Source organism: Rana temporaria, chromosome 13 (genome assembly GCF_905171775.1).
Source record: "Rana temporaria chromosome 13, aRanTem1.1, whole genome shotgun sequence".
In the NCBI taxonomy this organism is placed as follows: Eukaryota; Metazoa; Chordata; class Amphibia; order Anura; family Ranidae; genus Rana; species Rana temporaria.
Genome location: NC_053501.1, coordinates 109,124,684 through 109,233,399, shown reverse-complemented (window position 1 = coordinate 109,233,399; position 108,716 = coordinate 109,124,684). Strand labels below are relative to the sequence as shown.

The window sequence follows — 108,716 nt, the reverse complement described above, 5'->3', positions numbered from 1 at the left end:
ACCCCGAAATTTCGACTTTGGCTCAAGTAAACTAGCAGGCAGAGACAATAACTAATCCGTTGTTTTTTTTTGTTTTTTTTTAATGGCGATCCTTACCTTAGTACCGCAGCAGTTTCTCCCCTGTCAATCACTATTCCCCGCGGGAGTGGCCGTTCCTAATCGCAGGCTGTGATTGACGTGCTTCCGACCGACGCATAATGCGTGTCACGAGTTGCCCAAAGAAGCCGAACGTCGGTGCGGCTCTATACGGCGCATGCGCACCGACGTTCGGATTCTTTCGGCAACTCGTGACGCGCAGTATGCGCCGGTCGGAAGCACGTCAATCACAGCCTGTGATTAGGAACGCCCACTCCTGAGGGAAGGCCAGGGGTGAAAATCGCCCTGTAATGGTATGTACAAAAAAAAAAAAAACAACAGCATACTGTTGGTCTCATAGGTCGGCTCCATGTATTGTTAGAATTTTTTTTTTAGGGTGAACCCCCGTTTTGTTTAGTTTTTTTTCCCTTTTTAGGTTTTTTTTTTCTTTTAAGTTTTTGTTATTTATTCATTATTTTTCTACTGTCAAATGTTTTTAATTTTACTTTTTTATTTCTTAGTATTTTTTTTTGTACATATTTTATTTATTATTTCTCTGTCAAATTATTATTATTTTTTTTCTTTTTTTTTTTTTATCAATTTATCAATTTTTTATCTTACTTTTTTTTTTCTTTTTTTAGTGTATTTATACATTATTTCTGAACTGTCAATTTTTTATTTTAATAGGGCTTTTGTCTGTATTTATTTATTAATTCTCTACTATCAAATTATTTATTTAAAATTTTATTTTTATACTGTCAAGTGTTTTTAATTTTACTTTTTTCTTTCTTAGTATTTTTTATTTATTTTTTTTGTATGTATTTATTCATTATTTCTCCTCTGTCAAATTATTATTATTTTTCTTTCTTTTTTACATTTTTTTTGTGTATTTATTGATTATTTGACATTTGACGTTGTTCCCGTCCCATCTTTTAGGTTTTCCCGATGATATAGCTGATCAGAATTCCGAAAGTTGTGTGGCAGATGTTGTTCCACGTCCCCGGAGCTCCTCCCGAATAACTTCCAGCTGGGGGAAAAAAAGGAAGATGAAGAACAGGGACTAGAACCCAAAAATGTTTTTTGTTTCGTTTCGATTCTGTATTTGCATAAATTCGTTTCATTTGTTTACGGAATTTGTTTTCATTTAATCAAATCCGAATCGATTCAAATTTTCCAAATTCAGTCGAATTCGGACAATTTGAAACGATTCGAATTCGAGTTTTGGGAGATGGTTATATTCTTTCTGTTCCATTCTGTTAATTTTTTTTCTATTCTATTCTTTTTTTTCTGTTCTATTCTTTTTTTTTTCTATTCTATTTCATTCTAATTTGAATGTATTCTATTCGAAATTAGAATTTCGGAAAACAGTTATATAGTTATATTATTTATTTTCTATTCTATTCTTTATTTATTTTCTATTCCATTATATTCGATGCCTTTATTTTCTATTCTATTATATGCCTTTATTTTTTATTCTATTTTATTTTCTTTGAAAATTCAAATTTGAAAACTATTCAGAATTCAGAAAATTGAATCGGAAATTCTGAATCGATTTCGAATGAGTTTTGGGAGATGCTTATATTCTTTCTGTTCCATTCTATAAAAAATGTTTCGATTCTATTCTCTTATTTTCTGTTCTATTCTTTTCTATTCTGTTATATTCTTTTCTATTCAAACTTAAATTTATTCTATTCAAAATTAGAAATTTGAATTTCGGAAAACAGTTATATTGTTTGATTCTTTCTATTCTTTTCTTTTGTTATTCTATTCAATTTTTTTTCTATTCTTTTAAAAAAAGTTTCTATTCTTTTCTATTCTATTATATTCTATGCCTTTATTTTCTATTCTATTCATTTCCATTCTATTATATGCCTTTATTTTCGATTGTATTTAATTTTTTTGGAAAATTCAAGTTCGAAAACTATTCAGAATTTGGAAAATTGAATCGTAATTCTGAATCGATTCGCCACTGTGCCCATCAATTGTCTCCATGGTGCCATGCCATTGTCGCCACTGTGCCATGCCATTGTCGCCACTGTGCCATGCCGTTGTCACCACTGTGCCCATCAATTGTCACCACTGTGCCATGCCATTGTCGCCACTGTGCCATGCCATTGTCGCCACTGTGCCATGCCATTGTCGCCACTGTGCCCATCAATTGTCGCCACTGTGCCCATCAATTGTCGCCACTGTGCCCATCAATTGTCGCCACTGTGCCCATCAATTGTCGCCACTGTGCCCATCAATTGTCGCCACTGTGCCCATCAATTGTCGCCACTGTGCCCATCAATTGTCGCCACTGTGCCCATCAATTGTCGCCACTGTGCCATACCAAACGCAGCCACTGTGCCCATCAATTATCACCACTGTGCCCATCAATTATCACCACTGTGCCCATCAATTATCACCACTGTACCTTTCTCGGTCAGCCACCCTCGGATCTTCCTCCACGATCCCTCGATGTAGTCCTGCCCTCGATGTCGCTTCAGCCAATTTGGTTAACGGTAACCAGATCTGGTGAACCTGATTGGCTGAGATGCTTGTCAATGTTAACCACGGAACTCCCCCCCCCCCCCCCCGTGCGTCCCCTGGTTAACTATCTGGAAGCCGATTACAGCCCTCAAAGCCAACCAGCTGCCGTTATTCAGATGTCCGGCGCCCATCAGGGGGCCGGCCATCTAAATAGTGGGTGGCAGCGGGAGCAGCGACAATACATAGATTCATGCAATGCATGAATCTATGTATTGTTTTTCAGTGGCGGTGCAGGAGAGGGCGGGCGGCGCTCCTGCGCCCTCTATGGACGCACCGCCACTGGGGGACGCTCTTGTGATATGCCGGAGATATTGGACTCTTTGTTAGATGCCTGATGTGGGTACTAGTAACTATACTTGTACCATGAAGAATTCTAGCATTGAAGTACAGATGTTTTTTTGCAGAACTTGACCCACATGGAACCCACCCTAGACATGCTTTATTTCACTCTCCAGGATCCTGGTGGCCAACATTAGACACGTGTGATTCATTTAGTTACAATTCGAAATTCTGTAGAAATTTACATTATTCGGAGATTCAAATGCATCCAAATTTCATAATTCTTCCCACTGGCACCAACGATGGGGAAAAATTCCTTCCATTAATACCTACAATGGGCCAATTTTCCTCCCACTTACACCAACGATGGGCCAGAATTCCATCCATTGACACCAACGATGGGCCAGAATTATTTCCATTGACACCAACGATGGGCCAGAATTCCTTCCATTGACACCAACGATGGGCCAGAACTCCTTCCATTGACACCAACGATGGGCCAGAATTCCTTCCATTGACACCAACGATGGGCCAGAATTCCTTCCATTGACAGCAACGATGGGCCAGAATTCCTCCCATTGACACCATCGATGGGTCAGAATTCCTTCCATTGACACCAACGATGGGCCAGAATTCCTTCCATTGACACCAACGATGGGCCAGAATTCCTTTCATTGACACCAACGATGGGCCAGAATTCCGTTCATTGACACCAACGATGGGCCAGAATTCCTTTCATTGACACCAACGATGGGCCAGAATTCCTTCCATTGACACCAACGATGGGCCAGAATTCCTTCCATTGACACCAACAATGGGCCAGAATTCCTTCCATTGACACCAACGATGGGCCAGAATTCCTTCCATTGACACCAACGATGGGCCAGAATTCCTTCCATTGACACCAACGATGGGCCAGTATTCCTTCCATTGACACCAAAGATGGGCCAGAATTCCTTCCATTGACACCAACGATGGGCCAGTATTCCTTCCATTGACACCAACGATGGGCCAGAATTCCTTTCGTGGACACCAACGATGGGCCAGAATTCCTTCCATTGACACCAACGATGGGCCAGAATTCCTTTCATTGACACCAACGATGGGCCAAAATTCCTTTCATTGACACCAACGATGGGCCAGAATTCCTTTCATTGACACCAACAATGAGGCACTATTCCTCCCACTGACACCAATGAAAGGGCACAATTCTTCCCACTGGCATAAAGATAGGGCATTGTTTATTCCCACTGGGTGCAAGGACATTTTCTGCTACCACTGGTCCTAGTCCAGCCCCTCTGAAGAACAGACACCAACAATGGGCCAGAATTCCTTTCATTGACACCAACGATGGGCCAGAATTCCTTCCATTGACACCAACGATGGGCCAGAATTTCTTTCATTGACACCAACGATGGGCCAGAATTCCTTTCATTGACACCAACGATGGGCCAGAATTCCTTCCATTGACACCAACGATGGGCCAGAATTCCTTTCATTGACACCAACGATGGGCCAGAATTCCTTCCATTGACACCAACGATGGGCCAGAATTCCTTCCATGGACACCAACGATGGGCCAGAATTCCTTCCATTGACACCAACGATGGGCCAGAATTCCTTCCATTGACACCAACGATGGGCCAGAATTCCTTCCATTGACACCAACGATGGGACAGAATTCCTTTCATTGACACCAACGATGGGCCAGAATTCCTTTAATGGACACCAACGATGGGCCAGAATTCCTTCCATTGACACCAACGATGGGCCAGAATTCCTTTCATTGACACCAACGATGGGCCAGAATTCCTTCCATTGACACCAACGATGGGCCAGAATTCCTTCCATGGACACCAACGATGGGCCAGAATTCCTTCCATTGACACCAACGATGGGCCAGAATTCCTTCCATTGACACCAACGATGGGCCAGAATTCCTTCCATTGACACCAACGATGGGACAGAATTCCTTTCATTGACACCAACGATGGGCCAGAATTCCTTTCATTGACACCAACGATGGGCCAGAATTCTTTTTTTATGGACACCAACGATGGGCCAGAATTCCTTTCATTGACACCAACGATGGGCCAGAATTCCTTTCATTGACACCAACGATGAGGCACTATTCCTCCCACTGACACCAATGAAAGGGCACAATTCTTCCCACTGGCATAAAGATAGGGCATTGTTTATTCCCACTGGGTGCAAGGACATTTTCTGCTACCACTGGCCCTAGTCCAGCCCCTCTGAAGAACAGTAAACTGGCCCTTTGTTCAAAAAGTTTGGAGACCCCTGGAATAGAATGAAACAAAATAGAATAGACTTTAACAGAAAATAAAAAAACAGAAAGTAAAATAAAAGAATAGAAAGCAATATAGACTAGAACAGACAAAAAACTGAATAAAATAGAAAATAAAGGAATAGAAAAGAATAGATTACAAAAGAAAAAATGTAATAGAAAAGAATAGAAAGTTAAAATAAAAAAATAGAATAGAATAAAAAAGAATGAATATAGCCATCTTCTGAAAATTTAAAAATTTGAATCGACTTGAAAATAATGAATACAATTGAACCTCAGATTACGAGCATAATCCTTTCCAGGAGAATGCTCGTAATCCAAAGTACTCGCATATCAAAGCAAGTTTTCCCATTGAAGTCAATGGAAACGAAAATAATTAGTTCCGCATTGACTTCAATGGGATGCAATACCGAATGCAGCCAGAGGTGGGGGGGCGCCAGAGAGCGCTGAAATTGGCCGAAAAGGCACGAGGACACTTCGGCTCGTTTCCTGCGCCCCCGTACCTCAGGCCAAATGAGGTACTACAGGCCTATTTTCGTCTCTGCTCGGCTTCTGCGCCCCCGCGTACCTCAGGCCAAATGAGGTACTGCAGGCCTATTTAGCTTGAATTTTGCTTGTCTTGCGAGTCAACACTCGCAAACCAAGTCAAAATTTAAAAAGAAAAGTTGCTTGCAAATCAAAACGCTCTCAAACCAAAGTTACTCTTAAACCGAGGTTCCACTGTATACAAAATGAATTCCGAAAACGCATCATAACAACATAACGAATATGATTAAACCCCCCCAAAAACAGTACCTTAGCCAATTTCTGGTAATGACTCACCCTTGTCTTTGCTTTTACTATTCACTTGCAAATGGAACCAGGAATGCGTTGTGTTTCCGCTGCCATATATCTCAGCTTCGTATATTCCGCTGTCTTCCTCCCTCAGGTCACTCAGATTTAATGTCTGTCCCGACTCTTGGCATTTCAATCGTTTCTTAAATGTGGAGTCGATGACTCGAAAGCTGTCCGGCTTGGCAATGGCCAACATTTGCTTCTTTCCCTTCCTGATGGAGGCCCAGAATATGCTGTTCAGGTAAGTCTCTTTTGAAAGCTTGACTTGAAACAAAACGGAGCCCCCCATAGGTGCCGAAAGTTCTTGAAGGACCACGTTGGAGAAGACACCGGGTGCTAAAGAACACAGAAAAAAAAAGTTTCAGTGGGTTCTGAGATACAGAGCATGCAGATTAAGATGTTAAATTAGATGTAAACCCTAAGGCCCCCCTTCTCATCTGGGCACTTGGTTGTGCCAGCGCCTATGCTCTAATATCCCACCTACAGTGGAGGATGATTCAGCACCTTGAGGTGTCGCCAGCATGGCACCTGGGTCACCCTGGATCAGTATCGTGAGTTGCCATGGTGGGAGCAGGTCATTGCACATGGCTTCATTCGTTGCTATGGTGTTGTCAGTCAGCCCACCCTCGCCAAGTGGATACATGATGCCGATTCAGGGCAGATGCCACCCCAAACATTCAGGAGAAGACGGAACTTGGGACTTTAAATGTCAGGCCAGTTTTGGGCTAGATGGGTGCATACACACTGTCAGACTAAATTCCGACCGTCCAAAACGCGGTGACGTAAAACACTACGACGAGCCAAGAAAAATTAAGTTCAATGCTTTCTGAGCATGCTTCGACTTGATTCTGAGCATGTGTGGATTTTTCTCCGACGGAATTCCACACAGACGATCGGAATTTCTCATGGGAATTTTTTTCCATTGGAAGAATTTGAAACATGTTCTATTTTTTTACTCCGATAGAAAAAAGTCCGATGGGGCCCACACACGATCGGAATTTCCGATGAAACATCTGACTTTTTTCATCAGAAATTCCGATCGTGTGTACGCGGCATGATGCTTTAAAGTCAAAAACTTTGTAGAGTTATGCCGCGTACACACGGCCGTAATTTCCGACAACAAATGTTCCCATCATTTTCAGTCCCGGTGACACCAGAAGAAATAAAGAAGGTAAATCGCTTAGGTGGGGACACAAACACCAATGAATATCTAACATTGGTTCCAATCCTTCCTCCGCTCCATCCAAAAATAGAAAAAAATTAAAATAAAAGTAGTTTGATACACTTTTATGTGTTGTATTGTGTTACAAATTATTACAGTAAATCGAATTACTTAGTAGGAAACGGTGGCCGGAAAAATTATTTCCTGGCCCTTTGATATCCAACAATGAATGGAAATAGTACATTGTTCCCTGTAGCAATGATGAGATTGTTATCACTGCACTTTATAGAGATCCTTTTCCTGAATGCATGCACGATAGCACATAAAAAGAGACATGCTGTCCATTTATGACACTCCCACCCTTTCACATTAACTAGAGAGCCCTTGGGGATTTCATGCTGGACAATGCTCCAGGCCAATGCCTTGGAATTTGGTCATAAGATATAGGCTAACAGGGATGATAAGCTAAATAAGATAAACTAAACTCTGGTCTTGGACTTCAGTAGGGATTCAATTACCAAATGCCTAGGCAATTGGTCACATGATGGGAAACAAGTGCAATAGTATCTCTTGCAATGGAGGTCTAGGGGGTCCAAAAAAATCAGTAGGTCATTGCAAAATACAAGGCGCTCTTCAGTCCTGGATGAAGAAAAGTATGACTAGCCAAAACTAGTTTCTTGGTGTCAACATGGTGGTAGTATGCTGCCATGGATTGGCGCAGAGAAAGGAAAATTGCTGTAAGTATTTGATACAATTTTTATGGTTTTCTGGAGTCAAAGGGGCAGTATACCACCGCATGTAAGCTGCCATGAATTGGAGCCTGAAAAGGAAAATTGCTATAAGTATTTAATACAATTTTACGTTTTTCTGACGTCAACTGGGCAGCATACTACCACATGTGTTCCAGAGATGTAACAAAGTGAGTAGAATTTCCGTAGAGAGTTCTCACCAGAACTTTGGAAGATTTACTCTTACCTCATGCTCTGGTGACAGTTACAACAGAAATAGAAATAAAACGAAAAATGGTATCAAATACTTACATAAATTTTCCTTTCCTTAATTTTCAAAAAAATGGCAGCATACATTTGGGGCTACTGCCACATGTACCACATGTAAGCTGCCATAGATTGGAAAATTAAAGGTAAGTATTTGATACAACTTTCCATTTTCCTGGAGCCAACATGGCAGCATGCATGTGATACATTTGATAGTAGCCCCACATGTATGCCGACATGAATTGTAAAATGTATGCTGCCATGTTGGCACTAGGAAAATGGAAAATTGTATCAAATGCTTACCTTAATTTTCCTTTCTTTCATTTTCCAATCCATGGCAGCATACATGTGGGGCTACTATCACATGTACCACATGTTTGCTGCCATGGTGGTGCCAGGAAAACCTAAAATAGTACTAAATACTTAGCGTAGTTTTCCTTTCCTTGGGCCAATCCTTGACAGCATACTGTACACATGGTACATGTGGTTATAGCCCCACATTTATTCTTCCATGTTGGCACCAGGCAAAAAAGAAAAACATTTGAGGCTCAATTAAAAGTGCATTGAAATAAAGGGAAAATGAGGATGTGCCTTTCAAGATCACCCCGGAATGAGGTCTGGTTTGGCCCCTAAACGTCTTTGCACTTTTCTCTTAGTTCACTTTTTTTTGTCCTTTATCACAATGTACTTTATAATTAAACCTCAATACATTCTTGAAATTTTGGAGTTTTATCTTTGGCGTGCTGACTATCTATTCTAAAGAGCCACGCTCGTATATTAGATCAGCACTGTTGGCCATGTGCCACTAAATAGGATGGGTAGGGTATGATCCTCGGCAAATTGGAGAGCATCAAGTTTTAATTTCCATCTGAATCCATGTTGGAGAGATTGTCTTTGCCTCTTGTTGGGGTTGGAAAAGATAGAACATCCATCCAAAAGACAAAAGGAGGTAAAAAAAAAAAAAAAAAAAGTGGTCAGAAAAATAAGTCGACCACCAAATTCTTGTTGCACAACGGTCTCTTGCTTGAGTATTTTCTTAGTCACTGGCCACACTGTAACTGAAGTAACAAATCCCAAGATGTCCCATTACTTTTTGAGATGGTCACCCAAAAATACTAAAGCTCGCGACCAGCGACGCAGACAGGAAACTAGCTTTTATTAGCAGAAAAACCACAATGACATCATTTTATATATTTTTTTTAAGTTTCCCTTAAAATATAATAGTAGTGGTGCCTGTCGCAACCAAATTCCAGCAAAAAAAAAAAATAACATCAACAACATCTGATCAAGGCTACGAGCAACAAGTCTACTTTTCCTTTCTATTGTAAATATAGATACCGCAAAAAAAAAAAAAAAAATGTAGACAGAAGGGACATAATGCTGGGCAAACTGTTGGTGCAATATACATCCTGTATAATAATAATAATAATAATAATGGACCTGTCAGTAACTCTACAGGCCTTCATGAATGAATTCCTGAATTCCTTATCATATATCACAATTTACAGTAACAAAATCATTTTTCAGAGTCACCAAAGCAAATTAAAACAATAAATATCAATATTAAATAAATAGGAAGGAAAGAAAGAAAGAAAGAAAGAAAGAAAGAAAGAAAGAAAGAAAGAAAGAAAGAAACGAATAATAAACATTTGCTTTTACTTTATGTATTAAAAAGAAACTAGACTTTAAAAAAAAAAAAAAAAAAAGTTAGTTCTACTGGCATTAGTGATTCTATAACAGACGTTTTCTAAGCAAGCTAAAAAAAATACATTAAAAATGTTTTTTATTTTTGCTTTTAGTTATACAAAACTAAACTTGTTTTAACTCTCTTTTTTTTTTTTACTTGCTTTGATGATTTTGTAGCACAAGAGCCACTAAAAAGCAAGTAAAACATTTACAACTTAAAAAAAAAAAAAAGTTTCATTTTGTACCACAGTAATCACTAAAGCATGTAAAGAAAAAGTACAACTTAAAAAAGTTTATTTTATTTTATTTAATAAAAGGTTCTCACTATTTTAACCCCTAGCTAGCACAAATTAATTGACTTACTAATGTTGAATTCAGAACGAGAGAAGGAGGGGGATATTTTGCGGTGCAAGGGGTAAGGCAGTAATGATGAGAAAGAACATGTCTTAAGAAAATACAAAATAGTTTTATTCAATATAAATATGATTCAATCAAATTTATAATTTATGGTGGTCATTGATAAACATTATTCTAGTTTACAACACACGGAGATCGCATGTTCCCAACATGTTTCGCGATTCTCACTTCTTCAGGGGGAAGGCAAAATCCGTCCAAAAATGTTTATAGCTAAGCAAAAGAAAATACATTAGATTAGCCTTGTACAATGTATGGAAAACAATACATAGACATATAGATAACATAAACATGTGGCTAATGGCCAAGGAAAATTAATCTTGTTTTTACATATTTATATTGAATAAAACTATTTTGTATTTTCTTAAGACATGTTCTTTCTCATCATTACTGCCTTACCCCTTCACCGCAAAATATCCCCCTCCTTCTCTCGTTCTGAATTCAACAATTCTATTTGAGATTAGGTGCCTTACCCTATGGGTGATTCTATTAGTGCTTGGACATTTAATTACTAGTTTTTATTTAAAATGTAAAAAATAAAAACTCATTCTTTATTTTTTTTATTTTTTTTTATGGCATGAGACACAAGCATATTAAACTCATTTATAAATAACTTTGCCACACCTTGCAACCAAATCACATCTTGATAAATAAGACAAATACCAAATAAAAATAAATTACTTTGTATCTATAGTCGTTTTAAAATAAAAAAAATAATTAAAAATGTAAATACTAATTTAACAATAGTTAAATAATAAGCGATTAAATCAATGAATTAAATAACAGAAAAAATTATGAAATGTAACATTATTTTGCCTCTAAACACACAAAGTTAAATAATTTAAAAGTAAAAAAAAACTCAAATGAAAACTTTGTTTGCCTCTAAAACAATGGCCCAGATTCTCAAAGGCGTTACGACGGCGCAACACCATTAGCGCCGTCGTAACTCCTCATCTGGCCCCGGGTATCTATGCGACTGATTCTTAGAATCAGTTGCGCATAGGTACCCATTAGATCTGACAAGCGTAAGGCTCTTACGCTGTCAGATCTTAAAAGTAATTTTTTTTCCCGCCGCTAGGTGTCGCATCGTCGCTTTTCCCCGTCGTCTATGCAAATGAGGTAAGTACGGCGATTCCCGAACATACGCGAGGTCGACGCAGCGAATTAACGTCGTTTGCGTAGCGTACCCGATGCGTAAGGTTGCCCCTGCTATTAGCAGGGGCAACCAATGTTAACTATGGCCGTCGTTCCCGCGTCAAATTGAATCAAAATTACGTCGTTTGCGTAAGACGTCCGTGAATGGCGCTGGACGCCATTTACGTATACATCTAGGCAAATGACGTCGGGGCGACGTCATTTAGCGCAATGCACGTCGGGTAATTTACCCGACGGAGCATGCGCAGTACGCTCGGCGCGGGAGCGCGCCTAATTTAAATGGTGCCCGCCCCATTTGAACTGGGCGGGCTTGCGCCGAGCAATCTAACGATACACCGCCGCAAGATTACAGGTAAGTGTTCTGAGAATCAGGATTTAAACCTGTAGACCTGCGGCGGTGAAACGTAGAGCTCATACATTACGCTGCCCAGGAGCAGCGCTAATGTATGAGAATCTGGGCCAATGTGTTTTTCTATTTCGTAAGTAATGACAAAGGTATTCTGAAAATAATAGACCTAGAGCTAAGATGAGAAAATTTCACAGGAGGTTAAGCTGCCCATACACATTGCAATTTATGTTTACAATCTCCTCAATATTTATCAATCATTGTATTGTAGTCAAGCCAATCAATTTCCAGGCAGGCCCTTGAACCATATAGTTAAGCTGTCCATACATTTCAATGGGCAATTCGAACACTGAGGGCCAGATTCTTAGAGGAGATACGACGGCGTATCTCCAGATACGCCGTCGTATCTCTGCGTCCGGCCAGTCGTATTTATGCGCCTGATTCTTAGAATCAGTTACGTATAGATATCTATTAGATCTGACAGGCGTAAGTCTCTTACGCCGTCGGATCGTAACTGCATATTTACGCTGGCTGCTAGGGGCGTGCAGTACTGTTACGCCGTTTACGTTAGGCTTTTCCCGGCGTATAGTTACCCCTGCTATATGGTGGCGTAAGTGCGGCGTACCAATGTTAAGTATGGCCGTCGTTCCCGCGTCTAAATTTGAAAAAGTTACGTCGTTTGCGTAAGTCGTCCGTGAATGGGACTGGACGTCATTTACGTTCACGTCGAAACCAATGACGTCCTTGCGGCGTACTTTGGAGCAATGCACACTGGGAAATTCCACGGACGGCGCATGCGCCGTTTGGAAAAAACATCAATCACGTCGGGTCAAGCCTGATTTACATAACACATGCCCACCTCTTCACAATTTGAATTAGGCGGGCTTACGCCGGCCTATTTACGCTACGCCGCTGCAACTTTTTTTTGGAGAATAAGGCACTTGCCTGTAAAAGTTGCGGAGGCGTAACGTAAATAGGATACATTACGCCCGCACAAAGTTAAGCCATTCTACGTGAATCTAGCCCTGAAACTTTTGACTCCGTTATTTATTTATTTTTTTAATTCACAATTGCAAAGCTATCAAAAAACATAAAATGGCGCTTTTAACAGACCGCAATAAATCATAATTACCCTGTTTTGAATGGCGTGGGAAAATCTGATCATTTCTACATGATTCCAATTATCTTTTTTACCATTTTGACTCTATTTAATTTGATTTGATTACATTTTTTCTTAACAAAAATGCACATGACTTTTTTTTTTCTTATAAAAATAAAAATAGATCAAATTAAAAACAAAAAAAAAGGCACATTTGATAGATTCAAGCCCAGTTTCGACTTTATAATACAGCAAATTCTGCTGGTCAATTGAATTTGTGGGGGCTTGTTTAGTTTTCGGTGGTGATTTTTTTGGTGGATCGAAATTGGTGTTTGAAATTGGCTGAAAATGGTCACATGTATGGAAATCATTATTTATGGCTCACCATACACTTTACAATTTGACTGAATAATCTCCTTAGGAGCTTCCATCAACAATGTATGGAGAGTGTACTAAGATTGTGTAATCGGATTGTATAGTACAGTGGTGTCCAAACTATTCCTTCCACCGATACAAGACACTGACACTGACAATAAGGCACTATTCCTCCCTCTAAAACAAACAATGGGGGACTATTACTGCTACTGACACCAATGATGGGACACGATTCCTCCCACTGACGGGACACTATTCCTTCCACTGACACCAACGATGGGACACTATTCCTCCCACTGACGGCAGACGGGACACTATTCCTCCCACTAACACAAAGATGGGACACTATTCCTCCCACTGACACCAACGATGGGGCACTATTCCTCCCACTGACACCAACGATGGGACACTATTCCTCCCACTGACGGCAGACGGGACACTATTCCTCCCACTGACACCAATGATGGGACACTATTCCTCCCACTGATACCAATGATGGGACACTATTGCTCCCATCGATACCAATGATGGGGCACTATTCCTCCCACCGATACCAATGATGGGGCAACTATTCCTCCCACCGATACCAATGATGAATGAATGAATGAATGAATGAATGACTTGTATAGCGCAACGCATGCGAACTGAATCGCCTCTGGGCGCTTTTTCCAGCCAGTATCTGCTTGGCTGGTGCGGTCATTTTTACCCCGTAGGATCATGACACGCTAGGGACACACAGTCATACACACATATATACTGGGCCAATTTGGACTAGATCCAATTTACCTACCAGCATGTCTTTGGAGCACTGGGGCACTATTCTTCCTACGGACACCAATGATGAGACACTATTCCTCCCACTGACACCAATGATGGGACACTATTCCTCCCACTGACACAATGATGGGACACTATTCCTCCCACTGACACCAATGATGGGACACTATTCCTCCCACTGACACCAATGATGGGACACTTTCTCCCACTAACACGATGATGGGACACTATTCCTCCCACTGATATCAATGATGGGACACTATTCCTCCCACTGATATCAATGTTCTATACTGACCACTACACTGACCTACCTGATTCCTGCACTACTCACACCCCCCCCCCCTCTACATGAACAGTGTAGATCGGTTGATTTTGCTCACCTCTCCATGGCCTCCATGATAATCCATCGGAGCAGGGCTCTCCCCAGCACCAGGTACTGTTCCCGACACCCAGCCGCTCCTCAGTATCCCCTGCCAAGAGCTTCTACAAAAGCAGCTGTACGCTCTGCACCACCACCTTCTCTCCACCGTTCTCACACACACATGGGCCGCCCGCATCAGAGGGATCATGGGGGACAGGCTGGACTACAGAAGTCCCTGGGCAGGGGAGGGGGGCAACACAGCCCACTTGGGGGGGCACAGTAATGATTTTACACCCCCCAAATGTTGCATCCGGGATGACATTACCAGATGCCCCCCCCATGCCACTGCAATCCGGGGAAAGGTTGGCTCCGGGGGCAGTGTCCTCAATCCAAGGGCAGTGTTCTCAATCCGGGGACTGTCCCCGGAAACCAGGGATGTCTGGTCACCCCAACCCAGTAGTACTCACACTAAGGACGTATGCAAGATTTGATGCACATGGGTTAAATGCCCAGTGTGCATGTAGCCTAATATGAAAAACTAAACATTCAACCAAATGGAGAACCGATTGTGTGGGAACGAGAGACCGGTGGGACCATGGGGTTCATCGAGGCCTGAAAACTACAAAAATATAACTTACCCCATAAAGGCATAAAGAAATAAAGAAGTATCACCATTCCTCAATTGTGATTTCTGTAGCATAGACCCTTTCGGCTGACAGAGCTGATGTCTTTGTAAGAAAAATGTGAGTTGTTGTTATTTTTTAATAAAGAGCAGGAAGGCACCACTTCCTGCATGGACAGTGGCCAAATCCAATTCTCTGAGGTGGAATTAAGGAAGGACCTGCAACCAGATCTAGCAGGTTAGCGGACATCTCAAAGGAGAGAAACCAGCCTGACCAAAGAGGAAGGAGTAGATGTAAACCCAATCACTAGAATCCCATGTAAGTCCCATATAAAGGTCTTTTCTACTTTTTTAAACCTGCAGCCTTAAATAAATTAGCGATCTTGACATGAAAGTCCTTGTAAAGGCAAAACAGGGTATAGTGAGGTATACTCACCTCCTCCCGTCAATTTGACAACTGGGTCATGCACAGTGCAGGACACAGCTGTGTATTGCGAAAGAAGGATTGGCTCTTACTTCAGTTGCATTCCCCATAGCTCCGCATCTGCCTCACCCGCCTCTAATTTCATTCCACCCTGACTTTACCCCAAAGTCCATGAGGACATTATTGGATCATTTTAGTACGGAGGAACTCAATTGGTCTTCTGAGGGCCTTGAACTTGACCTACTAAACACTTTTGACTTGATTGGTGTGGAGGAAAATGAGTGGCTTACACAGAGCCCCGGCTTCAACCCTACTAAACACCTTTTTGGTGTTTAGTTTGGTTTGGAGGAGATCGAGTGGTCTGCAGAGAGCCCTGACCTCAACCCTACTAAACACCTTTGACCAGTTTGGTTTGGAGGAGATCGAGTGGTCTGCAGAGAGCCCTGACCTCAACCCTACTAAACACCTTTGACCAGTTTGGTTGAGATCGAGTGGTCTGCAGAGAGCCCTGACCTCAACCCTACTAAACACCTTTGACCAGTTTGGTTTGGAGGAGATCGAGTGGTCTGCAGAGAGCCCTGACCTCAACCCTACTAAACACCTTTGACCAGTTTGGTTTGGAGGAGATCGAGTGGTCTATATTTTTTTTTAAGTGGGACCTCCACTTTAAGAGCAAAAAACTCCTCCAACCCTTGAGCCTACTAAACTTGGCCTGTCATGGCTGTGTCAACTCCAACGGCCTGTACACAGGATCCAAAAATCGGACAACAGATCGTCTGACTTCTTTCGCTTAATAGTCGCAAGTAGAAATTGAATAGGTTACGAAGTCACGAAAATTCTCGTACGACAGGAAAAAAAATCGGAAGTGATGTCACGTGTTATTAGGGTTGTCCCGATACCACTTTTTTAGGACCGAGTACAAGTACCGATACTTTTTTTCAAGTACTCGCCGATACCGAATACCGATACTTTTTTTTAAAATGTGTCCCCAAATGCAGCCATGTCCCCCCACAAATGCAGCCATGTCCCCCCCATATGCAGCCATGTCCCCCCATTACAGCTTTCATTTGAATAGCTGTAGTGTTTCGCGCCGCGTATAGACACTCCCCCTTGCTCGGGATTGGACAGTTCACCCGAGCAAGGGGGAGTGTCTATACACGGCGCGGCGGGAAACACTACAGCTATTCAAATGAAAGCTGTAATGTTCCCCGCCCGTATTAACCAAGCGGCGGCGGCGGGGATGCGGCGTAGTGGCGGCGGGGGGCGAGTATCGGATGAGGCATCGGGGGGCATTTGCGGGAGTACAAGTACTCCCGCAAATACTCGGAATCGGTCCCGCTACCGATACTAGTATGTATTTGTATTGTATTTTCGGACGACAACTATACTGACAAATGAAAATCGTACAATCTGGTATCGTACGAGGAAAATTTCTGTGCATGTCCGATAAAATATCGGATGAATTGTCGTGATCGGCTCTCGAAAGCTCTGTACTAACAATCCGATTGTCGTAAAATTTTGTCGAAAGCGGTATTTTTCGTCAAACAGCATGTACTGTCTTGTAAAATGAATGCTTTTTGTGATGTATTTAAAGTTATTCCTATGTCTCTAACTGTATTTCGTTCTATGCAGTACAACATCTAATTGTGCTCAAAAACATCCCCTGAGGAAGTCCTAAGTGGCGAAACATGTACGGATCGTGTGTACGGGCAATAAGGCTGGCAAAGACCCAATTTTTGGGTCAAATTTTGCCCCTCCACACTGAAAAACATTTCGGGTAGCATTGCTCATGAAAGTGAGATTTGCTGTATGACAAAACCATCTATAATAGTTGCAGAGCAGCATTTCAAAACCACATTAAAAAAAAAAAAAAAAAACCTTACCAAATGTGTTATTTCCGGGACGATACCATCTTTAAACAAATACAGCAGATGTGTAGGAGAATTTTTATTTTTTTTAATTTTTCATCACAAACCTAAAAGAGATGAAAGGACGTACAGTAGACCGTGTCAGTTCTCTGAAACTGCACAGGAAGGCAACACAACATACTCACACAATTATGTTTTATTACTGCTACATAATCTGCTTTATTGCCTGCGAATGTTTTGGTAAGTACTTTTATACATATTTTAAACCTATTTTCATCGATCTAAGAAGAAAAAAAACGGAGGCGATTCTGTTGTGCTATAACATCAGACTGCACTTGCGTCGTTGCAATGCACACTGAATACCAACCATTCTGAACCAGGGCTCCTTGGAACCCTAGGGCTCCTCAAGATGTTGCTAAGGTGTTGCTCGCTGACTTTCCATTTGATGGTGGCAACATAGTTCTGGGCAGAGCCAGCCCCATGATGACAGTGATCTCTATAGCTTTCTGTGAAGGTGGCATTCTGACCACCACTGTAGAAGGGGCCATTCTTCCCATTGGACACCAATGACCCCCCAACTAAATGATTTTTGCAGGGGTTCCCCCAGACTTGGAAATTATTTCAAGTGTTCTTCTGGGGTAAAAACACGTGGAGAAAAGCAGCTATATACTATGGGCCAGATCCACGTAGATCGGCGTAATTTTAAATGGGCGTAGCGTATCGTAGTAACGCTACGCCGCCGCAACTTTGAGAGGCAAGTGCTGTATTCACAAAGCACTTGCCTCTAAAGTTACGGCGGCGTAGCGTAAATCTGTCGGCGTAAGGGCGCGGAATTCAAATGACAAAGATGTGGGCGTGTTATGTTAATTACTTGACCCCACGTAAATTACGTTTTTTTTTAACGGCGCATGCGCCGTATGTGGGGGTATCCCAGTGCGCATGCTCGAAATCACGTCGCAAATAGTCAATGCTTTCGACGTGAACATAATTTACGCAAAGCCCTATTCGCGAACGTTTTACACAAACGACGTACACAACGGAAAATTCGACGCTGGCTTCGCCTCATAAAGCAGGGGTAACGTTACGTAAACGGCGTATCTGTACTGCGATGGCCGGGTGTACGTTCGTGAATTGGCGTATCTAGCTGATTTACATATTCTAGGAGTACATGCCCCTAGCGGCCAGCGTAAATATGCAGTTAAGATACGACGGCGTAGGCGACTTACGCTGGTCGTATCTTAGCAAAATTCTGGCGTATCTTGTTTTCTGAATACAGAAAAAAGATACGCCGGAGCATCCAAGAAGTTACGCGGCGTATCAATAGATACGCCAGCGTAACTTCTTTGTGGATCTGGCCCTATGTGGCCAGATGATGTGGACATCACTGGAATTGTTGAATTTAGGTGTTTTCAGTGAAGGATATTGTTAATGCCACAGCATACAAACATATTTTAGACAATCATGCACTTCCAACATTGTAATCATGACTGCAGGAGGACTATGCCCCTGTACACGAGGCCAACTCCATAAAGACATCTTTTGATGAGTTTGGTGTGGAGGAACTCGAGTGGCCTGCACAGAGCCCTGACCTAAACCCCACTGAACACCTTTAAGCAGTTTGGCGTGGAGGAACTTGAATGGCCTGCAAACAGCATTGAGCTCAACCCTACTGACCACCTTTGACCAGTTTGGTGTGGAGGATAGTAAAGGGTGGTGATATGGATATGCGACAGTGTCAGAGAAATGGCACCAACATCCCTGTAAATATGTATCGACAAGGGGACGTTTTTTGGTGGGATTTGGGGGGGTTTTGGCTATGCATAAAGTACGCAAGTACATGGTAACATCCAAAGTCAGATAAGATATAAAAATTGGTCACTCGACAATAGCGTTGGAGTGACTTATCCGCACATGTTTCACCACTAGGGGCTTTCTCGGGGGATGTTTTTGAGAACAACTAGATGTTGTACTGCATAGAACGAAATACAGTTAGAGACATAGCAATAACTTTAAATACATCACAAAAACATTAATTTTACAAGACAGTATATGCTGTTGGCCGCCATGCCCAATATTAATCACCCACTCCCATTAGAGATCTTTTTACCTGTGACTTGATATTAAGCCAAATTGGTGGTCGTCATTGGGTATTAAATCTTTGGTGTGGAGGAATTTGAACGGCTTGCACAGAGCCTTGAGCTCAACCCTACTGCACACCTTTGACCAGTTTAGTGTGGAGGAACTTGAATGGCCTGCGCAGAGCTTTGAGCCCATCCTTACTGAACACCTTTGACCAGTTTGGCGTGGAGGAATTTGAAAAGCTTGCACAGAGCCTTAAACTCAACCCTACTGGACACATTTGACCAGCTTGGTGTGGAGGAACTTAAATGGCATGCACAGAGCCTTGAGCTCAACTTTACTTAACACCTTTGAACAGTTTGGTGTGGAGGAACTCCAGTGGCCTAGACAAAGCCCTGACCTCAACCGTACTTAAAAAATTTGGGATTTATTGTGTGTAGAATGATAACGCCACAAAGGGGCAGACTTCATATCAATGGCCATGGATTCTGAATGGAATGTACAACAAGCTCATATAGGTGTGATGTCTAGTGCTGTGCAATGCCATTTTTCTTGTTTATTTAGGGGACTCTAGTGTCCTACTTGAAAGATTTCTCTCTTTTTGCCCTGGATATCAAATCATAGAGCTGTTTCCACTGCAAGGCCAACCTAAGCTGTGGCAACTCTATATATTGACAGATATCAGGTAATTTCACAATTAAAAAATATTGTTTGCGACTTTCAACAAAGCACAGAAGTGAACTGAAATGAGCTTAAATCATTATATTTTTTGGAGATGCTCTCTAAAAAGGAAGGAAATAATCCACAGAGACCAATTAGAATTATTCTTTCAGGGATATTGCTTAAAGGGGTCGTAAAGGTTCGTTTTTTATTTTCTAAATAGGTTCCTTTAAGCTAGTGCATTGTTGGTTCACTTACCTTTTCCTTCGATTTCCCTTCTAAATGTTTTTTTTTCTTTGTTTTCTTGGTCTGAATTTCTCACTTTCTGTTCCTCCTCAGCAGGGCCGGCCCTATGATGGGACCGGGGGGTTCTTTAGCAGTCAGCAAGCCGCTGCCTTGAGGAGCCGCGCTGTTACTGGTGACAGGAGCGGGCGGGCGATCAGGACACTGAAAGCGGGGGGGGATTGGGGAGCAGTCAGCCAGTGAGCGGCACCACTGCCTTGAGGAGCCCGGCGCCGCTGCTGTTACTGGTGACACTGAAAGGGGGGGTTCTTTAGCAGTCAGCGAGTGAGCGGCAGGTGACGCAAGTGACCATCTGCAACATGTGGCAAGTGACAATCCGCAACGTGTGGTGGAGTCTGAAGCAAAACTGTAAGTACAAACACACATCACAAGTTGTATAAAACATGAGAGCCTGAGAGGGACTTGCCTTGCCCAGCCCTGATTAACCACTTAAGGAATCGGAAAGATTTGCCCACTTAATGACCAGGCCATTTTTTGCGATACGGCACTGTGTCGCTTAAACTGACTATTGCGCGGTCGTGCGACATTGTACCCAAATAAAATTGGCGTCCTTTTTTCCCCACAAATAGAGCTTTCTTTTGGTGATATTTGATCACCTCTGCGGTTTTTATTTTTTGTGCTATAAACAAAAAGACAATTGAAAAAATATATATATATATATTTTTTACTTTTTGCTATAATAAATATCCCCAAAATTTTGAAAAATAAACAATTTTCTTCAGTTTAAGCCAATATGTGTTCTTCTACATATTTTTGGTACCAAAAAAAAAAACACAATTAGCGTACATTGATTAGTTTGCGCAAAAAAACATTGTGGCCGCCGGCAATTCACAGGTTCCTTTATACTCCTGGTTGTGAGTGTCACCGGCGCAAAAGGAAATAAATAAATAAATGTGAACTGTGATCTGCTGCAGTACTGTGTGCCCTTAGTGGGGGTCAATAGTGCTCTAAGAAGAAAAATGTTACTGCGCTGATCTAATTATCCAGAGGTATTTAATCTCTGGGAATATGGACATAAGTGAAATATCAGGGCCACAATGTACCCAATCTTAAGTGTGAATAACCTGAATACAAACAATAAAAAATATAAGAAATATATGAGTCATACAAATGTGACACAGTGATTTCAAACTTAAATCATATATCTAGATCAGTGTGTCAGCATACAATCCATATGCCACAGTGCTTCTATGAGAAAAATGGCTGTTGCTGCTACTGACCAACCAAATAGTGAAAACAATACGAAAGATATTACAAAAAATATATATTATATATATATGTGTGTGTAAAAACCCAATATGCAGTATGCCAACTGCACCGTGAGTTGTCCAATAACCGATATTGGAACAAAATAAAATAAATATCAATAAAAGTGAAATAATTATCAAACAACCATACAAATGTGCAATGTGCTGGCTGCACTTAAAAATAGTCCAAATGACAGGCAATCTTACTCTTATACAATAGGTTCCAGCAAACACAAGGTTCAATGTTGGTAATGCTGTGTACAGGAAAGTGCCGCTATCTCTTCCACCCGACAAAGATGTGCCACCATCACCAATGGTTAAAATCAACACTCACCAGACCCCAGATATTATTAGGCTCCAAAGTGGTGTCTTTTCTTTGTCGGTCAGTGGGTGTTGCCTCCTTTTCCCTTTTACAAGGTGTCATCAATTCCTCAAAAACAAGGGGCTCATCATGGTGTAGTATATTAAAATATGTATTTATTTAAAAAAGGTAAAAAAATATAACACTTACAATATAAAGTGCCTCTGACCGGCACTGAGTGTCTTTGGCAGTGTCAACCGTTAAAAGCCGCTGACCAGCATTTAAGTGGCGTCCTAAGAGGTGTGCTTGCCCCGCTGTGCTCCGCATGTATTGCTACAAGGGGTCCGTGCGCGCTGGTGTGCTGCAATGTGTGTGTCCAAACAGCAAGGCTGTTTGGACACACACATTGAGGGTGCAGCACACCAGCGCGCACGGACCCCTTGTAGCAATACATGCGGAGCACAGCGGGGCAAGCACACCTCTTAGGACGCCACTTAAATGCTGGTCAGCGGCTTTTAACGGTTGACACTGCCAAAGACACTCAGTGCCGGTCAGAGGCACTTTATATTGTAAGTGTTATATTTTTTTACCTTTTTTAAATAAATACATATTTTAATATACTACACCATGATGAGCCCCTTGTTTTTGAGGAATTGATGACACCTTGTAAAAGGGAAAAGGAGGCAACACCCACTGACGGACAAAGAAAAGACACCACTTTGGAGCCTAATAATATCTGGGGTCTGGTGAGTGTTGATTTTAACCATTGGTGATGGTGGCACATCTTTGTCGGGTGGAAGAGATAGCGGCACTTTCCTGTACACAGCATTACCAACATTGAACCTTGTGTTTGCTGGAACCTATTGTATAAGAGCAAGATTGCCTGTCATTTGGACTATTTTTAAGTGCAGCCAGCACATTGCACATTTGTATGGTTGTTTGATAATTATTTCACTTTTATTGATATTTATTTTATTTTGTTCCAATATCGGTTATTGGACAACTCACGGTGCAGTTGGCATACTGCATATTGGGTTTTTACACACACATATATATATATAATGTATATTTTTTGTAATATCTTTCGTATTGTTTTCACTATTTGGTTGGTCAGTAGCAGCAACAGCCATTTTTCTCATAGAAGCACTGTGGCATATGGATTGTATGCTGACACACTGATCTAGATATATGATTTAAGTTTGAAATCACTGTGTCACATTTGTATGACTCATATATTTCTTATATTTTTTATTGTTTGTATTCAGGTTATTCACACTTAAGATTGGGTACATTGTGGCCCTGATATTTCACTTATGTCCATATTCCCAGAGATTAAATACCTCTGGATAATTAGATCAGCGCAGTAACATTTTTCTTCTTAGTCCTTTATAATCCTGGATACATGTATAGAGCCCTGACAGGTCCTTTTATACGCCTATATGCACGTATAGAGCCATGACAGGCCCTCGATTGGTCGCTTTCTTTTTTTTAGAACTAATCTCCAAAAAAAAGTCAAGAAAGAAAACGTAAATTTAGTTCGACATTGCATGTTGTAATTGCTTTTAATACCCTGAATAGGCTTGACAAAACTTGTCTTCTCCATAAAGGTTTGGTGTCTCAATGTGGTGACTTGGTCACTGAATTAAAGGGGGTTCTTGGACAACCCTTTTATTTTGAAAAAGTGGCTCTGGAATTGAAATATGATCACCTGACGCTGCAGCAGACCATTAAAAACCAAAGAACAAACCTACTGATTTACAGTCACAGTACGACTACTGAAGAAAGATACAGATACAATGAAGGAAATTCCTCTTTCGAGATTCTGAAGCTGCAGAGGGAGGATCAAGGGACCTACGAGATAAAGGTCACCAATGGCAGCACAGAAACATTTTGTAAATATGACCTCAAAGTTTACGGTAAGATATATTGCATGATTGGGTAATGCCTAGTACACCCGACTGGGATTCCCGACGGGAAAAGGTCAGTCGGAAATCCCGAGGGGAAAACCGAGAACCTGCTCTCTACTTTCCCTCCGTACAGACGATTGTTTTTCCCGTCGGGAAAACTCAGATGAGAGCTTTTCCTCTGGAATCCCGACCATGTTTATGCTCCATCTGAGTTTTTCCCCACAGGAAAATGGCAGTTTTCTGCTACACATGGCCGGGTTTTCTGACGGGAAAAGGTCAGTCGGAAATCCCGAGGGGAAAACCGAGAACCTGCTCTCTACTTTCCCTCCGTACAGACGATTGTTTTTCCCGTCGGGAAAACTCAGATGAGAGCTTTTCCTCTGGAATCCCGACCATGTTTATGCTCCATCTGAGTTTTTCCCCACAGGAAAATGGCAGTTTTCTGCTACACATGGCCGGGTTTTCTGACGGGAAAAAGTCAGTCGGGAATCCCGGCGGGAAAAAAGCTGGTTCTCTTTTTTTGGGCCGGCGGGTTTGGCAGTTTTCCCATCGGAAAAACTGCGAGGAAGCATACACACAGCCGGGATTCCCGGCCAAAAGCCCTCCTCGCAGTTTTCCCGTCGGAAAACACGGTCGTGCGTACGGGGCATAAGAGCAGGACGTGGTCTAGATTCAGATGGTCTGTGAGACAAATGGATGGTAAACATACCAAATACAGAACTGAAAGAAAGACTACCAAGAGATTGAAACCCATAGCAGAATTTACAAAGGTGGGCCCGGATTCAGATACAATGGTGTATCTATCGGCGGGCGTAACGTATCTCAGATACGTTACGCCACCGTAACTTAGGGCGCAAGTTCCGTATTCATAAAGAACTTGCGAAGTTACGGCGGCGTAGCGTATGTGGTCCGGCGTAAGCCCGCCTAATTCAAATGTGGATGATGTGGGCGTGTTTTATTCAAATTAATTGTGACCCCACGTATTTGGCGTTTTTTACGAACGGCACATGCGCCGTTCGTGAAAGAATCCCAGTGCGCATGCTCAAAATGATGCCGCAAATCGTCAATGCTTTAGAGGTGAACGTAACTTACGTATAGCCCTATTCACGAACGACTTACGCAAACGACGTAATCGACGGAAAATTCAACGCTGGCCCGACGTCCTATGAATCAGTCGCATTGATACGACCCCGCAACTCAGAGTTACGATGGCGTATCCGGAGATACACCGTCGTAACTGCTATCTGAATCCGGGCCGTTTTGTGTACTTCCCAGACAGGGCTGCTGTTAGAAATCACGGCACAGCCTAGTGAACCAAGCCTTAAGCCTCGTACACACGACCGGTTTTCCCGTCCGGAAAACTGCCATGAGTGCTTTTGTCCGGGAAAACCCGTGTGTATGGTCCATCGCAGTTTTCCCAGCAGAGAACCAGCTTCCCGGCAGTTTTTAACCCGCAGTTTTCCTATGTGAAACACTGCGATGGAGCATACACATGGCCGGGATTCCCGGCCAAAGCTCTCATGGCAGTTTTCCTGTCAGGAAACCCGGTCGTGTGTAGGGGGATACTTACCTGAGCCCATCTAGATCCAGCGATGTTGCAGGTGTTTCTCGGCTGCCTGGGACTCCCCTTCTCATTGGCTGGGTCAGCAGCGCGGCGCCATTGGCTCCCGCTGCCGTCAATCAAATTCAGTCAGCAAATGAGGAGAAAAAGTGGCGGAGCCGGGCCATGGCTCTGTGTCTAAATGGACACAGGGAGCTGTGGCTCGGCTCCGGTGCCCCCTGTATCAAGCTGCTTGCTGTGGGGGCACTCAACGGTAGGGGGGGCCAGGAGGGCTGAAGAGAGACCTGAAAAGTGGATGGATCTGGGCTGCTCTGTGCAAAACCACTTCACAGGGCAGGTAAGTATAAGATGTTTGTTATTATTAACTAAAAACACGTTACAATCACTTTAATTATGTTTTTTAACCACTTGCTGTCATTATACTGCGGCAGGTCGGCACGATCCTGCGAACCGTCGTAGCTATACGTCGGTCCCTTTAAGTGGTATAACAGGCGCACACTGCACTGCGGGGGGGGGGGGGGGGGGGCGACACGTGCGTTTGTGGACACGAGAGCCAGAACAGGGACTTGTGTGTGTAAACACACAAATCCCTGTTCTGTGAGGAGAGACAGATCGCAAGTTCCTACTAGCTAGTCACTCCGGGAGGCCACATTTAGAACACACACTAGGGAACACAGTTAATCCTTTGATCGCATCCTACTGTTAACCCCTTCCCTGCCAGTGACATTTACACAGTAATCAATGCATTTTTATAGCACTGATCGCTGTATAATTGTCAATGGTCCCAAAAATGTGTCAAAAGTGTCCGATCTGTCCGCCATAATGTTGCAGTACCGATAAAAATCGCTGATCGCCGCCATTACTAGTAAAAAAAAAAAAAAAAAAGCCATAAATCTATCCCCCATTATGGCGGACACAACGGACACTTTTGACACCATTTTGGGACCTTTGTCATTTTTACAGTGATCAGTGCTATAAAAATGCACTGATTGCTGTAAAAATGACACTGGCAGGGAAGGGGTTAACCTGTAGGGGGCGCTGAAGGGGTTAAGTGTGTCCTAGGGAGTGATTCTAACTGTTAGGGGGCGTGGCTAAGAGTGACACGTCACTGATCGCTGTTCCTGATGAGCGGGAACAGATGATCAGTGACATGTCACTAGGAAGAATGGGGAGATCTAGGGCCGGATTCACAAAGACTTACGCCGACGTATCTAATGATACGTCGCGTAAGTCCACGGATGCACCGTCGTATCTATGCGCTGTATTCACAGTACCAGATACGCCTGAATTCTGACTTCCTACGACCGACGTAAGTCTCCTACGCCATCGTATCTTGGGTGCATATTTACGCTGGCCGCTAGGAATGCTTCCATTGAATTACGCGTCAAATATGTAAATGAGCAAGATACGCTGATTCACAAACGTACTTACGCCCGTCGCAGTAATCTACGCCGTTTACGTAAGGCGTACGTCCGGCGTAAGTTTACCCCTCATAAAGCAGGGGTAAGTCATGTTAAGGTATGGACGTCGGAAACGTCGGAACAGCCATCGTATTTTACGTCGTTTACGCAAGTCGTACGTGACTGGGGCTGGGCGTAAGTTACGTTCACGTCGTACCTATTGAGCCGTTGTATCTTAGGGAGTATATGCAACGTGATTCTGAGCATGCGCACGCATGCGCCGTTCGTACGCCCATGCATTTACATGGGGTCACGATTCATTTTAATACAACACGCCCACTACCTGCCTACTTTGAATTAGGCGGGTTTACGCCGGCCTATTTACGTTACGCTGGAGCAAATGCTTTGTGAATACTCAGCTTGCCTCTCAATGTTACGTCGGCGTAGCACATATGAGATGCGCTACGCCCGCTCAAAGATACGCCAATGTACCTGAATCTGGCCCGTTGTGTTTACACTTACATCTCCCCGTTCTTCAGCTCCGTGACCCGATCGCGGGACACCGGTGGACATGGTAACGGAGCTCACGTCAGGGCCGCCAGAGCGGCGGCGGCGGCGCACTCGACTACACGGCGGCAAATTAAAGGGGAGGTATATATATATAATTTATTATATACACACACAACCATTTGCACAGCTGTGCCATTCTGTCGACGTAAAAAGTCGTGCGGCAGTCGGCAAGCGGTTACATTTATGTTTTATCCATAGACTTCTTACTGCCCAGGGCTTCATGCATCAAAGTATGTTATAATGGGGGGTTTGTAGCTCCTGAACACCCTTAGCTTCCACAGTGCTTAGCAAGAATATACTGAGGAAATAAATATAATAGTGACGAAAATTAACCCCAGAAATCTTTCCCTCTTCACAGAGATGATCAATAATGTGACGGTCAACGTAACTCACAGCCTTCAGAATGACAGCTGCATGGTCACCATGGACTGTGTCCCTCAGACTGGGGACAATATAACCTTTGGCTGGATTATAAACCAGACAGATTTACACTACAAACTACTTAACAGCACTGTAAGACTTTGTGTCACAAAAGACAATGCAACCAGCACCTACACCTGCCAAGCCGAGAACCCTGTCAGCAGGGTTTCTCGTAAGGTCAACTTAATGGAGATATGCGGCATGAGACCAGGTATATACACAGTATATTCTACATTCATGGGCGTCCGCTCCATAGGGCAGGGGGGGCAATTGACTCCCCCCCTTGGAAATCGAGGTGTTGAAAAGTCTCGCGGCCGCGGGCTGTCTGAGCAGTCCCAGGCCGGATGTCACACAGGCACAGCGAGCAGAGTGAAGCCGCCTCCTCCTACAGTGTTTATGTGTACACAGGGGGGAACCTGCTGCCTGTGCCGCGCAAATGGCTAATCTGAGGTACTGAATGGGATGGGGGGAGGGGGGTCCGTCTGTGCTGAAGGGGATTTTGTGTTGAATGGGGGTCCATATGTGCTGAGGGGGGGTATGTCCTGAGGGGGGGTGCATCTGTGCTGAAGGGAAGGTCTGTGCTTAAAGGAGGTCCATCTGTGCTGAAGGGGGTGTCTGTGTTGAATTGAGGGGTCTGTGCGGAATGGGGTTCTGTGCTGAATGGAGCGGTCTGTGCAGAATAGGGGGTCCATCTGTGCTGAATGGAGGGGTCTGTGCAGAATGGGGGGTCTGTGCTGAAGGGGGTCCATCTGTGATGAATGGAGGGGTCTGTGCAGAATAGGGGGGTCTGTGTTGAATGGAGGGGTCTGTGCTGAAGGGGGGTCTGTGCATAATGGGTGGTCTTTGCTGAAGGGGGGTCCATCTGTGCTGAATGGAGGGGTCTTTGCTGAAGGGGGGTTTGTGCTGAAGGGGGGGGGTCCATCTGTGCTAAAGGGGGGGTCTGTACATGCTCTAGGCTATAGTTATATGGGCATTGAGTGAAGCTGAATTATCTCAAAAGCTATTTCACACTGCCTGCTGGACTGCATTAAAAAGTGTAAACATGCTTACAGGAGGGTAGAGTAGAGGGATGACTTTGCCAGTGTGCCGCTGCTTCTTAACACTGCATTCACACTGTAACGCCGCGTACGCGGCGGTATTTTGCCGCGATTTGTTTAACTTTTTTTTTTCTCAAAAATTATTTTCATTGCCGTCTATGGCCGAACGCCAATGCCGCCTGAAAAAAAGGGTCCGGGACTTGTTTTCAGGCAGCAGGCGTACGGCGTTTCGGCGTGAGATGTAAACCATCTCAGAGACAGCAATGGAAATTCGCCCCTCCAGCGTATCGAGCGTCACGCTTCAGGCGTTTTGTCGCCTAGGTGTGAATGCAGCCTAACTGTCCAACCAGCAGTTTGGAGGTGGGGCTTTGACCAAGCTGTACGTGTTAACTGCAGCAGAGAAACGTTTGGTCACTAAACTGGCTAAGGGGAGTTTTTTTGATCACAAAGATACCTGAAAGAGTTACAAATCATATTTAAGTTTATTGCATTACAGCGTCTGCTTACCATAGTCGGGTCTAGTCATGATTTGGCTGTAAAGTCTTCTCATGGGTCTATTGTGCAGGGACCAGCCAGCTCATAAACCGTTGTGTAGTTATCTTCACTCTTAAAACAAAGAAAAAGAAAGTCATCAAGGTGACAGTAATACCCTGTTTCCCCAAAAATAAGACCTACCCTGAAAATAAGACCTAGCATTATTTTCCAGGAGGGCTGCAATATAAGACCTACCCCGAAAATAAGCCCTAGTTAAAAATGCTTGCAAAATCCTAAAATCCACTTTATTATAGTATTATTTAATGTACAATGTGTGTGTTTCTGTAATATAAATGCAGGGAGGAGAGCTCTGGCGGGTCACAGAAGCGCAGAGCGGCGCTATAACAAAGGTATTTGGCACAATTATATTACAGAAACACACACATTGTACATTATATAATACTGTAATAGAGTGGATTGTAGGATTGTACAAGCATTTTAACTCGGTTCACACTGGGGATTCCTGACAGGCAGGGAGGGGGAGAGAAGACAGCACAATACATAGTAAGACCTACCCCGAAAATAAGCCCTACTGTGTCTTTTGTTGGCATAATTAATATAAGACCCGGGCTTATTTTCGGGGAAACACGGTAGGATGGAGACCTGAGGGGCATTCAGTTCAGCATAGTCTTAAGGCCCGTACACACGATCGGATATTCCGACAACAATTGTCCGACGGGCGTGTTTTGTCGGATAATCCGACCGTCTGTACGCTCCATCGGACAATTGTTGTTGGAAATTAAATTCCGACAACAAATGTTGGATGGCCATGCTCTCAAATTGTCCAACAACAAATTTGTTCCTTCAGATGTTCATATCGTATGTACACAAATCCGCCGGACTAAAATCCAAAGTACAAACACGCATGCTCTGACCAATGCCAACCATCAGACAACATTAGCAGAAGTTGCCCAAAGGGTGGCGCTAAAGAGCTGAAAAACAACACACAGTAGTTTCGTGTACGTTGACTGAAAAAGTTCTGCCGTCTGTATGCAGAACAAGTTCACGGCCAACGCCCTTCAGACAAAATTCCACGGATTTGTCCGATGGAAGACCGATCGTGTGTATGAGGCTTTAGAATTTAACCACTTAAGCCCCGGACCATATTGTTGCCTAAAGACCCAAGGTGTTTTTACAGTTTGGGACTGCGTCGCTTTAACAGACAATTGCGCGGTCGTGCGACGTGGCTCCCAAACAAAATTGGCGTCCTTTTTTCCCCACAAATAGAGCTTTCTTTTGGTGGTATTTGATCACCTCGGCGGTTTTTATTGTTTGCGCTATAAACAAAAATAGAGCGACAATTTTGAAAAAAATTCAATATTTTTTACTTTTTGCTATAATAAATATCCCCCAAAAACATATATAAAAAAAAAAATTTCCTCAGTTTAGGCCGATACGTATTCTTGTACCTATTTTTGGTTAAAAAAAAAAAAATCGCAATAAGCGTTTATCGATTGGTTTGCGCAAAATTTATAGCGTTTACAAAATAGGGGATAGTTTTATTGCATTTTTATAAAAAAATAAATTTTTTACTACTAATGGCGGCGATCAGCGTTTTTTTTCGTGACTGCGACATTATGGCGGACACTTCGGACAATTTTGACAAATTTTTGGGATTTTTGTCATTTTCACAGCAAAAAATGCATTTAAATTGCATTCTTTATTGTGAAAATGACAGTTGCAGTTTGGGAGTTAACCACAGGTGGCGCTGTAGGATTTGGTGTACACTGTGTGTGTGTTTACAACTGTAGGGGGGTGTGGCTGTAGGAATGACGTCATCGATCGAGTCTCCCTATAAAAGGGATCACTCGATCGATGCAGCGCCATAGTGAAGCACGGGGAAGCCGTGTTTACACACGGCTCTCCCCGTTCTTCAGCTCCGGGGAGCGATCGCGACTAGAAACAAATAGCCGCGCCGTCGTCCCGGATCGCTCCCCGAGGGGACCCGACCGCCGCAAGTCGCGGGGGGGGGGTCCCGATCGGACCCCCGACCCACGTCTAGGCAGGGACGTACAGGTACGCCAATGTGCCTGTATGTGCCATTCTGCCGACGTATATGTACATGCGGCGGTCGGGAAGGGGTTAAAGGAGAATTCTGGAGCTATCTTCATAGAGGACCATAAATGATAAGGGTAATGTGTTAGTTAACTGAAAAAAAAAACACAATACGATAAGGCGCACCAGCATAGCGCATCATCTCAGAACGTCGTTCCTCCCAACGTTTCGTCACTAGAGGGACGTGGTCACGGGATCTATTTGGAATGCCATTTGTGAGCCAGGTCTTCTCATCCAACGTCAGTACCTGACCTATCGAATGTTTTTTTGGCTGAAAAGACACAAATTTCCCCAGACACGTGCCAAAATCTTGTAGGACACCTTCTCAGAAGAGCGAAGGATGTTAAAGTCACAAAGGAAGGCCAACTCCATATAATTGCCCATGGTTTTGGAATGGGATGTCCATCAATCACATATAGGCGTGATGGTCAGGAGTCCACAAAATATTTACTGCGTGGTACATTTTCTAGGTCATCCTTACAACTTTTATATATTTATTGTGTGGTGTGCAATCTTGTTTAGTCCATAATATGCTTTTTTATCATTTTATGTTTTTTAGCTGCAAGTGTAAATAATTTTGACCCTAAATATTTGCCCATTGGTTTGCTTGCTGTCATCATCATTGTGATTGTGGGAATCTTGATAAGAAAAATAATCAACCGAAAAATAGGTAAGTGCATGTAAACTCTGGGTAAATACCAGTTTTCTTGGTCAGTCCAGAAAATTTGGTGACTTTCAATATTCCCAACCTCAAGACTAGAAAAACTTAAAGGCACTATGTTAACAGGTCTCGATAAACTTACAACCTACCTAAGAATTAGAGATTGGGTGGAGTTGAGACACTGGCTATGAATCATCCTCTACCAGTAAAAAGTCCTTAGTGGAGCCAAATGGCTTGGGTTTGGCAGCTCTCCACAACAATAGGGGCCACCCAAGTAGACATGTGCACACCGAAATATTTCATTTCGGAATTAAAAATTTGTCCGAAAAATAAAATGTATTTAGTTACTTCTGAAATTCGTTTATTTATTTTGTTTCGTTAAAAAATGCATTCGTCCGAAAATCCGAATTGAGGACTAATCTGTCAATTGAAGGCTTATGATATCTGTCGAATGTTCTAAGAAGATTCGACGAAGCAGCTAAACTGTACAACGCCGCAATCGTACATTTCTGGTCAAATGCTCCGCCCACAAGTTATAGTAGAATTCTAATGTTGTATGACTAGTAATAATTATATTTATTAATTATTATTACTAGTCAACCAACATTAGAATTCTACTATAGCCTATGGGCGGAGCATTTGACCATAAATGTCCGCTCGTGGCGATGGAATGTTTTTAGCTGCTTTGTCAAATTTTCATGTCTCTATAATGTGGAAAATTTTCTGTGTCGAATAATCTCGGACTAATAGAGTTAGGTTAGGCACATTCGACCGCAGATTCGATAGACACAGATCGCTATTGTCACCGTCATGTCGAATCTTCTATCCATATCGAACTGTTTGTTATCGTTTGTTAAAGCGAAAATCCCAGAAATTCGGACGAAAATGCATTCGGATGAAAATGAATTCACATGTCTATTGAGTAGTCCAAATACAGTTGCACCAAAAAGCTAATGATTAGTAAAAAATGATTTATCAGCTCAGTAAAAGACCATGGAAAGGAAAACAGACAACCAACATGTTTCAGTGATTCAAAGATCTCCCCGTTCCTCAGGGTTTTGAAGGGCCAAGAAAGATGGGTCCCTGAAATTCATTGACAGTCTGTCTTCTTATGCATGGTCACTTACTGAGCTTATGATCAAGTCGGTAAAGAGGTGGAAGCACAGAATGAATTAAACAGAGGCGGGGAGATCCTTACATTGCAGGTCCTCAAGTACAGATTCCCCTCCAGCAAGGAGAACAGTGAGAAGCTCAGTAGTGGTATCATTTGATGACTGGTGGGGTAATGATAGAGGTAGAGCAAGCGCAGATCTACAGAATGGATGAAACAGAAGCAGGGAGATTCCTTGCATTGCATGTCCTCAAGTACAGCTTCTCCTCCAGCAAGCAAGACAGTATTGGCATCATCATCTGATTTCTGGACTCTTGGATCTTTTGTTTGGCACTTTCTGTGGTGCAGCTGAAAGGCCTATAAATTAGGACTTTACCTGGAATCCTAGGACAAGCCACCCTGTAGCCAACATTAGAAGTAGAACATTTACAGGGGGTAAACAATCAGAATATTGGTAGACTCACAGGCTAAATTTTGACCAGTCAGTCTGGATAAATCCAATGTGCTTATATTTTTAAGGTAAACTCCACATACATCCACAAAGTCCTCTACGAATGCCTCCTCCATCAAATCCAGAATTGGAGGCTGTAGCCACTGAAGGTCTAAACACAGTTTATGCGGCAGTCCAGAAAAAAGAGGTATGAAGGTTTTTATGTGGGGTGGGTGGCACTCATTGCCAACTTGTTGAAGATACATTGACGATATATATATGTCAATCTATTTCCAGTTAAGTGCGACAAGTCCCAATCAAGTTCCTTCAGAGCCTGTGAAGCAAGTGCCCATCACGGTTTATGACAATGTCAAGAGGAAAAAGGTAAGCAATATATATGGCACTGGAGGCAAATAAGGGTGGCTTGTTGACTTACAGTTGTATTCAAAATTATTCAACCCCCACTGAAATTGATTGTTTTGGCCAGTTTGACACTGATTTTGATCATTCAGTCATCCTGCTTACAATTAAATCAAAGAGGCACGTGTAGGTCAGACAAATATAACATAACATTTATAATGAAATAACCACAAATGTCTTTTCTGTGCTCACATCATTATCAGTTTTATTTAACCCCCAAGTGACATTCAATCTTAGTACTTAGTACAACATCCTTTTACAGTTATAACAGCTTTTAAACGTGAAGCATAGCTTGACACAAGTGTCTTGCAGCGATCTACGGGTATCTTCACCCATTCGTCATGGGCAAAAGCCTCCAGTTCAGTCACATTCTTAGGCTTGCGCACTGCAACTGCTTTCTTTAAGTCCCACCAGAGGTTCTCAATCGGATTTAAGTCTGGTGACTGCGATGGCCGCTCCAAAATGTTCCAGCCTTTAATCTGCAACCATGCTCTAGTGGACTTGGAGGTATGCTTGGGATCATTGTCCTGTTGAAAGGTCCAACGTCTCCCAAGCCTCAGGTTTGTGACGGACTGCATCACATTGTTATCCAATATCTCCTGGTACTGAAGAGAATTCATGGTACCTTGCACACGCTGAAGCTTCCCTGTACCTGCAGAAGCAAAACAGCCCCAAAGCACGATTGACCCCCCGCCATGCTTCACAGTAGGCAAAGTGTTCTTTTCATCATAGGCCTTGTTCTTCCTCCTCCAAACATAGCGTTGATCCATGGGCCTAACTAAACAGTTCTAATTTTGTTTCATCAGTCCACAGAACACAATCCCAAAACTTGTGTGGTTTGTCCACATGACTTTTGGCATACTGCAGTCGACTCTTCTTATTCTTTGGAGACAGCAAGGGGGGTGCGCCTGGGAGTTCTGGCATGGAGGCCTTCATTACGCAGTGTGCGCCGTATTGTCTGAGCAGAAACTTCAGTACCCACATCTGACAAATCTTTTCTCAGTTCCTCAGCAGTCACACGGGGACTTTTCTCCACTCTACGCTTCAGGTAGCGCACAGCAGTCGAAGTCAGCATCTTCTTTCTGCCACGACCAGGTAGCGTTTCAACAGTGCCCTTTGCCTTGAATTTGCGAATGATGCTTCCTATGGCGTCTCTTGGTATGTTTAACATCTTTGCAATCTTCTTATAGCCATTGCCCTTCCTGTGAAGAATAATCACCTCTTCTCTTGTCTTCCCGGACCATTCTCTTGACTTGACCATGTTTGTAACCACACCAGTAAATGTCTAGAAGGAGCTGAGTATCACAGTCATTTTAAAGCTGCCTGATTGGTGCTTATTAGGCTTTATTGCTGCTCCCTGACATCCACAGGTGTTTCAATACCTGATTGAAAACACTTCAATAAACCTCTGTTCTTCAGACTGGTAGTCTTTAAGGGGTTGAATAATTGTGTAAATGAAGAATTCACAAAAGAAACATTTACTACTGTATTACAAAACCAATTGATGTCATTTTAGTTGCATATGGTTCTTTAAGAAGTCCTTGTAGGATTTCATTCTGAATACAATTACAAATGTACACTAAATTCCCTAAAACCCTTTACAGCATTGGGGGGTTGAATAATTTTGAACAAAACTGTATCTAGTGCAGCAAGACAATTTAAATTCCCTTGACCTTTTAGATCAGGGGTGTCAAACTCAATTTTATCGTGGGCCGCATGAGCATTATGATTTCCCTCAAAAGGGCCGGTTGTATCTGTAATATTAGATGTCCAGCGCATCCCCTCCCCTTACATTAGATGTCAAGAGCCACCACACCATCAGAAGTTGAGTCCCCCACTCTCCCTTACATCACAGTGCACCCCCCTTTCCTTATGCTGCTGCTGGGAAGAAGCTGGATGCATAACTTGAAAGCAAAAATTAAGGGTCCGGAGTAGGACCAGAGGAGGGATGGGGCTCCCCTGCAGCTGCAGGAGAGGTGCGAGGGCCACATGAAATGGCCTGGAGGGCCGGATTTGGACCACGGGCCTTGTGTTTGACACCTTTGTTTTAGACGATATGGCTTATAGGGATTACAAATAAGAATCTAGATGAAAATGATATTGTTACCATATCATTTTCCATATAATTTTCATCGGAAAAATTGTTTTTTAATTCAAGTGTGCATCCAATAAATAAACTATATTGAGCACCACACTTGCCAAAGTTCTTTCGTTACTGGCCCCATTGAGCGCTGCATTTGTTGATCACTGATGAGGATGAAGCTGCACCCATGAGGCAGCACTGATGGGCACTCTGATTGCTCCTGGGCCTGGGAGGACCTCATCAAAGATCCAAATAGCTAACATGTTTCGAGGGCCATGCCCTCTTCCTCCGAGCTAAAACTGATTAACACTGGTTTCGAGGAATTCAGGTCTCCATCCTATTACTGTCACCTTGATGCCTTTCTTTTTCTTTGTTTTAAGAGTGAAGATAACTACACAACGGTTTATGAGCTGGCTGGTCCCTGCACAATAGACCCATGAGAAGACTTTACAGCCAAATCATGACTAGACCCGACTATGGTAAGCAGACGTTGTAATACCATAAACTTAAATATGACTTGTAACTCTTTCAGGTAGCTTTGTGATAAAAAAAAACTCCCCTTAGCCAGTTTAGTGACCAAGGGTTTCTCTGCTGCAGTTAACACGTATAGCTTGGTCAAAGCCCCACCTCCAAACTGCTGGTTGGACAGTTAAGAAGCAGCGGCACACTGGCAAAGTCATCCCTCTACTCTACCCTCCTGTAAGCATGTTTACATGGTTAGACTTTATCACTCAGCCCCACCCCCCTGCGCGACGCGTCATCCGCTTTGATTGACAGCAGCGCCAGCCAATGGCTGCGCTGCTATCAATCCGCCCAGCCTAGCTGGGAACCGAACAAGATGACAAGCACGCGCCCGGGACTTTCAAACGGGGAGGTAAGTAAAACGGGGGCTCGGGGGGGGGGGGGGCGGTGCTGTCAGATGTTTTTTTATCTTAATGCATAGGATGCATTAAGGTAATACAACTTTTACCTTTACAAGCCCTTTAAAGCGGAGTTCCGGCCACAATTTCACTTTTTAAATATAAATACCCCTGTAATACACAACCTTAATGTATTCTAGTAAAGTTAGTCTGTAAACTAAGGTCCGTTTTGTTAGGTTGTTACAGCATTTAGACACTTTATAAAATAGAAATTGACTGGGGGCCATCTTAAGTGTGGGCATCATGAAGCCAGACTGTATGACTTCCTGGATTTCAGCCTTGCAGATCTCGCACATGCTCAGTGCTGCACAAGCAGTGTAATAGGTTTCAGATCAGGTTTCAGCACCTGTACTGTCCAAGTCACACGATTCTTCGAGACTGGGGAGTGCACAGACTCCTGGAAAGTTACACCCACTACATTCCCAGGAGTCTGTACGGTAGGTTGGTGTAGGTTAGGAAGCTTAGGCACCTAGGTGCAGGAAGAGGGAAGATTAACTATTCTGCCTAGCAACAACACTTTGAAGGCATCTAAAAAAAAAAAAAAAAAAAATCTTAAAGGACTAATGACATTTTTTTAAAACTACTGATGTATGGGTGGAACTCCACTTTAAGTGAGATTCTCTAAAGCTGAACTACAGGCAGACATAGCAAACTCAAAAGCTCTGTATTCAATAAAGTGGTTGTAAACTCTGTACAACCACTTTCACCTACAGGTAAGCTAGGGCCGATCGTAAGCAGGGTGCATTGCACCCAGGCGCCTGCAGAGGTGGGGGCGCCGAACATCTAACAGACTCTCTAACAGAAGCCCCCTCTGTGTCCATCACAGAGGCCCCCCTCCAGGTCCCAATAAAGTACTCTGCTTCTCTTCCTGTATTTTGTTTATTGTTAAGAGATCATGTAAGGATCCCGGGGTAATGAAGACTTTGTGGGGGAGCATCTCTGTGGTTGAGTCATTGCCATAGAAACATTTGTAAAGGGGAGGAGTAAGTAAAACGATGACGCCCATGTGGGGGCGCCAGAAATATTTCTGCACCCAGGCGCCTGTGACCCTAGGATCGGCTCTGAGGTAAGCCTATATTAAAGCGGAGTTCCACCCAAAATTGGAACTTCCGCTTATCCCACTCCTCACCCCCTTACATGCCACATTTGGCAACAAAATAAAAAAATTGTTATTTGAAAAAAAAAAAAATGGCCTGGAGGACCGGATTCAGCCCGCGGGCCTTGTGTTTGACACCTGTGGTTTAGGAGACATTTAAAATGTACCCGTGCGCCAATGTCTTTTGCGCATGCACACTTTAGAAAGGACACGATCGCGCCATTTCTGAAGGGGTCATGCCGTGACTGGCGGTTCCTGCGGGTGACGTCACACAACATCTGGCCACATGCGGTATTGCATGCCATAAAAGTCAATGCGGAACAAATTATTTTCGTTTCCATTGACTTCTATGGGGAAATTCACTTTGATATGCGAGTGCTTTGGATAACGAGCATTCTCCTGGAACGGATTATGTTCGTAATCTGAGGTTCCACTGTACTAGCGAGTTGTATTTAATAGAGTGGCCGGTGAGTGTATATGTATAAATGTGTGTATGTACACATCTAGCTTTTGGTATATGTTGTATTCAGACTAATTTTGAATGTTATTTTTCAATTCTAGTTTACTTTTTATATTTCACCTCTGAAGAAGAAGGTGGCTTCGAAACACGTCAGATGCCCTGGCATGTTATCAATCACTGGCATGTTACTGTATGATAAACCTATGTGCTACGTTTTATACTCTAGCCGCGTATGTTTTTATATTTTTGTACAATAAAAATTATATCTTTTATTTAAATTTGTCTTGTGCATCCTAAAAGTAGCCCATAGTAGTCCCTTTACTATGTTTGGAGGGTATTCATTTCGGTAATTCTCGGGATGGTGGCTACATTTTGACACCTATAAACTCCATCAGCTCCCATAGTGTAAAAAAAAAAAAAAGTACAGTAACACGGTTAATGAGCGTTTCGCAATACGAGCATTTTTTATTTTTTTTGTAAATCCTGACTCGGTTTGCGAATGTGTTGTCTCGCAAAACTAGCAGGATTCAAGCCCCTGCGGTGTGCAGTACCGCATGTGGCCAGGGGTGGCCGGAGCTGAGCGGAGCCATTCGGAAATACTAGTAAAAACTCAGGCCCAGATTCACGTAGGGCGGCTTTACGTTGTGCCGGCGTATCGTATTTACGCTATGCCGCCGCAACTTAGAGAGGCAAGTGCTGTATTCACAAAGCACTTGCGTCCTAAGTTACGGCGGCGTAGTGTAAATGGGCCGGCGTAAGCACGCGTATTTCAAAGTAGGCAGGTCGTGGGTGTGTTGTATTTAAATGAGGCTTGACCCCATGTAGATGCATGGCCGAACGAACGGCGCATGCGCGCGCATGCTCAGTATCACGTCGTATTTACACCCAAAGATACGCCGGCTCAATGCCTGCGACGTGAACGTAACCTACGCACAGCCCCATTCACGTACGACTTACGTAAAAAGATACGCTTGTTCCGATGTCCATACTTTGCATGGGCTGCGCCACCTAGAGAGCAGCTTTATCTTTACGCCGGCGTATGTCTTATGTAAATGGCGTAACTAATTGCGACGGGCGTACGTACGTTCGTGAATCGGCGTATCTTGCTCATTTACATATTCGACGCGGAAAGCAACGGAAGCGCCACCTAGCGGCCAGCGGAAATATGCACCCCAAGATATGACGGCGTAGGAGACTTACGCCGCTCGTATCTTGGCCAAATCTATGCGTAACCGATTCTATGAATCAGGAGCATAGATACGACGGCGGCCATTCAGACTTACGACGGCGTATCTGGAGATACGCCGTCGTAAGTCTTTGTGAATTTGGGCCTCAGTTCCTGAGCCTTTACAAGGGTTTCTGAGTTCAGCCGTGTTTCCAATGCTATCTGGCGCCCCCCACCTCTGGCCACATGCGGTATTGCATGCCATAGAAATCAATGCGGAACAAATTGTTTTTGTTTCCATTGACTTCTATGGGGAAATTCGCTTTGATATGCGAGTGCTTTGGATTGCGAGCATTCTCCTGGAACGGATTATGCTCGTAATCCGAGGTTCCACTGTACCGCTGGAGGAAATCTCTTAACTCAAAGTGAATATTGCTGCAAAAGCTATTTTTTTTGTTTTTTTTTGCTGGCAACCTGTACAGCAGGAGTTTAAACTGGGAGAGGAAGCAACAGCACAAAGGAGCCAATCAGTTGTGCTGCCGTGTGCATGTTTTAACATAGGACAGGCTGATAGGCAGTGCCCGAACAAACTCATCTAAAGCCCAGGGCAAAGATGCCAAACCCGCCAGGGCAAGGGGTGGGCGGGAGGTCGACTGCCCTGGGCACCATAGTTTACTGGGGCGCCTTCCTTCTGTTACAAGGCTGACAGGAGTAGTGACAGAAACAGTCATTTTGAGAAGCGAGTGGCTGCTGGGTGTAGGATCCCTTAAGCTTGCACATCATGAGCAGGGGGGGGTGCAGTTTGGAATCTTTGCCCTGGACACTGGATGACCTTGTCCGAGCACTGGATGACCTCCTTGTCCCGGCATTGGATGACCTCCTTGTCTCGGCACTGGATGACCTCCTTGTACCGGCGCTGGATGATCTCCTTGTCCCGGCGCAGGATGACCTTGTCCCGGCGCTGGATGACCTCCTTGTCCCGGCCGCTGGATGACCCCCTTGTTCCGGCCGCTGGATGACCCCCTTGTCCCGGCCGCTGGATGACCCCCTTGTCCCGGCCGCTGGATGACCCCCTTGTCCCGGCCGCTGGATGACCCCCTTGTCCCGGCCGCTGGATGACCTCCTTGTCTCGGCACTGGATGACCTCCTTGTACCGGCGCTGGATGATCTCCTTGTCCCGGCGCTGGATGACCTCCTTGTTCCGGCCGCTGGATGACCTCCTTGTCCCGGCCGCTGGATGACCTCCTTGTCCCGGCCGCTGGATGACCTCCTTGTCCCGGCCGCTGGATGACCTCCTTGTCCCGGCCGCTGGATGACCCCCTTGTCCCGGCCGCTGGATGACCCCCTTGTCCCGGCCGCTGGATGACCTCCTTGTCCCGGCCGCTGGATGACCTCCTTGTCCCGGCCGCTGGATGACCTCCTTGTCCCGGCCGCTGGATGACCTCCTTGTCCCGGCCGCTGGATGACCCCCTTGTCCCGGCCGCTGGATGACCCCCTTGTCCCGGCCGCTGGATGACCTCCTTGTTCCGGCCGCTGGATGACCTCCTTGTCCCGGCCGCTGGATGAACTCCTTGCCCCGGCGCTGGATGACCTCCTTGTCCCAGGCGCTGGATAACCTCCTTGCCCCGGCGCTGGATAACCTCCTTGCCCCGGCGCTGGATAACCTCCTTGCCCCGGCGCTGGATAACCTCCTTGCCCCGGCGCTGGATGACCTCCTTGTCCCGGCGTTGGATGACCTCCTTGTCCCGGCACTGGATGACCTCCTTGTCCCAGCGTTGGATGACCTCCTTGTCCCAGCGTTGGATGACCTCCTTGTCCCGGCGCTGGATGACCTCCTTGTCCCGGCGCTGGATGACCTCCTTGTCCCGGCGCTGGATGACCTCCTTGTCCCAGCACTGGATGACCTTGTCCCGGCACTGCAAACCACACCCCTCCCCCCTCGCTTATGATGTGCAAGCTTAGGGGATTCTACGCCCAGCAGCAACTCGCTTGTCAAAATGACTGCCTCTGTCACTACTCCTGTCAGCTTTGTAACAGAAGGAAGGCCCCCCCCCCCATGCCTACAGTAAACCATTGTGCCCAGGGCAGCTTCCCCTCTTGCCCCACTCCTGCTGATAGGAGGAGAGAGCAGATTGACAGAGAGATGAGCTCATCACTCCTTTCACTGTCCAGTCAAAGGCTGTGGGAAGGACGGGCATGCGCTGTATGGCAGAGCTGTGTAAAACTCAGGACTGGATGGACAGCTATATATATATATATATAGATTAGATCTGTGTCTATTAGGTCTATAATGAGATTGTTTTTGCTTTCTCTATAAAAACACATTACTCATTTGGAACATCCCTCAGGTTATCAGCAAAAAAATTCCAAACTGCGGCGGTAAACCCCGTAAGCGTTTCAGTTTTGATCACAAAGACGCACAGCGCCAACCTCTTTAAAAAAGAAAGACTTGCCCGCATTCTCCACCAAAAAGAAAAAAACAAAAATACCGTACGTATTATTTTCCTGAACGCGTTTTACTCAGCGCAGTTCAAAGACGTTGAAAATGTCGGAGGAAACCACCATCCAACCCCCTCCCCCCACCCTTCAGATGAAAACACGAGATCGGCCAGATAGGTGTTTCTGTTTTCAACAGTTGTGAAGGAAGAAGAAAAAATAAAGTGACATTTAATTACAAAAGGCGAGCGGCGGTAATACTTTCCACTGGAATCTTCTCCTGGGGGGGGGGGGGGGGTCTGTAGAGTGGTGAAGGAATATATTGCCCATTGTTTGATTTCCCGCCACTACGAGATTTGACGCTCTTGGCTTCATTGGCCCAACATCTACTCTTCACATTCATCACTGTGCCCATTATGAGGGGTTCCCACCATCCCTGTGCCGAGTTCCCGGGTCTGTACACCCGCTGTGCCCATTATGAGGGGTTCCCACCATCCCTGTGCTGAGTTCCCGGGTCTGTACACCCGCTGTGCCCATTATGAGGTGTTCCCACCATCCCTGTGCTGAGTTCCCGGGTCTGTACATCCGCTGTGCCCATTATGAGAGGTTCCCACCATCCCTGTGCTGAGTTTCCGGGTCTGTAGACCTACTGTGCCCATTATGAGGGGTTCCCACCATCCCTGTGCTGAGTTCCTGGGTCTGTACACCTGCTGTGCCCATTATGAGGGGTTCCCACCATCCCTGTGCTGAGTTCCTGGGTCTGTACACCTGCTGTGCCCATTATGAGGGGTTCCCACCATCCCTGTGCTGAGTTCCCGGGTCTGTATACCCGCTGTGCCCATTATGAGGGGTTCCCACCATACCTGTGCTGAGTTCCCGGGTCTGTACACCCGCTGTGCCCATTATGAGGGGTTCCCACCATCACTGAGCCGAGTTCCCGGGTCTGTACACCCGCTGTGCCCATTATGAGGGGTTCCCACCATCCCTGTGCTGAGTTCCCGGGTCTGTACACCTACTGTGCCCATTATGAGGGGTTCCCACCATCCCTGTGCTGAGTTCCTGGGTCTGTACACCCGCTGTGCCCATTATGAGGGGTTCCCACCATCCCTGAGCTGAGTTCCCCGGGTCTGTACACCTGCTGTGCCCATTATGAGGGGTTCCCACCATCCCTGTGCTGAGTTCCCGGGTCTGTACACCTGCTGTGCCCATTATGAGGGGTTCCCACCATCCCTGAGCTGAGTTCCCGGGTCTGTACACCTGCTGTGCCCATTATGAGGGGTTCCCACCATCCCTGAGGTGAGTTCCCGGGTCTGTACACCTGCTGTGCCCATTATGAGGGGTTCCCACCATCCCTGTGCTGAGTTCCCCGGTCTGTACACCTGCTGTGCCCATTATGAGGGGTTCCCACCATCCCTGTGCGGAGTTCCCGGGTCTGTACACCTGCTGTGCCCATTATGAGGGGTTCCCACCATCCCTGTGCTGAGTTCCCGGGTCTGTACACCTGCTGTGCCCATTATGAGGGGTTCCCACCATCCCTGTGCTGAGTTCCCGGGTCTGTACACCTGATGTGCCCATTATGAGGGGTTCCCACCATCCCTGTGCTGAGGTCCCGGGTCTGTACACCTGATGTGCCCATTATGAGGGGTTCCCACCATCCCTGTGCTGAGTTCCCGGGTCTGTACACCTGCTGTGCCCATTATGAGGGGTTCCACCATCCCTGTGCCGAGTTCCTGGGTCTGTACACCTGCTGTGCCCATTATGAGGGGTTCCACCATCCCTGTGCTGAGTTCCCGGGTCTGTACAACTGCTGTGCCCATTATGAGGGGTTCCCACCATCCCTGTGCTGAGTTCCTGGGTCTGTACACCTGCTGTGCCCATTATGAGGGGTTCCCACCATCCCTGTGCTGAGTTCCCGGGTCTGTGCACCCGCTGTGCCCATTATGAGGGGTTCCCACTATCCCTGTACTGAGTTACAGGGTCTGCTGAGGGTTATTATTGCCATCAGTGACACCAATGCTGGGGGTTATTATTGTGTCCACTGGCACCAATAAGGGTTACGCTTACTGCCACTGACACCAGTGGTGTTTTTTTTTTTAATCACATTCACTGACACCAACGCTAGGGGTATTATTGTGTCCACTGGCACCAATGCGGGGGGGGGGGGGGGGGGGTTAATATTTTGTCCACTGGTACCAATGTTGGGGTATTCTATTGTCATCACTCACATCTGTGCTGGGGGTTATAATTAATTATTGCCACTGACACCAGTGGTGGGGGTTATTGTTGTGTCCACTGGTACCAATGCTGGGGGTTATTATTGTGTCTACTGGCACCAATGCTGGGGGTATTATTGTGTCTACTGCCACGAATGCTGAGGGTATTACTGTGTCCACTGGCACCAATGCTGGGGGTTATTATTGTGTCCACTGGCACCAATACTGGGGGTATTAGTGTGTCCACTGCCACGAATGCTAGGGGTAATACCGTGTCCACTGGCACCAATGTTAGGGGTATTATTGTGTCCACTGGCACCAATGCTGGGGGTTATTATTGTGTCCACTGGCACCAATGTTAGGGGTATTATTGTGTCCACTGGCACCAATGCTAGGGGTATTATTGTGTCCACTGGCACCAATGCTAGGGGTTATTATTGTGTCCACTGGCACCAATGCTAGGGGTATTATTGTGTCCACTGTCACGAATGTTGGGGGTATTACTGTGTCCACTGGCACCAATGTTGGGGGTATTACTGTGTCCACTGGCACCAATGCTGGGGGTATTATTGTGTCTACTGCCACGAATGCTGGGGGTATTACTGTGTCCACTGGCACCAATGCTGGGGGTTATTATTATGTCTACTGTCACGAATGCTGGGGGTATTGCTGTGTCCACTGGCACCAATGTTAGGGGTATTATTGTGTCCACTGCCACGAATGCTGGGGGTTATTATTGTGTCCACTGGCACCAATGCTGGGGGTATTACTGTGTCCACTGGCACCAATGCTGGGGGTATTACTGTGTACACTGCCACCAATGTTAGGGGTATTATTGTGTCCACTGGCACCAATACTGGGGGTATTACTGTGTACACTGGCACCAATGCTGGGGGTATTACTGTGTACACTGCCACCAATGTTAGGGGTATTATTGTGTCCACTGGCACCAATGCTGGGGGTTATCATTGTGTCCACTGGCACCAATGCTGGGGGTTATTATAGTGTCCACTGGTACCAATGCTGGGGGTTATTATAGTGTCCACTGGCACCAACGCTGGGGGTTATTATTGTGTCCACTGGCACCAATGCTGGGGGTTATTATTGTGTCCACTGCCACCAATGCTGAGGGTTATTATTGCCATCGGTGACACCAATGCTGGGGGTTAATTATTGTTTCTATTGACAACAGTGTTAATATTTCTCCCACTTACAATGAAGATGGGGGTTATTATTGTGTCCACTGGTACCAATGGGGGTTACGCTTACTGCCACCAGTGGTGTTTTTTTTTTTATCACATTCACTGACACTAACGCTATGTTAGGGGTATTATTGTGTCCACTGGCACCAATGCGGGGGGTTAATATTTTGTCCACTGGTACCAATGTTGGGGTATTCTATTGTCATCACTCACATCTGTGCTGGGGGTTATAATTATTTCCACTGACACCAGTGGTGGGGGTTATTGTTGTGTCCACTGGTACCAATGCTGGGGGTTATTGTGTCCACTGGCACCAATGTTAGTGGTATTGTGTCCACTGGCACCAATGCTGGGGGTATTATTGTGTCCACTGCCAAGAATGCTGAGGGTATTATTGTGTCCACTGGCACCAATGCTGAGGGTATTATTGTGTCCACTGGCACCAATACTGGGGTTATTATTGTGTCCACTGGCACCAATGTTAGTGGTATTGTGTCCACTGGCACCAATGCTGGGGGTATTATTGTGTCCACTGGCACCAATGCTGGGGGTTATTACTGTGTCCACTGCCACCAATGTTAGGGGTATTATTGTGTCCACTGGCACCAATGCTGGGGGGTATTATTGTGTCCACTGGCACCAATGATGGGGGTATTATTGTGTCCACTGCCACGAATGCTGGGGGTATTATTGTGTCTACTGCCACGAATGCTGGGGGTATTATTGTGTCCACTGCCACGAATGCTGGGGGTATTATTGTGTCTACTGCCACCAATGCTGGGGGTTATTATTGTGTCCACTGGCACCAATGCTGGGGGTATTACTGTGTCCACTGGCACCAATGCTGGGGGTTATTATTGTGTCCACTGGCACCAATTCTGGGGGTATTATTGTGTCCACTGCCACGAATGCTAGGTGTATTACTGTGTCCACTGCCACCAATGTTAGGGGTATTATTGTGTCCACTGGCACAAATGTTGGGGGTTATTACTGTGTCCACTGGCACCAATGCTGGGGGTATTACTGTGTCCATTGCCACCAATGCTGGGGGTATTATTGTGTCCATTGCCACCAATGCTAAGGGTATTACTGTGTCCACTGGCACCAATGCTGGGGGTATTATTGTGTCCACTGCCACCAATGCTAAGGGTATTACTGTGTCCACTGGCACCAAGGTTAGGGGTATTATTGTGTAAACTGGCACCAATGCTGGGGGTATTATTGTGTCCACTGGCACCAATGCTGGGGGTATTACTGTGTCCACTGGCACCAATGCTGGGGGTATTACTGTGTCCACTGCCACCAATGCTGGGGGTATTAGGCACCAATGCTGGGGGTATTATTGTGTCCACTGTGTCCAGAGGAGCTTACACTCTAATGCCCCCCCCCCCCAGTCACACAATTATAATTGTTATTATATATTTATATAGCTCCGACATATACCACAGTGCTGTACACAGGAAACTGAACCAATCACATCAGGATCAGAAGAGCTTACAATCTAATCCCCCCCCCCCCTTAAAGACATTTTTATCTTCAATGGACTGTACAAGGTACTTTTTATTTTTAAAATAGCTCCTTCGAAAAACAGAAGAACTCTGTAAACTGAAATTTCCCTGCGGGGTTCGGTGTAACGCAGCCTGAGCACAGATGTTCTTATGCACATAAAGCACGTGGTTTATCTAAATCTGTGCCCGTGCGGGGGAGGGGTGGGATGGGGGGCAGGTTGGTGGGGGGGGGGGGGGGGAGTTTGCGCACAGACTTTTTTACACCAACTTCAGGCTCAGTAGCAAGTTGAGTTAGGTTTTCCATGGGGCTTTCATGAATTGCATTTGAGTTGCTTGACCAATTTTTGGTTTGCTTGGGATTTTCGAGTTGTTCAGGCGGCAACCGAATCGACTCGGACACCCTTTACACACATGTCGGGGTTTCTCAACCAGGGTTCCATGGAGTCCGGGGTTCCTCCAGGAGGTTGTATCACAGTGGCGTCACTAGGGTTGGTGTCACCCCCCCCCCACCTATAGTCCCCCCTCAGTACAGACCCCCCTTTCCGCAGTACAGACTCCCCTCCACTAACCACAGACCCCCCTCCCGCAGTACAGACCCCCCTCCACTAACCACAGACCCCCCTCCCGCAGTACAGACCCCCCTCCACTAACTACAGACCCCCCCTTCCGCAGTACAGACCCCCCTCCACTAACTACAGACCCCCCCTTCCGCAGTACAGACCCCCCTCCACTAACCACAGACACCCCCACCAAGTACAGACCCCCCACCAAGTACAGACCCCCCACCAAGTACAGACCCCCCCCCACCAAGTACAGACCCCCCACCAAGCAATAGGGTTGGTGTCACCCGGTGAGGGAAAAAAATTGTGTCCCCCCCCCCCCCCACACCTATAGTCCCCCCTCAGTACAGACCCCCCCTTCCGCAGTACAGACCCCCCTCCACTAACTACAGACCCCCCTCCACTAACTACAGACCCCTCTCACCAAGTACAGACCCCCTCCCTCAGTACAGACCCCCCACCAAGTACAGACCCCCCTCAGTACAGACCACCCCACCAAGTACAGACTCACTCCCTCAGTACAGACCCCCCTCTCACAGTACAGACCCCCTCCACTAACTACAGACCCCCCCTTCCGCAGTACAGACCCCCCTCCACTAACTACAGACCCCACACCAAGTACAGACCCCCCTCAGTACAGACCCACCCCACCAAGTACAGACCCCCCTCAGTACAGACTCACTCCCTCAGTACAGACCCCCTCCATCAATATAGACCCCCTCCCTCAGTATAGACCCCCTCCATCAGTGCTGACCCCCTCCATCAGTACAGACACTAGAGTTGCATGATTAATCGCAGAGAAAATCGCGATCTCGATTCACCCCCCCCCCCCCGCGCCGCGATCTCCAGGCTGGATGACGCGCGATTTTCTTCTCTTACCGCCCGTTCCACGTAACCAGAGTGGAACACAAATCACGTCAGCAGCCTGCATCGCTGGCCTATACTGTACCTTTTTGCTTGCGGTGAATGCATGTGCATTTGAAAATAAAGACCTAATTTGTTTTAGTCATTCTGGAGTGCGGCCGTCCAGAGTTTTTTTCGTCCATTTGCTACCGCTGGATGGATGCCTGGGCTTCTCTCACAGTTCTGTACAACTGCGTCATGCGCCACCCAGTGGGAAGTTATTTCAAGGGTTCCTTTGTTAAAAAGGTTGAGAAAAGCTGTGCTAACGTATAGGAAGGCAAGAAAGCACTGCAAGAACACAGCCCACCCCAAAGGGTCCACGTCATCCAGGGACCCGGTCCATCCAGAACAGGGCTGGACTGGCCTACCGGGAAATCGGGAAATATCCCGGTAGGCTGCTTGGTCTGGGGCTGCTTTAAGCTGTGGCTCAAGCAGGGCCGATCCTGCACGGCTGGCCGGCTGCACTGTGGCCGGTCACCGAAGCTTCCGTGCTGTCCTCCTGCCCTCCATCTTCCTTGTGTGTGTGACACATACACACACACACACAGCAGCGTTCTCTTGGCTCCTGCTCTGTGTCTGTTTGGCGGCGCTGTAAGAAAGTCCCGCCCCCTAGACCAGCATCTGTGATTGACGGAAAAATTATCCAATGGGGCATTGAATCAGTGTGACGTGTGTCACAGGAGGCAGGAATTTCTTACAGCGACCGCCCGGGCAATTGAAATCCAAGTTTCATGAGGCGATCGTGAACCAGGTACTGGTGGGCACTGCATTTGGTGGGCTGCATTTTAGGTGTGTTGCATTAGGTGGGCTGCGTTAGGTGTGTTGCATTAGGTGTGTTGCATTAAGTGGGCTGCGTTAGGTGGGCTGCGTTAGGTGGGCTGCGTTAGGTGGGCTGCGTTAGGTGGGCTGCGTTTTAGGTGGGCTGCGTTTTAGGTGGGCTGCGTTTTAGGTGGGCTGCGTTTTAGGTGGGCTGCGTTTTAGGTGGGCTGCGTTTTAGGTGGGCTGCGTTTTAGGTGGGCTGCATTTTAGGTGGGCTGCATTTTAGGTGGGCTGCATTTTAGGTGGGCTGCATTTTAGGTGGGCTGCATTAGGTGGGCTCTGGACAGGTAAGCAGCATTAGGTGGGCACTGCACAGGTGGGCTGCATTAGGTGGGCAGTGCAAATGTGGGCTACACTTGTTGGATACTGCACAGATGGGCTACATTTGCTGGGCATTGCACAAGTGGGCTGCATTAGGTTGGCATTGCACAGGTGGGCTGCCTTTGCTGGGCACTGCGCAGGTGGTCTGCATTAGGTGGGCACTGCGCAGATGGGCTGCATTTGCTGGGCGCTGCAAATGTGTGGCTGCATTTGCTGGGCGCTGCAAATGTGTGGCTGCATTTGCTGGGCACTGCATATGTGTGGCTGCATTAGGTGGGCACTGCACAGGTAGGCTACATTTGATGGCTACTGCACAGATAGACTGCATAAGGTGGGCTACATTTGGTGGGTACTGCAGGGTAGGTTGCATTGGGTGGGCATTGCCCTGGGAGGCTGCATTTGGTGGGAAATGATAAGGCTGCATTTGATGGGCACTGGTAGGTTGCATTTGATGGGCACTAATAGGTTGCATTTGATGGACCCTGATGAGGATGCATGGGGCTGGTATGAAATTTTTTCCAGGGCTGGTTTTTATTGCCAGCCAGTCCGGCCCTGATCCAGACTGTGCAGCATGGTTTTGCCGGATGGTGGCCTTCCAGCTATGGTCAGTTGTATTCTCGGTCTAATCTATATTTCCATTTACTACCACAAGATGGAGACATAGCACCAGCAATAGAAAGAAGATTATGGCCGCGATTCAGATACTTTGTCGTATCTTTGAGCGGGCGTAACGCATCTCCTATGCGCTACACCAACGTAACATTGAGAGGCAAGTACTGTATTCAGAAAGCACTCGCTCCCAAAGTTACGTCGGCGTATCGTAAATGGGCCGGCGTAAGCCCGCGTAATTCAAAGTAGCAAGGCAGTGGGCGTGTTGTATTGTAATGAAGCGTGACGCCTTGGCCGATCGAACGGCGCATGCGCGTGCATGCTCAGAGTCACGTCGCAAATACTCCCTAAGATAGGACGGCTCAATGCTTTGTCGACGTGAACGTAACCTACGCCCAGCCCCATTCACGTACGACTTACGCAAACGACGTAAAATACGACGCTGTTCCGACGTTTCCGACGTCCGTACCTTAACATGACTTACCCCTGCTTTATGAGGGGGTAAAGTTACGCCGGACCGACGCCTTACGTAAACGGCGTAGCTAAATCCGACGGGCGCAAGTACGTTTCTGAATCGGCGTATCTAGGTCATTTGCATATTCAACGCGTAAATCTATGGAAGCACCCCAAGCGGCCAGCGTAAATATGCACCCCAAGATACGACGGCGTAAGAGACTTACGTCATTTGTATCTTGGCCAAATTCAGGCGTAACTTGCCTATATGAATCAGCGCATAGATACGACGGCGCTCATTTGGACTTACGTCGGCGTATCTGGAGATACGCCGTCGTACGTCCTTTCTGAATCCGGGCCTATAGTTTCACATTTTGAAAACTAAAAAACAAAAAATAAAAATAAATAAAAAATTTGGCAAAAAACAAAAATGTTTTCCCTGTTTTTTTTCTGCAAAAAGTGAAATTTTGGGAAAATTAAAAAAAAAAACAATTCAGTGTGGATACGTTTTACAAATCGACAGTCATTTTGTTACACTTGGAAATGTGAAATACAGTGGGCCAGATTCACGTAGATGGGCGTATTTTTGGGAGGGCGTAACGTATTTGATTTACGTTACGCCGCCGCAAGTTTTTCAGGCAAGTGCTTTATTCACAAAGCACTTGCCTGTAAAGTTGCGGCGGCGTAGCGTAAATCACCCGGCGGCATTCAAATTCGGCGGGTAGGGGACGTGTTTCATTTAAATGAAGCGCGTCCCCGCGCCGAACGAACTGCACATGCGCCGTCCCTAAAAAATCCCGGCGTGCATTGCTCTAAATGACGTCGCAAGGACGTCATTGGTTTTGACGTGGACGTAAATGGCGTCCAGCCCCATTCACGGACGACTTACGCAAACGACGTAAAATTTTTAAATTTCGACGCAGGAACGACGGCCATACTCAACATAGGATACGCCACCTAGGGGGCAGCTTTATCTTTACGCCGGCATAGCGCTTACGGAAACAGCGTATCTTTACTGCGACGGGCAAGCGTACGTTCGTGAATCGGCGTATCTACTAATTTGCATATTTTACGCCGAACTCAATGGAAGCGCCACCTAGCGGCCAGCGGGAATATTGCACCCTAAGATACGACGGCGCAGGCTGTCGTATCTTAGATAGGTTTAAGTGTATCTCAGTTTGAGCATACACTTAAACATGCGACGGGCTTAGATTGCGAGTTACGTCGGCGTATCTACTGATACGCCGGCGTAACTCTTTGTGAATCTGGCACACAGTATATAAAAGCATTATGCTTGAACTAGAAGTACAGCTTATTCAGTCATCAAACTGGAGCCCACAAGCAAGCTAAACTGGAGCCTCTCCCCTGCAGTGCCCCCTAGTGGCAGAAATGCATATTTCTCTTGTTTGAGAACTACATTGAGAAGTACAGCGAAACCTCGGATTGCGAGGAATGCGGTTAACGAGCGTTTCGCAATACGAGCGCTATAATGCCAGGCTTTCTCCCTGGTGTGGAGTGTCGTGCTCGCCCCCTCCCTTGGACTACAGGGGAGTCAGGGCGCTCTCTACGTTGCAGATAGAGAAAGGAGCTGTGTGCCAGAGAGCGTCCTGACTCTCCTGTAGTCCAAGGGAGGGGGCGAGCACGACACTCCACACCAGGAAGAAAGCCTTGCATTACTGTGTGGAGTTACAGACAGAAGAACAGGAAGTGAGGATTTCTCAGAAGAAATAAGAACATTTAAAAGCAAAATGGAAGGATGAGGTAAGTGAAGGAGGACTGCACTAAGGTAAAGGAAGCTGTTTAGGGAAAAAAAAAATTACCTTTACAACCCCTTTAAGTTGCCCTCGCTCTTTAAAAGGTTGGACACCCTTGTACTAAGTCGGGTTTTGCTTGGGGATCAAATACTTATTTTACTCACTGAACTGCAACTCAATTTTGAACATTTGTTTTATGTGTTATTTATTCTGGATTTATGGTTGATATTCTGTCTCTATCATTTAACCACTTAAGACCCGGACCAAAATGCTGCTAAAGGACCCGGCCAGTTTTTGCGATTCGGCACTGCGCCGCTTTAACAGACAATTGCGCTGTCGTGCGACGTGGCTCCCAAACAAAATTGACGTCCTTTTTTCCCCCACAAATAGAGCTTTCTTTTGGTGGTATTTGATCACCTCTGCGGTTTTTATTTTTTGCGCTATAAACAAAAATAGAGCGACAATTTTGAAAAAAATTCAATATTTTTTACTTTTTTCTATAATAAATATCCTCCAAAAAAGATATAAAAAAAACATTTTTTTTCCTCAGTTTAGGCCGATACGTATTCTTCTACCTATTTTTGGTTAAAAAAAATCACAATAAGCGTTTATTGGTTGGTTTGCGCAAAATTTATAGCGTTTACAAAATAGGGGATAGTTTTATTGCATTTTTATAAAAAACATTTTTTTTACTACTAATGGCGGCGATCAGCGATTTTTTTCTTGACTGCGACATTATGGTGGACACATCGGACAATTTTGACACATTTTTGGGAACATTGTCATTTTCACAGCAAAAAATGCATTTAAATTGCATTGTTTACTGTGAAAATGACAATTGCAGTTTGGGAGTTAACCACAGGGGGCGCTGAAGGGGTTATGTGTGACCTCATTTGTGTTTCTAACTGTAGGGGGGTGTGGCTGTAGGTGTGACATCATCGATTGTGTTTCCCTATAAAAGGGATGACACGATTGATGACGGCGCCACAGTGAAGCACGGGGAAGCTGTGTTTACACACGGCTCTCCCCGTTCTTCAGCTCCGGGGACCGATCGCGGGACTCCAGCGACGATCGGGTCCGCGGGTGCCGCGGTCCCGGAGCTTCGGACCGGGTTGCGGAAGCGCGCCGCGGGCGTGCGCCCGCGACCCACGGCTGGGTACTAGCACAGGACGTACCTGTACATGGATGTGCCATTCTGCCGACGTATATGTGCAGGAGGCGGTCCTTAAGTGGTTAAGTGGCCCTCGCTCTTCAAAAGGTTGGGCACCCTTGTACGAAGTCATGTTTTGCTTGGGGATCAAATACTTATTTTACTCACTGAACTGCAACTCAATTTTGAACATTTGTTTTATGTGGTTTTTTTTCTGGGTTTTTGGTTGATATTCTGTCTACCATTTAAAATACACCTATGATATAAATGATAGACCCTTCATTTCTTTGTAAATGGGCAAACTTGCAAAATCTGCAGGGGGGGGGGGGGGGTCGAATAAATATTTTCCCCACTGTATGTAGCAGAGGTGGTCTATAAATAAATGAAGGTAGGTACACTCCTCAGCCTTACCTTGTATTCATGATGGGCTCTGATGAAGGGGCTCTTAGACCCCCCAGAAACACATTGGCTGTATTTCTGGTCCTGCATTGTACGCAATGACGTCAGGAGGAGGGGCAGAGACATGACAGACACACGTCTGCTCTCCCCCCCTTCTTGTTGCTGACCCAGAAGTGACTTGCATGACATCACTTCCGGGTCCCTGTTGACATTTTTCCCGGGATGATCACTGTAGTGTCACTTGTAGCCCAGCCCCCCCCCCACAGTTAGAATCACTCCCTAGGACACACTTAAAGCGGTTGAAAAGGAAAAAAAAATACGGTACTTATTATTATTATTCTTAGGGGTTATGCCGATACACACGATCGGTCAAACCGATGAGAACGGTCTGATGGACCTTTTTCATCGGACCAAACCGATCGTGTGTGGGCCCCATCGGTTATTTATCCATAGGTTAACCACTTAAGGACCGCCTCCTGCACATATACGTCGGCAGAATGGCACGGCTGGGCACATGTACGTCCTGTACTAGTACCCAGCCGTGGGCGCGCTCCCCGCGACCCGGTACGAAGCTGCGGGACCCGATCGCCGCTGGAGTCCCGCGATCGGTCCCCGGAGCTGAAGAACGGGGAGAGCCGTGTGTAAACACACCTTCCCCGTTCTTCACTGTGGCAGCGTCATCGATCGTGTGTTCCCTTTTATAGGGAGACACAATCGATGACGTCACACCTACAGCCACACCCCCCCTACAGTTGTAAACACACTTCAGGTCACACTTAACCACAAGGGGGCGCTGAAGGGGTTAACTCCCAAACTGCAATTGTCATTTTCACAGTAAACAACGCATTTTTGTTGCTGTGAAAATGACAATGGTCCCAAAAATGTGTCAAAAAGTGTCCGCCATTATGTTGCAGTCACGAAAAAAAAAATGGTTGATCGCCGCCATTAGTAGTAAAAAAAAAAAAAAAAAAAAAAATTAATAAAAATGCAAAACTATTTTGTAAACGCTATAAATTTTGCGCAAACCAACCGATAAACGCTTATTGCGATTTTTTTTACAAAAAAATAGGTAGAAGAATACGTATCGGCCTAAACTGAGGAAAAAAAATGTTTTTTATATATTTTTGGGGGATATTTATTATACCAAAAAGTAAAAAACATTGCATTTTTTTCAAAATTGTCGCTCTATTTTTGTTTATAGCGCAAAAAATAAAAGCCGCAGAGGTGATCAAATACCACCAAAAGAAAGCTCTATTTGTGGGGGGAAAAAGGACGGCAATTTTGTTTGGGAGCCACGTCGCACGACCGCGCAATTGTCAGTTAAAGTGACGCAGTGCCGAATTGCAAAAAGGGGCAAGGTTCTTTAGCTGCATCTTGGTCCGGGTCTTAAGTGGTTAAAAAAAAGCAATCTCGTTTTAAATTTAACCTATGGATTCCTAACCGAAAGAAAAAAAAACAAAAACGATCGTCTGTGGGCACCTCCATCGGTTAAAAATCCACGCATGCTCAGAATCAAGTCGATGCATGCTTGGAAGCATTAAACTTCGTTGTTTTTCAGCACGTCGTTGTGTTTTACGTAACCGCGTTCTGACCCGATCGTTTTTTTAACTGATGGCGTGACCATCAGTCAGCTTCATCGGTTAACCGGTGAAAACAGTCCATCGGTTGGACTGATCGTGTGTACGCGGCATTAGAGTTTGGGTTAGGCCCCTTTCACACTTGTGCGACCTTAAAGTCGCACGACTTTGCCGCTATTTTGGACGCAAACTTGAAGCAATGCCCGTGTAATCTTGAGGTCAATGGACCTCAAAGTCACATCAAAGTAGTGCGGGGACTACATTGAAGTCGCACAGATATATAGCCAGATTCAGGTAGGGGCGCATATCTTTATGGCGGCGTAGCATATCGTATTTACGCTACGCCGCCTTAAGTCAGAGAGGCAAGTGCTGTATTCACAAAGCACTTGCCTCCTAACTTACGGCGGCGTAGCGTAAACGGGGCCGGCGTAAGCGCGCCCAATTCAAATGAGGATGAGGGGGGCGTGTTTTATGTTAATGTTTGGTGACCCGACGTGATTGACGTTTTTTACGAACGGCGCATGTGCCGTCCGTGTACATTTCTCAGTGTGCATTGCTCCAAAGTACGCTGCAAGGACGTATTGGTTTCGACGTGAACGTAAATGACGTCCAGCCCCATTCACGGACGACTTACGCAAACAACGTACATTTTTCAAATTTCGACGCGGGAACGACGGCCATACTTAACATTGACTAGGCCACCTAGGGGGCAGCTTCATCTTTACGCTGCGTAACTCTTACGGAAACGGCGTATCTTTACTGCGTCGGGCTCACGTACGTTCGTGAATCGGCGTATCTAGTCATTTACATATTCTACGTCGAACTCAACCGAAGCACCACCTAGCGGCCAGCGTAAATATTGCACCCTAAGATACGACGGCGCAGGCCGTCGTATCTTAGATAGGTTTAAGTGTATCTCAGTTTGAGCATACACTTAAACTTACGACGGCGCAGATTCCGAGTTACGGCGGCGTATCTACTGATACGCCGGCGTAACTCTTTATGAATCTGGGCAATAGAACGGTACTCATTAGAAACCATGGGGTACGACTCACGCGTCTTTGTAATCCCCCAAAAAAGCACGGCCTTAGCAGGATCGGCCCCCCCGATCACTGCGGGCGAAAAGGTAGTAGAATACATTTTTCCCTAAATTTATGGAGAAATTCGATTTTACTGGATATGTTGTATAACAGAAATTCAATTTTTTTTTATATTTTTTATTTCCAAACTCTGCCTTTTTCCATTCATATAAAAAAAAAAAACACCACACACGGAGAGGTGATTAAATAAGCCTTACTTGCGAGGAAAAAAAAAAAAAGGATACAAATTTAATTTGCGTAGAGCGAGTAATTAGAAGTTCAATTAGCGCAGAGCTGAATAGCAGAAATAAATGGTCTGGTCACAAAGGGGGTGAAAAAATCTTCCGCAGGTCAAGCGCTTAAGGAATCATCCGCCAATCAGAAAGCGAAGAACTGGCTCAGCCACGCCCATTGACGTCACATTGACATCATAAACCCGCCATATCCATGCCATTTAAAAAAAATGACATAACAGCCAGACGTCGCCAAAATATTAAAGTGACAGCAATCCAAGTACCGTGCATTGCAGATATAAACGGGAGGACAAGCCTGCGCACTACGGCCTTCCCTGCACAACGGGCCGCACGCCCGCCGGTGTCATGGCAATGGATGACGCCGATGTGGGCGCCGTGTAAACAAAGTCCGGAGTCAATAAAATGTGGCGGTTGCAAGGCGGAGCGGAGCACAAAAAATAAAAAATAAAAGGAAAGAACACGGTGTCAATGTACAAAGTGCACAGGGTGACAAAAGGATCGAAGGGCATAAGCAAAACATTCCGGCTGCAAAGACAAGGAATAGAGAAAACGTCAATTTTTAAAAAAAAAAATTGTTTTCTTATTTATTTTTATAATTTTTTACACTGAAATTAAAAAAAAAAAAAAAAAAAATATCACTTTTATTCCTATTACAAGGAATGTAAACATCCCTTGTAATAGAAAAAAGCATGACAGGTCCTCTTAAATATGAGATCTGGGGGTCAAAAAGACGTCACATCTCATATTTAGGCTTAAATGCAAAAAAAAGAAAAAAAACATTAAACTGTCATTTTTTTAAATGACAGAAAAAAAAAATGTTGCTTTAAGAGGCTGGGCGGGACTGACGTTTTGACGTCACTTCCGCCCAGCAGAACTATGGGGACGGGTGGGGGCGATTTTTCCTTCAGTCTCGTCCCCAGTGACTTGCCGAACGGACCCGATCGCCTCCGCCGCTACCGACGGCTACGGTAAGCGGCGGAAGGCGCGGGAGAGCGGCGGGAGGGGGGGGCCCCTCTCCCGCCACCGATAACGGCGATCTCGCGGAGACCGCCGTTATCGTTTACAGGACCGTCGGCACTAAAGATGCATACCTCGGTTGTGGCAGCAGCTGCTGCCGTTACCGAGATATCCATCTTTAAAAACAGGACGTCTTTTTGACATGAGGCGGTGGGCAAGTGGTTAAGGACCGCCTCCTGCACATTTACGTCGGCAGAATGGCACGGCTGGGCACATACACGTACAGGTACGTCCTGTGCTAGTACCCAGCCGTGGGTCGAGGGCGCGCGCCCGCGACCCGGTCCGAAGCTCCGTGACCGGGACCCGATCGCCGCTGGAGTCCCCGGAGCTGAAGAACGGGGAGAGCCGTATGTAAACACAGCTTCCCCGTGCTTCACTATGGCGGCACATCGATCGAGTCATCCCTTTTATAGGGAAACTCGATCGATGATGTCAGTCCTACAGCCACACCCCCTACTGTTGTAAACACACACACAAAGTGAACCCTAAATGTTACAGCGCCCCCTGTGTTTAACTCCCAAACTGCAACTGTCATTTTCACAATAAACAATACAATTTAAATGCATTTTTTGCTGTGAAAATGACAATTGTCCCAAAAATGTGTCAAAATTGTCCGAAGTGTCCGCCATAATGTCGCAGTCACGAAAAAAATCGCTGATCGCCGCCATTATTAATAAAAATGCAATAAAAGTATCCCCTATAAATTTTGCGCTAACCAACCGATAAACGATTATTGCGATTTGATTTTTTTTTACCAAAAATAGGTAGAAGAATATGTATCGGCCTAAACTGAGGGGGAAAAAATTTTTATATATGTTTTTGGGGGAATATTTATTACAGCAAAAAGTTAAAAATATTGCATTTTTTTCAAAATTGGCGCTCTATTTTTGTTTATAGCGCAAAAAATAAAAACCGCAGAGGTGATCAAATACCACCAAAAGAAAGCTCTATTTGTGGGAAAAAAAGGACGCCAATCTTGTTTGGGAGCCACGTCGCACGACCGCGCAATTGTCTGTTAAAGCGACGCAGTCCCGAACTGTAAAAACCCCTTGGGTCTTTAGGCAGCATATTGGTCCGGGGCTTAAGTGGTTAATCAAAAATACAATACAAATATATTAAAAAAAAGTATATTTTTGTTATAAAAAATACATAAAAAAAAGGGGAGTTGCCACCTGGGGCCCTGTTTTTTTTTTTTTTTTTCAAAGGGGGTTGCCATCCGGGCCCCTTACAGGTGTACTGCCTGTACCCCCCTGATGGCGGCCTTGCATACAATATTTACAATGATTTATATTATATACGTTCTCATTACATAAATGCTCCCGGTTAAGGTATTGACCATAGTTTCCAGAACAATTCAATCTTACCCGAGGAATTCCAGGTCATCCCGTTGTGTATGAGCCCCTCTTCATATCGCTCCACGCCGATCCCTCTCAGCCATTCGCCAACGCTGGAGCCCGGCAAGCTGGAGGAATTCCGCCCACCGTGATGGAGAGCCTGTGTGGGGGAGGGGCAGAGTGTCAGACGCACCAATCTTACCGATATTGGACAGATAGGACAGCCCTACACTTCACATACACTCTATACAGAATATATAGGATGTGACACAGGAGTGACATCACCACTCTCCAGATACAAAATGAGATTACACAGGGGTGTGGCATCACTGCTCTCCAGACATATAGGAGTGACATCACAGTGCCTGGAGGCGTGGCAACACCCCCAAGACTAGTGGGAAGTGTAACCAGGGCTGGTGCAAGGATTTTAGACACCCTAGGCAAAAACCGAATTCTTTCGCCCCCCCTGGCTCCACCCCTTTCCCCATCCCATGTAAACCCCGCCTTTTTAATACAGCGCCCATCAAATGCAGCCTCACCAGCGCCCATCAAATGCAGCTTCACAGCACCCATCAAATGCAGCTTCACAGCACCCACCAAATGCAGCCTCACCAGCGCCCATCAAATGCAGCCTCACCAGCGCCCATCAAATGCAGCCTCACCAGCGCCCATCAAATGCAGCCTCACCAGCGCCCATCAAATGCAGCCTCACCAGCGCCCATCAAATGCAGCCTCACCAGCACCCATCAAATTCAGCCTCACCAGCGCCCATCAAATGCAGCCTCACCAGCACCCATAAATTGCAGCCTCACCAGCGCCCATAAATTGCAGCCTCACCAGCGCCCATAAATTGCAGCCTCACCAGCACCCATCAAATTCAGCCTCACCAGCGCCCATCAAATGCAGCCTCACCAGCACCCATCAATTGCAGCCTCACCAGCACCCATCAATGCAGCCTACCAGCACCCATCAATGCAGCCTACCAGCACCCATCAAATTCAGCCTCACCAGCATGCATCAAATTCAGCCTACTAGCATGCATCAAATTCAGCCTACCAGCACCCATCAATTGCAGCCTCACCAGCACCCATCAAATTCAGCCTCACCAGCGCCCATCAAATGCAGCCTCACCAGCACCCATCAATTGCAGCCTGACCAGCACCCATCAATGCAGCCTACCAGCACCCATCAATGCAGCCTACCAGCACCCATCAAATTCAGCCTCACCAGCATGCATCAAATTCAGCCTACTAGCATGCATCAAATTCAGCCTACCAGCGCCCATCAATTGCAGCCTCACCAGCGCCCATCAATTGCAGCCTCACCAGCGCCCATCAATTGCAGCCTCACCAGCGCCCATAAATTGCAGCCTCACCAGCGCCCATCAAATGTAGCCTCACCAGCATGCATCAAATTCAGCCTCACCAGCGCCCATCAAGTCATCTCTATGCTGCACATCCGGCGGATGGCGATCATCTCTCCAGGCCCCCGATGGGACAGGAAAGCCTGGAGGGGGGGAGGGATGTCCCCTCCCTCTGCCTGTAAGAACGATCAAGCGGCGGAATCGCCGCTATGACCGTTCTTACGGTGCGCAGGTTCGCCGCCAGAAGAAAATTATATCTGAATGATGCCTCTAGCTGCACCCATTGTTCAGATATCCCCGCACAAAGTACAGGACGTCATATGACGTGACGCCCACCCGGGATAACGGATCCCCTTTTTGGACGTCATTTGATGGCGTGTGCGGGTTTAAAGTGGTTAACGTGACCCACAGGATTTTTTATTTTATTTTTTTTCTACATTTTACTGGCTGCCACAGGTAAACAGTAACTCAAGCCATAGAAACAGGAGCGCCAAGGCGCGTTTATTAACCACTTAAGCCTCGGACCATTTTGTTGCTAAATGCCCAGGCCAGGTTTTGCGATTCGGCACTGCGTCGCTTTAACCGACAATCGCGTGGTCGTGCTACGTGGCTCCCAAACAAAATTGGCGTCCTTTTTTCCCTACAAATAGAGCTTTCTTTTGGTGGTATTTGATCACCTCTGCGGTTTTTATTTTTTGCGTTATAAACAAAAGTAGAGCGAAAATTTAGAAAAAAAATCAATATTTTTTACTTTTTGCTATAATAAATATCCCCCAAAAATACATAAAAAAATAATTTTCCTCAGTTTAGGCCGATACGTATTCTTCTACCTATTTTTGTTAAAAAAAAAAAAAATCGCAATAAGTCTTTATCGATTGGTTTGAGCAAAATTTATATAGTTTACAAAATAGGGGATAGTTTTATTGCATTTTTATTAATTTTTTTTTTTTTTTACTACTAATGGCGGCGATCAGCCATTTTTTTCGTGACTGCGACATTATGGCGGACACTTCGGACAATTTTGACACATTTTTGGGACCATTGTAATTTTCACAGCAAAAAATGCATTTAAATTGCATTGTTTATTGTGAAAATGACAGTTGCAGTTTGGGAGTTAACCACAAGGGGGCGTTGTAGGAGTTAGGGTTCACCTAGTGTGTGTTTACAACTGACGTCATTGATCGAGTCTCCCTATAAAAGGGATCACACGATCGATACGCCGCCACAGTGAAGCACGGGGAAGCCGTGTTTACATGCGGCTCTCCCCGTTCTTCAGCTCCGGGGCGGCTAGAAACGAATAGCCGCGCCGTCATCCCAGATCGCTCAACGAGGTAAGCCGCCCGCTGCGCGAAGCGGAGGGGGTCCCGATCGGACCCCCGACCCGCTAGAAGGCAGGGACGTATATATACGCCCATCTGCCTGTACGTGCCATTCTGTGGACGTAAATAGGCGTGCGGCGGTCGTTAAGTGGTTAAAAAATAAAAATAAAAAAATCAGATGAAAGAGACCAAAAACAATTTAATTGATTTATCGCTATTTAATTAAATTTATTTAATTAATAAATAAATAAATAAAAAAAAACAACCCCCATCAAAAGGATGAAAGAGACAAATACAATTTTAATTGATAAGCTGCTATTTAATTAAATGTCATTAACCACTTAGGACCCGCACGCCGTCATATGACCTCAAAAAAGGGGTTCTCCTGTCCCGGGTGGGCGTCATATGACGTCCTGTACTTTGTGCGGGGATATCTGAACGATGGGTGCAGCTAGAGGCATCATTCAGATATCATTTTCTTTCCGGCGGCAATCCTGCGCACAATAAGAACGATCATAGCGGCGGTTCCGCCGCTTGATCGTTCTTATAGGCAGCGGGAGGGGACATCCCTCCCGCCGCCATCCGGTGCTTCTCCGGGCTCTCCCGTGCCATCGGGGGCCCGGAGAGATGATCGCCGTCCGCCGGATGGGAGGCATAGAGATGGTCACCAGTCATCTCCATGACTGTCGGAGGCCCGGGCGCGACGTAATGACGTCATGCCGCGGGTACCCGTAAGTAAACAAACCGCAATTGCGGCTAGTAAGCATGAGATCTGTGATTTTTTTTTTTCACAATCTCATTCTTTCCAGCCTGGAGGAGAGATGTGGAGGTCTCTCCTTAACCACTTATGACCCGGACCTTTAGGCAGGTAAAGGACCTGGCCAGTTTTTTGCGATTCGCACTGCGTCGCTTTAACTGACAATTAAAGCGTCGTGGTTCCCAAACAAAATTGGCGTCCTTTTTTCCCCACAAATAGAGCTTTCTTTTGGTGGTATTTGATCACCTCTGCGATTTTTATTTTTTGCGCTATAGTAAGGGGGACCCAGACACAGGAAGTAAGAAAAAACCTGACAGACACAGGAAGTGAAGGGGGGGGGAAGAAACCTGACAGACACAGGAAGTGAAGGGGGGGAAAGAAACCTGACAGACACAGGAAGTAAGGGGGACCAGACACAGGAAGTAAGAAAAAAACCTGACAGACGTGTCACCAGACACAGGAAGTGAGAGGAAACCTGACAGACGTGTCACCAGACACAGGGAGTGAGGGGGGAAACTGACAGACGTGTCACCAGACACAGGGAGTGAGGGGAAATCATCAACACTCAGCTCTAAGTAGCTAAGCAGGGTCCACCTCTCCCTCACCTGTGACAACAGGACATAAATGAGGGAGAATGTCTCGGAGGGGACGCCACACAATCTCCTCCACACGTCCCATCACAGGGTGCCGCACGTTTCTCACACGCTCCGAATTCATTTACCAATCACATCGCCCGCCGTGTGTCCGCCTTCCCTTTATCCCTGGCCCCGCCCCTCCGCAGCGCCGCCCCCTTCACATTGCATCCGTTCCCCTTTGCTAGTGCTACCCGCGCCGAGTCCACATGTGTGGGCGGGGCGAGATGCGCCGCGTGCCAACCAATCGGGCGCCTTCGCCGCCCACGACCTCCCGCCCTCCCCCGCCGCCGGCCAATCCGACCGGCGCCCCGTGTGTTTTCCGACAGAAGTGGGCGGGGAGCGCCGGCCAATCAGCGCCCGGACACGAGGGTAAGGAGGCCGGCACGTGCTGGGGCGCACGTGTGTGTGCGCGAGTGAATGCAAAGCTGGGCTGTCAGGGGCGGGGCCTGCATGAGACCGCCGGAGACGGACTCAGAGAGATTCATCATACACACCGACCACCGACACCCAGAGACATTGCCTGCTACCAGGAGACACACCCTGCAACACTCCGAGTAACAGACCTCCACACAAGGTAAGAGACTGTCTGAGACCCATCCACCCCATAGACATTCAAATTAAGAGACACCCAAGGGTGGCCAGAGACATCTACTGATGGTAAGAGACCTTTTGGCTTCAAGAGACTGCCAGAGACATCCCAAGCATAGTAAGAGACCTGTATTTGCACCAAGAGACACCCAGTGATGAATAAGAGACTTCTGCTAGCTCCAAGAGACTGCCAGAGACGTCCAATGAGACCTCTATTGGTGTCAGTAAACTGTCTGAGACATCCAATGATAAGAGACATATATTTGCACCAGGAGACTGTCAGAGACAGCTACTGATGGTAAGAGGCTTTTTTTTTTTTTTGCTTCTAGAGACATTCAATGATAGTAAGAGACCTCTGTTGGCTCCAAGAGACTGCCAGAGACATCCAATGATGGTAAGAGACCTCTGTTGGCTCCAAGAGACTGCAAGAGACATCCAATGCTAGTAAGAGACCTCTGTTGGCTCCAAGAGACTGCCAGAGACATCCAATGCTAGTAAGAGACCTCTGTTGGCTCCGAGAGACTGCCAGAGACATCCAATGCTAGTAAGAGACCTCTGTTGGCTCCGAGAGACTGCCAGAGACATACAATGCTAGTAAGAGACCTCTGTTGGCTCCGAGAGACTGCCAGAGACATACAATGCTAGTAAGAGACCTCTGTTGGCTCCAAGAGACTGTCAGACATCCAATGAGACCTCTAGTAGCGCCAGGAGATTGTCAGAGACATCTACTGATGGTAAGAGACCTTTTGTCTCCAAGAGACTGCCAGAGACATCCAGTGTTGGAAACATACTTTTTTTTTTTTACTCCGGGAGATTGTCAGATATCCAATGATCTCTCTGTTCGCTCCAAGAGACTGTCAGAGACGTCCACTGATGGTTGGACACATTTCTTGGCTCTAGGAGATTATAAAATTTGTCTGAGACCTCCAGAATATGCAAATGGAGAACCATATGTTCTGTCTAGGAGACCTCTGGTTTGGGATGAGACCTCCATTATGAGGAAGATTTTAAAAAGGATTATGTCTCTAAGACCTCCATTGGTTATGAGACCCCCAAAATGTGATGCCTTTCCCATAGGATCTGTCCCAACGTCCTTCATTATGGGATGAGACTCCCAAAACAAGTTGTCCTTCCCATAGCATCTGTCTCAGACCTCCACTATGGGGCGAGACCCCCAGAATGTCTTCCCCCATAGCATCTGTCTCAGACCTCCACTATGTGACGAGACCCCCAGAATGTCTTCCCCCCCATAGCATCTGTCTCAGACCTCCACTATGGGACGAGACCCCCAGATCGTCTTCCCCCCATAGGATCGGTCTCAGACCTCCACTATGGGACGAGACCCCCAGAATGTCTTCCCCCCCCCCATAGCATCTGTCTCAGACCTCCACTATGGGACGAGACCCCCAGATCGTCTTCCCCCCATAGGATCGGTCTCAGACCTCCACTATGGGACGAGACCCCCAGAATGTCTTCCCCCCCCCATTGCATCTGTCTCAGACCTCCACTATGGGACCAGACTCCCAGAATGTCTCCCCCCCCCCCCCCCCCCATAGCATCTGTCTCAGACCTCCACTATGGGGCGAGACCCCCAGAATGTGTCCCCCCCCCCCATAGCATCTGTCTCAGACCTCCACTATGGGGCGAGACCCCCAAAATGAGATGTCTTCCCCATAAGATATGAGACCCCCAAAATGTGATGCCTTTCCCATAGGCTCTGTCCCAACGTCCTTCACTATTGGATGAGGACCCCCAAGATGTCCTTCCCATAGCATCTGTCTCAGGGACCTCCGCTATGGGGGTGAGACCCCCACAATGAGATGTCTTCCCCATAGGATCTTTTGAGACCAGAGAGAGGAGTTCCCTGTAGGATCTGTCTGGGATACCTCCTATGGGATGAGACCCCCCCAAAATGAGAGGCACCTTTCTCATAGGATGTCTCAGACTGCCAGAGAGAGGTGGCTTCCCCATAATGTGAGACCTTCAGCACAGAACGAGACCCCCATAGGCTCTGTCCCAACGTCCTTCACTGTTGGATGAGGACCCCCAAAAATGAGATGTCCTTCCCATAGCATCTGTCTCAGACTTCCGCTATGGGGGTGAGACCCCCAGAATGAGATGTCTTCCCCATAGGATCTTTGAGACCAGAGAGAGGAGTTCCCTGAAGGATCTGTCTGGGATACCTTGTATGGGATGAGACCCCCCCAAAATTAGAGGCACCTTTCTAATAGGATGTCTCAGACTGCCAGAGAGAGGTGATACCTTGTGAGACCTTCAGCACAGAACGAGACCCCCATAGGATCTGTCTCCAGGGACCTCCGCTATGGGGCGAGACCCCCAGAATGAGAAGTCTTCGCCATAGGATCTTTGAGACCGGAGGCTGAGGCTTCCAGCACAGAACGAGATGTCCCCCCCCCCCCCCCCCCCCCCCCATAGGATTTGTCTAGGAGACCTCCACTATGGGTGAGACTCTCTCTTACAGAGACTTCCGGTTTCATGGAGACAGACACAGAGACCCCTGTCCTAGACATCCACACATCATCTTCTGCACCCCAAGTTCTCTGGAGACCTTCAAACCCCCTCCCAAATATTCCCAGACCCCCCCCCCCCCTCCTCTGCTATGGGGAGACAGACATATGTTCTGCACAGAGGTGAGGGGCGGTCTCTCTATTTTTTGGGGTTGTCCATAGTGACGGAGCCGGCATCTCGGAGGCAGTGGGTTGGCTGGGAGGAGACTGTGGAACGAGCTGCAGCCTGGGACTCAACCCGAAATAGAGGCAGTCAGAACAAAGACTTCCAGACAGGCAGAGGGTGGCGGCGGTCTGGCGGGAGGTGAGTGAGCTCTGTGCATACAATATGGCTGGTGATCGATCGACCGATCGTGTTCTCATCTGCTGGGTCACAACCCCCCCCACGGCTGTTTTCTGACATTTCATTGTACAGATGGCAGTGGCGATGTACAGAGCGCCGGCCGACGTTGTGAAAGTTGAATTCCGATCGTTTTGGTAAAAGTGACTGCATTCTGCATTGCCAATCGGCTCAACCACCCAGCGGTCTATGGAAGTTGTATTCTGATTGGTCATACCGACCAAAGGCAGCGTCAGCGAGCGGCTCAGCAACCCATCCATGGGATGAGCGGTACTCGCAAGTACCCGGTGAGAGTGGATGGCGGCTTGCTTACAGGAAGCCAGTTCTCGACCAATCGTAAGGGCTTATAACCAACTAGCACGCTCATCCGAGCCGTTGAGCGATCTGTCCCGTCACACCTGTCCGAGAGCAATCCCACTATCGTCTATGGGGGCCGTTCAGACTCGTGGAGCGCACAATGGGAAAGTGGTGCAGGCGTTTTTTGGTGCGTTTTTGGCTGCATCATGTTCAGTAGGGGTGCAAAAAAATAAAAAATGCAGATTCACAAGTGTGAATCTAGCCGAAGACAGAAATTGGTATTTTTATTGGAGGAAATGCATAGATTGTGTTCTGTTTTTTTTTTTATGTGTGTTCTAAAAATTTGATTATTTTTATTATGATTTTTTTTTTGTAGTAGTAGCAATTATGATTATATATTTTTTCATATTATGAATTTATTACAATGTTACACTTTTTCATTATTGTATATTCTCATATTTTTATTATATATTTTTTATTAATATTATGATTTTTTTATCTCACATTTTTTATATATATATATATATATATATATATATATATATATATATATATATATATAATTTTTATATTTTTTTTTTTCCCCCCATCTGAAAAATATATATAATAAAAAAACAAAAAAATATATATATTTTTCCAGATAAAAAAAAATTATACAATTCGTACTAGTATTGTGATTTATATTTAATTACAATTTTTATTGTACATTTCTTCATCTTGAAAAATATATAATTTTGTTTTTATTATATATTTTTCAGAGGGGGGCATTATATATTTCGTAGTAGTATTGTGATAATTTATACTTTGTTTTGTTTTTTTTATGATTTTTATTGTTAATTTTTTTTATTTGTTTTTTGTATTATGAATAATAAAATCATATCGATAAATCTTAATCGCTATTATGTGTATGTGTGTGAGATTTTGGCTGCGACCCTACTGATGGCTAATCGCAGAACGGAGGGTCTGTGTGTTGGTAAATACAACATGGGTGGTTGTTTGTGGTTGGATTTTTTTGGGGCTACACTGTTGAGGCCACATTTATCAGTGCTCTGATTATCAGTTGTGACCGCGTATGGAGGAAAGGAAGGCCAATGACCCACAAGTTTGTTTACACTTGTGATTGGACACGGCTGATCACATGGTAAAGGGCCGCTGTAATTGGCCCTTTACCCAATCCTGTGATCAGCTGTCTGAAGGACAAGTTTATCTCTGAACATGCCTGCTGCGCACCCCAGCCGGCACACGGGGGAGGGGGGGGCATGGTTCTGGGAGGACATCCAGGGATGCCCACTCAGAACTGGGATGACCACGCTGTAGCCTTTTTTTTTTTTTTCCCCATCTATAGTGCGGTCAGGAAGAGGTTAAGGGTCTCCGACGTTGATTTTTAGACGTTCATTAATGTGTCCAGGTGACCCATTTTAGTCTTGTCTGTATAAAGACCATTAGCGCTAACAGTCTACACCCTGTGGCTCTCGATGACGTCACCCGCCACTTTAGAACTCCCATCAAAGGAACTCTTAACAATGGAAAATTGGATGGGATTGGCTGCTGGTTAATGATGAGCCCCGCCGTTCCATGGCCTTTGTGGTGTCGTGTCCACGAGGACGGATGAGCGACTTTAAGGCTGCATTTGAATTGACGAGACTTGGACCCTTGGTGCTTTATTAATACAAGGTTTGCTTTGAAAAGGTTTGTGGTGGGTGGCGCTATGAAGACGCACATCGCACGTGTCTGATCAGACCTGGTGCTGGTATCCGTTGTAGTTCAGATTTGTCAATGAACATTCCTTTTTTTTTTAGTAATGGAGTGGAGCATAGTAGGCAGTCGGCCCCCGGACGACTTGGATATGTCAGGATGGTGGGAACCCCTCATAATGGACACAGCAGGCGTGCAGACCCGGGAACTTGGCACAGGGATGGTGAAAACTCCTCATAATGGGCACAGCAGATGTGCAGACCCAAGAACTCCACACAGGGATGGTGGGAACCCCTCATAATGGGCACAACAGGTGTACAGACCAGGAACTTGACACAAGGATGGTGGGAACCCCATCATGGGCACAACGGGTTTACAGACCCGGGAACTCGGCACAGGGATGGTGGGAACCCCTCATAATGGGCACAGCAGGCGTAATGAGGAACTCAGCACAGGGATGGTGGGAACCCCTCATAATGGGCACAACAGGTGTACAGACCAGGAACTTGACACAAGGATGGTGGGAACCCCATCATGGGCACAACGGGTTTACAGACCCGGGAACTCTGCACATGGATGGTGGGAACCCCTCATAAAGGGCACTTCAAATTTATCAACAAGTCAAGCAGTGAGAATCCTAGGTGACGGTGTTGTACGGTAGATTAAAAGAAAGTAAGCATTACCTTTTTGTTATATTGCTGAGTAATCGGCCGTGGGACATCTGTGGTTTTGGCACTTTGTTCTCTGACACGTTTTGCTTGGAGTTTGACCTCCCGACACTGCTCTGGGCAACTGCGAATAATTGCACGCCACACCCAAAGTGAGGTTTATTCGTTTTTCATGTTGCAATGTTAATCCAGACGCCGACAGACTCGTTGCTATTGCCTAATTGGGGATCTTCTGCTTATCCAAGAACTCTTTTTTTAGTAAAGGGTTCCCTTTAAATCGTCAGGCCTTTAAAAAAAATATTTAGCTAGAAGTGGCGCGTGGTGGGTTGAGTCGGCCCCATCTAGGTCTTGGATATTCGACTAGACCTCCAGGCCATAATTCTGGGCTCTGTTCCTGTCCGCTTTTGCGCATTTCAGTTTTTGGTACATTATCCTTATGAAATTTTAAGTAAGGAGAGTGCTAACCCCCCTCATAAATGGCACGGCAGGTGATCGGACCTGGGAACTTGGCACAGGATTGGTGGGAGCCCCTCATGGGCACAGTAGGTGTATAGTAGAGGTCAACCGATATGTCGGCCGGTTTTTGTGGCTGGTATTTTAGGCCGTTTCCCTCTTTCTCTTGAACTCCCACTCCCCCCTGCTTGCTCTTGTCACTCTTCCACACACTTAATGTCCTCAGTACAGATTGCACTGGTTGGTACTAACAGGTGGCACTAGCAGGTTTCACACTGAGCCAATAGTGTAACTGTGTGAAACTGACATGTAACTGCAAAGAGAAAGGAGCTGTCAAATTCAGCTGTGATGTCGGGTGGGCGGGACCCAGCGGCCATTAAACACCAGCCACTGATTGGGCTGTTTAAGAAAGGGGGTTGGGCCACATACACAACTGCCCGCCCAGAATTATCCCATTGTCTTGGATATGTGTTTGATAGCGGCTGGGTCCTGCCCACCCCCCGACATCAATGCTCTATTTTGAAAGCGCCTATCCCTCTCTGAATTCAGTTACATGTCGGTTTCACACACCGCTGCTCTGCCAACGGAGTGTAAAAGGGAGGAGGAACGGGCAATCAGTGTTAAATATTGGCCTAATTTCGATAATCGGCCGATGCCGATTTTAACATAAAAGGACAAATACGGCCGATATATCGTATATGTACAGAAATATAGATTTTGGGTTTTCTCTAAGAGTCTTGGTTGCAGAAAAATGTAATATCTGGAACCTTGGAAACTGCTTGCATAATGTTACGGTTGTGTTGTCTTGATCCATGTGCAGTTTTTGGGATAGGATCAGGCTGAGGGCGCTGCGTGTGTTCCAGCTTGATGTATCTGACGCCCACGGCACATGTCGGTGCCATGCTGGTTGCAAAATCTCGTCAGGTGTTCCAAGCAGCTGATTGGAGCAGAAAGGCAACTTCGGCCAAGTGCACACTCCTCTCCAGACTGCCCCCTCCCTCCGCACACTCAAATTCCCAACCCTTCCCGACCGCAGCGATTTCCACGGCGTCCTCTCGAGTAATGTGACTGCCAGGTTACATAATGCAGATGTGTTTACTCTTCGTACATTGCTGAGCCGTGCCGTAATGATGTATCACTCCCCATCTGTAGCACATGTCGGAACACAATGTTCAGAGGAAGCGATTACCTGGAAGGTGTTACATTTCAGCAGGATTGGCCTCGAGGCACGGGATAATTGGATATGTAATGGTGGCCATGCTTTGAGTCCCCACAGAGGAAAGCGCCATAGAAATCGCAATGATTTAAAATACGGGATTGGTCAGTAGTGTTTATTTAGTTCTATGTTATGATCGGTTCTCGACTAGCAAAATTCCGTCAGACCCTCTACGCCCTGGGAACGAGTGCGTTACTGAAAAGATTGAAAATAGATTGGGGTGCCATTGATGCAGGCTGGCACCCCAGCTCGCCTTGTGCATTACATCACACAGTAACCTGCTACCATACGTTATGCCATGCTGCATTCCAAAAAGTGCGTGCATTTTTATTTATTTTGTGGTGTTGGCTCGTCATGGTACGCATTAATATGATTGGGCTGCCCTAACTTGACTCGCAAAGTAATGCACATCGGCACACTTTGTATTATCGAGAGCTCAAAAAAAATTCTCAAAATGACAGCTCTACCGTTGTTTTTTTTTTTCAATTTTTTTTATTTTTTTTATTATTATTTTATATTTACATTTTTTAAACTTGACTTTTTAACCCCAGAGGAACCGTTGAAATTTTCAGATACCCATTGGTGGTCAATGGGAAGAATCTTCCTTGGGAGTGGGGGGGCGGGGTCTTGTTGGTAGAATGTTCCTTAGATTGGGGGTTTGGGAGGAATGTTTCTTGGGTTGGGGGACATTGTTGGTGGGATGAATGTTCCTTGTGTTGGTGGGATGAATGTTCCTTAGGTTGGGGTGTCGGTGGGATGAATGTTCCTTTAGGTTGGGAGGGCCAGTGGGATAAATGTTTCTTGGGTTGGAGATGGTTGTTGGTGGGAAGAATGTTCCTTAGGTTGGGGTGGTTGGTGGGAGGAATGTTCCTTAGGTTGGGTTGGTAAGTGGTTGTTGGTGCGTAGAATGTTCCTTAGGTTGGGGGGGGCTGGTGGGATCAATGTTCCTTAGGTTGGGGGTTTGGTGGGAGGAATGTTCCTTAGGTTGGGTTAGTGGCGGATTGTTTTTTGGGTAGAATGTTCCTTAGGTTTGGGGTTTGGTGGGAGGAATGTTCCTTGGGTTGGGTTTGTGGGGGATTGTTGGTGGGTAGAATGTTCCTTAGGTTGGGGGTGGTCAATGTCCTCCTTGCAGACAGCTGAGAAGATGTGCCAAATGGTATTGGAACAGGGGTTGTGGAGGCATCATCAGATGGTCGGTCAGCCACAGCCTAAGGAACCTCTAGAGAGGAACCCTGGTTGATAATGGCTGATCTAAACCCAAGAGCAGGGGACTCCAAACTACGGCCCTCCAGTTGTTCAATTCCCATCATGCCTAGTCATGACCGGGAATGTCAGCGTTTTACAATGCCTCATGGGACATGTAGTTCTGCACCAACTGGAGGGCCGTAGTTTGGAGACCCCTGCCCAAGAGTAAAAATGTAAATTGCAGCTCACAAAAACCTTGACATGACATGAGTTCTAGTCTTTGCCTATTCTACTGTAGAAAAGCATTTGTCTCTTCCCACTCTACTTAAAAGTAAAATTAATATTTGTTCAGTTATTCTCGGTGTAGCCAACCAGTCATTGTTGTGCCCAACTAAAAACGTATTTTGTTTTATGTCTACAGTTTACTGACTCACCCATGGAAGACACGGAGTCCTCGGATTTTCTGTCCTCATCAGACTCCCTCTTCTCTTCAGCCAGCACCACCACCTCGACCCACCAGGAGAATAAAATCTACGTTGGTTTTGACGTCTTCCTCTCTGAAGGTTTGACTGAGCCCACCAAAGGCCACAAGGACTTTGAAGATGTACACGTGATCCCAAACTCTCAACTGACCAGTGCCAGCCACCCAGTCCTTATCCACCTAGAGAATGAGTACCAAGCCAGGAGGTCCTTTTGGCATCAACACACGGGACAGAATTGCAGGTATTCAGGAGAGGTTGAAGGATGGACGTCCTATCCAAGTAGGAGTAAACTTGCAAGTAGAGTATCACCAATTGTGGGCCGAAGGCAAGACAAGCAGCTAAAGGACTTGGTGTTCCCAGACGGGTCAAATTGTGAGGCCCATCAAGGACTGAAAAGGCAGCGACTACAGGATGCCATATCGCTTGCCAACCGGTGGAAGGAGAGAAAAGAGAAGAACCTTCCGATATCGGATGGGGATCGCATCTTTGCTGAAAAGGTGAGTGGTGGTCAATAGTGCATTATTTGTGTGTGACTCTTACCACCATATACACACGCACGCATGCGCGTGCGCACACACACACACAAAGTGGATGTAAAGCCACTCTCATCTGATCTATAAGGATATACATGCCTCCATTATCGGCCTTTTTTCTCTTTCGGCAAATGCCTGAAAAGGCCATTTTCGACCAATATGTTTCGGGAGCCGAAATTTCGGTGCATCTCTACAACGATGGTCATGTTCAGCAGGCAATCTAGAAGTGAGTGAGGCTTCAGTGCAACAGCATTCAATGGGCACAGTTGCGGCCAGGGCCGGAACAAGGGGTGGACAGGAGGGGTGGCTGCCCTAGGCACAATGGTTTATTACAGGCATGTGCCAGTTGCTTCTGTTACAAGGCTGACCGGAGTAGTGACAGTGACCTAACTGATAACCTTAATGGGGGGGGGGGGCAGTTGGCATCTTTGCCTTGAGCACTGGATGACCTTGTCCCGTCAATGGTTGCAGCACAGTGATATCAGTCCTTTAAACTGCCTGCTAACTGGGCTGACAATGCGATCCACTGTGGAGTCGACCGCTGTGCCCACATGAAAGGAGCCTTACCCAGCATGGTCTACTGTGGTCACCATCAGGAATCCCGCCCTAAAATTCCATTTGGCTGTTTCTGAAGTGCTTGTAGATGGGAAAAGGCTGCAGGAGATCAGCAGCACTGAGATGCAACAAAGGGATAACCTGTTTTTAAAACGGGGGGGGGGGGGGTTGCTTTAACTGTCATTCAGTTGAGGGTCTACAACTACTTTAAAAGGTAATCGGGATTGGTTATGCAAACTCTGGTAAAGGGTCAGCAGCTGACAGATCTTAGGTGGGCCTCTGAGCTGGAAAGTCGGTTTAGTGCAAAGGAAGTAAAGCTCTGTAAAGGGGGACCTGCATCGTTCTATTTGAAATTCTGACACGGGTCCCATCACAGGAGCTTATGTATAATTGGCTCTCAGTGGTGGGAGTGAGTCTCCAGTGGTAATGCTGTTGACACTGTGCGGGTAGTATTAGTTAAGGAGCTGATGGCGCGTTGGCTGCAGACCTGTGTGTCAGACACGAGTATGAAGCTGTCACGTACAGCTGGATTGTGCTCTATCCTCTCCGCATTACGTTAATCCTGCAGGCTGATGCAGCCGCCCTGGCCTGGTAAGGGAGTTAGGACTTGCGTTGTTTGTGATAATCTTAAATTTTCTGTTTATGCAGCAGAGGAATCGCATACAGCACGCTGTCAGCTTTTTTTTAAAAGGTAGTTTATATTAATGCTTTTAGAGAGGGCTGGTCACCTACCTGCAGCAGCCCATAAGGAGACCTCCGGCCCAATATAGAAAGCTTTCTACAGTTGCAACCAAACCAGCATCGTCGCCCTGTAAAAGGAAGAGTCTGAACAAGGACCACCAGGGAATAATGCAGATTTAAAAACGCTGATAATTTACTATTGATGCATCAGTGATGGCTTCCCCTAGTGTTGGAGGTTACACAGGGTGATGTCAAAGCATCATCGGAGGGAGGTCACATCAGTAACATATACATAGTCTCCCCAATCACTCCGTGTGCCGTGGGACCCTTTGGTCGTGTGCCGTGGGACCCTTTGGTCGTGTGCCGTGGGACCCTTTGGTCGTGTGCCGTGGGACCCTTTGGTCGTGTGCCGTGGGACCCTTTGGTCGTGTGCCGTGGGACCCTTTGGTCGTGTGCCGTGGGACCCTTTGGTCGTGTGCCGTGGGACCCTTTGGTCGTGTGCCGTGGGACCCTTTGGTCGTGTGCCGTGGGACCCTTTGGTCGTGTGCCGTGGGACCCTTTGGTCGTGTGCCGTGGGACCCTTTGGTCGTGTGCCGTGGGACCCTTTGGTCGTGTGCCGTGGGACCCTTTGGTCTCGTCCATGTGCAGTAGATTGTTTCCTACTCTTGAGCCCTTAGAAAGGGGTTAATTTTGATCCCAGAAACATGCTCGAGTTCTTGTATAGTCTTGTTTTTTTTTTTTTATACCTACCTAAGGAATCTATTAACACAATATAGCCAGGTGTCTGGACACCTAGCCATCATACCTTCTTGGACATCCCATTCCAAAACCATTTTATGTGGAGTTGGCTACCCATTGGGCTTCAATGTCCTCCACTCTTCTGAAACTGTTTTCCATAAGATTTTGGGAGTCTTGAAATGTTGGTCAGGTACTGATGTTGGCTGAGTAGCCCTGGTTCACAATTGGTGTTCCATTTCATGCCATAGATATTCAGTAGGGTTGAGGTCAGGTCTCTGTGTAGGCCACTTGAGTTCCCCCACACCAAACTAATCAAACCAGGTCTTTATGAAGCTGACCAGCATTTTATGTTGAATGAGACCTGGCTTGCCTGCTTTGTTCCAGTTCATCCTGTTCAGTAGGGTTAAGGACAGGGCTACGGAGGACACTTGAATTCCTCCAACAAACTGGTCAAACCATGTGTTTATGGAGCTGGCCATTGGGTCAGGAACCGATGTTGGATGGGAAGACATGGCTCACCCTCTTTGTTCCAGTTCATCCTAAAGGTCTTCAGTAGGGTTGAGGTCAGGGCCCTATGGAGGACACCCAAATTCATCCAGAACGAGCTGGCCACCATTTATTAGGTCAGGTACTGATGTTGGATGGGAAAATCTGGCTCACCCGCTTGTGTTCAGTAGGGTTGAAGTCGGGCTTTATGGAGGACACTGGAATTCCTCCACTGACCGTCTCCTTTATGGAGCCAGCATTGTACGGGGGGAGGTACAATAGAACAGAAAATGGCCTTCACCAAACTGTTACCACAAGGTAGAAGGCACACAATTGTCTAAAAGTCTTTGTACGGTATGCTGTATCATTACAGTACCCATCATTGAAAACCACATGAAATCAGTCGTTTTGGAGGGTCACAAACTTTTGCTCCATATAGTGTATATCACTTGGCACCCCCACTGACCCACCCATACTACACAATTGTAAGTTAATAAATTGTAACCTGACTTAGGAATGCTGTTCAGATGGGGGGGGTAGCGTCCTACTTCTTGCCATGAACGGAAAGTGTAGATCCATAGAATGCTGTTTCTACGAATATACGCCAATTGTATTAGTGTAAAGAATAAAAAATATAGATGGTTTGTCTGATGCTGATCTGTTTTTTTTTTTTTTCCTCTTCTCAGTGTCAGGAACTCCAGGGCTTTATCAGACCTCTGACTGAACTTCTGAATGGATTAAAAAGGGGCAGATATGACAGAGGTAAGTCTTTTAACAGTCTTTTTTATGTTTTACTATAGCTTAATTTTTTTGTTTTGTATGTAAATATATATTACTTGAAAATTCCAGAGCACCATGGGTTAGCTAAAAGACAACCTAGTAGAGGCTGCCTGCCAGCAGGCTTTCTTTCTCTGACACCTGAGACAAAGGGAGGGGGAGAGGTCGCTGTTCTGGTTTTATGTATGTAAATTGCAGCTTGAGCCACTGAGCTCTGTAAATTCCAGTGTAGTCCACACACTTATAAATACTTGCCTTAATCCCGCACACCTCCCTCTGGGATTTTGACTGCTCAAAACTACATGGCCTTTGCAAGTAAGCCATCTTGACCGGGTCGTTTGCCTAGTGTGCATGCCTGCCATGGCCCTGTTCTTTCACATTGATGGTTCGTACTCTGTTCTTATTTGTCAGGCTGTAGGGTTACAGCTCGGGGTTCACCGATGGATAGTGGTAAGCCTTATGAGGGCCCTAGACTGCTCTGCTCCCAGAAGCATTTGGCTAGGTGCTGGTTCCTCAGGCTGGTAGTTTTGTGAGTGTAATGAGGGTGAAGTAATTTGTAGTGTTCGTAATTGGTAAATATATCGCTAACACAATTTGGGGAATTTGGACTTCTTCTTCAGGGATTTTAGTGATGGCGTTGGGAGTTGCCAGACATTTGCCACACTGAAGTAGCAAAGTCTGTTGTAACCCGTAGACTGTAGCGGTCTCCAAATGTGGCTCTACAGCAACACAAAGCCCCGGAGGAGGGGTGGTCAAAGTACCCCAAAACATGTATGCTTTATCCCTTTGGCTATCAATTGGCAGTTGGCCACTAGTGTGGGAGGGAGGATGTTCTTTCGAGTTGGCCTCTAGTGTGGAAGGGGGGACGTTCTTCCGAGTTGGCCACTAGTGTGGAAGGGGGGACGTTCTTCCGAGTTGGCCACTAGTGTGGAAGGGGGGACGTTCTTCCGCGTTGGCCACTAGTGTGGAAGGGGGGGCGACGTTCTTTCGAGTTGGCCACTAGTGTGGGAGGGAGGACGTTCTTTCGAGTTGGCCACTAGTGTGGGAGGGAGGACGTTCTTTCGAGTTGGCCACTAGTGTGGAAGGGGGACATTCTTACCACTAGCCATGATCGGTCATAGCCAACTAGTTGTTCAGTGTGTCTGGTGGCTGTAGGGTACTTGCTTTGCCCAATCTGGCCAGGTGGAGTCCTCTCCTTCTCTAATTGGATCCCTTTTAATTGGCAAAAGGTTTCTGTCCGTTTACCAGGAATGCCTCCACATCCATCAGGCGGGATTAAACCGCGCCAGTGTTTTTAGGTAGATCCTTGTTTCTGATATGGCGTTTGGCATTGTATATTGGTTACATAACCGGAGGAGTCTTCCTTCACATGGCTCCGCAGGAGAACGAGCCGACATCACACTCCCCCTCCTCCTCCAGAGAAGGTGCTGTATTTGCACCTCGTGCTCCTAGAACAGTTTTCCTCTTATTTTATGTATTTTTCTTTGCATTGCAGTTAGATTGCTTTACATCCGCGTTGCCTCGGATAACCTCTTTTCTTGTCCCCGTCTGCCCCCTCCTGTGCTCCTCTATGCATTTTTATGGTTTTCATGGCAGCGAGTTCATTTGTGAGTCATTCTGCAGATCCTCGTATTACCCAATTACCAATCCGCTCCACGTCTTCATTTAGAATAAATTACTGTCGGCTAATTAATTGCATCACCGCTGCTAAAGAATAATTTCCCCGAGGATATTGGGGAAAGCGTTTTTCTTCTCATTGGAATGGTAGAGGTTTTTTTTTATTTATTTATATATATATATATATATATATATATATATATATATATATATATATATATATATATATATATATATATATATATATATATATATATATATTTATTCCTCTTTTACACTTGCGGTGGAGCAATGGTTTCAGCCCCTAGCCCCCCTTTACTCTCCCTCCAAAAGATTTTACCGTATTTTCCAGCGTATAAGACGACTTTTTGGATGCAAAAAAATGCACCCAAAGTCGGGGGTCATCTTATACGCCGAGGACAGTCTCCATCAGGCTGCGGGCATCCATGATTTAAAAGCCGCGCCTGAGACTGTTCCGTAATGGAAGGAAACACACATTTTCCCAGCGGGGCCTCTGTTTAGTGTCCCGTCTATCACGGATGCCTTCTCATCCTCGGACGAGAGGACATCCGTGATAGGCCGAACACTGAACAGAGGCCCTGCTGGGAAAATTTGTGTTCCGCCTATCACGGAACAGTGAGTAGGCGCGGCTTTTGAATCATGGATGCCCGCAGCCTGGAAGACTTAATCTGCAAAAACATAAGGTAGGGAGATTGTCTTGGCCGGCACAGTGGGGGGCATGTAATGTAATGGCACAATGAGGCATGTAATGGAATGGCACAGTAAGGCATGTAATGGAATGTCACAGTGGAGGCATGTAATGTAATGGCACAGTGAGATTTGAAAAAAGACTGTTTTTGTCAGTGGTTGTTCCGGCTACCCCTCAGCTTCCAGAAAGACTAGAAGGAATGGGGTAGTCTTATACGGCGAGTATGTCCCAAAACCAACATTTTTCCTGGAAAATTAGGGAGTCTTATACGCCGGCAAATACGGTACCCCTCTTCATGATCAGGCATTTTGGAACAGTGCAATTGCTAGCAATGGGGTTGAACTTGCCATGCGATTTAGCCTGTAGGATCGCATGACCAATTGCTCCAATGCAAATGAGGGCTAATACAGTGATCGGTGCTAAGAAATATGCACGGTCACTGTACTAAGGACACTGGCTGGGAAGAGGTGAACATCGGGGGTGATCAAAGGGTTAACTGTGCCTCAGCAATGTTTTTGTGTACAGTGTGCTGCTTTTACTATGGGATGTGTGATGAGTTTTATTCTATGCTTTGTATTTCTGTAACTACGCTAAACGGGCAGTTATGCTTTAGCACCCTTCTTTGTGGTCTACGTAGCAGATTGCTATAGTCGCTGTAATGAATGTTTGTTTCATTCTGGTTACAGGCCTGAGCAGTTTCCAGCAGAGCGTGGCTATGGATCGGATACAGAGAATTGTTGGTGTTCTGCAGAAGCCTGAGATGGGGTGAGTGTTATTAAGAAGATGCTTGTCATGTTATGTCTGATAATCGGACCTATACCCGATACCTATCCACTGATAGGCAAATGTTTGAACATCCTACCATCGCACCTATTGCCAAGTATGTGGACGCATCTCCCAATGAGTTTAAATGTTTTTGGGTGAAGGGTACTGTTAATGCTACGTCATGCAAAGACATTTTGTAAGCTTCACCATTTGAAGGCCTTTTTCCTATTCCATCATGACCGTGCCCCGTGTACGAAGCCAGATCCATATAGACATGGTTTGTCTAGTTTGGTGTGGAGGAACCTTGAATGCAAGCCAGGTCTTCTCATCCAACATCTGTACCTGACCTAAATGGTGGTCAGCTCCAGTAGGACCTGGTTTGACCAGTTTGGTGCAGAGGAACCCTGATCTCAACCCTACTCAATGTTCCAATTCACCCCAAAAGCATTGAGTAGGGTTGAGATCAGGGTTCCTCTGGTCAAACCAGGTCCTACTGGAGCTGGCCACCATTTTAGGTCAGGCACAGATGTTGAGAAGACCTGACTTGCAGTCAAGGTTCCAGGTCGTCTCCTCTAACATCTGTACCTAACCTCCATAAATCATTGGTGCTCAACATGTGACCCTTCAGCTTTTGCAGAACTACACGTCCCATGGGGCATTGCAAGGCTGGCCATTACAAGCATGCCTGCCAAGGCATAATGGGAATTGTCGTTGCACAACAGTTGGAGGCCACAGGTTTAGCACCTATGTTTTAAATGGTGGCCAGTAACAAACAAGGTTTGACCAGTTTGGTGGAGAAACCTTGACATCAACCCTACACTCAATGCCTTTTGGGTGAATTGGAACTTTGATTGCAAGCCAGGTCTCCTCATCCAACATCTGTACTTGACCTCATAAATGGTGGCCAGCTCCATAGACATGGTTTGACCCAGGTTGGTGTAGGAAGAACCTGAGCATCCTGCACAGAGCTTTGACCCCAGATCTTCTCTTCCAACATCAGTACCTGACCTCACAAATGCTCTTTTGGCTAAATGGGCCACGAAGCCACTCCATGTTGATGGCTTTGGTTCTGGAATCGGATGTCCAACAAGCTCCTATAGGTGTGTGGTGGTTGGGTGTCCAAAAACTTTCAGCCATAGTGTTTCCATCAGATTGTACCCTTGATATTACTATAGCCTCCTTCTCAGTCAACGTCGTCTCACTCTTCAACCAATTTACTTTTCAGAGAGCGTTATTTGAGCACCTTACTACAAGTGGAAATGATGCTAAAGATTTGGTTCCCCGGAGTCAGCAGCTCCTCTTCCTCTTCTTCGTCCACCTCAGACTTCGACATGGAAGAACCTCAGCACAAAATGGCCAAGGTAAGGATTAGTCCTCTCACTTTTTTTTTTTATTGGGGATATTTGTATCCTTGCCATTGAGGGAGAAAATGTGGTGGGGGCGTGGGAAGAAGAGGGAGAATCGGAAATTCAGAGTTGTCCTCAGAACGCAAGGTGAGGGAAAATCTTCCCAATAGGGTCAACTGTCTAAGAGGGGTTTTTAGGGATATACCAATACTGGTATCGGCTCCAATACCGAAAGTGACGTTGCATGGGAGCAGACCGCCTCCTCCAGGCAGTGCCATCCCTGATGCTTCCTCCCAGTGGCATCGCTTGGTGAAGCTCCAACTCCCGGCCACACAGAGTACTGGATATGGGCTGTCCCTGGCTGGATGCTGAGGCAGAAAATAGGGGGCTCTGTATGAAGACTCTGTACAGCGGTATCCTGTTGTACTGAGGAGCAGGGCTCTCTCTGGCCAGCTCCTCTTCCACGAGCGACTCCTGTACCATGCCTGCGGTCCTTTCTGCCTGTTGCCTCCTCCCTTCCCTCTACCAGCTGTCCCCTGCCCCCATGTTTCCCAATAATTCTCCTATCCCCATCCTCTCTGAGCCCGCCCCCCCAACCGCCAGCGATCACAGCCTTTTCCATCTCAACCCTCTCACCCCACAATCTTATTTCACGCCACCTGCCAAACCACCCATCTTCCTAGCCGATGGGTATCTGTAATTGGTATCAGCGAGTACCTGCAAAAAAAGTATCGGTACTCAATGTTAAATAAAAAATGGTATCGGAAGTTGGAGAAAATCTCCCAAAGAGAAATTGGGCAGGTAGAACAGCTCCCTAGAAGCATTTTATCTCTGTACTTGGCAGTATACCTGAAGTTCCCCTTTTTAAATTTCAACTAATCTCTTGCACCGCCTTTTTTTGCTTAAACTCATATGTTGGTTTTGTTCTTTTGCAGCACCCAGTTGTATCTACAGCACAGAAAAGCTGCCCTTTAAGACCAGCGTCTTCGTCGTCTTCTTCTTCGAGCAGTCCGACTATCAAGAAACCAGAATGTCCCACCTTGGCCCAAGTTCATACAGACTATGTGTGTGGCAAAGAAGTCTTGTCAGACTGGCCGACCATGAACTTAACCTGGATGCACGCCGCTCCCATCTGCAACCCTCCTCTAAGCCAGGTGGACCTCCATCATCTCAACACCGCTCTAGGCCAGGATTTGCTGTTGCCGAACGGCAACAGCTGTGGCATAATTTTTTTGGTGCAGAACAGTCAGGGCTCGGTGTCCCCCACCATGGAATCTGTAGACAGTGAAGATAAACCTCTAGACCTTTGCTGTTACGGAGAAGGATCACAAGAACAACCGTCTCACCGGAGTCGGAGTGCTCCAGCTGTAATTGACCTCCACGACCAAACCGATCTTGGGCAGTTGAAGAATCGCTCACGTTCATTCACAACATGCAAGTTGACCTTCGGGGGTGAAAATACATAAAGTGACTCGTATCTCGTCGTCCAGTTTAAACTCTTCATCACAATCGCATGGGCCGCTAGCCTTGGAAGGGGGGGAGATCCAGTCGGGGAAACAAGAGTTGGACAATATTGCATTGTATTCCATGTGAAGCCTTTATTTTAAGGCTTTATGATTTTGTTCTGCTACACTGAGCTGAATTCCAAAGAGATGCAAAAAACTAAAAAAAACACACGATGGACGCACTGCGCCCAACAAAGGCATCTTGAAGGGGAGCGAACAGCAATATCTGTTGTCTTTAAGTGTACTGTTTTTTTTTCCATAAAGGCATTTTGGCATGTTATCTATATATTTATGCAAACTATAGCTTGTGGCCAAAATGTTTTCTTCATACATTTTTTATTTGTTTTGTAGTGGTAATACATTTTCAGCACTGCTTGAAATAGAGACCAAACTATTAAAACATTTTTTAAAAAAAAGGTGTCCCCAAAACTTGTGTCCTCCAAGGGGACATTTATGAAGGGGGCGAACAATCCCTCTCTGCCAGTTGGTTCCGAAAAGGTTCACCGATTTTTATCCCGCTTCTTCTCTGATAAAATGAACGGGTCTTTCTGTTGGGTCACTTTTTTGGCAATGGCAAATTTTTGCCGGATTGGAGGCACATGGCCTTCTTTAAAGGGGGGGGGGTCTCCAGTGTCCCCTCTGTTGGCCACATTTGCTGGATCAGAGGCACATTCGCTGAACGGTCCCTGCAAACTACTTGCATATCCATAATTTCTTGTACAAAGGGTTTTATTGAAAAAAAAACACATCAGCAAACAAAAAAGAATACAAAAGAAAAAAGCAGTGGCGGACACACCATAAGCTATCATATATCAATAAAGATAGTCCGTAGACCTGAGATCAATCCCATATATCCATAATTTCTAATGGCCGACGTTGGCCACCTTGAGGTTCTGGGAGCGTTGTCGGCCAACGTGCAGCAGATCCATATGAATATTGAGACGTGAATTCCCTTGACTTGGCATGGCTTTCATAAATAGGGGGGGCCCTCCAGTGTCCCCTCTGGTCATATTTGCTGGATTAGAGGCACATTCGCTGAACGTTCCCTGAAAACCACTTGCATATCCATCATTTCTAATGCCCGTGTCCTCTCGACGTTGACCGCCTTGAGGTTCTGGGAGCGTTGTCGGCCAATGTGCAGAAGATCCAAGTGAATATTGAGACGTGAAATCTCTTGACTTGGCATGGCCTTCTTCAAAGGTGGGGACTCCAGTGTTGGTCATATTTGCTGGATCGGAGGCACATTCGCTGAACGTTCCCTGCAAACCACTTGCATAGCCGCGTCCTCTTGACGTTGGCCGCCTTGAGGTTCTGGGAATGTTGTCGGCCAATGTGCAGCAGATCCAAGTGAATATTGAGACGTGAATTCCCTTGACTTGGCCTTCATAAATAGGGGGGCTCCAGTGTCCCCTCTCTCTGTTGGTCATTTTGGGGTTGATTTTTAATAAAGGCAAATTGGCTGCTCACATTCCAAGGGGATTTTTTACTTTGGCTTAATGAATAGAGTGAAATTTCACTTTGCAAAGAATACCCAATCATATGCACGAAAAGATCTTGCCTGCACATGATTGGATAGTGAAAGGGAGTCACCGCTCTAGATAGATCCTGTTTGTAATGAACCTCTTCTCCAAATCAGAAGCCACAGGTGCTGGCAATGCGTAAGGAAACTTCTGGACAGCCGCACTCCAACAGCTGCATGTTTTTTTTTATTCCATTTTACCATTAAAAAGCCAAATTTGCCTTTTTAATGGTAAAATGGAATAAAAAAAAACATGCGGCGGCTGACGCGTTTCACACTGTCCGTGCTTAATCATAGCTCATGATTAAGCACTGACTGTGAAACACGTCAGCGCTTCTGCCGTTCTGCTGTGGCATGTATTTTTTTGATCCTATTTTACTATTAAAGGCAAAATATTTTTTTGGGCGTGCAGCTGTCCAAAAGTTTCCTTTCATCCTCTTGGCACATGATTGGATGATGGAAGTCAACAGAGCTTCACCTAATTTGCTAAACTAAGGGCAAATTCCCTTGCAAAGTTAAACAGCCAGTAGTAAAGCGCAACCTCTTTGTCTCACTGAACTGAAGCGAAACGTAGGTAAATTATTAACATTTGATTTACTGAAATATTTAAAGTGGAACATCCAAACTGCTTGTTTTGAATAGGGTTAAAGTTGCTATCACGTTTCTCTTGCCTGTGTCTGTCTGAGGAAATTGCCCCTTACGTCCTGTCCTCCACTGGAAGGGGGGGTGGAGGGTGTGCTGACCTCCGCAGAGAGACCACTGCTTGCTCACCGAGCAGAGGTCCTTCTGTGCAGAATGCTGTCAAGTGATAGACTTTTTTTTACTTTGGCTGCTTCTCTAAAGAAAACCAGCTGATGCACCTGGAATGTTTAGTGCAGGGATCTTCAAACTACGGCCCTCCAGCTGTTGCGGAACTACACCTCCCATGAGGCATTGTGAATTTGACATTCACAGACATGACGGGAATTGTAGTTCCTGAACAACTGGAGGGCCGTAGTTTGAGGACCCCCTGGTTTAGTTGATCGAAGCTGAAAGTTCAGTTGGGATTGAGGTTGGGTTTTTATATATGGGTTTCCAGACCCTCCATGTTTTTGGTTGGGCGGGTGGTTTTGGAATTCTGTTTTAAAAGGTTCATCTTTGTATGACGAAGCACAATTATGTTGAACGTGGTTGCCTTAGTTATAAACATTTTATTTATGCTGCCATTTTGTGCTCTAAAGCAATAGCTGTGATCCTGCAGCCTTGGTGTTCACAACAGACCCGTGACGGCGGTGGTTTCTAGAGGGCTAAATCTCGTCTTCTAAGCAGCAGTAGCTTCAGTTTTTTTTTTTTTTTTTTCAGTGTATAGCAATGGGGGTTCATGATAAACAAATGTTGTCTGTATGCATTATTAATTTTCTTATTTATACCAACTCTGACTGATTTGTGGGAGACCCATGGATGGCGGTACACTTGGGTTACTATGGTTCTTTTCATGGGTGTCAGTATTGTCCATATAGACAGATTGTCTGACCTAGATTGTTCTTCACTAATGTAACTTTAGCTAAAGAAAACATGAAAACTTCCAGGGAGACGATAGCAGTTGGTCAGGGCTATTGTTTGCTGCCAGCATCCTCTAAGCCATGATTTATTTATTTTTTTCTTCCCCATTTTGGATTTGGTAGAAATGGGTATATAGCATCTAGACCAGCCTTTCTCAACCCTTTTACCCCAAAGGAACCCTTGCCAAGACTAGGCTAGTGGAGGGCATTGGGAAAATGCCCCTTACATTAGCCCTGTTATGTTGGTGGTCATTATGTTGGAGGCCCTCGGGTAAAGACTGCGCTCTAAAGCATTTTTATAAATAAATATTAAGAACAATGAGCCTTAATTGGTGATAAATTGGAAGAGTAGTCCTTATTTTTGTGGTCAGTGGGAACAATGACCCTAGATTAGTGGAAGAGTAGTCCTTGGTGGCCAGTGGGAAGAATGCCCTCTTCTGTTGGTGACCAGTGGGAACAATGACCCTAAATTGGTGATTAGTGGAAGAGTAGTCCTTATTTTGGTGGGAAGAATTCTCTCTTCTGTTGGTGACCAGTGGGAAGAATGCCCTCTTCTGTTGGTGGCCAGTGGGAACAATGACCCTAAATTGGTGGTTAGTGGAAGAGTAGTCCTTATTTTGGTGGGAAGAATTCTCTCTTCTGTTGGTGACCAGTGGGAAGAATGCCCTCTTCTGTTGGTGGCCAGTGGGAACAATGACCCTAAATTGGTGGTTAGTGGAAGAGTAGTCCTTATTTTGGTGGGAAGAATTCTCTCTTCTGTTGGTGACCAGTGGGAAGAATGCCCTCTTCTGTTGGTGGCCAGTGGGAACAATGACCCTAAATTGGTGGTTAGTGGAAGAGTAGTCCTTGTTTTGGTGACCAGTGGGAACAATGACCCTAAATTGGTGGTTGGTGGAAAAGTAGCCCTTATTTTGGTGGGAAGAATGCTCTCTTCTGTTGGTGGACATAGGGGGAACAATATCCTTTTAATTGGTGATCATTTGGAAGACTAGTCCATATATTGGTGGCCAGTGAGATGAATGCCCTCTTCTGTTGGTGACCAGTGGGAACAATGACCCTAAATTGGTGATTAGTGGAAGAGTAGTCCTTATTTTAGTGACCAGTGGGAACAATGACCCTAAATTGGTGGTTAGTGGAAGTAGTCCTTATTTTGGTGGGAAGAATGCCCTCTTCTGTTGGTGGCCAGTGGGAACAATGACCCTAAATTGGTGGTTAGTGGAAGAGTAGTCCTTGTTTTGGTGACCAGTGGGAACAATGACCCTAAATTGGTGGTTGGTGGAAGAGTAGCCCTTATTTTGGTGGGAAGAATGCGCTCTTCTGTTGGTAGACATGGGGGAACAATCTCCTTTAATTGGTGATCATTTGGAAGACTAGTCCATATATTGGTGGCCAGTGAGATGAATGCCCTCTTCTGTTGGTGACCAGTGGGAACAATGACCCTAAATTGGTGATTAGTGGAAGAGTAGTCCTTATTTTGGTGGCCAGTGGGAAGAATTCTCTCTTCTGTTGGTGGTCATGGGGGAACAATGTCCCTTAATTGGTGATCATTGGGAAGAATAGTCCTTACACTGGTGGCCAGTGCGAAGAATACCCTCTTTTGGTGTTAGTCATTGGGAACAATGATGCTTAATTGGTGGTCAATGGGAAGAATGCCCCCTTTAGAGTAAGGTAAAAAGATCATTGAGGTCATGTATCTGGCTCTGCCAAGGGGTGATGGGACCTGGAACTATGAAAGCCCCATATGATGGGTCAGTTGGCTACAACTCAAAGAACTCTTGGCAATCTCGAGGGGAACTCCGGTTGAGAATGGCAGATCTAGACTGTGTGAAATCTAAGAAATTGCCCACAAGTTTCTATAGCCCATATTGAAACTTCTTCTATTGTTTACAACACCCTTAATCCATTTTGGCTCTGGCAGATTTTACCCCGTTCATGACCTGGCCATTTTTTTATTTTTCTCCCCTCGTCTTCCAGGGCAGCCTCTGAGACCTTGGGCTCCTCCCTCCGGGACAGGAAACACACACCCCCACTTCTTTAAGGGCAGTCCTCCAGGCCTCCCTCTTCAGTTATTGTGTTTCCTACCGGACGGGAGGAGCACGCTCATAGGAACATGGGAGCTAGGTCTCAGGAGCTGTCCTGGGTTTTTAGCACTTGGATGACCCTCCTCAAGCCTGGGCACCCCTCTGACCAGGTTATGGGTAGAGCACGGCTGCCGGACTGCTTGCTGTCCTAGGTTCAGAGAGAGCCGGACCATCGATGGCGCCAATCCTGCCCCTTACCTTTTGGTGGCTACAATACAGCGCGTATGGCGGCGGCGGGGGACGCTGAGCCAGCCAGACAGGCTCTCCACGCTGGATCGAGCTGGGCGCAGGACCTCCGGGCTTCCGGATAGCCGAGGGGCGGGGTATGCGCTCCACAGGGCGGAAGTGGCGTGAACTTCCGCCAGATGCGCGTCATCGATTGGCGCCGCGGGGACTCGTTCCGGTCTCCATTCAAAACGGCGCGGCAATGCAGTACAGGCCCGGAGCGGGGTGTTATCGGCCAGGCCGTGTGTAGACCCTTTTGCAGCATGGAAGAGGCAAATCAGGCCGTGGATCCGTGCGCTGCAGGCTCCGGTGCCTCTCAGGTAAGAGGGTGAGGGAGGGCTTCTCTTACTCTGGGAGGCTGGCACTCCTTGGTGGAGGGTAGGCACACAATATTCCTTTCCAGCACAGAGGTGTTAAAAAAAGGCATATTCTAAATAAACTTCCCGGTCTGTTATTTCAGGTCAAAGTGCCGCCTGTGCAGACTCCCAGGAAGAAATGTGCCGTATGCGGGGCAAAAATGAGTCTAACTTGGAAAAAGCCATTATGCCCTGACTGTGTCAGCGATCTAGTGAAGGATGATTCAGCTACAGAGTGCCGTAAAATCCTTTCCTCCGTTAGGGAAGAACTGTCGTCCACCTTTTCTTCATTCAGAGGGATGATGGATAGACTTCAGGTCCCTTCCCCCTTGCCTAGAGCTTCTAGTACCCCTTCATTGTCTGAAGGGCTTCCGCAGGAGGAAGAAAGAGGGGAAAGGGCGGAAAGTGGGTGGACACATTCAGGCCCAACCTCATCCCAGGCAGAATCTGCTTCAGGGTCTGAGGACGAAGAGGAATCCTCCAGGGGATCTAGATATAAGCTGACTTTAGAGGACGTGGGAGATCTGCTAAAAGCAGTCTATGACACGCTAGAAATCCGTGAGGAGCAGGTCATACTTTCTAAGCATGACCAGATGTACTTGGGGTCTAATGCACAGAAAGCCAAGGTTTTCCCGGTACACAAATCTCTCATAGATTTGATTTTGCTGGAATGGGAACGTCCAGAAAGAAGGCCTTTTTTCTCAGGAGGCCTTAAGAGAAGGTTCCCTTTTGAAGCTGACCCTTCCCAGCCATGGAATAAAATTCCGAAACTAGACGCACCACTGGCCAAAGTTTCCAAAAATACGGACTTAGCCTTTGATGATCTAGGAGCTCTAAAAGATCCCATGGATAAGAGGGGAGACGTATTGCTCAAAAGAGCCTGGGATGCCTCCTCTATTGGCTTAAAACCAGCTTTGGCGGCCACATGTGTAGCCAGGAATCTGGAATGCTGGCTTACGCAATTGCAGTCCCATATTGCAGCGGGTACCCCCAGACAGCAGTTGCTGGGCTCATTCCCCTTGCTGTTTAAAGCGGTAGGGTTCCTAGCGGATGCCTCCGCTGAGTCCGTCCGACTGGCCGCTAGGTCTGCGGCCTTAGTTAACGCCGCCAGGCGGGCAGTGTGGCTTAAGACCTGGCCAGGAGATTCAGGTTCCAAACTTAAACTCTGCGGGCTGCCGTTCTCAGGCGACCATTTGTTTGGCCCCGGCCTACAAGAGGCACTGGAAAGAACACAAGACAGGAAGAAGTCCTTTCCGGAGAAAAAGAAAAAGAACGACAATAAGCGTTTTTTTCGAGGCTTCAGGCAGCAGGGGGCAAAGGAGCGAGATGGTCACCCCAAAAAACACTGGGCAGGGCAAAGAGGACGTGGGAGAGGTATCCTATTCAATCCTCCTCAAGCCACCCCAAAGCCCCAGTGACGCCGCGGTCCCTGTGGGAGGAAGATTGGGGGAGTTCCTTCCACAGTGGATTCTATCCACACCAAGTCCATTCGTCCTAGATATTATCAGGAATGGTTACAGGCTGGAATTCAAGGCGACCCCCCCCCCCTATGTTTGTGCTGACCAAATTGACGAAGGATCGAGAAAAGGCACAAGCCTTAAATCTCCTGTTAGGGGACCTTTTAGACCAAAAGGTTGTGGTAAGAGTTCCCCGGGAGGAGGAGGGCCAAGGGGTCTACTCACATGTCTTTGTGGTACGAAAACCCTCTGGAAAGTTCAGGTTGATCCTGAATCTCCGTCCCCTGAACAGATTCCTGAGATACAAGAGGTTCCGGATGGAATCTATTTTTTCGATAACAAATTTCCTGTTCCCGGGGTGCTTCCTAGCAACAGTAGACCTCAGGGATGCGTATCTCCATATTCCCATACATCGGGGGTCTCAAAGATTTTTGAGGCTGGCTGTACAGAGGGGATCGGAGGTAGTTCATTACCAGTTCAGGGCCCTACCTTTCGGCCTATCCTCCTCGCCGAGGATCTTCACGAAAGTGTTGGCCGAAGCCCTGGCACCCTTAAGGCTGAAAGCGATCACGGTAATACCCTACCTGGACGATCTGCTTTTCATTTCCTCCTCCGGTCCCCAACTGGTAAAAGACCTAGAGGAGTCTCAGAGTCTCCTATACTCCCTGGGCTGGTTAGTCAACAGGGACAAATCCCAGTTGACTCCATCCCAGGAAGTTCTGTACCTTGGGTACAGGATTTCCTCATTGGAAATGAAGGTTTTTCTTCCGGAGGAAAAAATTCTGAGAGTAATGCATGCAGTATCTCTGGTGCAAACCAATCAGGTTACCCTAGTCAGGGAAATTATGAGAATTTTGGGCCTCATGTCGGCATGCTTTCCGGCAGTGCCTTGGGCCAGGCATCACCAACGTCTACTACAAAATACAATGTTAAGACAGTGGGATGGCAGGAGAGAGAGTCTAGACTTCCCAATAAACATTCCAACCAAAGTGAAAAGAGCCTTATGGTGGTGGCGAAACCGTTGCAATCTGGAGAAAGGGTTATCTTGGAACCCACCTACGGCAAAAGTAATGACTACGGACGCCAGTGCGTTAGGATGGGGAGCCCACCTGGGGAGCAACCTAGCTCAGGGCTCCTGGTCTCCGATAGATGCGCATCGGTCTTCAAACCAAAAAGAACTTCTTGCGGTTCTAAACGCCATAATGTCCTTCCAACCCTTGATTTTGGGGAGTCATCTTCAAGTGAGGTCGGACAACGCGGCTACAGTCGCTTATCTAAACAAGCAAGGGGGCACAAGGAGTCCTCCCCTTCAGGCTATAGCAGACAAGATAATGGACTGGGCGGAAGTGAACCTATCTTGCCTGTCTGCAGTACACCTAAAGGGTTCCCACAACACCCTGGCAGACTTTCTGAGTCGGCATTCGGTGAGCCAGGACGAGTGGTCTCTGAACGGCGAAGTCTTCAACCAAATAGTGTCCCACTGGGGGGAGCCCGAGGTGGATCTTTTCGCTTCCGGGGAAAACAAAAAAGTCAGAACATTTTTTTCCATTCACCCACAGGACCGAGCTCTGGGGGTAGACGCCTTTGCCAGCCCTTGGCGCTTCAGACTGGCGTATGCGTTCCCTCCAATAAAACTGATAGCCAGAGTTCTCCAAAAATTCCTGGTCGAGTCTACGGACTTAATAATGGTCACGCCGTACTGGCCCAAGAGGCCATGGTTCGCCCTCCTGAAGAGGTTGGCAGTGGATCTCCCTCTGACACTTCCAGCAAGAGAGGATCTAATCTCCCTGGGGCCCCTTCTCCACCCTCAGGCAGAGAGATTGAGACTCACAGCCTGGTATCTGAGGAACAACTGTTAACTTCCCTTGGGTTCTCAGACAAAGTTGTCAGAACGCTCTTAGAATGCCGCAAACCGGTCACCAGGGCCATTTATGGCAAGGTCTGGAAAAGATTTAATTCCTGGCTAACGGAACAGGGGATCGATCTGCCCAGTATTCCAGTAATCCTAGACTTTCTTCAGGCAGGAGTCGACTTAGGTTTATCCATCAGCACTTTGAAGGTGCAGACGGCGGCCTTGAGCGTATTTCTGGAGTTCCCTCTCCAAAAAAATCAGTACATAAGCAATTTCTTCAGGGCCTTAACAAGAGCTAAGCCAGTTAAAGTAAGAGCTTGCCCTTCCTGGGAGCTGTCTCTAGTTCTTAGGGCTCTTACCAAAGCCCCCTTCGAACCCCTGGAGAATTCTTCTATAAAAAACTTAACGTTAAAAACTGTTTTTTTGATAGCGATTACTTCGGCCCGTAGGGTCAGTGATCTGCAGGCCCTGTCTATTCAGGAGCCTTTTCTATTAATTTTGGAGGACAAGGTGGTCCTTAAAGTAGACCCTTCCTTTTTGCCCAAAGTGTCGTCCACATTTCACAGGACGCAGGACATTATATTACCCACGTTTAGTTCCACCTCAGAAAGTGATGAGGGGGAATTTGGGGACTTATTGGATGTCAAAAGATGTCTCCTATATTATTTGGAATCCACTAAAGGTTTTAGAAAATCTGAATCCCTTTTTGTTAATTTTGCGGGAGCCCGCAAAGGGTATAAAACATCTAAATCATCCTTGGCAAGGTGGCTCACAATGACTATCACAGAGGCTTACCAGTCAGAAGGCAGGCAACCCCCTTCGGTTAAGGCACACTCGACCCGGGCAGTCTCGACATCATGGGCAGAGAAGGCCGGAGCTTCACTGGAAGATATTTGCAGAGCAGCGGCATGGTCATCTTCCTCTACATTTGCCAGGCATTATAGGTTAGACTTACTGTCAGACAAGGACCAAGCGTTTGGTCGGAGGGTCCTCCAGGCAGTTGCCCCACCCTGAACAAGTGAGTTTTTTTCCTTGCTTATCATCTCAGAGGCTGTCCTGGAAGACGAGGGGAGAAAACCGGAGTTAGGCTTACCGGTAACTCTGTTTCTAGGAGTCTTCCAGGACAGCCGGGGTTTCCCACCCGGGGTTATATACCTAGGTATCTGAGGTATGAACTGACGTTGTGTTAGTGTATTATGTCTTTCAGAGCCTTCCGGTAGTTCTTGGTGTTAACTGAAGAGGGAGGCCTGGAGGACTGCCCTTAAAGAAGTGGGGGTGTGTGTTTCCTGTCCCGGAGGGAGGAGCCCAAGGTCTCAGAGGCTGTCCTGGAAGACTCCTAGAAACAGAGTTACCGGTAAGCCTAACTCCGTTTTTTTTTTGCTATTTGGCACTGAGCTACTTTAACTGGTGATTTCACGGTCCTGCAACACTTTACCCAAATTACATTTCTATCATTCCCCCCTCAAATATAGCTTTCTTCAGGTGGTATTTGATCAACACTGGGGTGTGTGGGGTGTCTTTTTTTTTTTTTTTTAATTGGTAATGGTGGTTAACAACTTATAGTGGGACACCGGGCAATCTGACATTAACTGACACCAATACGTACTAATGACACTGGCTGGGGAGGGGTTAACATCAGGGGCGATCAAAGGGTTAAATGTGTGCCTAACATCGTTTACTATGTCATTTGTGTTGATTTTTCTGAAGCCACGTGCCGGTCTTTATTCCCTGCTTCCCACGTGTTCAGGTTCCTTCTCCGTTTTCGAGAAAAATCAAAGTTGAGCGTTGAGAGGCCCATAGAAGTCAATACATTAAAACTCAAATACAATACTTTTGGATGTGTTGACATGGCAACATCATTTGGGTCATTGGCTATTAACACTCTAAAGCCTAAATTTAAAAAAAAATGCAATGGAAAAAGCATGGCGACGCACCAGTGCGAACAAGAAATGCACCTTTGCATATGCCTAGGTCTACATGGGCCTTAATAAGTTAGAGGAGAAAAGTTGAAGGCCAAGAAAAGAGGTTGGATCAGTGTTGGCGAACCTTGGCACTCCAGATGTTTTGGAACTACATTTCCCATGATGCTCACCTACACTGTAGAGTGCATGAGCATCATGGGAAATGTAGTTCCAAAACATCTGGGGTGCCAAGGTTCGCTATCACTGGGTTGGATGTTGGTGGCGCCATGACCATGCAAACTGGGCACAGGCAATCCGCTTCCCAACTAACCAGGCCCTGACCCTACTTGGCTTCCGAGATCGGGGGAATTCAGGATGGTGTGGCCGTCGGCAAAGGGCACAGTCAATCATGCTGTACTCTACGGAGATGGTGCTGCTGCCAAGAAAACTATAAAACTCAGAGGTCTCTCGGCCCCTATGGGTGTCTGACACTGTCTATAGACATGAGATTGTTTCCTGAGCTGGACGAAAAGGGGGCCGGATGAGACCGCTGTCATCTCTCATCTATGGGTATCGTTGGCCTGTATCAACGCGTTTTAATATTTGAGAGGCTTTTTTTTTTACATTTCTTTTCTATGAAATGGACAATGCATTGCCGCGGATGGGGAACGGGCAGCCGCATTTAATGCTGTTTGGGGTAATTGAAGTTACTCTATGCACTGAAATAGTTCTATGCAGTTTTGCAGCATTTGTAAGATTTGGGGAGCCGTGGTAAAAAAACTAAAAAAAAAATAAAATAAAGTGAAGAATGACGTCTCAATGGTTTCAGTGTATTTCTGATTTGTATAATAAAGAAGGGCATTTTGTGCCAAGTAATTACGCATTTGGTGACTTCTTTTCTTCTGCCACTTGTGTTATTTGACTTTAGATGTGGCACAACAATGGTGGACTGCATTTTATGGCCTGTATAGGGGGACCCTTCATTGTTCCCACTAAATGAACCTTTTTATTAGGGTCAAAACCACTAATCCAGGGCTCAAAATTTCAAGTCCTAAGCTACTAGCCAGGCCTCAAGAGTTACTCGCCACCAGTTGCCCTGCCCCGAAATACGCCCTTAAACGATCTATATATAAAATTAAATGTTTTATGCAGAATTTAAGCAACTTTAGCCGTGTCCACCAGGGGAGCCCCGCCCCGTGTCCACCAGTAGAGCCTCGACCCGTGTCCACCAATGGAGCCTCGCCCCGTGTCTACCAATGCAGCCTGCCTGTGTCCACCAACGAAGCCTCACCCGTGTCTACCAATGCAGCCTGCCTGTGTCCACCAACGAAGCCTCACCCGTGTCCACCAATGGAGCCTCGCTCCGTGTCCACCAACGAAGCCTCACCAGTGCAGCCTCGCCCCGTGTCCACCAATGGAGCCTCGCCCCGTGTCTACCAGTGGAGCCTCGCCCCGTGTCTACCAGTGGAGCCTCGCCCCGTGTCCACCAGGGGAGCCTCGCCCCGTGTCTACCAATGCAGCCTGCCTGTGTCCACTAACAAAGCCTCACCCGTGTCCAATGCAGCAGAAGAGGAAAAGCATTGCCGGCCAGATGATTAGAACGCCGAAGGACATCACTAGAACAACTTTCATTTCAATTGCTGTGTTCCTGCCGCTTAGTGACACAGCCCCGCCCCCTGGCCGGGGGAACTTTGTTACACGTCACGTGTCCAGGGATTGGATGGGTGATCTGCCTATCAAATTCACTGGGACCAGGGGGGTGGGGCTGTGTGTGACGGTGAGTGCGGGGGAACACTCAGCTATTGAAATGAAAGGCGCTAGTGATGTCCCCCGCGCTCTGATCAGCCAGTCGACTCTCTCCTCCCTCTTACCCTCTGCGAGCGCTGGAAGCGGTCCCATACAGCCGGCGGGGCGTGCCCTCCCCCCCCCTCTCTCCCAGGCAGCCCTTCCTCGCCAGCCCTCAAAATCCACTAACAAAATGCGAGCCGGCGACTGGATTTTTTGAGGGTTGAACTAAACGATTATGAAAATAGTTGTCAACTATTTTAATAATCAATTAATCAGCCTGCATACAGAATGCATTATTTGTTTACATATCAGGAAATCCAGTGCAGCACACACAGCTCAGTACACCGTCCATTAATGTCAGTAAGTGCCTGAGAACTTGAATGAATGTGTGAAGAGCAATGCCTTATGGGACATGTAGTCCTGGGTAGAAAGTGAGCATTTTTTTTTTATTATTATTTCTTTTTGTATTGTTATTTACCAATAACTTTAATTTAATACAATACTTATTTGGACAGTGTAAAAAAATAAAAAATAATTATAACTTTTTTAAGGTGCCCCCATCACCTTGTGCTTGCATACATAGGTTGCGCCTATGTAAATGGCATTCACACCACACATGTGGGGTATCGACGCAAACTTTATAGCAAAGGCAATAATTCTAGCACTGGACCTCCTCTGTAAATCTAAACAGTATTGTAGTCTGCATCTCCCCAAGGTAATACTTAAAATCTGTCCTGTTAGTGGGTCCGGAGGACAGGAGTTGAGAACCACTGGTTTAGGAGATTTACTTATCAACCCCGCTGGTGATGTAAATGGCTGTGCCATTCATCGGAGCCCTATGCTGTGAACAGCGGCTCCCACACGCACGCGTGGGAGTGACTTTATCACAGCTCGTCCAATCAAACGGCAGGGCAGCACAGTGGTGTAGTAGTTGGCGCTTTCACCTAGCAGCAATAGGGTCGCTGGTGCAAATCCTGACCACGACACCTGGAGTTTGTCTGCCTGGAGTTTGCATGCTCTCTCATGCTGGTAGGTTAATTAGATCCTGGCTAAAAAATTATCCCCAGTATGTGCATGTAAGCGCTTTGGGATCCTACGGGAAAAATGACCGTGCTATATATCGAGATGCAACTCAAAAGCCTGGTGCCTGCCAGCTAGGAAGGAAGACCGGGTGAAGATGGAAGCTCTGTCAGTGTGCCGCTGGAGGGCTTAGTTTTAATGTAATGTTACATAATGTGCTAGTATGCAACGCATCCCCCCCCCCCCAAAAAAATCTGTGTTTGAAAGATCACTGCCCTATAGTATATACTTGACCCTTATGGCAAGAGCCAACCCAGTGGACATTAGTTCCTTTTTAACCACTTCCCTCCCTCCCAGGTCAATTCTGGTATTGCCAGAATGCCAGAATTGTCCACTGGGTTGGCTCTTGCCATAAGGGTTAAGTATATACTATAGGGAAGTGATGGCAAACCTTGGCACCCCAGATGTTTTGGAGCTACGTTTTCCATGATGCTCGTGCACTCTGCAGTTTTTGGTGAGCATCATGGGAAATGTAGTTCCAAAACATCTGGGGTGCCAAGGTTCTCCATCATTGCTATAGGGCACTCTTGCTTGCCAGTGTGCCATCTTTTTTGCCTCCATTGCCACTTCATCAGGTCCCACGTCGCTCCTCTTCTGCCAGTGGACAACCATCGATGATGTAACTCTTGCACGTGTGCAGAGGAGTTGCATTGCCCCTGGCTATTGTCTCTGCTTTTGGCATTCCAAGAATGAGCCGGGGTGTGCGCTACATCGAAAATAAATTGCTAGGTGTGTGGTGGGAAAATTTTTGTGGCTCAAATAGACCTGTACAGTTTTTTTTTTTTTTTTTTATGATTTTTCGTTTTCAGAATATTTATTTGATTTTCTAATTGTTGGTGGGGCCAAATCAATGTTTGCTTTTCGACTACCATAACAAAAAACTTGAAGGAACTTGATGGCAGCGTTTAGGGCACAGTGTCTGCGTTTGATGGCAAACTGGCTGCGTTTAATGGCACAGTGGCTGCGTTTGATGGCACAGTGGCTGCGTTTGATGGCACAGTGGCTGCGTTTAATGGCACAGTGGCTGCGTTTGATGGCACAGTGGCTGCAATTGATGTTTTTTTTGTTTGCCGAGCCCCCCCCCCCCAAAAATAAATTTGAGCACCAGCCGCCACTGCAGGTGATTATCAGGGAAACAAGCCGAGGGCTGGTTGCACAGGAAAGATATTGTAAAGCGTCTCATAATGCTGCATTTATGCAACTGCGATTATACAGATCTACAGAGCACACCGGTGTTCTGTAAGAGGAGCGGAGAAAGCGGCAGACAAAGGAACAATGGCTCAGCTCGGCTTTCAGATCTGTGTGCGGCTCCACGTGTTGTAAGGTGAGAGAGTGCCTGGTGCGGGCGGAGCCGGGGAGTGCCGTCCTTTGCCTTGTGGCTGTACCTTGCAAATCCACGTGAGAGGACAGGACATTCCTCCGTCCTCGCAGAACAATGCGATTAACCCAACATTGCCTGATTTTTTTTTCTTGCCTATGGCTAAATTCCTGGAAAAAAATTAAAACAAAACTCAGCAAAGCCACGTGAGTCTAAAATGAACACAAAACATAGACAACAGGTGGAGGAGGAACTCATGTGTCCTGAGCTCAACCCTACTAATCATCTCTGGGGTGAATTGGAACATTGATTCCAAACCAGGTCTTCTCATCCAACATCAGTAGCTAGCTTGATAAAAGTGGACTGACTCCATAAAGACATGGTTTGACCAGTTTGGTGTGGAGGAACTCAAGAGCCCTGACCTCAACCCTACTGAACACCTTTGGGATGCGTTGGAACGCCGATGGTGATCCAGGTCTTCCCATCCAACATCTGATGCCACAAATTGGTGGCCAACTCCATGACGTCAAGGTTGGACCAGTTTGATGTAGAAGAACTCAAGTGGCACACACAGGGCCTGGACCTCAATCCTACTGAACACCTTTTAAATTAATTGGGACGTTGTGAACTAGGTCTTCTCATGTAACGATCAGTATCTGACCTTATAAATGGTGGCCAGCCCCAATAAAGACATGGTCTGACCAGTTTGGTGTAGAGGAACTCAAGGGCCCTGACCTCAACCCTACTGAACACCTTTGGGATGCGTTGGAACGCCGATGGCGATCCAGGTCTTCCCATCCAACATCTGATGCCACAAATTGGTGGCCAACTCCATGAAGTCAAGGTTGGACCAGTTTGATGTAGAAGAACTCAAGTGGCACACACGGGGCCTGAACCTCAATCCTACTGAACACCTTTTAAATTAATTGGGACATTGTGAACTAGGTCTTTTCATGTAACAATCAGTATCTGACCTTATAAATGGTGGCCAGCCCCAATAAAGACATGGGGCTAGATTCACATACATTTAGGCGGGCGTAGCGTATCTCCTATACGCTACGCCGCCATAACTTTGAGAGGCGAGTATCGTATTCTCAAAGATTTTGCGCCCAAAGTTACGGCGGCGTAGCGTATTAGGGCCGGCGTAAGCCCGCCTAATTCAAATGTTGAAGCTGTGGGCGTGTTTTATGTATATTAAGTGTCACCCCACGTAAATGACGTTTCGATCGAACGGCGCATGCGCCGTCCATCAACGTATCCCAGTGCGCATGCTCCAAATGACGTCGGCAAATCGTCAATGCTTTCGACGTGAACGTAAATTACGGCCAGCCCCATTCACGGACGAGTTACGCAAACAACGTAAAACTTGAAAAATTGGACGCGGTTCCGACGTCCATACTTAACATTGGCTGCGCCATCTTTTTGGTGGTTTATCTTTACGCCTGAAAACCCCTTACGTAAATGGCGTATGTTTCCTGCGACGGCCGGGCGTACGTTCGTGAATAGGCGTATCTAGCTGATTTACATATTCTAGGCGTAAATCAGCGTACACGCCCCAAGCGGCCAGCATAAATATGCAGTTAAGATACGACGGCGTATGAGACTTACGCCGGTCGTATCTTAGCAATATTTAAGCGTATCTCAGCTTGAGAATACACTTAAATATACAACGGCGGGGATTCGGACTTACGACGGCGTATCTACTGATACGCTCGTCGTAAGTCTACCTGAAGGTCTGACCAGTTTGGTGTGGAGGAACTCATGTGTCCCGAACACAGAGCCTTGACCTCAACCCTAGTAAACATCTTTGAGATGAATTGGAAGATTGATGGTGAGCCAGGTCTTCTCATCTAACATCAGTACTTGACCCCATAAATGGTGGCCAGCTCCATAAAGACATGGTTTGACCAGTTTGGTGTGGAAGAACTCAAGAGCCCGGGACCTCAAACCTACTGAACACCTTTGGTATGCGTTGGAATGCCGATGATGATCCAGGTCTTCCCATCCAACAACTGATGCCATAAATGTTGGCCAACTCCATGAAGTCAACGTTGGACCAGTTTGGTGTAGAGCAGTGGTTCTCAACCTACTAGTGCCGTGACCCCTTGATAAAATTTCCCAAGTTGTGGGGACCCCTAACAGTGAAATTATTTTCATAGCGTGGGTTGAAAGCACCCAAGGCAAGACAAGTAATGTGCGTCCCTAACCCGCGGACATTTAGCATTCCCTGAGTGCTTTCCACTCCTACAGTATTAAAACCCCTTATGGTACATTTTTGGATGTACCACTCTCTTTGTTCAACTTTCTTTCCCTTTTATCTCTCTCTATCCTAATTCCTTGGTTTTTCCCCCATCCCTCCCCTCTAACTGTCTTTCTTGCTCTCTCTTTTTTTCCCCTTTCTCTCCCTTTTTCTTCGTTCCTCCCCCTCTTATCTCCCTTCCTGGGAGAACAGTGCAGGCTTCAGGAACAGCCCAGGATTTGGTGACCCCTGGCAAATCATCATTTGACCCCCGAGGGGGTCCCGACCCCCAGGTTGAGAACCACTGGTGTAGAGGAACTCAAGTGGCCTACACAGGGCCTGGACCTCAACCCTACTGAACACCTTTTAAATGAATTGGGACATTGATTGTGAACTAGGTCTTCTCATGTAACAATCAGTATCTGACCTTATAATGGGTGGCCAGCCCTGCACAAAGCGCTGACCTCAACCCTACAGAACAACTTTAGGATGCGTTGTAATGCTGATGGTGATCCAGGTCTTCCGATCCATCATCTGATGTCACAAATGCTGGCCAGCTCCATGAAGACGTGGTTGGACCAGGTTAAAGTAGAGGAACTCGAGTGGCCTACACAGGGCCCAGACCTCAATCCTACCATTTTTTTTTCCGAATTAAATGGAACAATGATTGTGAACCAAGTCTTCTCATCCAATATCAGTATCTGACTGTATAAATGGTGTCTTGCCTCAACCCTACTTGACACTTTGGGGTAAATTGGAACATTGAATGCAGGCCAGGTCTTCTCATCTATAAGAAAGTGGAATGGAGATCCGGCAGCTCGTTCTTCTGAATTAATTACTTTATTGTAGTAGGCACAGTGTACAACGTACAGCAGCTTACGCGTTTCTCCATTCCACTTTCTCATGAATGTCAATCCAGCTGGACGTCATATGATGTCATCCTGGAACACGCCCTGCACGGCTGTGATCTCTTACCCGCCGTGTCCACTGGACACTGCCGATGACAGATCACTTTACCGGCCCACTCATGTGATCGCTGTGACCAATCAAAGCAGATCACATCAAAGTTGTAAACAATGGATGGCTTCTTTTCATGCCATCCATTGTGTACAATTGTGTTGCTAGCTGTGATTGGTCACAGTGATCACATGGTACAGACCGGGCCTATCACAGCCCATCTGTACCATGTGATTAGCAGTGGCCAATCACAATACACAGTAAAAATGGTTGCTTATACCAATGAAATTCATTGGTATAAGCCAGTGGTCGCCAAACTGTGGCCCAGTTGCTTGCTTTTATCCAGCCCTTGGGGCACTATTTCATCAACTGATATAAAGAATGGGGCATAATGAAAGGATACAATTCTTCCCAATGGTACCAATAATGGGGAAGAAGTTCTCCCAATGGCACCAGTGTATCAGCGAGAGTGAAAAATCAAAGAAAATCCCACATTTTGGATTGTCAACAGAACAGAAAACAGGGGGAAATCACACTCGTTCAGGTGACAAACGAAACGGGGGGGTCTCTCACTTTGCAGGGATTTCCCCTCACTTCCTGTTTTGGCTGGTAGACAGGAAGTGAAGGAAAATGTCCCCAATGGGACACAGAGGTTATAACCCTCCCTTACTCATTCCAAAAATGTTTTGCCTAGAGTTCTGCTTCAACTAAATCTACACCACAAGCCTACAAGTCCTTGATTTATTAGCAACTAGGCATTGGTGCATATATCCAGGACAGTCTTTAACACGGGGCAAAGGGGGAAGAAGCCCAGGGCCCAGTCATTGTTGTGGGGCCCAAAGAAGCTGCCCCTTAAACCTGTGCTGCCCACACATAGGTAAGTGAATTTGGCTATCACTCAGGGTATGAGGGTGAAACTGAATGTTGGGGGGCGCTGGTGATTGGTTGGGTGTTATGTCTGCAGCCTGTGCGGTGATTGGCCAGCTCGGTAAGGTAAACCCTGTCCAGGGAGAGGAACTGTCAGTCCCGGGGACAGTCACACCAACTCTTCTTTCTCACCATGTCTGACAATTCTGCCACTCGATGTCCTCAGTCTTCCAGGTTTAATGGTGTCCAGTGTCACTCAACCTGGAAGACTGAGGGCATACTGTGAGTGCAGAACGTCACCACATCACCCTGCACTTCCAGAATGACAATACGGAGAGTGATGCTGAAGCCGATCTTGGCATCACGAGAACTGCCCACTGCCGGAGAAGATAAAGAGGAAGAGGACCTTATGTGTCATGAGACCACATCTGGAGAAGGAAAGTAACTATGAAAAAGAACCTAAAAGGGGAGGGGAATTTGAATTGGGGAAAAGGGTGACAGTGATCTTCAAATGGAGAATTGGAATTTACAGTCGCATGGGTAAAATTAAGATCAAAAAAACTTTTTGATTTGAGCCCTATGTCTCCAAGACTCACCATGAGATAAGAGGACCTTGCCGACGGTATGTTCCAGGCAGTGGAGGCTGGTGCTCAAAATTTTTAGGGGGGGCGCAAATGAAAAAAAAATTGCAGCCTCACTGTGCCCATCAAATGCAGCCACTGTGCCATCAATTGTCACCATTGTGCCATGCCATCAAACGCAGCCACTGTGCCATCAATTGTCACCACTGTGCCATGCCATCAAATGCAGTCACTGTGCCATGCCATCAAACGCAGCCACTGTGCCATCAATTCACACCACTGTGCCATGCCATCAAACGCCATCACTGTGCCATGCCATAAAACGCAGCCACTGTGCCATCAATTGTCAATTTGTCACCACTGTGCCATGCCATCAAACGCAGCCACTGTGCCATGCCATCAAACACAGCCACTGTGCCATCAATTGTCACCACTGTGCCATCAATTGTCACCACTGTGCCATGCCATCAAATGCAGTCACTGTGCCATGCCATCAAACGCAGCCACTGTGCCATCAATTCACACCACTGTGCCATGCCATCAAACGCCGTCACTGTGCCATGCCATCAAACGCAGCCACTGTGCCATGCCATCAAACGCAGCCACTGTGCCATCAATTGTCAATTTGTCACCACTGTGCCATGCCATCAAACACAGCCACTGTGCCATCAATTGTCGCCACTGTGCCAATTGTCACCACTGTGCCCTTTAATTGTCACCACTGTGCCCTTTAATTGTCGCTACTGTGCCCATTCATGCCGCTGTGCCCATTGTCCCCACTGTGCCCATTGTCCCCACTGTGCCTATTGTCGCCACTGTGCCCATTGATGTCACTGTGCCCTTCGTCGCCACTGTGCCCTGTAAAATGCCCCTTTCCCCCCGGTACTTACCTCTACTGGAGTCAGCCATCCACGTCCCTCGATGTCTTCTCCCGCCCTCGATGACGCTTCAGTCAATCAGGTTACCGGTAACCAGAACCGGTCAACCTGATTGGCTGAGACGCCTGTCAGTCTTATCCAAGGAACGCACCCCCGTACGTTCCCTGGATAAGCTTCCGGAAGGCTGAGGGCTGTACTCAGAAAGCCTATCATGCAATGCATGAATTGATGTTATTAGACTCAGTGGCGGTGCGAGAGCCAGAGGGGGCGGCGCTCCAGCGCCCTCTATGGACGAACCGCTACTGGTTCCAGGCCATATCCTGGGATCACAGCATCAAGCTTATTCGACTTCCACATGTACATCAACTGAAGGCATCCATTGCAATGTGTAGTAAATCCCTGAATAGTTAGAGGCTGGAGCATGGTCACTTCCTGCCTATTTAGAGGTGGTCTGGGCTGGACCAACCAATAAAGTGATGTCTCCAACATGAGGGAAATCTTTGGTAGTCACCAAAACCTTTTCCTCAATTTGAAAGTTTTCCCCTCTTTTTCCCCTCTGGTGGCAAAACCAAAATTTCACCTTTTCTTTTCCTTCCAGTGAGAACAATCACTAGGGCACTTCCTGTCCCATAGCCAAGACAGGAAGTAGGAGAAAATTCCTCCAAGGTGAAGGAATCCTCACTAGATATAGTATTCCCCGGGCAGGGCCGCCATCAGGAATTATGGGGCCCCTTACACAGCTTCAGGCATGGGCCCCCTGGAGCAGAGAACCGGGGGGGGGGGGGGGCTGCACAAATTGAAAGGCGGGGGGGGCCTTTTACAAAAAATAAGAAATAAAGAAAAATATAAAAAAGGGGGGTAGCCATCTGGGGCCTTGGGGACCTCTGGGGCCTTGGGGACTTATATATATATATAAATAATATAAAATATAAAATTATTTTTTATAAAAAGGAATTACAAAAAAGGTGGGGTTGCCATCCGGGACCTCTGGGCCCTTTAATTAAAAAAAAAAAAAAAAACCTCAGGGCCCTTTAATAAAAAATAAATAAAAACAAATATATAAAAAAAATAATAATAAACATTTATAAAGAAAAAAAAAAAGGGGGAGTTTCCATGTGACCTCTGGGCCCTTAAAAAAAAAAGAAAAAAAATATATATATATATATATATATATATTTAAAAAAACAAAAACAAAAAGATAAACTTTTATAAAAAAAAAGGGGGGTTTGCCACATGGGGCCCTGGGGACCTCTGAGCCCTTTAATAAAAAAAAATTATATATATGTATAAAAAAGAACTAAAAAGAAAAAAAAAGAAATAGAATAATATAAAAAATAAAAAAAAAAATTATAAAAAAAGGGGGTTGTCATCTGGGGGCCTGGAGATCTCCTGGCCCCTGGGGACCTTCGGACCCCTAAAAAAAAAAATTGTCCCTTTAATAAAAAATAAAATAAGAATATATTAAAAACATTTTTTTTAAATAAAAAATAAAAAAATAAAAGGGGGGTTGCCATCTGGGGCCCTGTGGGCCTCCGGGCCACTTACAGGTGTAATGCCTGTACCCCCCTGATGGCGGCCCTGCCCCCGTGGAAGATTTTCTGTCTATTCCTGTTCAGGTGACAACCCAAAATTTGGGATCTTCTTACACTTGTGGTAATAACAGTCATACTTGAAGTGAGAGGAAATCCCTCCAAACAAGTGAGGGATATTCAAGTCAATAGAACTAGCGTCCTCATTGTAAGATTTCTACTCTATTCCTGTTTTGGTGACAACTCAAAATCTGGGATCTTATTTCACTTCTGTTGAATAACAGTCATAAGGACACTTCCTCTCCCCTAGCCACAACAGGAAGTGAAAGGAAATCCCTCCAAAGTGAGGAATATTGCTGCAAGTCAACAGAACTAGTGTCCTCATTGTAAGATATCTCTTATATTCCTGTTTTGGTGACAACTCAAAATCTGGGATCTTATTTCACTTCTGGTGAATAACAGTCATCGGGACACTTCCTGTCCCATAGTTAATGCAGGAAGTGAGAGGAAATCCCTCCAAAGTGAGGAATATTCCTGCTAGTCAACAGAACTAGTGTCCTCATTGTTAGGCCTCGTACACACGACCGAACATGTCTGCTGAAACTGGTCCGCTGACCAGTTTCAGCAGACATGTTCGGTCGTGTGTACGGCCGACCGGACAAATGTCCGGCGGATCGGACAGGTTTCCAGCGGACAAATGTTTCTTAGCATGCTAAGCAGGGCTCAAGTCCTGCGGGAACGGAGTTCCTGCACTTTTTTCACAGCAGGAACGCAGTTCCCTTTGCAGGGCTAGAGCAGCCGAGCCACCCGAGCCAATCCTTCACTGAGCGGCGATGCCCAGCTTGACTCACTGTCAGGGGCGGGCGAACCTTAGTAATCCTTTATGTTACTGACCGCTTCCTGTATATGGATTCATCGGGTAGTGGGTATTCCGTCACTTCCTCGATGCCGCAATGTCTCCTGGGAGCTTTTGTCATTGTTTCCAGGAGACATTGCAGAGGTCTGCCGCAAGTTATCGCGGGATTTAGAAAGAACTTGCTTAAAAAAAAAAACATGCACTTTAGTAATTATGCATATGCATAGTTGCCAACATTGCAAAAAAAAAAAAAGGGACACTTTTTTGCATGTAGGTGGAGCCTTGTTATAATTAGGGGCGGGGCATTCATTTGTGGACGTGGCATAGCGTAATAGAAAAATGCGGTGCGCAAAGCGAAAAATAGGCATGGTTTGAGATGATGAAGGGATGGAGGGAGAAAGAAAGAAAGAGAGAAAGGGAGAAAGAAAGATGGATGGAGGGACAGCAGGCCCAGATACAGTAACCAAATCTGTGCTGTTAACAAAATAACAAATGGATATGCAAATGTTGCTAAATCAAGTAAATGGTGAATAAAGTGCTAAGTGCACAATAATTATTTAACAAGTGAATCCATAATCCATAATATATCCTTAAAGTCCATTTAAATATAACTAAATTACTAAAAATATCCATGTGACACCAAACTTGTGCTCCACCCATGTGTGAAGCTGCTCACCTCAGGGCATGCAACTACACAATTAAGTTTAGTCAAAACACGCAAGCGATCCGCCTGGCAGTGCACACCAGTGCCTGTGCTGCTGAGGCCGCCTAGTAGGTAAGGGTAGCCTGACTGGACCGCCGGATAACGTGCAGGGGAGATGTCGGCGGGCGGCTGACAGCTGTGTCTCGTCTCGGCTGAGCTCGTCACGTGACCCGGCTGAGGAGGGGGGGAGACTCCAGGCGCGTGCATGCGCCAGTGCGCCGCCCACCATCCAAATTAGACAATCGGACAGACAGGCCAGCTCTGTCTGTCAGGGCCGCTGTTAGAAATCACGGGGCCCCCTTTAAACCTGCCCCCGACTCCACCCCTTGCCCCTCCCTGAAAGTTGAGGGGGGGATATGATGCAACAGTTGTGGAAGTCGAAGGTGACTTCAGAACTGCTCGTATCACTTCCACATGAAACCAGACAGTTGCTTTTACAAATATACACACACTCCTGGCTGCAGACCACAGCTGGAAATGTGTGTATGTGTTTAAAAAGACATGCTTGCAGCAAGGCCCCAGCTCTGATATAAAATGCCATGGTTAAAGGGAAGTGGTTGGGGGCTGTAAAAATGCAGTTTAGCTGTGAATTTTTACTGCTCCAAAAACACAAGTGTACAGTAGCATCTCACAGTGCCTTGTGATCTTTAGGCCTCATGCACACATTTTTTACTGTTTCCAAGCACCCCTTCCTGTTATCCTATATGTCTATGTGGCAGGGGCATGTACAGGCAAGGAAAAAAAAAACATGGCCATTGCATCCAGGAACAGCAGTTCTTTGACCAAAAAAATGCTTGACACATGCAAATACTCCTAAACTCATGTTAACATTAGGCACGTTTACTGCTTGAGTGATAATTCACTTTAGTGACCAGAAAAACGTATTATGTTGGCCAATCAAATGAACGCCCAAGTGCTTGATGCCTGTAAGTGAGCCTAAACGCTTGAAAAAGTTTTAGGCACTTTTACAAGTGTCAGGCATTTTTTCTGGCAAAAGGCTGCTGCCAAGAGGAGGATCGTTTTTAAAGCATCCTGTGTGCATGAGGCCTTATACCATTAGGATAATCATTGGCACAGGAGGTGCTCTATGGCTCTGCCAAAGTGTGTCACATGCTGTTGGGTGCTGATTTTGCTATGGCTGTACAATGGTACAATTTGTAACACACAGTACAGCCATAAAGTAACAAAGTCAGCACACAACATGTGACACACTTTGACAGAGCCATAGAGCACCTCCTGTGCCAATGATTATCCTATGCTGAGAATCATAAGGCAATGTGAGGATGTGGATGATTCTATTATAATGGGTGTTGTAACACCTCAATTCACTCACCCAGTGCTGCCCAGTGCCTGCCACACTACATGCCACCGGCGCCAGGATAAGCATTACCGCTCCCTCCCTGTGAGCCATGTCACATCAGTCTCTGAGACAGCAGCACGGGTCTGTACAGATCACTCCGCCGAGCATCAGTAAAGGAGAGCAGTGGCCTGGCAAACACTAGAGAATGTGACTAGGCTCAGGTTGTATACCTCCACCCGAAAATGAAAAAATAGTCCCTACTCAGCTTTCACCTCATGAGCTCCTGATAGGGACCAGGGAAAATATATTCATGCACCCCCTAAGCAAGTAGGAGGAGGGGTGTAATTCAGTAAGCCCTATTTTTCTTCTCTCTTTTTTTTTTTAAGAAGATATGCACTATAAAGCACTGGAAGCCGCACCTGCTATCCCCACTAGCCGGGACAAGTCCCGGCAGGCTAAATTAGCCGGGACTGGACTGTCCCTTTAAAAACGGGACAGTTGGCAAGTATGCATATGAGCGTATGATTTTTTTTTTGGTGGGGGAGTGGATCTTGGGTGGGAGTTCCCACACTTTTTTCCCCAGGACTTGACCCCTGATGCTAAGAAACATGTCCGCTGGAAGCCTGTCCGTCGGACATGTTCGGTCGTCTGTACGACTTACCGGACATGTCCGCTGGGCCGCCATCCCTCGCATGCGTGGAAGTGATTTGACGCATGCGTGGAAGCATTGACCTTCCAGGGTCACGCACGTCGCCGCGTCATCGTCGCGGCGACGGCGCGGCCACGTCACCGCGCTGTCTGTCCGCGCGGATTTCGGTTTGATGGTGTGTACAACCATCAGACCGAAATCTCCGAGCGGACATGTCCGATGAAAACGGTCCAGCGGACTATCCGCTCGTCTGTACGGGGCCTAAGATATCTCTTATATTCCTGTTTTGGTGACAGCTCAAAATTTGGGATCTTCTTTCACTTCCAGTGGATAACAGTCTACAGGACACTTCCTGTCCCCTGGCCACAACAGGAAGTGGGAGGAAATCCCTGGTTGTCACCAGAACTAGTGTCCCCAATGGAAGACTTTCCCTCTTTTTACTGTTTTGGCGCATACTTCCCAACTTTTTGAGATGTGAATGAGG

The 108,716-nt window shown here is 46.3% G+C and overlaps 2 protein-coding genes across 3 annotated transcripts; both read left to right on the top strand.

Moving 5' to 3' along the window:
• The first annotated feature begins 17,394 nt into the window (after positions 1 to 17,394).
• On the top strand, positions 17,395 to 38,842 carry LOC120920469 (signaling lymphocytic activation molecule-like). Its single transcript, XM_040332582.1, has 8 exons — positions 17,395 to 17,549; positions 23,507 to 23,815; positions 27,696 to 27,968; positions 31,943 to 32,053; positions 33,675 to 33,793; positions 33,883 to 33,969; positions 36,469 to 36,567; positions 38,666 to 38,842. The coding sequence occupies exons 1-7, from the start codon at positions 17,426 to 17,428 to the stop codon at positions 36,526 to 36,528; spliced, it is 1,083 nt and encodes a 360-aa protein (XP_040188516.1). The 5' UTR covers positions 17,395 to 17,425; the 3' UTR covers positions 36,529 to 36,567; positions 38,666 to 38,842.
• Positions 38,843 to 63,773: 24,931 nt separating this feature from the next.
• CIART (circadian associated repressor of transcription) lies at positions 63,774 to 82,858 on the top strand. 2 transcript variants are annotated; one of them, XM_040333879.1, is made up of 6 exons: positions 63,774 to 63,965; positions 72,783 to 73,340; positions 76,523 to 76,598; positions 79,626 to 79,704; positions 80,930 to 81,065; positions 81,986 to 82,858. In XM_040333879.1, exons 2-6 carry the CDS (start codon positions 72,798 to 72,800, stop codon positions 82,514 to 82,516), a joined length of 1,365 nt encoding a protein of 454 aa, XP_040189813.1. In that variant the 5' UTR covers positions 63,774 to 63,965; positions 72,783 to 72,797; the 3' UTR covers positions 82,517 to 82,858. The 2 variants fall into 2 exon arrangements, with proteins under 2 accessions (XP_040189813.1, XP_040189814.1); XM_040333880.1 differs by lacking the exon at positions 63,774 to 63,965 and adding an exon at positions 66,729 to 66,811.
• The last annotated feature ends 25,858 nt before the right edge of the window (positions 82,859 to 108,716 follow it).

What these genes read in the sequence shown, in the direction of transcription:
- LOC120920469 (XM_040332582.1), top strand. Translation starts at nt 17,426, where the DNA reads ATGAAAGGACGTACAGTAGACCGTGTCAGTTCTCTGAAACTGCACAGG. An exon ending in GATATGCGGCATGAGACCAG is followed by an intron (nt 27,969 to 31,942) that starts GTATATACACAG and finishes TATGTTTTTTAG; the next exon opens with CTGCAAGTGTAAATAATTTT. An exon ending in AATAATCAACCGAAAAATAG is followed by an intron (nt 32,054 to 33,674) that starts GTAAGTGCATGT and finishes TATATTTTTAAG; the next exon opens with GTAAACTCCACATACATCCA.
- CIART (XM_040333879.1), top strand. Translation starts at nt 72,798, where the DNA reads ATGGAAGACACGGAGTCCTCGGATTTTCTGTCCTCATCAGACTCCCTC. An exon ending in CTGCAGAAGCCTGAGATGGG is followed by an intron (nt 79,705 to 80,929) that starts GTGAGTGTTATT and finishes TTTACTTTTCAG; the next exon opens with AGAGCGTTATTTGAGCACCT. An exon ending in CTCAGCACAAAATGGCCAAG is followed by an intron (nt 81,066 to 81,985) that starts GTAAGGATTAGT and finishes GTTCTTTTGCAG; the next exon opens with CACCCAGTTGTATCTACAGC.